At 33.9% G+C, this 117,553-nt stretch overlaps 9 protein-coding genes and 3 long non-coding RNA genes across 24 annotated transcripts; 6 read left to right on the top strand and 6 right to left on the bottom strand.

Annotated features, from left to right (window-relative positions):
- Positions 1-812: 812 nt before the first annotated feature.
- On the bottom strand, positions 813-9,793 carry LOC131011034 (uncharacterized). Of its 6 annotated transcripts, none has more exons than XM_057938771.1 (8): positions 9,350-9,793; positions 4,193-6,874; positions 3,951-4,112; positions 3,609-3,788; positions 3,212-3,406; positions 2,221-2,319; positions 1,550-2,140; positions 813-1,422 (listed from the first exon to the last, which is right to left on the bottom strand). In XM_057938771.1, the coding sequence occupies exons 2-8, from the start codon at positions 6,866-6,868 to the stop codon at positions 1,066-1,068; spliced, it is 4,260 nt and encodes a 1,419-aa protein (XP_057794754.1). In that variant the 5' UTR covers positions 6,869-6,874; positions 9,350-9,793; the 3' UTR covers positions 813-1,065. The 6 variants fall into 6 exon arrangements, with proteins under 6 accessions (XP_057794754.1, XP_057794758.1, XP_057794757.1 ...); XM_057938775.1 differs by having other exon boundaries at positions 3,951-4,109; XM_057938774.1 differs by having other exon boundaries at positions 4,193-6,889; positions 9,350-9,701.
- A 6,548-nt stretch (positions 9,794-16,341) lies between these two features.
- LOC131011033 (uncharacterized) lies at positions 16,342-17,069 on the top strand. Its single transcript, XR_009096719.1, has 2 exons — positions 16,342-16,706; positions 16,786-17,069. It is a non-coding gene; the product is annotated as an uncharacterized LOC131011033 (long non-coding RNA).
- Positions 17,070-19,731: 2,662 nt separating this feature from the next.
- LOC131011031 (mogroside IE synthase-like) lies at positions 19,732-21,676 on the top strand. Of its 2 annotated transcripts, XM_057938769.1 has the most exons (3): positions 19,732-19,901; positions 20,014-20,712; positions 20,847-21,676. In XM_057938769.1, exons 2-3 carry the CDS (start codon positions 20,053-20,055, stop codon positions 21,570-21,572), a joined length of 1,386 nt encoding a protein of 461 aa, XP_057794752.1. In that variant the 5' UTR covers positions 19,732-19,901; positions 20,014-20,052; the 3' UTR covers positions 21,573-21,676. The 2 variants fall into 2 exon arrangements, with proteins under 2 accessions (XP_057794752.1, XP_057794751.1); XM_057938768.1 differs by having other exon boundaries at positions 19,732-20,712.
- Positions 21,677-21,728: 52 nt separating this feature from the next.
- LOC131011032 (cell division control protein 2 homolog D) lies at positions 21,729-24,156 on the top strand. Its single transcript, XM_057938770.1, has 8 exons — positions 21,729-22,192; positions 22,731-22,872; positions 22,965-23,026; positions 23,123-23,234; positions 23,315-23,408; positions 23,489-23,558; positions 23,645-23,783; positions 23,870-24,156. The coding sequence occupies exons 1-8, from the start codon at positions 21,972-21,974 to the stop codon at positions 23,960-23,962; spliced, it is 933 nt and encodes a 310-aa protein (XP_057794753.1). The 5' UTR covers positions 21,729-21,971; the 3' UTR covers positions 23,963-24,156.
- Positions 24,157-24,995: 839 nt separating this feature from the next.
- On the bottom strand, positions 24,996-26,223 carry LOC131009870 (uncharacterized). Its single transcript, XM_057937273.1, has 3 exons — positions 25,657-26,223; positions 25,401-25,563; positions 24,996-25,336 (listed from the first exon to the last, which is right to left on the bottom strand). The coding sequence occupies exons 1-3, from the start codon at positions 26,203-26,205 to the stop codon at positions 24,996-24,998; spliced, it is 1,053 nt and encodes a 350-aa protein (XP_057793256.1). The 5' UTR covers positions 26,206-26,223.
- Positions 26,224-28,830: 2,607 nt separating this feature from the next.
- On the bottom strand, positions 28,831-33,260 carry LOC131011030 (protein PIN-LIKES 3-like). Of its 3 annotated transcripts, XM_057938765.1 has the most exons (11): positions 32,998-33,260; positions 32,244-32,422; positions 31,514-31,593; positions 31,286-31,410; positions 30,624-30,745; positions 30,166-30,405; positions 29,967-30,059; positions 29,768-29,868; positions 29,623-29,675; positions 29,323-29,508; positions 28,831-29,230 (listed from the first exon to the last, which is right to left on the bottom strand). In XM_057938765.1, exons 2-11 carry the CDS (start codon positions 32,376-32,378, stop codon positions 29,103-29,105), a joined length of 1,263 nt encoding a protein of 420 aa, XP_057794748.1. In that variant the 5' UTR covers positions 32,379-32,422; positions 32,998-33,260; the 3' UTR covers positions 28,831-29,102. The 3 variants fall into 3 exon arrangements, with proteins under 3 accessions (XP_057794748.1, XP_057794750.1, XP_057794749.1); XM_057938767.1 differs by having other exon boundaries at positions 28,831-29,508; positions 29,773-29,868; XM_057938766.1 differs by having other exon boundaries at positions 32,244-33,251.
- Positions 33,261-53,260: 20,000 nt separating this feature from the next.
- LOC131011029 (AT-rich interactive domain-containing protein 5-like) lies at positions 53,261-59,801 on the top strand. The gene is made up of 14 exons (XM_057938764.1): positions 53,261-53,619; positions 54,022-55,055; positions 55,135-55,265; positions 55,346-55,385; positions 55,808-55,860; positions 56,304-56,349; positions 56,586-56,678; positions 57,387-57,509; positions 57,594-57,645; positions 57,731-57,803; positions 58,226-58,292; positions 58,426-58,476; positions 59,077-59,169; positions 59,457-59,801. Exons 2-14 carry the CDS (start codon positions 54,030-54,032, stop codon positions 59,556-59,558), a joined length of 1,950 nt encoding a protein of 649 aa, XP_057794747.1. The 5' UTR covers positions 53,261-53,619; positions 54,022-54,029; the 3' UTR covers positions 59,559-59,801.
- Positions 59,802-64,421: 4,620 nt separating this feature from the next.
- On the bottom strand, positions 64,422-66,446 carry LOC131011028 (AT-hook motif nuclear-localized protein 27-like). The gene has a single exon (XM_057938763.1). It carries the CDS (start codon positions 65,816-65,818, stop codon positions 64,937-64,939), a length of 882 nt encoding a protein of 293 aa, XP_057794746.1. The 5' UTR covers positions 65,819-66,446; the 3' UTR covers positions 64,422-64,936.
- A 16,789-nt stretch (positions 66,447-83,235) lies between these two features.
- LOC131011027 (uncharacterized) lies at positions 83,236-84,202 on the bottom strand. Of its 2 annotated transcripts, XM_057938762.1 has the most exons (3): positions 83,736-84,070; positions 83,574-83,648; positions 83,236-83,477 (listed from the first exon to the last, which is right to left on the bottom strand). In XM_057938762.1, the coding sequence occupies exons 1-3, from the start codon at positions 83,898-83,900 to the stop codon at positions 83,427-83,429; spliced, it is 291 nt and encodes a 96-aa protein (XP_057794745.1). In that variant the 5' UTR covers positions 83,901-84,070; the 3' UTR covers positions 83,236-83,426. The 2 variants fall into 2 exon arrangements, with proteins under 2 accessions (XP_057794745.1, XP_057794744.1); XM_057938761.1 differs by having other exon boundaries at positions 83,236-83,648; positions 83,736-84,202.
- Positions 84,203-86,115: 1,913 nt separating this feature from the next.
- Positions 86,116-89,906, bottom strand: LOC131011026 (cinnamoyl-CoA reductase 1-like). 4 transcript variants are annotated; one of them, XM_057938760.1, is made up of 7 exons: positions 89,679-89,906; positions 89,083-89,252; positions 88,817-89,002; positions 88,579-88,741; positions 87,952-88,141; positions 87,665-87,826; positions 86,116-86,558 (listed from the first exon to the last, which is right to left on the bottom strand). In XM_057938760.1, the coding sequence occupies exons 1-6, from the start codon at positions 89,794-89,796 to the stop codon at positions 87,688-87,690; spliced, it is 966 nt and encodes a 321-aa protein (XP_057794743.1). In that variant the 5' UTR covers positions 89,797-89,906; the 3' UTR covers positions 86,116-86,558; positions 87,665-87,687. The 4 variants fall into 4 exon arrangements, with proteins under 4 accessions (XP_057794743.1, XP_057794741.1, XP_057794742.1 ...); XM_057938758.1 differs by having other exon boundaries at positions 86,116-86,542; XM_057938759.1 differs by having other exon boundaries at positions 86,116-86,531.
- A 5,373-nt stretch (positions 89,907-95,279) lies between these two features.
- Positions 95,280-98,624, top strand: LOC131011025 (uncharacterized). Its single transcript, XR_009096718.1, has 3 exons — positions 95,280-95,612; positions 97,688-97,752; positions 98,348-98,624. It is a non-coding gene; the product is annotated as an uncharacterized LOC131011025 (long non-coding RNA).
- Positions 98,625-103,918: 5,294 nt separating this feature from the next.
- LOC131011024 (uncharacterized) lies at positions 103,919-108,241 on the top strand. The gene is made up of 3 exons (XR_009096717.1): positions 103,919-105,178; positions 107,248-107,312; positions 107,908-108,241. It is a non-coding gene; the product is annotated as an uncharacterized LOC131011024 (long non-coding RNA).
- Positions 108,242-117,553: the final 9,312 nt, after the last annotated feature.

Here is a 117,553-nt window from a genome sequence, read left to right as displayed (position 1 = left end):
AATTTAATAGCGAATGCATTAATTTATATAGTAGATGCATTGATTTTAATGGTTCTTATGTTCTCACGATAAGTGTAATTATATATATATATATATATAGGGTGTGGTTCTAGAGAGAACTACATTATTTGTGAGAACGGGAGAACCATCAAATCTAATGCATTCACTGTAAAAATTAATGCATCCGGTGTTAAAATTAATGCACTCAAAAAAATAAAAAAAAATGCTCCCTTCAGGATTCGAACCCAGGATCTGCATTCATCCAACAAGATGATGCATCCACCGTAGATCTTGATGATCGAATGGCTGAAAATGGTTCTCCGGTCTTCTTTTATTTATGGTTCTTTCCTGAACCTCTCCCTATATATATATATATATATATATATATATATATATATATATATATATATATATCAAATAAATTTTGAATAACTTTCACAAATAGATTTTCGATAAGGTAATGTAATTAATTAATTAATATATTTTTGTACAATTTTAATATCTAATGAATTAATATATTCTTCTAAATATAATTTACACAATTACTTTTAAAATTAAATATGTAATTGAGGTTTTAGGTCCAACACATTTTTAATATTAATGTATTAGTATAAAAATAGTATAGATTAAGCATGTCGATGGAAGAAAATTTTCACCTTATACGTACTAGCCTATAAAAGCAAACCGAAAAATGAGTGATGTCTCTTGCATAGAGACCACTGCAACTCATAAATGAAGATTGCATCAATCTTTAAACTAAATAGATAATAGAGTTGAGATTATGCTTCAATCTGAAATAGAGAGAGAGGAACTGAACAATCAATCGTATCATAGTATACCCAGTGGCAGTTTCCAAGCAACACCACCATTGAAATGTTTGTGTTCCATACAAATCAAGACAACCTCTCAACTCTCACTATCAACCTGTCCTGTATATAAACTAAAACTCAATGATATTCCATAGCTATAATCTGAACAAAGATGGTGATTGAAATTATGAGAATCCGGACCTATGTGTATCCAAAAACATGCGATCATATCCGACTCAGTTGAGGCAAAAGCAAATTAGTAAACGGGGGCTCGGCGCTTAAGAGCTACGTTGGAGAATACGCCTATGTTTCCCAGCCAGAAAAGAACTAAAATAATGAAGCTTGTGATGCCCACCCACATCCACTGCTGCAGTTTTTTCTTGTTCCTATTACGAAGAGGTGGGGGGAGAGATTTTGCCTTACTCTGCTTTGCAGCCAACCAAGGTTTTTGAGACTTTTTAGCCGCTGCAGTACTTGTGTCCTTGACGTCTATGTCCTTGCTATTCTCAGTGGCGCTTTCAGAGCTTGCCGCTGTTTCACAATTGTTGCTATCATTAGCATCTGTCCCTGCAGCCTTCTTCCTTTCCTTCTTTCTCAGTCTCTTCTCTCTCTCCTGCAGAATTTTTATTCATGTATAGATTATCAGGATTGTTATGCTAAGACATTTGCTTGCTGCTGCTGTGCATTCTATAGAATGGGAAAAGGAAACCAAAGGGGGCAGACAAAATTAGTTTTTTCACCTTTTCTCTCTGTTCTGCCTCCTTCTGTGTTTTCAGTTCTGCTCTTTGCTGCATCTTCTCTGCTTGCCGCTTCTTCCTTTCGCGAGCCTCATTAGCCTTTGCAAGTGCCTCCAAGCGACGTTGCTCTTTCAACTTTGCTGCATCTTGCTCTCTTCTCATTTCTTCTGCTTTCCTTATCGACTCAATCTCATCCCTTGACTTAATAGGCTCCTCATCGGTGTGGTGGTTTCCAGTATGAGTATCCAACCCATTTACTTGTACAGTCATAGCAGGCACGTTCGCTACTTTCTGGTTCTTGGGTTCTGTCACTTTCTTAGTTGATTTAGTATCTACGGTCAATTTTTCAGTAGCTGTTTTTTGAGTTAGCTCCATAGTTGGAATTTGTGGTGCTAGATCAACCTTGGCTGGTGTTGAGGCCATCTTGTTACCTCTCTCATCAGCATAACTGGGTATGGTAGGTGGCTCCTCGTCAGGTCCAAGTGAACGACAGTCCAAGGTCCCAAATCTCCTGACATTACTCCTTGCATTGAACTTCACGTAGTCGCTACGAAACTCAGGATTCGTATTCCACAGTTCCATAAAATTTTCAACCTATAAAATCAAGATGCATGCTGAAAGTTAGGAGGCTTAACTGAAACATCAACTACTAGGAGTTCAATTTCAAAACTTGCCTGATTCATGCACAAGGAATAAAGTGCTTCTGTATCCCTGCTAAATGCATAATTGCTGGCAACAGCAGCATCATCCTTGTACTTGAAAAAGTATTTGCTCTGCAATTTTAGTTATTTAATTACACCGAGTCACTGAAGAAGAAGAATTTATGCAACTAGCTATGCATTTCTCAGTTCCTGATATCCATACACCAGGCCAACAAACTTATTACATCACCTTCTAAAACAATTTTACACACTACTCTCTCAATTTCTTCAAATCTAAGTTACATATGAAGACTGAAGAGCTTAATATGTGTTTCTACAGCGCTCTACAAATTAAGGGTCACTTTTGAGCTTCTTTAAGTAAAGGGTGTTCCTAGATACAATAATCACTGTCCAGTACCTTTTTTCGTATTGCCATCACAGCTGTTGATACATGAATTTTCACATTAGTCTTTCCAATTTTAGTGCAATATACCAGAGCACAGTAATTGTTCTATATATCCATAGGAGGCTGGGGAGATTACCAAGTTCCATGACCATTTGACCTGTATACTACCAAATTGAAATGATATTTTTTTGTCCCCCTCATCTACTAAATTATTTCACATTTTCTTGTTACTAAATTTCAATGATGTTTAATTTCCAGTTATCTCCTAAATTTCACAGATCAATATTTGTTTGAGAGAATCTCTATTTCTTGTAGGAAATAATGTAAGATTTTTAACGAGTTAATATCATTAAAATAATTCTAAAATCTAATTTGAACATCATAGAATTCATGATATTTCACTGTTCAGTCTGTTTGACTTCATTCTCCAAATACTACAAAGTGGCCAAAGTAGAATTCAAAAGCTGATGGTCTGTGGATGCATATGCCATTCTAACAGTATAGAATCAATCATAAATATATACTTCCATGATTAATATTTGTGTGGCATTGTCTAAACACAATGTACATGCAATTTTCTCATACTAAAATAATTAAACAAGTGGGGATTCCCATTACCTTTTTTGAGAGTTCTTTTCTTAAATCCTGCCACTGAGCATATGCTTCTTGTCGGACATCATTGGCAGCTCTAAATTGAGCTTGAAGTTCCTTAACCTTTCTGTTTTCATCATCATATTTTTTACCAGCTTCTGTAGCAATTGTTTCAGCCTTAACGACTCTAACTTTTAGAATATCAAGCTCTTTCCTTAGAACCTGCACATACCCAGTCCACTTTAGAAACTCAAAACACATTTAAGTCAACATGAGAGACCTTTCCGTCTACCTAACTTCTACCATGATATAATAAGTTATAACTGTGCATATTTCTTTCAATAAAGTTCAAATCTCGTATTAAAGGAAAAAGGTATAACTAATGTTTATTAAACTTATTGCATAAATAATGAGGTAATCAAACCTTTAAGCGCTCTTCAATGTCCTCTCTCTGCTCAAGAGCCTTCTTGATTTCATCTTGGCTACCCATGTTAGAAGACAATTGTTCTCGGAGTTGCTTCAGTTGCTTGATTTCACGAATAAATTGTTTTTCTTCCTTCAAGGGAAGAGTCTCATGTTGTATCATATGTTCCATATTATGTATCTGGTGAAAGGTGAAGTTCAATCATTCACAAAAGCAAATATTTTATTCTGAAAACGATGTAATTCAATTGAACACAGCATGCTCTTACAATACATATAAGTTGAGGTGTAAATAGTACAATTTCAATACAACATGCAAAGATGTGGGCAGGAGAATGCATACCTGGTTATCAATATCCTCAATGGATAATGCATTCTTTGCTTTGTTGATCACAGACTGAAGAGAATCTATTTCTGTGCGTTTTGACCTAACCAACTTCCGAGCACTTCTACCTTCACTTTTGGCGTACTCATAATCAATACCATGAATCTGACTGTTGGCCTGCTAAGTAGGAAAACTCAATAATGTAAGTGCATAATTCTTGAGATCAAGTAATAGGGGAAGTTAAGAAATATATGTCTTACTCTTTTCTCTTGGATTTGATGTTGAATAGCATCCCTCAATCTTGTCTTCTCATCAACTTGCAGCTTTGCAAGTCTAATTTGTTCTCTAAGATTTTCATCATCAAATCTTGGAGTCCTAATCAAAAAGTTGAATGGCCTTGTTTTAGTCTTGATACTTTTGTCTTCTCCATCAGTAGTACTCGTAGTGGACACCCCTACTGAAGACACGGAGGTTTCTTCATTCTGAGAATTCTCAATGTTCTCTTTCTCTTGCTCCAACAGGTTCTCTGCAGCACCTTCCAGTTGATCTTCCACATCTTCAACGCCATCTACCTCCAACTCAAGGCTCACCACACTTTCTAAATTAGCATTACAGCTATCAGAAATCTCTGTTCTACAAGAGACAGTCACATCATCAGTCTTTTCTCTACTGATTATGGCAGAAAATTCGGGAACATGACCATCAGGTTCCGATTTCACAACAAACGTTTCTGGTGAGCTATCTCCTGCTTCTGATTTCCCACTTGAGACTTTAGTTTCAGAATGTGCCTCACCACCTTCAAAAGCTATTTCCTTTTCTGGAACCACTGTGTCAAGCACACAGTCAGATCCCGAGTTTGCCTCCTCTAGAATACACCTTATCCCACTGCCATGACCTGGAACTACTTGCTCATTGATTTGTGATTCTGGACCAACAACAGAAGGAGAAGAGAATTTTCCAATTTCTTCAACATCAGAAACTTCAATTTCACTTTGAGGTGCATGAGCATTTGGTGTTGGATAGCTTTGAGTTTGGACAGAAACCTCACTCAAGGTTTCAAATGGCATAGTATCATCACATGCTCCACAACCAACAGGTTGTTCCTGAGATCCTTCAGGAGATTGAGCACCACTTTCAACTTCAGATACAGATGACTCCTCTTTCTTTTCTTCTAAAACCGAGTCACTAGTAGTTTGAACATGAGCATCAGTACTACTCACCACAGGTTGCTCCTGAGATGCTTCATGACCTTGAATACCATCTTCAACCTCAAATACAGATGAGTCTTTGTTTTTTTCTTCCAAAACCAATTCACAAGTAGTTAGCACTTGAGAATCAGTACTACTCACCACAGGTTGTTCCTGGGATTCTTCATGACATTGAATACCATCTTCAACTTCAGATACAGATAAATCTTCATTTTTTCCTTCTGAAACCATGTCACAAGTAGTGAGCACTTCAGAATCAGTACTTCTCACCAAAGGTTGTTCCTGTGATTCTTCATGACATTGAGCACCAATTTCAACGTCAGATACAGATGAATCTTTGTTTTTTTCTTCTAGAACCAAGTCACAAGTAGTTAGCACTTGAGTATCAGTACTGCTTATGACCGGTAGTTCCTGTGGTTCTTCATGATATTGAGCACCATTATCAGCTTCAGGTACAGACAAGTCCTCATTGTTTTTTTCTAAAACCAAGTCACAAGTAGTTTGCACATGAGAATCAGTACTACTCACCACAGGTTTTGATTCATCTGTCTCTCCCACCATATCTTGAGTAATGTTACTAACCCCAGAGTCACCATGTTGATTTTGAAGTACATCTGAGCTCAAATCTGGCTTTGCCTCCACCTCAAGGATCTTGTCCATATTGTGAACTGAAAACGACTCTGAATCAAAACCCAGGGAAGTTGATGTAGAAACTTCGTGTTCTGCAACTTCTGTGGTTGGTTTTGCTTCATTCTCAGCCTCCACACAAACATTTTGCAATTCATGCTCATCTCCATCCACAACCACATCTTGAGATCTTTGTTGTTCCAATGCCTCAGTTATACTTGCGTTACTTTGATTCTCACCATCATTGGGACTATGGGAACTATTGATGTTTGAAAAATTATTACGTGATTCTCTATTCTCTTCTATTTCTGCTACTAACCCTAAAGCCCCAACTTGAGTTTCCTGATTGTCAACAAGACAAGGAGGGGACTCTGCTACTTTAACACCATCAAAATTCTCTTGTTCACCATCTCCCATGCCCTCAAATTCTCCATTTCGATCAACAGCCTTCTCTACCTCAGCTTCCGGCATGCTTTCAGATTTTCCATTCAAATCCTCAACTTGTTTAACATTAGCTTCTGCCACACTTCCAGTTTTCCCAGTATGCACCTCCTGAGAATCAACAACAGAAACTTGGAACCCCTCAGCTTTTGCCACGCTTTCAATTATTCCATCTGAATCCTCAAGTTTAACTTCAGCTTTCGGTGAACTTTCAATTTTACAAGTATTCACCTCCCCATAATCAGCAACAGAAACTTGGACCCCCTCTCCATCCTCATGGGAACTCTCATGCTTGCAGGTACTATAATTTACTAGGTGAGAGTCCCCGTTGCTCGGCTCAACTTCCCCATTCTCCCCCTCAATCAGGTGCTGATCTTCCTCACTAACTTCACCAAGTTTTCCATTTTGGGAATCCTCAGGTTGAGGTGGAACATTAGAAACCCCAACAGCCACACCCTTGTCATCGGGAGCACCATCAGGCAGGCCATCAGCCCCAGTAACAAAAACATATGAGTTGTCAAGATCATTGGCTTGGTTATGGTGGTTGGTCCCGTTGCTGTCGGGCTTGGGTAGATCCTGGTAAGAGCTCATGTCCAGCCCACATTTCTCCTCAATTGCAACCACTTTAGATGCCTCCTTTGAAACCTCCGTTTCGGCCATTATTTTCTGAATTTTCCAATTCTAGATCAGAATCAACAGTAAAAGGACAATGCATAAACAAACAGTTATAAAATATTACAAATGCAAAAGCATTCAAGAATCAAGATCCAACTAATTAAATAAGTCCAAGAAATGAGAAATCTAACCAGAAAAAAAGTAAAAACTGAGATTGCAACACTTATTTGTTTAATTTTTCTCTCTCCATCTTGAAAAATACTGAAGCCGACACTCCTGCATTGTGAGTTTTGACCTTTTACTATCCTCCGTTTTTTATTTTTATCTTCACCATTGCTCAGTTATTGATGGCAAGATGATAATCGCAAAAGATAAGGAAATAAAATCCCGAAAGCGATTATTCTAATTTGCTATTAACAGTGAAGGAAATAGATCTTTTAAAGAGGAAAATAAAATGTTGAGAACAACGCTTTAATAGTGGAGTATTAGTATTTTTTTATTGAATGATGTCATTAAATGTTGATACCTGTCTAAACTTATCCTTCTCATCCAACAGCATAAAACATGTTCTAAATCTCGACGGCAATTATAAAATTTGTAACAAAAATCATCACTTTTTTTTATCGCACGCCAATTAATTACAGCTCGAAGCAATCTACTATATGGTGTGCATTCCAATAAACATGTACAAATATTTCGTAATTGTAACCGACACATCATAATTGTAGTCTTTTGAACAGTTCGCAATATTTATTTATTTTCCCTTTAGAAAATCTCAATCTTCTTTGGTCCTATTTTTTCTTAGACATTGTTATTTGCTATGTCGAATATCTTACAATTCGGATATACCCAACAAAGACGGAGACCTGGTGAGCTTAATAAACATTTTCAGTCAAATTCTCAGACGCAATACAAGCCCACAGGTCTGATCTCCAAAGTTTCAAAATTCAGCATAATACCCAAATTTTTCCTTCAATTGATTTAAGTTATTTTCTTTTAAATTTCTTCAGTCGGATCGCTCGTAAAGTACGAATTTTCCTTCACCGGCAGATATTTAAATCGAAGGAGTAAACTCAAATTAACTCACACATGTGTTGAGATAAGCATGAGTAATGGTGACGGTACTGGAAAGGGGTTGAGTACCCAGAAACAAGGTGGACCTTAGTACTAATTTCCTCTTCCACCTTTTCTATTTCGTGGCAAAATTTTGTTTTATCGTGGTCCATAAAAAGAAATAGAAAAAGACTAATCCTTTTGCAATTCTAGTTTTCACGCGCAAATGTGAGTACAACTTTATCAAATTAGCCTCAAGAAAACTTTATCATTCCGCAAACACAGATCTAATAACTAAATGAATTATGAAATCCGCACCTTGTATATAGTAATAAATAAATACTTCAGCAAGAATTGATTTTATACATGCATGAAAATCGAGTCGCAATAAACAAAATTCTATAACATATTTTATGATATAGTTAGTGAAAAAAATTATAGTTACATTGCGACTGGTTCATCCTATCCGATCCACGTTTCTTTTTAATAAATATTTTAACTGACGTGTTTCTTTCAGAACTGAATTAGGCTTTAAGATATTAGATCGGAATGGGTTAATTAACATTAAACGAGGGATATCCACAGTCAAGCCAGCCCTCCAATTCAACACCTAATTTATACCTCGAAATGAATCGAAATTCTAATAGCTGCCCCTCCACTACTCGCCAAATAAAAAAGAAAAAAAGAAAAGGAAATGCAAAGAGAGCAGGCAGCATGTGGGCCCCCAGCATTTCACGAGGTTTCTCCACCGCCAGTACCATCTGTTTATTTTTATAATAAAATACTCATGACTTGAGATTTGGTCAAAGAACGAAGTAATTACTAGTATATTAAGTGTATTAAAACTTTTAAAGCTAATCAACTTTACAAAACCTGCATTTTGTGTTGCGTTCTAAACTGGCAGAATTCCTCTAATATTACATAAATTTCTCACTTTGACAAAATTAAGATAATCTATTTTATCAATTACGCGTTTTTGGATTACTTAAGGTCGCCCTTTTTAACGGAAAAGGCTACAAATCCACGGGCCACGGCCCACCAAATTATTAATTACTGTTTCCTGCATTTCTATCATCCTGAGAAAAAAACTCCGGGCATAGCCGTAGATGATGCCAAATTTAGAAGAATAAGAAGATGATTATGATGATAGATACAAAAATGAAAGACCGGTGATATTAATGTAGTTATCGCCTGCACTGATAAGCAAGCACCTTAGTATTTCCCTGCGATGGTATCTCCATCCCCTTTCTATTCAGCTATAGATAACTAAGCACGAATACATTAAAGCAAAAAATCCCTCTGATCATCAATGAGGGCAAGATCATTCACATATGCGCACGTAAATCACAGAATTCAGCTCATAATTTAAACCTAATTCAAACCAACAGCTAAAAAACAGAGCAAATACTAGAATTTGAAGATTGCATGAATCGGTGGGTGCAAAACCAGAAGAAATTGAACGAACTGACTCACTGGGAAATGTACGATCCCGGCGCGAAGAATCCAGATCCGACGGAGAACTCGAATGCGCAGATCACGATCCGCGAAACAGGACCGCCAATGGCGATTGAAATTCTGAATTCGGATTCAGTATAACTTACGCACAATCCAATGTATGATTATCTCCTCCTTCACCACTCCACAGACACATACGATGATTGCGCGCGCGCGCACACACACACACACACGCGGAGTGGAGGGCGGCCGATGGAGAGCGGTTTCGGAGTGGCGGTGTGTGAATGTATGTGAAAAATGAAATATGTGAATGATGGGTCTGGCGGTGTGAATGGAGGTGTCCGAAACTAGATCTATTACAGTTATAAATAGGGATTTGATGGCTGGCTTTTACTTCATACATTCTACCTTTTCTTTTTCTTTTTTACTTCTTTTTCTTTTTCCTTCTAATTTCTGATTTATGATGTGTGGAAATTTCATTACACTAACTTAATTTCATTTATCGTTTCTTCATTGACTTTTCTCTCTTCTTTTTATCCACCCTTATGTAAGAGAAAAAGTAATAATAATTAATAATGTGGTGTTTATCGACATTAAATAAATGGTTAAAATTGAGATCTAAGTGAAAATTTCACGATCTAAATAAGAGATTACAAAATGTGTGCGGAGAAAAATCAAACAACCGTGGATCGTGGTGGGAGACGGCTCCTTAAGTCAAACGTCGAGTTTAGAAGAATCTATGATGAATTTAATTATATTTTGTATTTATAATTTTCATCGCTTTTATAAAATATCTCTTAAGTTTTGTTTTCTGTTAAAAAAATCTCAAATTTTTAACATTAAAAAAAATCTCATTATACTCCCTCCGTCCCAGCTTTTTGTATCCACTTTTAGTATACAAAAGTGGATACAAAAAGCTGGGACGGAGGGAGTATAATCTTAGGTGACACGTTGATAAGTCACCTTATTGTATTATTAAATGGATATTTTTTCCATCTCACTTAATAAAACGAAATTGTTCCACTTAAAAATCTGATGAGATGATTCATCATTTCGTTGCAGCACTTTATACGGCGAAATATTTTTTGAGAAACGGTGTAACTTTGAGACACAATATACAATTAATCATTTAATATATTTTTTTGTTGGATATAATTTTTGTAAAATCGGGTGGCGGTATACTCGAACTTGAAGCTTTTAACTGTACACATTAATCACTTTACCGTTAGTCTAATATATAGATGTACATTGTAAATTTATGTATATGTTCGTACGTCATTAATTTTTATGTTGAAAATATTGTACATCATTTATTTTGCATAAAATTTTGAAAATCGGTTTAGATGATTTGATCGATAATGACTTAGATCTATCTATGGAAATACGAATTTCAACACAATCATATTAAATTATATATATATATATATATATATATATATATATATATATATATATAATTAGAATGATCCTATGCTGTGAGAATGATTAATTAATATGAATAAGTCAATATATAATGTTAAATAAGCTGTTAGTAATGCATGAATAATCATTTAAATTTGGTTCGAAATTACCAATTAACATAATTACAACTATTCATACATTATAAGCAGCTTATTCAATATTATTTAATAGTTTATTTGTTATTTTCATTTCTCACAAAAATAGTAATTCTCACTATATATATATATATATATAGGGTTGAGTTCAATAGAGAATTATATTTTTATTCATTATGAACAAATCTATTCATTTTACGAACAAATCAATATAAGTAATGAACAGTCGTATTTAGTAAAAATAAAGAAAAACTCGCCACCAGCAGGATTCGAACCCTTGGCAAATTGTTGTTCATGTGGTATATTGATATGTTCATTAAAATTATAGATCTGTTCGTTTTTATTTTACGAATTCTCTATTCTCCACAATATTTAGCTTATCTGTTGAACCCTTCTATATATATATATATCATTTAAATGTTTTTTTAACAATATATGGTTCAAACTCCATTTAATTTGTGTTGATATATAGTTATTGTTCTTAATAATTCATACCTAAATCCATGTAGGTGCTAGCTAGGTAGTTCTAGGCAGTTTCTATTTTTCTTCTTATTTCAACTGAGCACCATTCTTTAGCAATTACCAAATACTATAGTTAATGTATTTCCACTTATCACCATATTGGGGTCGCGAATACGGGATTTAAATTTAGACACACATTTATAGAACAATAAACATAACAATATTCTTTAATTTCCAATGTATAAAATATAAGATTTGAATTTGATAGAGTCCTATATCATTGAACATGCTCAATTTTCATGAACTATCAAATAAGTGGTAATTGAGTCTAAGCATAGAGAAAGGCTTTAGTTTAGTAACACGCAATAAAACATATATAAATCAAGAGCAAAAAATGTATAATCAGTTATTATTAATAGTCTGGTTTTATTATTTCACTGTCTCCAAATTACTTTGAATTTTATCTTTAAAATAAATGAGAATAGCGAAGGAGCAGCATGTGTCGGTAACTGGTTTTCTTTTTCCTTTTAAAAAATTAAACATCTATTGCCTATAGTTGTGTTACTTGTGAACGTTTTCTAAAGCTGGTTGAGAGAGCTTTATAAACTTTTTAAAAGTGTTTGACAATAAATTTTTGAACAACTTATAAATTTTAAAAATATATTTCAAGAGTAAGCTCCACAAAAAATAAATTTATCTACTACAACTTATATTTTATAATTTTATATGCAACAATATTTTACAAATATTATTCAATTATAATTTGTTATTTCATCATGTACCGTTTCAAGTTCATTTCTTTTCGATTTTCTCTATTTAATAAATATTTTATTTCTCTAACAAAAAAATTATCTCTCTAATTTATAAGTTCAATTATCCAAACACACAACTTATAAACTTTTAAAAGATTAGGCGGGTGGGCATAAAAGGATTTTACGTGCGTAAGGAGATTCCAGTGAAATTCTTTAATTTCATAGAAGTGAATTTGTATTCTTATGAAAAAAAAAAGAGCATTTCCTATTGATTTGTCTCCTAGACTGGACTATTCCTGTGGTCGTTAAGGATTTGAGCACCAATGAATCGAGATGAATAGAAAAAAGCATGCTATGTTTTATCGGTATAGCGAACGCGTATTCGATACACAACGAAAATTTCTTTGAGCAGATATGGGTCGTCCAAACAGCGATTCCACTCCCTTTTTTTACTGGGGAAAAAGCGGGGCCAATATCACTCCTTTCCATTCTATAAACTCTGAAACATCTTAATGACTATTGAAATTTATAAGCTCTTTAAAATAAATTTAGCCAAACATCTTCCAACTCGATTTTGAAAAATAGTTTCCGAATATGTATTGATGTACAACTATAAAATTATGAATTAATTAAAAGAAACAATAGCAAGTCTAGCATAGTTGTGGATTTTGGATAGATCGACTTAAAAATGGTGGCAGATCCAGTTTGTAGTTTTTAAAAAAATGTATCTTGAATTTTAGTTTAATTTTAAAGTATTAAGTAAAGTTCATTAACTCAATTAAGATTTTTGTTTATTATTTTACATACAATTTGAAGTTTTTATTAATTAATATTATATCATTAGATTTGATTAATCCGTATTTAGGGTCTATATAGTTCTTAGTTTCAAGTTCTAGTAATAAATATTAATTCGAATTAATTATATAATAATAATTTTAATTTGTATTTAAAAGAATTCTTATTCTTATTAAAACGGTGACGGACGAAATATGCGTTTGATGTATAATTATCTACTTGTGAACTAAATTATAGAAACTTTGGTAGTAGATAAGAGGTGGTTCAGATCAGTCTTTCAAAATCAAATCAACAACAGCGATAATAAAATTTTAATTAATAAAGCCAGCTCATGTGGATCCAATTAAGTAATTCGGCACTACACGCGCATGCTAGTGAAGGCCTTCACGGCCCAGCTCATTTAGGGCATTATTTTATTTTTAAATTTTTTATACCAAACAGGGCCAAAATGTTAAATACTTACACATTGATTAAGTTAAGCAGACACCCCTGAGGTATACCATAATTGCAATAAGCGCCTCCTCGCTTATTTAGAAAATTGGATATGTGCACGTCATTTCCAAACAAAAAAAAGATACTGTTAAAAAAAAATCAGTAATCAAACAAGTATTCAAAAAGAAAATGACGAAAATCAAAATATATTCTTTACTTATAAGAATATGACTTTTACCTAACTATAGGATTTCATGCAGTGCTATGAAAATAGGGCAGACATCAATAAAATGTATGAAAAATATACTCTTCTTCTTTTAGGTTTTTACCCTTTTGGAGTATGAATATATGAGGTAGCTTGACTTTTGGCCTACTATAATCATGAATTGCTTTGAAATATTTGCATATCGTAATTCATGAGAATATTCTTGCAGCGCATTCACAAATTCATAAAAAGCATGGCTAGCCTAGCTATTTGCTATTTTAATCAATACTTTATAATAACATCAATATATAGAGAAATTTTTTCCCTAGATAACGATACGAAATTCATAATTGATTTTTGTGTATGTATGTTGGAGTTTACAAAAAGAAAGTAAGAAATAAATCGTATGCTCGACGTAAACTTTTAGGTTTGTTTCATTGTTTGCAAAGGGTGATAATCGTGTATGATAATATTATAATTATCTTGTTTATTTCAAAATATAAAATTCTTTGTAAAGCAAAGAGTACACGATTATATTATAATTATCTTGTTTATTTCAAAATATAAAATTCTTTGTAAAGCAAAGAGTAAATTCTTTGTACGAGAAATGTTTGTATTTTTATATTTATATAAAATTGATACTGATTCAATTATTATATTTATAAATTTTTAAAAAATTAATTTTAATTGAATATATTTTAGTTGAATATTGAAAAATAATAACAATTGATCTTATGAAAAGGAAAAAAAGTTAAAAATAAAAATAAAAAAGAATTAAAAAATATATTTATTAAAAAAAGACGAGAGAGGATAGAGAGTTTTTTTTTTAAATTAATCTTTAAATAAATATAGCCTCTACATTTTAAATCAAATATTTACATAAAATGTATAAAATTAAAGCTCTTATCGTGATTTTTAATTTGATATACATATTGAATATTTTATAATTAGTCGGATTTCATAATTTTAGAAATAAATAAAACAAAAAAAGATAAAGAAAAAGGAAAAGGAAAAAAAATATAATTTACAAATAAATCTTCAATTTATTATAACTATAAAATCGCCAGTCAATTTTAAAATTAATTTAAAATTGATTTGACATTAAAATCCAGACCTTTCAATATAGGTAGATATATAATGAAATTTCAGGCAAGTGATTGATCACTACGAGAAGTAAATAATTAAAGTTATTCATACATTTACTAATATACTCCAAACAAATGTTTAGTCACTTAAAATTATATATTTATTTTCTTTTTGGTACGTGCTCCAAATAAACGCACTTTCTATTTTTAGACACTAAACACAACACACACATGCGTGCATACACACATATATATCGAATTTCTCGAACATGCATGCGCGCACGCACGTGCACATATAATATAATATAATTATATATAATTTTTTTAGATTGTATAAATTGTTATTCCATTTTACCATAATATAATTATATATAAATTTTTTAGATTGTATAAATTGTTATTCCATTTTACCAGATTAGATACGACGCGATTAAGAAGTTGACTTTCATTTGAATTGTTTAAGTTAATTTTCAAGTTTAAGATGTGAGATTTTTTTAGTTTATATATGTCGTGAATTTTATTAATACATTAAAGTTAATCATATATATATTGCTTATTTTCATATCATGTGTTTATCGTATGTATTATAAATTATGTCGTTAGGAGACCACAAATAAGGTTTAGAAAGTCATAGTCTTTAGGATGCTACAATGTGATATGAGGTTTATGTTGAGATTTCGTTAGAGGCCCGTAAATAGAGTTCAAGACAATAAAATTATTGGTATATCATCGTGCGAATTGAGATTATGTATGAATTACTTCCTCCGTCCACGGTGAGTGTGGTCCTTTTGCTATTCTCATTCGTCTACAATAAGGTGGTGTTTCCATTTTAGTATATATACTCTTATACTTTTACTCTCATTCACGCACAATATTTACAAAAACTAATCTCACAAATCATTTATTAATACTAACAAATCAACTTTAGTGGATCCTTTATCTTATTCAATATTCATACACATTTCAAATATTTTCTTAAAACTTGTGTCTATCTCCTTCATACTTCACTTGTCATGGGCGAAGAAAGTACCATTTCATTAATTTGGACTATTAATGCATAATATCTCATATTGAGTGTATTTTGTATGCTCATCTTTTACTTATTAATTTCAAGTACTTCTTATGTTCTATCTCAACGAAGATGAATCATATTTCTTTTTGGGTCATCCCAACGAAGTTGAGTCGTTTCATTTTTTAGCAAAAATTAGGCAATTTAAAAATGTGATTAACAAAACTGATTACACCCCTTATTTTTTGTTAATTAACCTAATTAATAAAAAATTATTTTCAAATAATTAAAATAAATTAATTTCAAATTTAATAAAATAATTTCAAATAATTAATAAATGAACAAATATTTATTAATTCCAAATTAATTTTTAAAAATAATTAATAAATCATAAATAAAAATAAATTTCAAATTAATTTTAATTTTTTTCTTGATTTAATGAAAATTTTAAAAATATTAATTATATAGATAATCACTTAACCACAAATATACTAATATACTTAAATAATTAAATACAAACTTCTTAATTTTTATGTCTAAAAGAAACGCTTCAATTTCGACGAGACAGGGGAAATGATAATTAATATTGGAGATGCCCGAAGAATCAAATCGGCGCATCAAATCATTTTAGAAAAAAAAAATATTTTGCATCTAATTTAATGTTTTGCTCAGCCTAGACTTTAACGTTTAAATTATCTTTAGTTTACATTTTAACTTAATTGTAAAAAGTTATTAAAACATCTTTATGTTATGTTTTGGAGCAACGATTTTACTTGTTGCTTTCAATTCATGATTTTATGAGCTCATAGGAGTATTTGATTTAATAGTACTAAATTTTTCAATTTAAAATAGTTTTATAAAAAAGAATTCACGAATTTCGAATTTAATAGTTTTAGGAGTTTTTCTTTTGTTTTTGGCATCAAGGGTTAAGAGTTGGGTATCAAAATCGGTAGCCGCGAAACTCCAGTTTCCCGTTTGATTAGATTCGAGGCGGAGAGAGATGAAACCAATACCATTACCGCCGGGCGAGGAAGTCGCACCCAAGCTCGTTCGACTTCTCTACTTTGTCGGCGCCGGAGGTACACACTATCTCTACTTGTTCTTCAATTCATTTATACACTTTCTCTACTTTTAACCCGCCGACCTTTTTTTCTTAAGTTGTTTGCACTGCCGCGATTAACAAGTGGAAAGAATATGAAAAAAAATCCATGATTCAGAAGGAGCAACAAATGAATGAATCGTCTCCGGAAAATTCGCCGGCTGTGGTACACAAGGCTGTTGAATGAACTTCAGTTTTGTTTCCTTCTTTTAATAACTGAAATTTATAACATGTGATTTTGAGCGGTTTAGTAGCTAACGAATTATACCCTTGGATTAATGAAACTATATGTGATAAGTCTGCTGCTGTTTCTTTTCGTATTACATACTGATATCGTTTCTAATGATTCTGTGTTTTGAGTTATGTCATTATTGTCTCTGTGAATTTTAAGAAACTGTTTATAAGTTTGTTTGTTTGTTTGCTTTTTCTGTAACAGTGAGTTGTTTGGATTGTGGAACCTCGATATATGGAGACTTTTATGAAGTATTTTTGTAGTTGTTAGGAATTCATATCAACAACCGTAATGAAAGAAATTGTTGGTTCACTGCATACCTTTTGGGGGAAAGTATTATAAGAGAGGAAGTCGACTCAGAACTCCAATCCTCACTTGTGTTCCTTTTGATGCGCACCAATCGAAAGTTTGGATTCTGTTTCTGGTTTAGTTTCGTTTATAGTTTTGTTAGAGTAAATATCTGATCTAAAAGGTAGTTGTCTTGATAGAATGAGCTTGTTGTTCTTCATCATGAATTGCAAAGTTGCTGGCTATAGCTGATTGTTTTGACATTGAAAGACTCATGAGAATATATGAATCTCATATGTGCAAGGATATATCTATAAATTCAGTTGCACAAGTACTTGTTTTTGCAGAGCGTTATCATGCTGCAGAATTTGAAAGATGTTTGCCTTTAGTTTGCTTCTAAGAATCTGACAGGTATATGATTTTTAGTTCTTGATATTTCTGATTGAAGAGAGATCCTCTTTTACCTGGCCAACTCATTTCCTAATGAATTTTTCTGCTCGTTTTGTCGCGGTTGTGTATAAGAACTTCTTGCCCATCTCTGACCAAGATATTGTCGTTCAACATTATCCATCTATGGATAATGTTGAACGATACTTTATGTTCATATTCTGCTATGAATATACTTGAGTAGGCCTGTTTTTCTTTGCTCCTTTTTTTATTGGAAAGAGATGATAGCATAGCAGCAAAACGAAGCCATTGCTGTGGATATCTCATATCTACTGCAGAGTCTCACATCTGCTTTTAGCAGAAGATCACCAAGACTGCAGTTGAGCTCACTGCTCCTGCTGTATCGACATTAACTTTCTTACTCCATTTATAAGAATATACTACTCCCTCCGTCCACGAAAGAACTTCCTATTTTTCTATTTCGGGACGTCCACGAAAGAACTTCCTACTTTTTCCTATTTTGGGACAATACCCCACCATTTAAAAAATACTCCCCTTTTAAGACAATTTCCACCACTCAAATAACATTAATTAAAACAACACAATAAATTATTAATACTTTTTCACAATTCCCAATACACTTTACAACTTTTTCTCCACTCTCAATACACTATACTCCTACAACATTTTATTAAAACCCGTGCCACTCCCTCCTAGGAAGTTCTTTCATGGACGGAGGGAGTATTATTTAATTATAAGAATATGACTTTTACCTAACTTTAGGATTTCTTGAAATGCTATTAAAATACAGCAGACATCAATAAAATGTATGAAAAATATACTCTTCTTCTTTCAGGTTTTTACCCTTTCGGGGTACGAATATACGAGGTAGCTTCACTTTTGGCTTAATATTCATGAATTGCTTTGAAATATTTGCACATCTTAATTCATGAGAATGTTTTTGCAGCGCATTCACAACTACTTCGTAAAAGCATCGCTATTTGATATTTTAATCAATATTTTATAATAGCATCAACATATATAGCGCAAAATTTTCCCTCTATCTCTATGTAACGATAGGAAATTCATAATTGATATTTGTGTGTGTATGTATTTTGGAGTTCACAAAAGAACGTAAGAAATAAATTGCACTATGTAAGCTATGTGCTCGACGTAAATGATAAGTATCGAAGATCATCAAACGATTACCTCTCAAGTATAATATGTAAACAAAATTTTATCGTAATAAATATCAACTTATTATTGGACTAACTTAACCTTAGTCACATTGATATGTTCATATTGTTTTGGGTCGTCGAAAGTTGCAAAATTAGAACTACTAAAAGTTTGGCAAAATTGATTTGAGACACTTTTAACTCATTCAAAGAAGTAAAGTCAGAATTGTTGAAAGTTCAGCAGAACTAATTTGAGATAGATACATGTATCCTATTCTTTGTTTTTCATTTTAAGATGAATTACATTTTGCTCGAACTTATGTCTCTCCGTCTGAATTATTCCTCAAAATTAAATGGCCTTCGAATCATTCCGATCGGGAACTCATAGATGGTTCATAGAGTAATACTAAACCCGCCATTGCATAATTCAGATGTACAGTGAGAATTTTAATCTCTGTTAGAATCTATTTTTCAAAGTGATACAATTAAAATTTTAATCATTGTGATAATATATCTTTATTATAATTAAAATTGACTAGACGATAGTAGATGTTCATCGTGATTTAACGTAATTAGTTAACTGTGTTAAATTTCAATCTCAAGATCAACACATGTTATCCATTCTGAATGCAGTAAAGGATAAAATACAATTATTCGATAGAAGATCTGAATCGATTTAAATGATAACTAATATTCCATGTAAGTAATAAGTTAAATTGGACCGTCAATCCAATCGATTGACCTTTTCTTGAAATTGAAATGTGATTGAAATAATTATTAGTACTATTTTGTGAGGACAAAAACAAGTATATGTCCATCAGTCCATGGTAATAATGTATAAAATCAACATTCACAAGCAATAAAATTTGAAAAGAAGGATCTCATTTAAATTAAGTAGTGTATAGCAACAGCTAGCCGGCCTCCCTAGCTTTGTCTTTATTTATTATTTTATTAATTTGGTGATGTCAAGAAAAAATGTGTAGGATGTTACATATCAGATATATACCGATTATAACATAGAATTTCTTCCCATATTTTAACAAATTAAAGTTAAAACAACACATAACCTGTAAGAAGAAACAGGCGTAAGTTGGTAAGTTGTGATCAATGCTTAATTACTTCTCAAATAACTGTGTTCTTGATTCAATTCACTGTATATCAGCTTCTCAATTTGAAACACAATCAATCTTTTTGTTTGGTCTAAGGTTGTAGTAATCAAAACAGCAGTTTGGTTTTATCTTGAGATGGACAAGGAAGATGATAAGTACAAAGCTCATATCATAGTTCTTCCATATCATGGACAAGGCCACATGAATCCCATGCTTCAATTCTCCAAAAGATTAGCTGCAAAAGGGATCAAGATCACAGTAACCACCACACTCTCCAACACCAAGGCCATGGCAGCAGCTGCAGCTGCATCTTGCTCCATCAACTTTGAGTCAATATACGACGATCACGCCCAAGGAGGCGTGGCTGGCCCTGGTGGATTCAAGGGCTTTCTTGAGAGATTCGAGGCCACTGCCTCCACAAACTTGATTCATCTCATCACAAAATTTCAAGATTCCAACAACCCTGTGAAATGCCTCATCTATGATGCCAATATAGCTTGGGCATCAAATGTAGCTAATGAGCTTGCCATTGCTAGAGCTTCCTTCTTCACGCAGTCGTGTGCCTTTGTTGCTAGTTGCTACCCGATGCACTGTGACTTGACCGGAGTTGTGTCCCCGCCCGTCCCTCCTCTGCCCATGCCTGGACTGCCTGAGCTTCGCCTCCCGAATCTGCCTTCATTAGGCCCTCAGGTAGGGAGCTATCCTCCCATAATGAGGTACATCTTGAGCCAGTTTGACAACACTGAGAAAGCAGATTGGGTTCTCTTCAACTCCTTTCTTAACTTGGAAGAGGAGGTAATCTTTATCTAGGTCCTTCACTCTTAATTTGTCTGAATTAATATGTTGATGGATTCTTTCAGATACTAGAATTGTTTGTTTAAAATGTTGTTGGTTGGGTCATGTAACCTATCTATGGGGCCCTAATGTAGGTGATCAATTGGATGTCCGGGCTATGGCCCGTACGAGCCATCGGGCCGACACTGCCTTCCCTATACCTAGACAACCGAGTGAAAGATGACCATGACTACGGCTTCAACATCTTCAAGCAAGAAACAGAGGCCTGCTTCAAGTGGCTGGACTCAAAGGAGAAAGGCTCCGTGGTCTACGTCTCGTTTGGCAGTGCAGCAAGCTTAGCTGCAGAGCAATATGCAGAAGTGGGCAAGGCTCTTGTGCATAGCTGCAGAAACTTCTTGTGGGCGGTGAAGCCATCTGAAGAAGACAAGCTCCCAACCAATTTCAAGAGTGGGATATCTTGGGAGATGGGAATGGTTGTGGCATGGTGTCCTCAGCTAGCAGTGTTGGCACACGAGGCGGTTGGATGCTTCGTGTCTCATTGTGGGTGGAACTCGACTCTTGAGGCCATCAGCTTGGGAGTGCCCATGGTGGCTATGCCTCAGTTTCTAGACCAGATGACTAATGCACATTTGGTGGAGCATGTGTGGAAAGTGGGGATTAAAGCTAAGACCGGTGATGGGGGATTTAGTTGGAGTGAGGAAATACGAGCATGCATAGAAGTGATCATGTTAGGCGAGAGAGGTCGAGAGATTATGGCGAATGTGTGTCGTTGGAGGGCATTGGCGAAGGAGGCGGTAGACGAGGGAGGAAGCTCGGATGTATGCATCCATGAAATTATTGCTAAGTTGACCACATTCTAGTATAACTTGTTTCAATTGTCCAAACAAGTGAATTGTTGAAATTGTTGTAATGGTGATGTACATTTTCTTAACAAGGCCATGGCAGCTTCACCACAATTCGATTATAATGTCCTCTCATTTGTTTTAATTAACATTTTATGAAAAATAATTGGACTTTTTTTTAGAGCAACTTTTTAAACGGCCACAACAAACGCTCCTCGGGGGTTAGTTTGGGGATTTCAGCCCATCAAAGAATACTAATTTGAATTTCGAAACAGTTTGAAATTCAAAATTGTTGCCGTTATATTTGCGGATGGCTGTGTATATAGAATCCGCCATTTGCACGCAGAAGAAGACCTAATTCTTCCCCAATTTTGAATCGCATTTTCACGCACACACACACTTGAAGAAGAGAGAGAAATGGAAGAGAAACCGAAATCTGCAATGGAGGCATTCGAGAAGCTTGAGAAAGTTGGAGAAGGAACATATGGGAAAGTGTACAGAGCGAGAGAGAAGGCCACCGGAAAGATAGTGGCGTTGAAGAAAACGCGCCTCCATGAAGACGAAGAAGGGGTGCCGCCAACTACTCTTCGCGAGGTTTCGTTGCTCAGAATGCTGTCTAGAGATCCCCATGTGGTCAAGTAAGATTATCGTCGATTCTCAGTTTTGCCTCTCTACATTTTAGTTTATGGATCCATTTCTGCATACTACCTGTTCGATCACTTGATTGATTTTTTCACTCGCTGATCGTGGATGTGTGATTCGTATGCTTCATTTTGTAGCTTGATTTTCTGTTAATTTTGAATTTGATTTCTGCTGACCACATGCTTGATGCTTCTAAAGGTGTAGGTTTTCTTCTTTAATTTTACTGTGCTTTTCATTCTTCCATAAATTGGGGGTTCTTTTAGATACACGAATCAGCAATTTGAATGCTTCATAGATTAGCTACAGTGACTGGGACCTGAATATTAGAGAAGAATCTGCTTAATCTTCAATGTTGTCTGCTCCAACTTTAGGCATTTAGTCTATTTGTTACTGGTCGCATATTTGTCCTTGTACATATTGATGGATGTAAAAATGAATCTGCTTAATCATCAATGTTTCGTGGTCCAATTTCAAGCCTCCGAATTTGATCCTTTTTGTAACTGATTCTGTATGTTAACCTAAAAAATTGCACAGATTGATGGATGTGAAACAAGGCCAGAACAAGGAAGGCAAGACTGTTCTATACTTGGTGTTTGAGTACATGGACACTGACGTCAAAAAATACATCCGCAGCTTCCGCCAGACTGGGGATAACATTCCTAGCAAAATTGTTAAGGTACATCTCCTTCTTACTTGTTTGGTTTCTATGCCTTGGCAATTGATTAGACTTCTATGAATCTTAACCCCTTTTATCGTTGGCATTGGCAGAGCTTAATGTACCAGCTCTGCAAAGGTGTTGCCTTCTGCCATGGTCATGGTGTTTTGCACAGGTAAACCTAGGTCTTATTCCGTATCCATCATCAATCTTGTGCCTTCGTTAGCCTTCCACTTAATGACTGAACCTTGTTTATTCTGCTACTGTATAGGGATCTTAAGCCGCATAACCTTTTGATGGATCGTAAAACAATGATGCTTAAAATAGCTGATCTTGGACTAGCTAGAGCTTTCACTGTGCCAATTAAGAAATACACTCATGAGGTATATTTTCTTGCATCATCTTAACCAACTCAAAAGTAGTAACGTACCAAGTAGATTATAAATAAATGCAATATTTGCAGATATTGACCCTCTGGTATAGAGCTCCTGAGGTGCTTTTGGGGGCTACGCATTACTCCCCTGCTGTGGACATGTGGTCTGTCGCATGTATATTTGGTATGAACTATTCAGACTAGAATCATAAATCTTGGTTTACTAGAAAACTTCGTTTAAGTTCTGAATATTGAATCTCTCAGCTGAATTGGTGACAAATCAAGCTCTCTTTCCTGGAGACTCTGAGCTGCAACAGCTTCTACACATCTTCAGGTCATTCATCATAGATCATAGTAATTCTTGATATCCCACCTCATTTTCCTACTTTATTCTCACCCATTTAGATTTGACGAACACAGATTGCTGGGAACTCCGAACGAAGAAGTTTGGCCTGGAGTTAGCAAGCTAGTAAACTGGCATGAATACCCACAGTGGAGCGCCAAGCCACTTTCGACAGCTGTTACTGGTCTGGATGAGAATGGCCTGCATCTTCTATCTGTAAGTTGTTGATTTTGTCATTGAGCTTCATGAGAAACAAACAATGTTACTCCTTTCTGATCCATCTGAAATTCTTTATGTTGCAGGAAATGCTGCACTATGAGCCATCAAGGAGGATTTCAGCCAAGAAGGCTATGGAACATCCCTACTTTGATGATCTTGAGAAGTCTCTTCTCTGAAAGTTGGGCCCTGATTTTACAATCTCTGCTTGCTTCCCTCGAGCATATATTTGGCCAATGCTTATTGACATTTTGCTGATTTTACAGAGTAGAACAACTATGCTCTGTTTTCAATATTGTATTAGCTGTAGTTTAAGACTACCCAGTATTGTAGTATCTTACTATTAACTATGAAATTTGCTTGAATTTTGTAACTGTTTCAAGTCTCCAACATACATCATTTGTCCAAAAATCACTTAAATAATTTTAGCATATCCATATATTAAAGCAGAATCCACTTTCACAATTTTCCCATCTAAAAATGTCCTTAGATTAAAGATCATGATAAAATCTTTAATTTTGTATTTACAAAAACATTTCAACTGAGAAAATTATAAATTCTTTTGAAAGTATATTAACTGAAAATAAAATAGTGAAAAAATATATATATCAGTTTGGTGCGATTATGTAGAATTAGAGAAAATTCCTGAAGAAAATCCTCTATTTCGAGTGGTGTTTGTCCCAAGAGAAGCCAATTCTGTGACTCATGCTTTAGGGAGTATTTTATCCCTTATGTTTGATTGATACTTCGGATCCAACTTATTCTTGATTTGCGCTTACTAATATTGGTAGATAAATTTTAAATTTGCTCATCATAATTTAAAAAAATATACCCTTGTGCATTGCAGGAAGTTTTTTTTGGTGTATAAATATGTCTCCAAAGTGTTGGCAAAGTGTTGTTTTTTACTTTTTTGTGTATAAACAGGGACGGAGCCAGGATTTTTTTTGGGGGGGGGGGGGCTGAACTTCTACGGGGGTTCGGGGGCTACCGCCCCCGGAATTTTTTTTGGGGACGCTCAGTACATTTTAGACATTTTTATAATAATAATAATAATAAACAACATTTTCATAGATAATATAGTTCTAATACATTTGAAATAACATAGCTATAAAAGTTCAATACATTATAAATAACCTAAGAATAAATACTTGGTGAACTAGTTGTTTCTGTTTGAGAAAGTGATGACAATTGATTGCGACCTGTACTCATCGACTAAAAACGTTGCAATATATTCTCATTATCAATTGTTGAGAAGATATCCTTTTCAATGTACATGATCAAACTGTCATTCATCCACTCGTCCTGCATACGATTTCGCAAATCACTTTTGACGAGCTTCATTGCAGAAAATGATCTCTCAACAGAAGCAGTAGCTACAGGTAAAACCAATGTCAACTCAATCATACGATAAACTAATTGAAAAATTAAATGATTGCCACTTTTAACCATTTCTTGAGCAAAACTTCCCAAATCAGTGATCGTAGAAAAGCGAGGATGATGCCGCACAAGTACTATGAAATTACGGAGTTGTTGTGGCAGATATAAACAATCACCTGTTAAATATTTCACATTAATAAAGATATTATGAAATTATTGTAAAAAATAATAAATAATCACCTGCGGAGAAGTCTTCAGGATACCAAGTAGTAAAACGCATGAGTTGATTAATGTCGAATTGGGAGAAAGAATCTCTTGGATCAAGACATGCCATGCATCTAAGTAGATCAGTGCTAGCTTCAGAAAAACGATTATTCATCTCTTGTATGATTAAATCAACAACCTAACATTGCAAGAATAAATAATAACTTATTGTTAAGACATGAAAAAATAAAATAAATAAAATGAATTAAATATTTGAAATTAAAAGAAATACCTCTGTAAAAATCTCCACACGGTAATAATGATCATTGGTGATGCTCTGCCTTCTATAACCAGGTCGTGTTATCGTGTCTTCCATATCAATCAAAGAAATAGCATTCACCTCACAAAATCTATTGACTTCATCACAAATTATTTCCCACCCAGTGTTTCTGAAGTCATGTAGTTGAGATTTCACTGCATCAATCAAAATCATGGCTTGCACAATATTTTGATCCCTTCTTTGTAATGCATATGACAATTCATTTGTGATTCCTAACAAATATTTCATCAAATGCATCACAAACACCAACTCATAATCATTCATCTTCCGAAGCAAACCTCTTGCAGTACTTCTAACTTCAAAGCTAGTGGTATCATCACGTATATTCTCCAACACTTTCTCTACTGAAGGCCACATAGCACATAAACGAAGCAAAGTCACATAATGTGAGCCCCATCGAGTATCTCCAGGTCTTACCAAACTTGTCTCCTGATTTTGGCCTTTTCCACTTGTCCTTACTTTATCATTGAGTTCTTTGACTAATCTCTCATGTTCTAACATTCTAAGCTGATCTTTTCTTTTGCAAGATGCTCTAGTTGTATTCACTATCATGAGCGCGGTAAGCAACATCCAATATATTCAAAATAGCAATATCAAACTCATATTTTGCAACATTATACTCTAACCACACAAACTTTTGATACCACGCATCTTGAAAACTCCTTAATTGAGTGCCGAATTCAGTCTTTGGATAGGTATGTCCAACTACTTGACAAGGCCCCATGGACCAATATTCTCTACGTACTTGATCTCGAATAGCAATATCAAACTCATCAATTGGTTTCCTTAATCCCGGATCACGAACGTATTCACTAAAATTTGTTTCAGTTCCCATATTTTCTTCAACTTCTACATTTGCTTCAACATTTGCTCCAATAAAAGGTGTCATTGAACCACTTGAAGATTCACCTTTACGTTTTTTAGAAAAAAAACGTTCCATTTCCTATAAAATTAAATTAATTCAAATTAATAAATTGATTGCTAAGTTGAAATTAATAGATAAATTAGCCGAATTAATTCAAATTAAATTGATTCAAATTAATTAGCCGAATTAATTGATTCACAAAAAAAACAACTTGAACCATCAAATTAATTAGCCGAATCACAAATTAATTAACTCCACTGTCCACTTTAACTCCACCAATTGACTCCACAAATTAACTCCACCGTCCATTCCCACCAATTGCAAGATAATATGGTTTAAAAGAAAAATAAAATTGACTCTCATCTCACAAATCACAAGGTGGAATCAGCAAAGTGGGTTTCATCTCACAAATAAAATTCGCATATGTAAGCAAACTACCTCTTGTTCTCTAAAATGGAAGGTGGAATCAGTCAGCACAGCGGTGGTGCCGTGGTGGACCGGTGGTGCGACGGCCGACGGTGGTGGCGCGAGCGGCAGGTGGTGGCGGCGCAAGGTGGGTTCAGCGTTCAGGCTGGGTGAGTTTCGCGGCGAGGGTTTGTGAATTGTGAGTCTGTGACGCAGCCCGTTTTAATTTTCGTTTTATATACATACATATATAGGGTGCGGTTATAGTGAGAACCACAATTATCGTGAGAACATAAGAACCAATAAAATTACTGCATTTGCTATTAAAATTAATGCATCCGCTATTAAATTTAATGCATCCGAAAAAAATAATTTTTTTGCTCCCTTCAGGATTCGAACCCAGCACCTGCATCCATCCACCAAGATGATGCTCCACCGTAGATCTTGATGATCGAATGGCTTAAAATGGTTCTCCGTTCTTATTTTATTAGTGGTTCTTATTTGAACCTCTCCCTACATATATATATATATATATATATATATATATATATATATATATATATATAGGGTTAGCTTATATTGAGATTTTAAATATTTTGAGATTTTGAGATAAATGAACATATCAATAAATTCTTTGAACATAACCAATATAACTGATGAACATATGAATCTATTTAATTTATTTAAAAAACACGCCACTTGTAGGGATTGAACCCTAGACCAACCCGCGTTCATAAAAATTAATTGACAAGTTCATCAAAATGTACTTATATGTTCATTTATCTCAAAATCTCAAAATATATATAAATCTCAATTGAACCAATTCCTATATATATATATATATATATATATATATATATATATATATATAGGGGGCCGCTCCAATGAGACTCCCTAATTTTAGTGAGATCTAGGGTACGATCTGGTACGTTTATTTTATCAATCCTATGGCTGATATTGTATCTGGAGGGTGATTTTTTTTCGCAGGGTTCGAATCCTGGAGGGAGCATAATATTTTAAATTTTGTTATTCATCAGTATATACTGCATTGTTCATCAGTATATACGGCACTGTTCATTAGTATATATTTCTTATTCATTACGAATTTTTTAAATTTTATTTTTCATCAGTATATACATCTTGTTCATTAGATATACGTTTTGTTCATTAGTATTATATATCTTATTCATTGTCCTAGTGTTTCACGAAAAATATGGGGTCTCACTGGAGCGCCCCTATATATATATATATATATATATATATATATATATATATATATAGGGGAGGGCTAGAATAAAAACACTCTTAAGTGTATAAAATATAAATGATTTTCAGCCCTTAGATCATCAAGATCTACGGTTGATTCGTAACCCTTTTGGATGAATTCGTGGTCTTGGGTTCGAATCCCAAAGGTAGCAAAAATTTATTTTTCACAATTCGTAACCATGTTGGATGAATTCGTAACCCTGTTGGATAAAATTCGTACATTAAAAAACGTTTATATTTATATTTTAAGAAGTGTTTTTACTGTAGCCCTCCCCTATATATATATATATATTTAAAAAAAATCAAAATTTGGGGGGCTCTAGCCCCCCCCCCCCGGCTCCGTCCCGTATAAATATATATGTCTCCAATATGGATGATCTGATATATTTCATCATTATTCAAAATAATCATAATCTTGAAAGAAGGTCATGGTTATATTCTCAACTTTTGAAATGATCCACTTTTGAAAAATTAATGTCGAATTCATCTTCATTTGAATCATACTAATACTATATTGATTAAAGGAACTTATGAATTCAGTAGTACTAAATAGTATCACAGCCACAGGCATAGCACATGACTAAAACTAGTTGTACAAATGAATTTGATCTATTACAAAATCATCATCAATATCTATTACACCTACAGTTCAAAATCAATAAGTACTAATCACTGATTCTATCTATTACATCTACTACACAGTTCAAAATCAATAAGCACTAATCACTGATTCTCTAGCACACCTAGAAGCTAATTCAAAAACAAGAGCTAACCTGCAGATTCTATAGTATGAGAATGTTTGTTAAACGATCGAAAGAAGTTGTGCACCAATGCATAAACACAAGTTGCGCGATGATTGCGCTCAAGAAGAGACGAGCCATAGGAAAAGTGTTGACCATAGAGTGAGAGCAACAGAAGCCAATGAGTAACACCACAGCATAATCACAGAGCATTCCATCTCACCAGCACCAAACAATTGAGTTATTGTTCCTACCAGTCACAAGTTGTAGTAAAACTATACTCAGTTTCGGCCTATAATCGTATCGAGCTAAACAAGAATTTTCAAATGGAGAATGTATTACCGATGTTCATTGCAGGTGGAAGGGCAAACTGCAGCAGGAGAACAAACTCATACAGTGGATTATCATGCACTAAACCCAACCGAAGCGCCCCTTTAACGACTGCAATGCCTACCAGCGGCAGGGCAACGTATCGGACAGCTAGAACACCGAAAATAACAGACTTCTGAATTCCCGAACCTTTTAAACCTGCAGGAAACATACAAATTCATTACAAGCAATATTTTTGCAAAATGAAGTTCTAGAACTTGTACAAGAATTGTAGGTAAACACTACACAGAGTATTTTCGATTAGGCATCCACCTCTTAAAAGGTTTCCTCCCATGACCAACGTGACAGCTGGAATCGCTCCATCCCTGCAATGATGGTTAATAATTTAAGACTAAGGTTGTTGGTTCATGCTGCTGCAATGAAGCATTAGGTCCTAAAAGATTAATCGTATATATACCCGACCAGAAGGGCAGTGTCTTGGATTACATGGAAAGGAGCTGCATCACCGATTAGCAGTCCTCGAATTTGTGGCACCAGTCCCACTACAAATCCAACAAACTGCACAGACAATCAAATTGTTTATCAAAAGTTTGATTCTGCATTTGCTCCTTAAGGCACGTGTGGTTTCTATGTGTGTGTAAGCAACGAAACAATACCGCTCCTGTCGTTGATGGAGCTAAGATCTTCTTCAAGTTCATCTTACTGAAAACTGACCCCAATCTTTGCTTTATTTTATCCGTTAGACAAACCTGCAATTAATCTTTTAGATGTGAAAAGGCTCAACCCCAAAGCTTATATGCTGCTAAATACTTCATTTTATCGTTTATTTGCTTTGTAAAAGATGCGAAGGTATACCTGGGGCTTGCTCTCGAATCTATCTTGCAGCTGTCCTAATCCCTTTTCATGGTCTTCTGTTTCAATCAAAACACTCGAAGAGAGTAAAGGATCTGTCAAACTCTTCCCAGACGAAGACGGGGAGCCCTCTCTTGAAGACGTATGGGTGGGAGAGTCAATAATCTCGACTTCCCTTGAGCTCCGACTTGAGGACACTCTAACGATATTATACACATAGGACCAAAGATATATTGCTCCGGTCTGAAGCATAAGAACACAGAATAGGAAACACACTGTTAAAATTCCATAACTCGAAGATGTTGAGCTTACTTAAAACATTAACTTTTAGACCAATTAGTGTGAATATGCACAGAAGTAGTCTTATATGGCACGTATGATCCTCACACCGTCATCACAACCAGAGAAAATGTCATTAACAAACATACACAATGTGTACAAGATTATTTTATGAAACTTACTGCCATCGAGAGCGAAGCATATGCCATTCCATATTTGACACAAGTGTCACCATCCCCAAACGGGCTTCCTCTCTCTTTACACACTGCTGGGATTATGATCAGAAGCAGGTTTCCCAAGTTTCCTATGTACACAAAAGCAACCGTATATGAGGTTCGTAAAGGATTAAGCCGCGATATACAAGTCAATTTAAATTTACTCCACGCACAAGGTTTTGTGGCATTGCAATCTAATTACGGTTTTTAGCCTTAACAAAAATTGCTTCAGTATGATACTATATCACCCCCTTTAATACTAAACTTTTATAAGAAAATCTCTATGAAACTCTTCTTGAGTTTCTCTCATATACAAACATTCTTTGCCATTTTGGTAACTAAGTTCATTTGTTAAGACTGGTACAGCTAACTGCAGACGATTAAAGGAGAATAAAATAATTTCATTTGCTTTCAAGTTCTGCCAAATCATCTCCTAAATGAAGAACATAATCATGTTTTCTATACAAATGCAATTGAATACTTTCGAATATGAGAAAAAGGGGATTCTAAATCAAGAAATAGAGCAGAAAAAGCTACAAAGACAGTATAAGAGCTTCAACATCCGTTTGTTGTCTAAAGTTCATAAAAATATGGGCACACAAAATCACTATCAACATGGGTATTAATACCTGCAGCGCAACAACCTATAATGAGTCCATGGAGATGTGAAGGAGGTCTTGTAAATTGAATGACCACCCAACCGAGTGCAGAACCAATTATGAATGTGAAGAGGATATTAAAGGGCATGAACCACCTGCAATTTTGGCCCAAGTTAGACAAGAGTGATGTTTGCTCAAGAGGCTGAAGGGTGATGAAGATACGCAAAAGTGTGTCATTGGTCTGTGACGAAAACTTACAACTCAACCATGCTTTCAAATGTTAATGTGCTGGCTAAGTTACTGTAGACAAGTGCTGGATTAAATACGAAGAACGTAATCTGTTCAAGCAACAAGATAACAGGATATGAGTTTTCTTGGTGGAGTAGCATCATGGAATATAGTTTCATGGTCATTTACGACACACTGTGTTATCACTTTCCAGATGAGAAGAAACCCGATAGGCATTGTAGCCTCGAGGTCACAAGATGCAAATAATTTGCAGAAAATGATACACATACGGATACCAGATTCTAACTATCAAAGATATCGTCTTTGTCAAAGCCATGGACAATAGAATCATGATTGTACAATATGTACGTCTTAATTCGTGTTTTAGACAGAGATTCTGAACATGGAAAAAATTAACAGTCTGTTGGATGTTATTGGAAGGCTCACTTGCAATGGGAGGTCATGCAACAGAGAGTTGATTTCGTTATCTACAAGGGAAGACTGATACGTACTGAGAGAAGCAGAGTGAGAGTAAAAAAGTTGTTTTAGTACATCCACAAGCCCAAAGAACCTTCTCGTCTCAAGGAGTTTTCAATTTGCGAAAACTCATGACACAAAAGAGATGAAAAACACTCAATAGATGAAAATATATTAATGCTTGACCTCAATGACGAAGAAAAAATTGAACTAGAAAGAAAGGAAGTGGTGATAAAGTAGCAAAGTTTGGAGTTATCATAGACTAAAAAGAAGCACATCTTACATTGTTCAAATGCTTCCTAGCATCATCTCCCAGAATGTTTACGCGGTCCACTGCAAGATACGACCCCAACGCAGTCACCAGAAGCACTTTCACCACAGGAACAGACGACGCCGTGAATAGATCCAAAAGGGCCATTTTGCACAACAGCTTTCACCTCACATCAAACTCCCAAAATCATCCTGCCATATGATATGTAGTTGCGAAGCTCATAAAACAAATCTAGATTTTTCACAGCTTAATTTGGTAAGGATATTCATCTCACGCTATTGCACCAAAACACACTAGATTTCAAATTTTTGGGAATATATTCCAACTTTAGCAACTTCAACTATAAGCCACCTTATTCCTTGGATTCCCTTCACTTTTGATGGCAACATTCAAATTTATAGCTAAAATGATGCTTCCACACAACAAGCATACACATTGATCTCCTCATCTCATTAATTATAGATTAATTCCAATACTTAACACCAAAATTGCGTCTACTAATCCGCTGATGTGTTTCCATATAGTATATTTCAATTTAACAGAAGCTTGTACAACACTTGGTTGTCTGTTTCTACGTCACGAGACTTTAACGAGAGAGGGAGGGAAGTTTCCATGAAGCAAGCAAAAGGGTCCAAAAATTGTACTACCAGATTAGATCCGGGTGGCTAAGATTGCAACCACGAAAAGATTGAACTTTTCTCGAAAAGGAAGAAGCAAAATCGACATGCATATAAAAAACCAACCAGATTAGACGGAAAAAGCATACCTTTATGTTCAAGACTTGATTAATCCCTCCAATTCCATCACTCAATTCATGCTTACAAAAATAAATTACGCCATAAACGAATGATGTAGAAATTTAGAAAACCAGCTAGATCACGTTTCATCGTCTCATTAAAGAAAAGTTCTGGATTTAAATAAATATTTTTTTCTGAATAAATATATACACCCTTTTCTTTCTTTTCCTTTTTAATTACTTCTATTTATTCTTTCAAGAAAACGAGTAATATTATTGCTCACACATCACACTGCAAAGAGCAAAGATAACACACGTAAATGAGCTGCTGGCTGGCTGCATGCAGCCAAAACGACGACGTGCAGCCACCTCATGTTACAAAATATATAAATGAAAAAGGTCGACTTTTTATTAAATTAATTTTATCGATCAAATGAAAAAGGTCGACTTTTTTTTTAGTATGATAAATAAATATTATAAAAATGCAACAATGAATCGAATTTATATTAATCTATCAAGATTAATATACGAGAAAAAAATAATATTTTTTTGATATGTGTAAATGTAATCCTAATTCTTAGTTAAATATTGTTTATGTGGTTAATAAAATGTGTTCACTACAAGACAATAAAGTAAAACTAATGCATTTAATTTGCGAGGGTCTCATTGTCGTGATATGATGGCGGCTATCGGTGTGAAAAAATCCTTCTTCATTATTTAAAGTTCAAAAAGTACTATAAAAATGAATACGATTCAATCTTCGGAACTGCCGCCGTGGAAAGGCCGTCGGCATGTGCGACTCCATTTTTTCTTATTTTTGGTTGTTTGAGATGTGTAACTTATTATTATGGGATGGGATAATAGCGCTTAGATTTACATGTGAATTTAAAATATTGTTTTAAATATACAAATTTTATTCTTTTTCTAATTTTACAAATAATAAATATTTCCAGCAAATAAATATTGAGATGGAAGTTAAAACTATCTATATACGCAATTGAAATATAAGTCTTTTTAAATGACGTAGCTTGCATTAGGTATAGAAACACAAAAATATATTAACGAATCAACAATAAGTGAGACATATAACTATAAAAGTTGGGTGTTCATATTTCTTTTAATCTTTTGCATGGCTGCATCCTGCATGTCCCACTTTTTATTGTTTTGTTAATGTATTTTTGTGTTCTTGTAGTATAATCTATCTAATTAATGTCCAATTATACTATTTAAGAAGACTTCCGTTTAAGTCGCGTAATAAGTTTCGATTTTACCTCAATATTTATTTGTTAAAAATGTTCTCCATGTACCAAATGAGAAAAAAGAAATTAGTGTTTAGAAGTATAGAATTTAAGTTCATATGCAAAATCATAAATATGAGAAAGTTCGTTTATTTAAGCGCTATTATTATTATTATTATTATTATTATTATTAAAACTAGTATATATAATTGAATATATATATACTAGTATACTTTATAAATAAGACATTAGGTCATTCACTTTGGAAAAGAAAACCATAACATATTGTTATATGTATACAAATTATGAGAATAGGATTCGCAATATTAAATTTTGGCTCAATTAGATTTTAATTTGTAACATTAAAAATTATTATATCGATCTCCATTTCAAAAAGAAAATATCATATCTCGCGACTCTTTACTGAAAAAATAATTAATTCATAAAATATTTAGTGAGATGTGTTGTAACAGCGAATATGAGTACGAAGGATAATTAATACATAGAGAATGATAACCCAGTTCGATTAAACAACCTATGTCTGAGGGGCCTCGCCTAGAGAAAATTATCCACTATATGAAGTTAAAATATACAAACGACTTACACAATAATTAAGACACCCTCTTACTTAGCCTTTATATCTTCCCAAAACCTCACCAACGGTGAATAATTGAAAGCTAGACAAGGACTAATTTTCTAGGCGCACCTAATTCCTTGAAAAACAAGAACCAACGATAAATAAGAGTAAATAACTCTTTTACAATGTACGTTTAAGTGTATAACTCACAAACACTCTTCTGCTAGGAGAAATAAAAGTATTATATCAATGAATGTACTACAGACGGTACCAAGTCCGGGGGGACACCTAGCAGGAACAAGAATTCTCGTCTACATGGCGAGAGCTATTATGAACGAAATTGGCCTCATTTTATAGGTTTCAAGCCTACAATCTTCTGTTGTTGCCTAAGTTAATCCTTTCCTAGTCATAGAAGGAAACATAAGTTCTAGCACGCGGACTCTGCTTGGATGATCTTGATCTATCTGTAATTATGCTCCAATAAGGCTTCATTAAATCTGTAAAATCATGGCCATGTGTATCCAAAAAGATCGTATAAGATAACTTAAAGATATCTGCTAAAAATCACAAGTATGAAGGCTCTGAATGTCTCAACTGCAACTTAGAACATCGGAAACTACTCGTGGAGTTACTTTTCTAATCAACAAAGTAGAACATCTGTGGATACTATTACTTGTCTACATAATGACAATATAATAGAGTACAAATTTTACTCTAACATTTACCATGACATTTTATGGAAATCTAGTTATCAGTATATATTAGTTATTACTACTTTAGTACTGCAGTAAATGCTATGACGAAAAATCATCATAGAATTAATCATTTTTTTTAGAAAAAGATGCAAAATTTGAGTATATACTTGGGTGCATGCGACATATTGCAACGATTTTTTTTATTTTACTTGAGAGAGGAAAAGCGGTGGAGTTTGAACTCTAAATCTCACTTATAGGAGTTCGCACTGATTGGATGTCCACTTGAGAACATTGTAATAATTTTTAAGGTTTGAATTTAACCTACTTTTTTTTATATGAAATAAAAACATAATGTCACGACCGGTCCTAATTAAGGATAATTAAGCCGGGAAATCGTGGCTAATGGAGGGAGATTATAAGCGGGGTAGAAAGGGGAATAATCAAACAAGAAAGGATCGTATTTCATCATTGTTAACAACATGGATATCTATAATATAACAGAGTTTTTGTCATATAGACTCAAATAACTAACAAGTTCGGATAACTCCGACTTATCCAAAATAACATAAAACTTCTGAGTACGCAGCGGAATAAGGTTCTGATTACATGTATGAAGACATGTAACCCTAGAGTTCATTAATACATAATAAGACAAAAGAGTCCCGCTCGTCACTTCATCACCATCGGCAGCTGCTCAACCTGCACATTTAGAAATATATGCAGGGCTTGAGTACAAAAGTACTCAGTGGACACGTATGCCTAATTATAAAAATACAGGCTTCAAAACTGTAAATTGTCATGCCATCATAAACAGTACAGCAAGGGAGTTTTTCGCTAAAAGGCCCAAGCTTACTAAATTCATTTGTGATTCTTAAAGTTCGTCTGCAGACTAAGTTCTCTTGTAATCTATCATATCTGGAACTTTGTGCCGGAGAGGTGGCCACCTCTCACGGTCACTTGACCGGCCAACCCGCTAGATGACTCACGGTCACTGGTGTACACTAGCCCTGGCAGGATAGCTATCAACTGCTCAAGACCCGAATTCGATTACATGATTAAAGTCACATCAGATAGATATCATACTGAAATTTAAACATTTTATGGCAAGACAATATTTGAAATAACTTCAATTAATTTAGTCATGAAATAACTTGCTTGAACGTAACATTTAAACTCATTTGATATATATGAAAGTAATGCCCACCTGATAGAAATTTTCTGTGGTACAGTAGCTCCTTGACTGATTATTAATCTCGTGTTTGACCTTTATTACGAGAATATAAATAAGATACTGCTCGAATAAAATCCTCAATTAATGAGAATGCGTAATTTAACTATGCATGACTCATATTCCGATAATTATTATTCTGAGATAATAATCTGGGAAATTCTATTATAAATCCTAATTGTCGAAATAAAATAATTTAAATAAGGCTCGTCACATGAGGTCGGATAGATTATCATAATCAATCCGTTCTCATCGGGTGTTCTAATCCGTCAATTAAATAAACCTCGTTCCTCGTAGTCAATAGAAAATAAATACTTCAACTTATTCGCTTTATAATCTCATAATTAATCGGGCTTAATAAATAAGAACAAGTAATGTTATAAAATTAAAAAAAATAAAATAAAATAAAAAGGCTCAACATAAGGCACATAAGAATCACAATTAAACATCATCAAAACATGCTCTGCTTTTACACTGACTCAACTTCAAAATTTAATCTGTTCTGACTCCGACATCTCCTGGACTCGAGACTCATACCGAAAGAAAGATCTTCGAGTCTAGTTTCATATAAAAAAAAATAGAGTCGAAAACTCCAAGTGGTTTGAGAGATATGACGTTTTTACCACGATCTACCATGTTCGGCAGTTTTGAACAATCGAAAACTTGTATTTTTGAAAAATAGTAAACGTTGTCAAACTGGGCTCAACTTTGGTGGATATCTAAATAACACAATAAGGTTAATACCATAAAATTTGGAAAGCTAGATCACCCAGGAAGCTACTGAAATAAATGACTCTTTTCTCTGTTCTCTGAAATTCTCAGTAGTAATGTGCAGTTTAGGTTTTGCATTTTAAAGAAGTATCATACCAAGTTGGAATGGCTTGAAATTTTACCAGGGTACTCAAGACTCATGTAGGGACTTGCTATAAAATTTTCAAAGCTGTTAGACATCGACAAACCGTCGATCACAGTAGGTCAGTAGGCCTACGAAATTCATATTTATAAGTCCTTAAAAATAATTTATATAAATCAAGAAATAATAGTTTAATCCCAAAAATATTCATTAAAAGTCCATCCTAATTTAAATAAAGAACGGACCTCATTTAAAATAAATAGTCCCAAACTTGTTACGCACATATACTAAATCTTTCACGAAACATCCTTTAAAATAAACTTTGATACATAGAAAATAATTCAACAACTTGAGCTCTTAAGGGGTTGTTTTACAACAGACACCAAATCTACCTCGGATCTCCAAATGAGGCTCCAAAAGACATTCTGGAAACTAGACATTTCAAGGATCATTCTCCAATTTGAATCGAATGAAAAACAATTCAAACGAGCAAGATATGCCCTCTCAAAGATGGGTATTTAACAAGCAAAAATCTGTAAATTTCATATTTCCAGATTACAACCAAGTCAGTGGGCTTTCTTTAAAAATTCATATCTCCCTTTACAAAACTCCACTGGGAACCCCAAAGGTCAATCTGGAAACTAGGGAGAGATCATAACACTATCCAGTTGGATTTACTCTAAGAACCTTCATGGTTTAGAAGATATGACTATCTAAAGTTCAGTGCACAAAAAGAGTTCAAGTTTGGCAGATTCAGAACATAAATCGGAAAAACCACTTTAAGCTTCACCAAAAATTCTAAAACTGAACAAGTAAGTTCCCAACATGTCAGTGAATATTCAGTAGAAAGATAGGCTTGAGAATCAAATATTTAAGTCGGCCTTTTCCACCTCAAAGTCGTAGGTTTGTAAAATCTACTGGATGGTACATGGAATAAGAACTAGATTTCAAGAATTTATACCGGTTGTTTTCCTTACTCAAAAATGGTGAGGCTGATGTCAAAAGAAAGATACGGGAGTCTAGAGTGACATATTCAAGTTTCAAAGGTTTTCACCGATTGAAACTTTACTTATGATCTCCCAAAGATTGTTTACCAAAAATGTATTCCAGATGGGCAGTGATGTTTACAAATTCATAAATAAATCATGCGAGCTCTAAATATTCTGAAATTTTACCAAAATATAGAAAATGTATGAAAGATGATACACAATTAATTTGAGAATTTTTGGGAACCGTTTGGATGATATGCAACTGAATTCAAAATAAAGAAGCTTAGTATATACCTCTTCAAGTTACAATTTGGAGTTGGAGGAAACTCTCTCTCCCTTTCTCAACTTCTTCTACACGTTTTGGTGAGGGAAGAAAAGACTTGATGGCTGGAACAATATGTGTTGTTGCATAATTGAGTTGGTGGTGAAAGTGGTGGGGAAAATGGTGGTGAAAGTCAAAAAGTAGATTTAGTGGTAAAATGGAGTGGGGAACAAAATTAATGGAAAGAAAAAGAGAAGAAAAAGAAAGGAAAAAAAATGTAGAGGAGAATTATTGATGTATTTTCTCTGTCTCGGTGATTCTGTAACTGTAAGATGGATCGTGTGCTCGTATATGCTTGATACTGTTTATTTAAATAAATCTCGTATTTCGACATGTGATTTCTCGCTTAAATCGATAAATTATAAAATGAATCTAAATTAAATCCGTAGATTTAATTCGTTTGTTGTTCTAATATTTAAATTAAATCCGCAGATTTAATTAACTCACGAGTCAGAAATAAATCACGACTTGAATAAAGATAAAATCTAATTTCATCTTGCTTAAATAAATAACGTGACTTTGCTAAGTCAGTTATAACTCTGAAATAATATCATTAACTGCTTTAACAATATAAATTCAGGATCATAAGCTGAATTCATATTAGGATAAAAACCGTTTTCATTCACTGATGAACAAAAATAAACACTCATTACTAGATTTAAAATATATAAAAGAGCGGGTCACTACACATAAGTAATAGTATGTGGTGGAGTTTGAATTCTAAATCTCACTAATAGGAGTTCGCACTGCTTGGATGTCCACCTAAGAACATTGTAATAATTTTTAAGGTTTGAATTTAACCTACTTTTTCTCATATGAAATAAATACATAAATAATAGTATGTGATCGTAATGATTTGTTAAATATGTATTATAAGATATGGTGTATGTAGTATATGAAATTTTTGCTTTCTATTCTTTTTCCTTCCTTTATAAATTATAATATACGTTGATTATGCATAGACATCATAAAGTTCAACATTAATATGAAATAGTGGATTTAAATTTTGAAGTGCTCCGCTAATGAGGCTAGTTCAAGTGGCAAAATTGAGGTACCCAAATATTTTATCTTATGAGAGGTTTTGGGTTCAATTTCGTCTGCATTTTTTCACATTTGTGTGGTGTAATGATCCCGCCTGCATGTAGTATATGGATATTTTTCACCCTTGTGTGGTGCAGAGGTCCTGTCTACATGCAATATATAGATATTTTTCACTTTTGTGTAGTGCAGAGAAATAACTTATTTGATCATATAATATATAGATATTTTTCACTTTTGTATAGTGCAGAAGAATAGCTTATTTGAAGTGCTCCAATACTCTACGACTATGGAAAACAAAAATACGTTATTTTCCCAAACACATTTACATTTTGTACTTCTTTTCCCGCTCACATGCATTACAAAGATAAAGTTCAAACTCATGTCTTTGAATTATCAACTCAATATTGTTTTAGATTTTCAGCATGCTTGCTGAAATACGAATAGAGTCGTTCATTATTTAATTAATTTTGCTGCTTGGTCGAATGATGTAATGATTTGAAAGCAGAGGTTTTCTCTTTGGCTTACCGATATTGTTTACCAAAATTTAATTTATTGGCTTTTCCTTCAAAACAAAAAAAAAATTATCAACTCAATATTGTATTGACATATCGGTGAGAATAATGTTTATAAGTACGCTTGAAGACAAATATTGGGGTGTGGATGTTCGGGAATCCTTCATTCGAAGTGATTAGGAGTTCGATTAAAAATATTAATTATAATTAAGATTTATTAATTCATAATTGAAACTTAAGTAATGTATAATAATTGAAACTTAATTAATATATATATATAGAGACTGGTTTCAATGAGATCCCTTATATATCCTATAGTTAATATTTGTCTTGAGGGGGAATTTTTTTTTTTTTATCTAGATTCGAATTTTGGAGGGAGCGAAAATTTTACTACTAATTTTTTGAATATCGTTATTCAGTACTACTATATATTGTCTTATTCATCACTATATATATTAATTTATGAGGTGGTCTTGGGTATAAACGGGTGTAACGTACAATCGGGTTGCACCCTCATTTAACCCTAATCCGAACCTTTATCTTCACTCTAACTTTATAAATAACACTATTTTGAGTGCAGATCAATTTAATTATACGATACACTCAATTATACTCAAATTTTTATGTTAACTTATTCATTAATCTCATATCTCACAAAAAAATAACAATTTCACCGCAATTTAAACTTTAGAATGGTTCAATGAGAGGTCTCATGTATGATATGTATGTTTACGACATGTGGTCAGCAGTGTTATCTTATATACAAATAAACAAGATTGTCAGAATGTCACGAAAATACTTAAATATGTAATTACTATGGGATAATGTTTACCCTACTTTTTCTACTCGATAAGATTTTGATTGGCATTTATAGCAATTTGGGCATAATACAAATTAGCTACTGTCATTTTCTGTTGAGATATGACGTGAGTGCTTACACTTAGTGTGTACAAGTAAATACCATATTAATTAATCATTAGTAATGCTCATCTATAAACTTTAATTAAATTGTAGGGCTAAAAAAAAATCTTTAAATGATTTTTGATATAAAACAACATTTTCAGAGATGTTGTGATTTTAGAGTAATTAAATAATTTGATTACTTTTAATTAAGCTATGTTTTAGTTCTATGCAATTAGTAAATTAGTGGGATAATGATATTTGGATTTTTTTTTTTTTGAGAATGAAAATTTTATTTTTTGGACCTTAAACTTTCAAGGCTTCGTGAGAAAATATTTGTATAAGAAATGAATTTAAAAGTTCAGAGACTAGTTCAAACAGCTCAATATCTTAAAACACAACAAATGCATAAAGGCTTCGAGATTATACTTCATAAGTAGATGGGTTCAAAAATTAGTTTTAATAATAATATATTAAAAGTTGAGTTATTTTATTTGTAATCATCTCAAAACATTGGAAATAATGAATTGTTTATCAGTTTGATTATTAGCATTTTCTTAAGAAACACTTTTATTAAGGTGCATAATTAGGCTTAATTGGGTTGGGCCTGATACCTTTTGGGCTTCATTTTCAAAAATATGTATTGGGCTAGACAAATATAATTTGTCTCAGAGGGTATCCGACTATAAAATAGTTTAAGAGATTATAAAATGTTTCAATAGTTTATAAGATATTTCAAAAATTTATAAGATGTAGTTTTTCAAAACCTTATAAATTGTTAAAGTATTTGAATAATTGAGTTTATAAGTTAGAGAAGGAATTGTTTGCCAATAGAGAAAATCGAAGAAAGATGAACTTGAAATTATATATGATGAAAATAATAAATTATAGTTGACTAGTATTTGTAAAATATTTTTTTTAGATAAATATTTGTAAAATGATTGTTGCATATGAAATTGTGAAAAAATAAGTTTGGGTAGATGAACTTATTTTTTGGTGAGCATATAATTAAGCTTTTATAACTTATTTTTAATTAGAGCTTATAAGTTGTTTACGAACTTATTTTGTCAAACACTTTGAAGAAATTTATAAATTCTTAAACAACTTATAAATTGTTTTAGAAAGCTTATAAGCTCAGCCAAACACTCTCTTAATCTAATAACAACAACTAAGAATAGTCTGCTGAAATAGAAATTTTATTAAAAAGAAAAAGAAAAAAAGAGAGACCAGATACAAAGGAAACAAGCAAAAGCACCCGCAAAAAACCCCGGGTAACCAAAAAAGAAACCAAGACTAAGAGAACATTTTAAGAGGGTCGTCCTCGTCTAAAACATCGTCCTCTTCATCGTCCAACATATCGCCCCATTTTTTCTTCATTGAGGCCACCACCGACATAGCATGGGCTGCATCGGTAGAGTTAGAGGAGGTGATCACAAAGTTTTGCAGTATCTGTCCTTCAGACTGAGCATACTTCACTTTATTCAGGAACTCCACAGGCGAAGAAGTGTCAAGACCTGGGCCATGCTTATCGTCACGGCGTGCTGAATCCGAAGACATGCCATTGATAATGATACGACGTAGCCTGTGCTTGATAGAAGAATCAGAAACTCTCCCCTTCTTGGTGATAGCCCCTTTCGGACGCCCTCGTGTACGAGAAATGGGTCCTGTCGTCCCAGTCAAAGTTAGCACAGCGTTGTTGTCAGTCATAACAGCAAGCGGCTGAACAACCAGAGGTGCAGAAGTCCTCTCGTGTTCCTGCTCAACTACCTCAATTTGGCTCTTTTCGTCATCTGACCCAGGGTGTTCCATATCCTTTCTACCCTGACTATCCTGAGGGATGCAAGTATCTGAAGCTCGGCCTCCATCAGAAGGCGGCTTGTCCATGTAATCATCACCAACAAGTCTCTGTTCATCTTGCAACTCTAGAGAAACCAACACAGCAAAGGGATTGGATGAGGTAGGGGAGTCTGAAGAAGAGTTCAGTTTCTGTCCAACCTCAGCTAAAACTGCTTCCTTTCCAGCCCATGCTGGAGATTCCTGATTTCCAGTGTAGGGACGAGGATGAACCCTGTGGTCATCTACCTTGGACTGACGACGTTCCTCGGTCGTGGTCGTTTTACTGATAAAATGGCAATAATCCTTGAAATTGCTATTTTTCATGATAAAATGAGAATAATGAATAAGTTATCGCATAGTGTTGAATATGATAGTATATATTGTTAAATAATGATATTAAAAAAATAGTAAAATTTTTGCTCCCTCTAGGCTTCGAACCCAGGTAAAAATTTTCTCCCTCCAGATAAATATTAGTCATAAGATACATTAAATCAACACTACAGATCAATCTAAGATGTCATCATATATGATGGATCTAATTGAAACTGATGAAACAAGTAAATTAATTGAAAAAGTGTCCCATAATTTACAATTGAAGATGTTATTTATAGTTTACAATTCCTTAGTTTTAAAGACCCATCATGATAAATGGGCCCAAGCCTTATTATAATAACCTTTTGTCTCGGAGTTGAGCTATTAAATGGCGTAATTGATCTATTAGAACTGAGGTGTTGAGCATGAGCATGGCTGAACTGTCCGAGCTGACATCCAAGAGAGTTGACTCTCAAGGTTGACACTGAGCTGATTTGTCAAGGACGACACTTAGAGCTGACCCGTCAAGGGTAACTTCGGCAGAGCTGACCCGCAAGGGTGACTTCGACAAAGCTGACCGATCAAGGGTGATATTGGCAGAGCTGACCGGTCAATGCTGACTTTGACCAGAGCAGCTCCCAGAGCAGCTCCCAAGATTGACACAAGTGTCTTGCCTTTTTTTCTTTGATAGTTTTCTTTCATCAAGTTTGACTCTTTGCGCTCATTCATATCTTTTATTCATTAAACTTCGCCCAAAGAGATGTGCATAATATTGTTCTCATCAGGAATTATTCCCTATATATTTTCAAAGTACGAATTTTATGTAGAATACGTATGAATTTCCTGTATAAATGTATGAATTGTGAAAAATAAATTTTTGCTACCATTGAGATTTGAACTCAGGACCATGAATTCATCCAACAAGGTTACGAATCAACCGTAGATCTTGATGATCTAAGGGCTGAAAATTGTTATTATGTCCATATTTTAAGAAGTTTTCTTATTTTAGCCTCCTCCTATATATATATAGGGAAAAGATAAAATGAGAATGAACAAATTTGATAAGAAATGTGAATGAATCTATAATGTTAGATTTTCAAATTCTATGAAGATATTTATCTACAGAGGGCAAAAATTTACATGGATTCAAATTAGGGAAGGAACAAATTTTTTATCAATTAATTTAATGTCGTTATTCAAATTCTATAAAGATATTTATCTACAAAGGGCGAAAATTTACATGGATTCGAATTATGGTGGGAACAATTTTTTTTCAATTAATTTAATGTCGTTATTCAATCATTGCAAGCAACTTATGCAACACTATATACTGACTTAACATCATTCGCATTTTTCATTAAAAATAGCATTCTCACTATAAACTAGCACTATAATATATATAAATAAAACATTAAATCAAATATCATAATTTCATATTTATATTTGAATACTAATTAAATCAAATTAAATATTTATATGTGAATTTGAATCAAATAATTTTGAATACAAATATCAAAATTATGAATCGGATAAAATTATTTGATTTGTTTACTATTCTAGCCGAGACTATACAATATAAATGGATAAATTGTGCATGCAATCAAATGACATTTTTTTTAGAAGTATAAGAGGTATCTATTATATAATTAAATAAGTAACTCGCACGTAGACGAGACCTTGATACTACATAAATATGGAAAAATTACCCACATGCAGGTGAGACTACTATCCACATAAAAGTGAAAACTACTCGCACGCACGCGGAATTTGAACCCAAGACCTCTGACGTTTATTATTCTTACTTAAAAGAAAATTACATTTACGTATAGAATTAGGCATTTTTAGAATTTTACTAGTGTATAGCCCGTCAAAATTTGACGGAACTTTAAATTATGATTTAAATTATTTTTATATAATATAATTATCTTTTAATTAACTTAAGTTGTTATAATAAAGTTTACATTATACTAATTTCAACTATCTTCGCCAATTAAATGTTAATTTTTTGCTATAATAATAAAAGGGTTAATTATGCCAAAAATCATGAACTTCGGGCTCATTTCTAAATTTTCCATGAACTTTGTTTTTTATCAAATTTTCCCTGAACTTAAATGTCTGAACAATTTTTCCACGGTTTTTACCTCCGGTGAAGGTCCGGTCTTAGCTGGCGCCTACGTGGCAATACTGAGCTAACATGGCGCCTACGTGGTAATAACCAAGCAGATGTGGCGCCTAAAAAAAATCAATTATTTTACCGAACAGATGTACCGCTGCCTTCCTCCGGCGAATTAAAGCAGCGCCGAGGACCACCACCTCCGCTGAGGCAGAGACCTCGTTCGATCGGCGACGCCTTCGCCTGACTCTCCTACCTCTACAATGAGGTGACAACCATTGCTCTTCCCTCCATTTTACCGCCGACCGCCGTCATCTTCTTTGTCTAGAAAAAATCCTCCTCCCAAAATCGATCGCCTTCCCTCACCACCATCACCAAAGGCCTAATCAGTGCAGATGGAATCCACGCGCAGACCAACTCCGTCCACCGCCCACCGCGCGCAGACCCAAATCGACGCAGAGACCAACGGAATCAGTGCAGATGGAATCCACGCGCAGAGCAACTCCGTCCACCGCGCGCAGACCTTAATCGACGCGCAGACCAACTTCGTCCACCGCCTTCCCCCACCACCATCACCAGATCTGCCGCCCCCTCTCTCTCCACCGCCCACCGCCTTCCCCCACCACCATTACCAGATCTGCCGCCCCCTCTCTCTCCACCGCCCACCGCCTTCCCCCACCACCATCACCAGATCTGTCGCCCCCACTTTCTCCACCGCCCACCGCCTTCCCCCACCAGATCTGCCACCATCACCAGATCTGCCGCCCTTCTCTCTAATCGAAGCAAAAAGGGCGACCCCCAGTCCTCTCGACTCTGGAAAAATTGCCGCCCTGGTTTGACGTCTTCCTTGGCTGGAATCGCCGTTTGTCGTCTCAGTGCCGTCGGAGGAAGGCTCCTCAGATCCGCCGCCACTCAGGTTTGGGCTCAAAACGACGTCGTTTTACCCCTACTAAACGATGTCGTTTTGATTTCCGTCCTGCGGTGCCACGTCATATTTCAGGCTACTTAGAAATGCAATGTCAGCACTCAATTTGGGGATTTTTGAAAATCATGGAAAAATTGTTCAGACATTTAAGTTCAGGGAAAATTTGATAAAAAACAAAGTTCATGGAAAATTTGGAAATGGGCCCAAAGTTCATGATTTTTGGCGTAATTAACCCATAATAAAAATACCCTTTTTAAATAAAATTTGTTCAATTTTTTTTTATATTTACAGATAAGAATTAATATAAGATCTCTTGTCATCTAAGCATCATCTCATCTTAAGTATGTGAGATCAGATGATCATCATGAACTCGAAAGAAGATATCTGACTTTTGAACGCCAAACTTTTTAGCATTATCTCGTTAGGACCCTAAAATACTATATCTGACTTAATCCGTCAATCGTATCAACATCACTATCTGATGCTTCAGAGCTGACCTTGAGATTATACAATCTGAAGCTTGTTAGATCATAACTAACTTTTAAACATTATCTTGTATGGAACTTGAAAAACTATAACAGGCTTTTGTGCATCATCTCATTTAGAGATTAAAATACCTGAGTTTAAAGCATCATATCGTTTAGAGTTTGAAATAATAAAATTGGCTTGTGAGCATCATCTTATTTGAAGTTGGAAAGACCATAACTGAGTTATGAGAATCATATCGTCCAAGGCTTGAGAAAATTGATGTGATATTCAAATTATATCATATCAATTTATTTAGTATTTCAATTGATAAATTTACACAAAAAAATCAATGTGTAATCCAAAAAAAATTAAAAATTTATGCAAAATATCTTATTTTATGATCAAATTAAAATGAAGAAATAATTTATTTAATCACAAGTATTTATTTTTAAAAAAATTATATAATTTTTTATTTAGCTAAATAAATTTGATCAACTTTTATTGACAAAGTAATTCTAATTGTATTAATCTCAATCACTCCAATTAAATGTGGGCTTTTGGTTTGGAGTGTAAGAGCTTTCTTTTATATAAATTTTATTTTGGTGAAATCTCATAAAAAATCAATGTGGGGTGAGAAGATTTAGATAAATAAGAATGAATAAATATGAAAATGTTTGGAGAATTAGGATAAATAAATATGGTGATGCCACATAGGAGTATTCCATTTTTATATTAGATATGTGATTATTTTAGTACTTATTCTCGTCCTAAACTCATATAATAATACCAACTAATTTCTCGAATTTGTTTAAATTTATAAAATATGTACATAAACAAATAAAATATCAAACAATAATTGGTTAATAATCTCGATAAAATTTCAAACAATAAGAACCCATTTATTTCAAATATATTTAAAAATATTTTTATTATTTTTTCAAAGTTAAGTATCTTTTGATTTAGATTTTTAAATGGTAAAGTTTAATAATTATTTTATTTAAATTTTGAATTGTGAGATTTAATATAAATTCAATATATATGAGAATGTGTTAGATCAATTCGAGGATGATAATTTATTTAAAATTATTTTTCACGATCAAATTAAATTGAAGAATCTATTTATTTTAAATGCATCTCAAAAGTATCATTTTATTTACGTTTTATTCAGGGTGAAGTTCAATAAAGATCAATGTAGAACGATAAAGGATAAAATATCAATGTGGGAACGATGATAAGCTCATATATGAATGAAGATTAAGACTTTTATTTAGATATATCATTATGAGATTAATGTGGGAATGAAGATTTATTTCAAATTATATATTATATGGAAAATTAAATTGAAAAATTTATTTATTTCATATATGTCTTAGTATTTTATATGACCAAATTAAACTGAATAACTTATTTATTTAAAATACATTGAAGTATTATTTTATGTATTTTATATGACCAAATTCAATTGAAGAACCTATTTATTTCAAAAACATCTATACTTTTATTCAGGTTTGCAAATATGAAATCTAATTACAACTTTTTAAACTTTGAAGGATGAAGTTTAATATAAATTTAATGTGAAAAAACTATTGCAACTATAAAAAAAATATGAAAAACTATTTATTTGAAATACATATTATAAGTATTTCTTTATCTAGATTTTCTCATGATTAAATTTAATAGAAAACCAATGTGAAAAAGATAGATGAGCTAATGTATTAATGGGAGATTGAGCTTTTTATTTAGGTTACAAATTGATGAAGGTTAGTATAAATTCAATGTGGGATAGATGGAAATAAATGTAAAAATGTCATATAATATATATAGAATTGAGAGAAACAAATACTAAATTGTGAGAGTGTCACATAAGATAGAGAATAGTGAATAGCTCTCCAATATGTAGTTATATATGTAATAGATAGATTTAAGGGTTGAGTATCAAATAAGCACCTGTCATAGTGGCCCTTATCACATTTAGCTCCCTATAGTTGAAGTTGGGCCAACTAAACCCTCATACTACCTAAAATCAAACAATCAGGCCCTCTGCCCTAACGGCGACTTAACGACCGTTAACTATTTTATTTTTTTTAAAATTTTAACACAGTTAATTTTTCGCCGGAAACTGGCCGGAAACACACGTGGGTTTTAACACAGTTAATTTTTCGCTGGAAATTCGCCCGCAACCTTCTATAATGCGTGGGGATGAAGTAGAACTCCCACTTCTGCAGCCAACCGCCGACCGCTTCTCAAGTAGCGGCGCCGCCCTTTGCAAATTAAGCCATATCTCCCAAATCGCCTCATCTCTCAGCTCTAGGTTGTGCCGCTGCCCCACGCGGCGCCATCCCCTTCCGCGGTGACGGCGAAGCCATCGCCACACTCGGTCAGATCTCTCGAACAAAACCCAAATCAGACCAACCCCTACTTCTCCTCCCTCGAATAACCAGCGAAAGGCGTGGCCTTCGATCACCGTTCGTCCAACAGCCTAGGTCACACCTGAAAAACCCTAGCCACTGTCACCGCTCCCTATGTCCTCTGACGGCCAAGCCCCTAGCAGATGCAAGATTATTCCTCTGTCGAATCGAAAAGGTTGGACGGTGTCTTGCCGCTGAGTCATAAGCACGGCGACAACCGAGACCCAAAGCTCAGCAGCGGCAGCGGTGATTCCAAAAAGGGGGCTGGGGCTCGGTTTAAAATGCATGCTCCCTAAAATCTGAATTTGAGAAAAGGAATAAGGGAGAGAGAAATTAGGGCTCAATTGGGTGCTCCGCGAAAGACTGAGATGGGATAGAGGAACGCCGGCCCAAGGCGGCGACCCACGCCGGAGGAGAGGGTCGGCGTTCGCCAGATTGTGCATTCTCGTGCAGGGGCTGTTTTGGATGTTGAAACTGCTACTTAGGGTCGGTAGGGAGAGAGGATTAAAATTAAAGAAAAAAAAAAAAAACAAACAGCGTTAACTTCCCGTTAGGGCAGAGGGCTCGATTGTTCGATTTTAAGTAGTATGAGGGTTTAGTTGGCCCAACTTCCACTATAGGGAGCTAAACGTGATAAGGGCCACTATGATAGAGACTTATTTGATACTTAACCTTAGATTTAAATACAAATTTTAGTAAAGATCAGCAATGAATTCAAACAATATATATATATATATATATATATATATATATATATATATATATATAGGGTTAGGTTATATTGAGAAGCTCAAATGTGTTGAGAAGTTGAGAAGCAATCTAATAGATGAACATGCCAATTAGTTTTTATGAACACGAGTTTGATCTGGGGTTCGATCCTTGGCGGTGACATATTTTTTAACAAATTAAATAGATTCGTATGTTCGTCAGTTATATTTGGTATGTTCAAAGAATTTATTGATCAAGAATAAATTATTTGAACATACCAAATATAACTGAAGAACATACGAATCTATTTAATTTGTTAAAAAATACGTCACCGCCAATGATCGAACCCCAGATCAAACTCGTGTTCATAAAAACTGATTGGCATGTTCATCTATTAAATTGCTTCTCAACTTCTCAACACATTTGAGCTTCTCAATATAAGCTAACCCTATATATATATATATATATATATATATATATATATATATATATATATATATATATATATATATATATATATATTCCAAGATCGAATCTTAGATAATTTTTTAACAATATAGCCTAATTGATTGCTTATTGATATCATAAATGTTTAGACTATTTAAAGTACGAAATATATTTATCTGTCTATTTATCCTCATAGTGATAACAATCGTATATTATTATATTTATAATGGTTTTTAGATATATAATGATTTTTAGATATTTAATAGTTTTTAGATATGAAAATTGATTAAATTAGAATAAAAAAATAATAATGAATGAGAATTGAGGAAAATTACAAATTTTAGTAAAGATCAGCAATGAATTCAAACAATATATATATATATATATATATATATATATATATATATATATTCCAAGATCGAATCTTAGATAATTTTTTAACAATATAGCCTAATTGATTGCTTATTGATATCATAAATGTTTAGACTATTTAAAGTACGAAATATATTTATCTGTCTATTTATCCTCATAGTGATAACAATCGTATATTATTATATTTATAATGGTTTTTAGATATATAATGATTTTTAGATATTTAATAGTTTTTAGATATGAAAATTGATTAAATTAGAATAAAAAAATAATAATGAATGAGAATTGAGAAAAATTAGAATGAAGTGATTATACGACGCCACGTAGGATATAATTTATTTTGCTATTATATATATATATATATATATATATATATTCCAATATCGAATCTTAGATAATTTTTTAACAATATAGCCTAATTGATTGCTTATTGATATCATAAATGTTTAGACTATTTAAAGTACGAAATATATTTATCTGTCTATTTATCCTCATAGTGATAACAATCGTATATTATTATATTTATAATGGTTTTTAGATATATAATGATTTTTAGATATTTAATAGTTTTTAGATATGAAAATTGATTAAATTAGAATAAAAAAATAATAATGAATGAGAATTGAGGAAAATTAGAATGAAGTGATTATACGACGCCACGTAGGATATAATTCATTTTGCTATTATATATATATATATATATATATATATATATATATAGATTTAGGATTTTCTAAATTTCTTATTCATTGGATAAGACCAAACATCATGATAATAAGATAATTAAGATATTGTGGAGATACTCTAAAAAAAGATATTGTAGAGATTATGATAAATTTAATTAATTGGACATAATGTATTTAATTATACGGTACAAGTTGGGTATGATAAAATTAAACCCTTACCCATTTCGTACTAATTGCTTGTCCCTAAAGTTAAACCTCAATAAGCAATTTGTATACTCATGACCAATGGCAATCAAAATAATAATTAACATTATAATCGTAACTTTTTAAAATGTCTTAACCGCACATGGGATTCTTGTATGGCGTACGGGTCAAGATATATACAACAAATTAAAATGTAAACTCAAATATAATAAAACACCATTAATTAACACTATAATTGTGTAATTTATTGGGTTGAGTTTGAGAATTATTGTGGCCTTTGTTATTGAAGACACCGTTTAATGCTGCAGATCAACTTGATAATGATCTTGTCTTTAATGTATAAATTTAAAATACATTTTTTCAAAAGTTTTTCTGAAAAATGATGGTTCAATTCTAATATTTGTCTTGCAGGTTGCTAGTCATATTTGCTAAGATATAAACAAGATGTATACTGCACATATATAGGGCCATACTAACAGTCTTGAGCTCGGTTTGAGCTCAATTCGAAATTTTATTTTATTGATTGAGTGCGGCTCGTCATTCACTTATTGAGCTCAAACTCGGTTCATGCTCGACTTGAGTGATGTTCGATAATATCAAATTCAAACTTGAGATCGACCTCAACTCGTTAGATGTTCGTATATATGATATTCACGCTCGAACTCATTAAAAATTTTAAAAAAACTTCCTGACTAATATGTTACTCGAACTCGAATTCGACTCGTTTAAGGGTCGTGCACTGACTCGATTGAAGGCTTGACCGAAGGTTTGTGAATAGACTCGCCAATATGTTCGCGAGCTCAATAAGCCGAGTGATGTCAGACTCGAGCTCGGCTCGATAAAATTATCAAGCTCGAAATTAGGCTCGAGCTCGGCTCGCTTATTATAAAGTCGAACTTCGAACGAGTTTTTTACGAGTCAAACCTCAAATAACTTGCGAATAACTCTGTTCATTTACAACTCTATTCTTATACTATACGTGAATAAGAAAAAACACGTGCAAATAAGTTGACGATAACTTTTATTTGTATGTAATAATCTGTTCTAGTATAATAGCATTATAGAAACAACGGATTTGGAGATAATATCACAATAAAGTACCATAACTATTCTATGACAATAATACGCTTACTAATACATCATACCATATATTATTAAAAATTGGAACAATTAGTTCAAGATTTGACCAAACTATATACTACTATATTCAACAAAATCAGAAATTACATCCTCCCTAATCTCCATCTCCATGGATTTATTTCACAAGATTGTCACAATAATTCTGAATCACATAAATCATAAATGAAATTACCCACACAAATCAAATATACTTAATTTCTATTTCCCCCAAAAGCCATGACATCCGCAGCAACAAATTAACGGAAAGGTCAAAATTAGAAGGGCAAAATCGACATTTCGAAATCTATAACCAGGTGTTGTTACATCGTTGTTTTGAACTAGGCAACCGCAGAAGCAGGGGCCTTTCTTTGCCGTCCCCCCCCCCCTCTCTCTCTCCGGCGTTTGAAGGTGCTCTCTCTCTCTACCTCTGCCCTAACGATTTCGCCGTAGCGCAGTTTAAACACACGCAATCGTTGCTTACCTTATAAACAAAAACTCCTCCCCTTCCTAATTATTCCCCCTCCCCCCTTTTAACGATATTTTTGGACTGGAATCTGTGCACGCGCGCAAATTCGCACACTCGCTCCTCGTTTTGCTCCAACTGGCGAATAAATTGAGTCCAGCTTTAGATTCGATTGCATAGCCATTGCGACGAAGGCGAGCTCTGGTCCCGTTCGCTACCTCGAGCTGTTGTTTTAGGTGAGTGGTATCGCCCGTTTGCCTGCATGAGTTCGTGAACGTATGTTGAATTTGTCTCTGCATGTGAATCTGGAATTTGAATTCATCGGATATTATTTTTAACGGTGTTTTGACTGTTGCGCCCACTGAATTGTTTATGGGGTTATGTTCATGCAAGAAAGTTGGTTTTTTTATTTATTACTTTTGGGGGAATTAGGGTTTAGAACTGCTGCGATTGCTAGGATGGATAATGTTGAACGATAATTTATGTTTATATTCTGTTATGAATGATCGTGTAGGCGTTATTTTGGTTCTATACTTGTGTAGGTCTCCTTCTCTTCTCATCCTTCATTTTATTTTTATTTCCCCCTTTTTATTGATTAGTCCAACTGTCTCATGATCACAATCCAATTTTTCGAATAGATACCATAATGGATAGCAAAGATGTAGAAATGGAGGACATCCAAAAGCCTGATTCAGGATATGACATTAAAGAAACCAATGATAAAGTGCTCGACTCTAAGATTGAATTGAAAGACGATGACCTTCCGTCTGCAGTCACTGTTGCAGAGAATGCAAATCAAAGCGAAAATGGTGATGAAGACTTAAATAAGTTGAGTAGTGAAGAAAAGGATCAGATAACTGCCATGAGTGAAATGGAAGCTCAAACTAACCATGAAAGAAAGACTAATGAGCCAATGTCGGTAGAGGGTGTTGAACCAACAAGCGAGCAAATTGATACTGAAAGTAAGAATGAAGAGGGAATTGAAATTGAGGCTAATGCGGAAGTGCAAACTGCTTCTCGGAGTATAGCCGACAAACTAACTGATGTGAAGAATGATGTGGTTGAGGAAAGTGATGCTAAGGATGGGTTGATAGAGGAAAAGCCCGTGGAGAATGATGTGGAAAGTGCAATTCCTGTAAAAAATGTGGAGGGAGATTCCAGTGGCCATGTTGCAGTGGAAAAGCCCAAAAATAATGGGGAGACTGAAGAATGTGTTAAAAATGTTGCACAAATAGAAATTGCAGATGACAATGTTGCAAAAATAGAAATGGCATATGAAAATGTGGATAGTGGGGGTGGTTCTAGAGAAATTAATAAACTTGAAACTGGATTATCTTCAAACGAGGCTCCTCAGGTCCAAAGCGTTACACCAGTTGAGGTTCCACAGAGTGTGGACAAAGAGATGGAAGATGCAGCTAATGCAAATGAGGATAAAGTAGTTAATGATGAACCAAAACAACAGGGTAAGGAAGTTCTTATTGCTGGCCCTGCAACTGATGGGAATACCAAGAGTGTGGAAACTGTTACTAGACCTGAAGGGAATGATTCTTCTCTAACAAATCAGCATGAAGTTTCTACACCCAATTCCATTGTCAGATACTTGCCGACAAATATGGGGGCCCATAGCGGAGAAGCAGACAAGACTGTTTATAGTCAAGCCACACTACCTCTGGTAATGAATAAATCACAGAAAAATAAGTGTCTAAATAGAAAGAAAAGAAATGCTTCTAATAAATTTTTTCCATTGTCAGATGGCAGAGGGTGATGATGGAACCCCAGAAGACCAAGCAGCATTCATAAGGGAACTTGAAAGTTTTTATCGTGAGAAGGCAACAGACTTTAAACCACCAAAATTTTATGGCCAACCATTAAATTGCCTCAAGTGAGTATTATTTGCATTTAGTTTGCAGCTATGACTTTGTCCTTTTAAAAAAAAAAAATCATTGTTTTATTGGCTTCTAGGTTATGGAGAGCTGTGATTAGATTGGGAGGTTATGACAGGGTAAGAATTTCATAATATTTTTTATGCACTTTTATTTTGCTGTCCTTTGTTTCATTATTTCTTGGCATTAAAGGCTTTGAATATGATGTTTGGAACCAACTTTCAGGCATAAAACTGTTTCTCTAAACTGAGTTGACAACTGTGCCTATTTGTTCTTTACCTAAATCAACCCCCTACTCCCACCATGTAAGGAGCTTCCCTAAAATTTCTCCCTCCCTCCCTCCCTCCCACCTTTAACTCCCACAAGAATTTACTTACAAATGAGTCTTTTTAATGACTAGAAGAATTATTTTGTGTTCAAGTTCATTATCTGTATTATGACCCTCAAGTGGTGGAATTTTTAAAGTTCTATCGAATATGTTGGATAATGATATTATTTGCTGATATTATTTTTTTTCTTTCTGAATTTAAACCTCTGATAGGTTACTGGATCCAAGTTGTGGCGACAGGTGGGAGAGTCATTTCATCCACCAAAGTAAGATTTCCTTCCTTTTTTCTTTCTTTTTCCTTTTTTGGAGGTAAATGTGATTGCTCCTGTTTCTCATCTTTTGCTATGGATATTTTCTTGCATTTTTTAAAAAATAATTGTCATGTGGAGTTACTAAGCTTTATCAAAGTTGTGAAGATACCTTCAAAATATATGTTTCTCTGAATATAAACAGCAAGCAGTTACTGAATGGTTGATATATGCTTTACTGAATTTTCATCAGTAAACTAGTAAATAAAATATTTTATAGAAAGTATATTCATTTGGCTTCCAATTAAAGAATTCTATAAATACCTTGCACCTTGACATACCATCTATTTGATACTTAATTACCAATGCTTATACAGTGATTTGTGACCATTTGAGTTTTCAGAAATAGAATATATTAAGTTGTGAAAGGTGATTCAGGGAACTTGTCTTTTCTTGGGCAGGACCTGCACAACAGTTTCATGGACATTCCGCATTTTCTATGAGAAGGTAAAAATTTGAGCCAACTTTGTGTTGTTCTACTTCTAACAGACATAATTCAGTTGATCAGGAAATGATTTGATGAAGTTTTCTCCTTGCACCTAATCCAGGACAGAAAAAGTTTACATTCTTATTACTGATTGCTCTTTTCTCTCTGTGGTTCGTCTTGGGTTCTTAGTTATAGTTTAATCCTATCTTCGTTTTTTCCATTTAAATAACAAACATCCGTTTATATGTTGTATCAGTCTCTTTTAGAATATGAAAGGAATAAGAGACAAAGTGGTGATCTTCAACTCCCAGTAGCAATGCTCCCTGAAGCTTCTGGTGCTGATAGTGAGGTGAGTTTGCATTATTGTAGATCTTATTTTTAATTAGATTAAAGTTTCCTATACTTGTCTTTCTCGGAGCAGTCTAGTTGTGCATGCAAGGCGTTTCGTCATGCATGAACTCCTAAAGACGTGTATTATATGTGAGAATCAAAGAATGAACCCTTACTTGTGACACATATGCACATTTTCTTACCGTGATCCTGTTTGTTGTGTTAACCTTTTTGTTGCCTGCTACTGTGCTACAGAATGGTTTTATTAGGGGTGTGCTATTTTTACCCCCACGAATTTTCTGAACACTGCAAAATCTTCTTAAGATGTTCCCCTCGTGTAATTAAAAAAATATGGGGTGCATCGAGGCTTATAAAATTAAGAGATTTCATGACATTACTGCATCTTTGACAAGAGTTTGTTAGAATGTTTGTATTGTTAGAAGACAGACTTCCATTCTATGCTAGTAGATGATTGTGAGCAAGAGAACTTGTTAGCTCAATCGTTGATCCTTCTTCCCTCTGTCTCCTACCCTTCATTGCTCCTAGACCCTGCTGCCTTCTTTCTGCTGATATACGCCCTTAATTGCTATTCTTATGCCTTAATAACTATGCTGTGACCATGTATATGGTCTGCATCTATTTATTTTCCCGGATCTATAATTTCATGTTTCGCAATAAAGAGCTTAGTGTTTGTCATACATTTAATTTCTTTCTAATGATTGCACAGGGTAATGGCTTTCAAGGATCAGGATCAGGAAGGGCTAGAAGAGATGCTGCTGCTCGTGCTATGCAAGGTTGGCATGTCCAGCGCCTTTCTGGTTATGGAGAAGTTGGTGAGCCTGTAATAAAGGTTTGTGAAACTATCATCTTGAAGCCTATTGTTCGACGTTTGAATGTAGCAGTAGTTTCAATATCTTCTCTTATGCTTTGATAGGACAAGAACATCAACAATATGGTGAAGCGTGAGAAAAACATCAAAAGCATTGGTACTAGTTTCCATTCAATTTTTAACTATAGTATGACTATCACCACCTTCTTCTTTTATATTTCTAAATTCGACTTTGGATTTAGCTTCTCTCAAACAAAAGAGACCAAATGAGGTGGAGCTTCCAGTCAAGGCTATTCGTGCTGAAACATCAAAGCAGTTAAGTCTTGATTATTTTCAATTAGTCGTTCTTTCTCTTTATTTGCTGATAGGATTAAGCATTTACAAACTCTTAGTGTGTCCTTGACTCCTTGTGGAAGACAAAGCAAGCCACCAGTTTGTTTGCAGACAGTCGATCTTTGTTTAGTTTCCAGCAATACTCTGTTCTGTATGTTTGATATTGTTGCTTTCTAAGTGTATCTGACATAGCTTTGGGTTAACTTCTTAACTTCTTTCCCCAACTCCCTAAGCTGAGAGTAAGCGGGGGTGAATCTGGTAATAGAATAGGGATAACTTCCACTCCTTCCTTTTTAGTTTTCCTTTCTTCTTTCTTGCAAAAAAGATGCATGCATGTTAATAGCTATTATCCATCATTTTTTCATATTAGCTATTAAAATATTCATATTGATATATGTTTGTAGGCTTGTGCCATCAGTTGTTGATGTGGGACCTCCGGCAGATTGGGTTAAGATCAACATACGCCAAACGGTACATTCGTCTTCAAATTCCTCTTTTGTACCTCTTCACATCACACTTGCGTCTTCAAATTCCTCTTCTGCACCTCTTCACATCACACATGCGATTACATGCATAAAATTTGACCATTTAGTTTACTTTGCAGAGGGATTGTTTTGAAGTTTATGCGCTGGTCCCAGGTCTTCTTCGTGAAGAGGTGTGCACAGTCTTTAACACCCCCCCCCCCCCCTCCCCCTCCCCCTCAAAAAAAAAAAAACCTTTTGTTCCTGGAAAAAGGAAAAAAAAAGGAATGAAAATTAAAAAAGAAGAGCTGAGGGGGATTCTTTTTTCATTGGTTATCTTCACTCTTATCTACAATATTCTTATCATATTCCTGTTCTTTACTATAAGGGCGTGTTTGCTTTGAGGTATAAGGGAGGGATAAGCTACATTTACCACCTTATACTTCGTTTGCTTTGATGTATAAAAAAATTCGGGCAGATTGTATAATTTTTCGGGCAAGGGATAATTTTATACCTAAGAAAGGGTGGTATAATTTTATACCACCTTCTAAGGAGTGGATAAATATATTCCTTCAAACTAAATAAGATATAACAAATGTGGTCCCCACTTTAAGTGATGAGTTTATACCTCATTATATTATCCCTTCATTTAGAGGGATAAAAAGCAAACACACCCTAAGTAATACTCCAAGTGCTCCCTCAACCATATCTGTATTGCACATGACTCACTTGCATTTCCGTATGTGGAACTGTAAAATAGTGATGTATAAATTGTTCGCTTAATGGTTGCTTAGGTACGTGTCCAGTCAGATCCTGCCGGGAGATTGGTCATAACAGGTCAGCCTGAGCAAGTTGATAATCCCTGGGGCATTACACCATTCAAGAAGGTAATCTTTCCATCACCTTCTCTTCCATTTCATGTGCATACGGAGTAAACTGTTTGTCCTTTCGACAACTCAGGAACTGCTGTATTTTCTTGTGATCTCCATATGAAATCAGAATAAAGCTCTAATTTGTGATCCTCATTGCTAAGACTAGACTGAGTAGCTTAGATATTTGCATATGGCATTTTGTTTCATCCCATTTTTCTTTTATGTTCACTACAACTGCTTCCAATTTCGTATATCACGAGCACTCCCAGAGTAGCTAGTATATGACGTTCATTGTTTTCCAGGTGGTCAGCCTACCAGCCAGGATCAATCCGCTCCAAACATCAGCTGTTGTTAGCCTTCATGGACGCCTCTTTGTTCGGGTTCCTTTCGAGTCGAATAGTTAAATCCGGAAGGTTCATTTTATTTATATAATTTCTTCGAACTGTAGGCAAACCGATGCCTACAAAAGCTGGCTATGTGAATGTGTAGCTTTGACCATTACATGTGCATGATTGTGTTTGCAGTTTAGATGTAGAAGAGGTCTTTCACAGTTTAGTTCAAAGTTGGTAGTGAGCGAGTAGTAGTTCTACAGTGTAAGAATTATCAAAGGATTTTCGATTCAATTCATTAAATCCACATTTGCATAATTGCTTTTCAGGTAACTTTATTTGTGGTATAATTCATTATTTTGCCAATCATTTTTGTAACAAACACACACACACACGATTTGATACCCAGTGTGTAAAATTTCTTCCATTCGAAATTTATTTTATTTCTCATTATATATATATATATATAGGGTGCAGTTATAATGAGAACCACATTTATCGTGAGAACATAAGAACCATTAAAATCAATGCATCTGCTATATAAATTAATGCATTCGCTATTAAATTTAATGCATCCGAAAATAATAAAATTTTTGTTCCCTTCAGGATTCGAACCCAGGATCTGCATTCATTCACCAAGATGATGCATCCACCATAGATCTTGATGATCGAATGGCTTAAAATGGTTCTCCGTTCTAATTTTATTTAGTGGTTCTTATTTGAACCTCTCCCTATATATATATATATATATAGGGTGTGGTTCTAGAGAGAACTACATTATTTGTGAGAACGGGAGAACCATCAAATCTAATGCATTCACTGTAAAAATTAATGCATTCGCTGTTAAAATCAATGCACTAAAAAAATAAAAATAAAATGCTCCCTTCAGGATTCGAACCCAGGTTCTATATTCATCCAACAAGATGATACATCCACCGTAGATCTTGATGATCGAATGGCTGAAAATAGTTCTCCGTTCTTTTTTTATTTATGGTTCTTTCTTGAACCTCTTCCTATATATATATAGGGTTGCGCTAAAATAAGACCCACATTTAGCCTATAAAATAAGACTCAATATTGACGCTTGATCTTTCTTAAATAAACGGCGAGATCTTCAATCTAATTTCCTTAGGTAATTAACGTTATATTAGGTATTAGGATAGAAAAGTAATTTTAGAATTTTAATAGTATCATTTCCTTAAATTAAGGGATTACTTTTAAGTTAATATCTAACATTCCATAGATACAAAACTAATCTAACCTATACGAGCAATGAAGGCGACATAATAATAAAAAAATAGTTAAGTAGTATATGTTCCATATTTTGAATTAAATAAATATATGTATTGTTCGTTTAAATTTTTATAAAAATTCATACGATTATACTCTATAATTCATCACATTTCTATATTTATTTCTTTTTTAATATATTGTTCTGTATTGCATGGTGTACTAAGTTCAGTAGACCTGAACGATGCTTCTCAGTTGCACGAATTATTTTGAATTAAATAAATATATGTATTGTTCGTTTAAATTTTTATAAAAATTCATACGATTATACTCTATAATTCATCACATTTTAAACATTTTCCACTTTCGGTATTGGACTCGTTAAAGATTTTAGGATAATTTGTTATTGGATTCGTTAAAAGACTTTTTTATTTATATTGGATTTATTAAAAATTCATACATAAATAAAAAATAATTCGTACGAAAACCAAAAAAAAATTCATACAATCAGAGTTGAGGCTAAAATAATTCGTACGAAACCAAAAATAATTCATACAATCAGAGTTGTGGCTAAACTAATTCGTACGAAAACCAAAATAATTCATACGTAAACCAAAAATAATTCATAAATGCTACATTTTAATATATAATCTCGCCCCCCGGATCACGTTCAGATTTTCACATGTTTGTTAATAGAGCAAAAAAATCGAAAAAAATTCATCTACTTACAATGAAAAATGCATACATTTTTTAAAGTAAGTGCAGTATTCGAAGCCCAATTTAAAAATGATGAATTCAAATATTCTCACATCATGAAAAACTTATCCACTTAAAATAAAAAATTCATACATGTATATCCTATAATCCACATGAGAATTTTGATGCGTAACCAATTGAATTGTAACTCTCCCCAATATCTACATAATGATTTGGTTGAAATCAATATTTAATTAATTAAATCTCCTCAGCCGTCATTTGCGTGTACAATTTCAAAGACAATAATTTCATATCTTAATTTCCCTAATTAATAAACGCGATAATCGGAAAGTTTTTGTTGGAATGATGGAAGGTGATTCGTCATTCCCAAATTTACCCTTCAGGTGAATATTTCACCGAACTTTATTGGTCTTACTCATGAACACCAGATCAGATTAATTATTTAATCTGATCCGTTAATTAGATTAGATCTACGGTCATTATATAGTCTTATTTTATGGACTAAAAGTGGTTCATTGAATAGCAACACCCTATCTATATATATATATATAGGGAAGGGCTACCGTGAGAGCACTTCTTAAAATAAGAAATAAGAGCTAGGAAAAATGTATGAATTTTATGTAGAACACTTATGAATTCGCTGTATAAAGGTATGAATTGCGAAAAAATAATTTTTTGCTACCTTTGGGATTCGAACCCAGGACCATAAATTCATCCAACAGGATGATGAATCAACCGTAGATCTTGATGATCTAAGGGCTGAAAATGATTCTTATTTTATATCTTAAGAAGTGTACTTATTTTAGCCCTATATATATATATATATATATATATATATTCCTCACAAATAACAAATAAAACCACTACAACCGTGACTATGAAATAGTATCAAAATTCGAAACAACAGCCAAACATGGTCAAAACAATTAATAGTTTGAAAGGAAAAGGACATAAAAACCAAGATAAAGAAATTTGTCTTCAAATCAATTAGTAGTTTGAAAGACGAGAGACATGAAAACCAAGATAAAGAAATTTGTCTGGATATCAACGAATGAGGAAAGGACCACATGCACAGCTCCAGCTTGAGATGATGTGATGAAAATTGAAGAGCAAGCTATCGATATATGGATTGGCTGGCCAATCATTATTAGCTCTTCACCTGCACAAACCACTTCCTCATCCATTGCAATTTCATGCATAGAAGTGTGTGCCACCCACGCCCACCCCTACCCCCACCCAATTTGCAGACGCATTCTCTCATTAGCATTATTCATGTTTTGCATGTCTCAACTAAACCAAACTTCACTTCAAAGTCAAGAGTTCTTAAAAAATGACTTTGCAGGCATGTAACTGTGAGACATGGCATTATGCATCCAACAAGCCATTCACCATCTATACAACAAGATATTTACCGCAGTAGGGAAAAAAAAGTTACTTGGAATAGAAGGCACTTCCCCATCTTCACTAATGCAATGTAAATAGCCAATAACAAAATATGCAAAGTCCCAACTCTTAAAGTTGCACAAAATTCTGGCAAATAGTGTAGATTTCAACACGATGGAAAGCATTAGAGTTAAATTATAGATAAATTAGTGCACGAGTTAGCATATATATGCAAATGCCAAACATTTTCCTCTAGTAATGTTAAAGATTTGAGATAAGAGGCTTGAATCACAGATCTAGTTTATTGCCACGAGTTCGTGTGGTCGGTCAACCGACCACAAGTTGAAGTTTGCCGCATGCCTACTGTCTTTGATGCAAATTTCACAAAGAAGACAAGAATTCAAGAACCAATCAAACAAAAATGTCACATAGTTGAGCATGTGGGGAAAAACCTGCAAATATGCTCTCATGAATATTTGTTTTCAGCAACTTGCCTACTTGCAGAATGTGGCCTATACACAGACAAAGCTCACCCATCTCACATAGGTGTGTGTGATTTTTCTTTTTTCAAGATCAATGAATCTCTAAATAGTTTCTCCTCTATGTGGCTTTTTAGGTTTTCCTATGGGGAAATGGGATTCTCTTCTTTTTCTGCCAAATTGGGGAATTTTCACACCCCCCCAATTTTCACTTTACTTGCAAATTGGAGCTATTTCACAAGGGTACCCACAAATTAGGATGGCATTGCTTTTCTTTATCAACTTCAGCCATCAAAAGCAAGAAGAGATACACATCAGTACATCACACTCACAAAGAAGAAAAGAAACATTTAAAAAGAATGTTGCCTTTCATTTTTAATTATCAAGTAACCATCTGCATTTTTTTGTCTATAATTTTTCCTATTCTAACTTGGAGCAAGTTTTACTTAGTCCAATCCAATGACAAGACGAGTAAATTAGTATATACTTGGTGTGTAAATCCTACATAGTTAACTGTCAAATGTAAGTATAAAGATATTAGTTATGCGATCAAACATAGACACAAAAGTAGGTTTAATCCCTTTAACTAAACATGATCTGGACATGGATTCTCCATTTTGGTAAAAAGGAAGCTATGGTTCATTCACTATAACCACAAAAATGGTGTGATCGATCACCCACTTAACCAGCTGAACTAACTTTCAACGAACTACACAAATCCAATTTAAGTACCTAAATTAAAGAAGATCACTACGTGTACATATATAGTCGCAATGCCTATCCATTAAAAGAACATGCCAAGTTTAAGTTCTCAGCAAGACTCAATACTCTACATTTAATCCATGAAGATACGACATCCTTGAAAACAACCTGGAATTGATGTAATTCAGCGCGCTAATTTCCACCTCTAACAATATTACTAGACCATTTTTGTACACCATGTTAGCCTCTAGAGTTGCATTAATCAGTTAGACACCATGATCTGATCTTATCTTCTAACTCATAATTCTGCATTACTACTTCTAAATCCTTGAAATCAAGGGTTTCAAGAAATTGAATAATTTCAAATTGCATATATATAGAGAAGACAGTAAGAATAAATCATGAATGATGAAAAAAGAAAAAATCATGGAGTTCAATCTGAGTAGGACATCATATTGGAATAGGAAGACAAGACATGCAAATGCAATTACCAATAATGTGATATATGATACATCAAATGTGCTACTGCCAAGAGCAAATTAGAATGTCCTAATAAACAAAGTGCGCACACTATAACTGCTACACAGGCTATAAATCATCAAAGCAATAGTCAAAGCTGTCCAAATAGTACTACAATCTAAGCATAGGGTGCAACCTACTGACCTTGCAGAAATGCTTCACATTCATCATGATCTGCTGCACTCCATCTCCCTTCATCTCTTCCATTTATAAAAAATCTCATCTCATAACACCTCTTTTTTGTTAATTTCCTCCCAATTTTCATCAAACTCTATACTATGTCACATACTAGTAAATTTCACAAACAAAAAACTGTTTTTTCCCCTCACATTTTGCCCAAACCTTCTCATTAATACCACATGAAATAAAGCTAACACAAAATAGTAATACATCTCAAGAAACGTTAATTAATTCCGCTGATCATCAAAATGGCGGCCTTCCCGCACCGCCGCTGCCGCTTCCGCCGCTGCCCCATCCAAAAAGCTCCGCCGAGAACGGATAATTACCGGGCGTCGGCGTTGCATTCCCCCCGCCTCCGCCGCCCGAGTTGAGAAACGAGCCATCGCCGCCACCGCCATCACCACCGCCACTCTCACCCATATGACCCCCTCGGCCTCCGCCGCCAGCCGTGACACCGGACGACTGCGACGCACTAGGCTGCGGCTGCGCGGCGGCGGGGGCGCCCCCCTCCTCCTCCTCCAGCGGCAGCCGCTCAAACACCGCATTCGCGAAGGACGCCGCCATCAACACCACCGGCCCCGACGCCACGAGCGGCGCCACCACGCTGCCCCCCACGACCTGGCCCTGCCCCCCAGATAAGAAAATCGAGAGCCCGCCCGCCCCCGGAGGCGCAGGCGGCGGCAGCACTGTCCCGGAGAGGGAGAGGATCTCGAAGCGGCCGTGCAGTGTCACCACGGCCCCCGGGGCCCCAGCCCCGGGCTGGCGGAGCGTGACGTTGGTGACGGTGCCGCCGCCGCTGAGCACGCAGACGCCCCTCCCGCGGCGGCGCGCGTAGACGGAGACGCTCTCGACGACGTCGGTTCCCGAGGAGACCTCGAGCACGTGGGAGCGCAGCGCATTGGGGCTGTCGCGCGTGACTATGATCGGCGGCTTGGGCTTGTTCTTGGAGCCAGGGGGCCGCCCCCGGGGGCGCCGGTTGGTGCCCCCGGAGCTGGTGGTGGCGGCGGTTTCCTGATCCTTATCCTGTGGGGATTCCTTGGAATCTGCTGAAGGCTCCATTTCTGAAGTAGGGTTTGTCAGAAGCTGATGAACGTAGCGAGATGAACCGGAGTCGTATCCCGCCATTCTCACACTTACATCTATCTTCTTCTTCTCTCTCGCTACAAATGAATTATTTCTTGTTTCCGGTAAATTTAGCAGGATATTTTGTACTAGTGTCTGACAAGAACGGGATTGAATTGAGGTAGAGAGAGAGAGAGAGAGGAAATATTTCTTGAGATCTACAGTAAGAATGGAGTACTATTGACCAGAATCCAAGAAGTGATTAGACATCCATATCTATATCTACCGGTTTATTATTACACACACAGAAAAAATATATATATATATATATATATATATATATATTAAATTACTATGAAATTCCACCTACTCAAACACAGCAACGTTGAACGCTTTCTTGTAGGAGTAATAATCTTTACTATCACACACAATAGTCATATATAGCTCCAATTTTTTCCACTACAACTTGTATGAGAGAGATTGACAAAAAGTTCAAACATATGTAATAATTTATATGATAATAAAACCCTTATTCAGGCAGACTTGGATGAAGTCTGGGCAAAGCAATATCAGAGGAGATACTTTGCGGTGAAGTGAGAGAAACCTAAAGAGAGAGAGGGGCGGTGGAGATCAGGTAGAAATACAAATACTATGAGAAGTGGGATAGAATTAATAAAAGGAGAAAAAGAAAGGAAGAAAGGTAGGAGAGGTGTAATATTATACTAGTATATAGAAGTTGAAGAAGAATGGAATATGGAATAAAATATCTACTGATACTTTTTATTATATGGGACTTTATTAATTATTACATGTAGGTATTCAGAGGCAGATCTAAATTTTTTTATTATGTGGGAGTTAATTAATTATAAATTTATAAATTCATATAAAAAATAAAAATTTATAAGTAAGCAACAATTTTAATACAATTACAATATTAATAAAATACGAGTATAAGTTAAACACAACAATTTCGTAGTTATATTTTTCTAATCTTCTTCATGATTTGATATCACTGCATGATATATAATTTCATTAATAATATTTACAAATATATCATTTCCACGTATAGTATTAAACAATCATTCAATAATTTGTCGTCGTCCATATATACCATTGCACAAAGCATTCTTGATGATCATCATTATTAAAAAACTCTTTTTACTATAGTAGTTACAATTATAACAAAGCCAATGACAATTTAACTATCAAATAAATCAACATAAAAACTTTATGTTTTCTTGTAGAAACCACCTCTGAGGCAAGATCTCTCATCCCTAATATCTATGACAACTTGTTATTTAATTGCTCATCAAAGGTAAAATTTTCAAGTCGACTTTCAAATTCATACATATAATAACTACTTCATAAAATTCAGATGAGTAAAAACTTTGCAAAGCGAAATTTCTTCTTGACATCAAATGTAGAAAATGAATCTCTGAAATTAAGACATGTCACGCATAAAAGTAATTATATATTGACTTCATCTAAATATAGATTTAACTCTAAAACTTGCATGTTTTTTTTTTTTTGAGCTCCCTAAAACTTGCATGTTAATCACATAATAATATAACCTAACTTTCATAATATGGGAAATTTGTTTGTTTTTTATACTTTTTTTTAAGGAATGTTTTTTATACCTTAACATACATTACATTGACAATAACACTTTGATTGGTTCATGCGTGATCCTCAATAGTTGCTTCATAAAATGTAACACAATAGCAAATTCAAAATGATTAATAACTTCCAACAAATAAATGGCTTTAATCCTTTGTGCATCATCATTGTCATTTTTTCCCAACATACACAAGAAGATAATTGATAGAAGAAAATAAATGCATCAAGTTGATGAGAGTATTGTAAACGAGAACACCAAAGGAGTATCTTCGGATGGCTTCATTGTCATTTATTGATTTAGTCCTCTATCGGTCTTAATTTCATTATTTGCAATATTTTCAATGATCTTATCTCTTTGGCTCTCTCGAAGCATATTTATATGGTTACAAGCATTGGCAAATTCAAGATTTGTTGATACGGGGCTGAATTTGTTAAAATATTATGGAGCCTGAAGGTACTTGCACAAGAGCGGTAGTCCTTGAACCAAACTTTTTGAGCAATTCGTATAATTCATTTTTTTAACCTAGGTAAAATTTTAAATGGACTTAGAATTAGAGTTCAGTCACTTATTAATTGTTATGATAAATAGTTGTTATTTTTCACTTATTCAACATGTAAGCACAAATATATGGAGCCGTCTTTATGCATTTTATAAGAATTTTTTTCCATTTTTTATAAAATAAATTAATTTTTATTATCAATAGCTTGTCATTTTATTTTAACTAGATGATTGACTCTAATTCAATGTTAAAAATTAGCTAAGTAAAGAAAATGAGATGAAAGTAATATAAATTTAATAAATTAATATAATAAATAATAAAATCTTAAACAATTGTGATCATTAATACACTACATTATGTGCTCTCTCATCTTATTATATATTTAAAATATCTCAAAATTTGTTGGGAGATTCAAACCCCCCTAGTCCCCTGTTGCCCCTACTTACAAGAAATTCCATTAATATTACATAAACATGTACCAGTATTGAAAAGGACACAACACTTGCATGCTTTTTTAGCAACGGCAAGAATTGTTAATTTTTACTTTGTTTAGTTAATCTTAAATATATTTTAAATCATCAAATATGAATTTATTAAAATACCCCTATGTTTTTTCATGAAATCCAGTGGAGCCGTCCCCTTTGGAAAAGCAGAAGAGGAGGAAGACGATAGCTTTGCTTTGCATTCATTTCTAGAGAGAGAGAGAGAGGCGGTGGAGAGTGTGCAGTGGTAAAATTAAGATGAAAAATGAAAAGCAGACAATTACTGAGACAAAATTTCTCGAATTACTCATCCTACAATCGAGTTTACTTCTTGCCTTTCTTTTACCGCTTTTTATCTGTTTTTTTTAATCAAGAAATAAATAAATGAAGGCGATTCATTTTACGAGAAAACACTTAGAATAACAAGAAAAAAACTTAAGAGTAGAATTCTCAAATACCCATGGTTCCCAAAATAGTTTCGAAATAGAAAATGATACGAATTTTAAGAAAAAATTATTAAGTGTATTAATAATAGAAAAAAGAATGTTATAATTAATATTAGAAATGAGGAAAATATGTTATAATTAGTATTAAGAATTGTGAAAAAATTGAAAGTAAAAATAAATAAAGCATTATTAGTGGTGGAGTAATGAAATATATAGAAAGTTATTTGGGGACGAAATGGTATACATTGATGTTCAAGTTAATGTTTTTTAAAGTTTGGATGGTTGTTGAATACTTCTCATGTTTCAAAGGGTACCAATCGCATCTTTTAGTTGATGTTTGAATGTGTTGTGGATAGCATAATTACAATATGAAAATAGTAAAATATAAATGAGAAATTATTGAAAATAAGCAAACTTTGCATGCATTTCACTTAATTAAAGCTCATGTACTTGTGAGTTTTAATTGAATTAATTCGGTCATTGATGTTAAATGAAGGAATTATAGTTTCCATTTCTTTAATTAACAAATGAGAAAGAAAGAAAGAAAAAGTGCGCGTTAGATACATGAGTTTTCATGTACCTATGTAGAATTAATATTAATTATTAATACATGCAAAGAAAAAAGAAAAAATTAAAAAATACGATTGGTTTTCTTTCCTTTAGTTATTAATTATCTCGATATCTTGTTTGTGTATCATCACTTCGTAAAACTAGTAGTAACTAATTGTTCGCATGTGTAAACCAGCTCCATTTAGAATAAGCAACCCTTTTTTCAATTTCAAATTAGAATATAGGTAAATATTATTTTATGTCCCATCGTTATATTAAATTGTTAAATACTATATTTTAATTTTATGATATTATCAAATTAATATTAAATTTAAAATTTTGATAATATCATAAATTTGGGATATTTACCCTCAGAAAACCTACTAGTCTTGATTCTTGAACTTGTTTTACAGAAGACATTTAGCAAAAGTCCCTTATAAATATTGCAACGAAATTTTACATCGGAAAGCACTTATGAATTCATCTGAATATAATAATTTCCTAATTTCTCCTTAGTTATTGTTGAGGTCAAGACATGATTATGGAGCTGGAAGCAGGTGTACAAACTGCTCATCTTTTCTTCCGACTTTAAAAGATGGTTTCACGCAGCTATGCTTGCTGGGTGACTGTCACTGGGAGTTCTTTATCTCTTTTCTTGTATTCTTCTTTTTTCTTCGCTACTTCTGCTACCTTGATCTATTAATATCAACCTTTTCCTGATCAAAAAAAAAAAAAAATCCTCCTTAGTTATATTTGTATGGGGATTGAAAAATAAATAAAAGAAAGTTGTAGGTGGAAGATTGATGGTCAAGAGTCAAAGCGTAAAGAAGCATGTGTTGTGTAATGTGTGTGTGTCGGGTTATTGGAACTTGCCCATTCCCATCTATTCCTGCATTTTAACCTTATCTCTTTTCATTTTTTGGATTTTCCCATGCACCATTAATACCAATCAATCAATCCATCCAAACAAAAACAATAAATCTATGCAGATCTATGCAAACAAAAATCACCTCTTTCTTTTTTTACGATGTACTCCATCTTTTTTGTTTGTGCGGTATATGTGTTGAATGTCGCGAATTTACACTGCTCATAATAATGATATCATTTTCACGTTGTGCACGATATGAATTTAAAATAAATAAATAATGGATAATAATAAATAGTAGTGAATATTATAGTGAGTGGAGCTTGGGTTCCACTATTATTGTGAGTAAAAATTTGTGAACCCTACTTTTATAAATGAAAGTGTAACAATATCACTGACGGAGGGAGTATTATTTTCTAATACAAAAATTTTAAAATATATAATTAATAAATAAAATAAATTAATAAAAATTATTTAAATATTAAATATATAGAGAAAATATATAAATAAAAATAAAATATTTATAATAAAACATCACATTTGTAATAAAACGGAGGGAGTTCTATTTTGTCAAATTCTCATTGAATCTCGCGTGGGGTTAGATGGAATGCTATTGCTATTAGGATAAATATTACTCTCTCCAACTCAACCTAATAGTTTTATTTCTTTTCAGCATGAGGATTAAGAAACTTGTTTTTTGATAGAAAAATAGCGTGATCCACTTTATTTTAGTCATTCAACTACACTCCTAAAATAAGAACAAGATTATTTTAGTGAGACGTCCCAAAAAGGAAAACAAGACTATTAGAGTAGGGCAGAGGGAGTACTATATTAAACTCCAATTATATTCATTTTATCAAAAATGTTTTGAATATAAAAAATATTTTTAAAAATCTCAAATTATTAAATTTGTATAAAAAATTTCATGCATCCATTTTTCTTATCTTCGGAATTATGACGTGGCTCGTTGGATGCCAATGTATAATTTATATTTCATTGTTTTGAATGGTATGATATAAAATGACGTTTTTTTTTGTGTCATGTCATTTAAAAAAATTAAGTCGACGTTAGATAAATTGACATTCAACATGATTTGATTCAAAATAACATGGTACAAAATGACGTCATTTTTAAAATTAAACCGACGTTAGATAAATAGACTTCGTTTTTTGTCATATTATTTAAAACAATAAAATAGAAATTATACAATGATATTTGGCGAGTCTTGTCATGATTCCGGAGATAAGAAAATATACGCGAGATATTTTTGATACAAATTTAATAATTCAAGATTTTAAAAATACTTTTTATAATTCAAAATATTTTTAATAAAATAGATATAATTTGGAGTTTTATATGGTATTTACCGTCTGTTTATAAAAATACATCTAAATTATGTAAAATCTAATCTCTATATTACAATGAACGCGATCACGACTATTTTAAATATATATACGAATACACAAACAAATTCTTGATTCGCACTATTATAAACGATTCCTATATAAATTACAAATATTATACGTACGTATTACATATTTACACTAATATAATTTATCACGATACTATGTCATCATGTTCTTAAAAATGAGAGAGAAAATAAGGTATGTATTTAATTACTTTCCCCCAAATTGGAAACAAAATTCAGAAATACCCCACAAAATGTCCCCAAACAGCCCCCACCCACACAAATACTGACCACCGCCACCCCACCAACCAACTACTATCAAATTAATTTCTGCCCACTAATTTCTTAAATTCTCATATCAGGTGTACCCACCAAGCATATAAACCACTATTTCCCCATTTTCTTTATATCATTCAATAACACACGTGTGTGTACGTGTGTGTGTAAATTATAGATATTGTGTATAGAAACTAAGAGCAATATATAGGTGTCCATACTCTATTCTTTTTTCATTATTATTTCAGTTGACATCAATGTGGAAACTATAAACTAATTGGTATATGCTACTTCAATTCTTTCACTAAAATAGTATCGACAGTTCACTTATTTAAATAATTCATGATTTTTAAAGTTTCAGCTCAATCATAAGTCCGATTTTCGTCACTGAAAATTAAGTTTAAAGACGTAATTATTAAAACTTTGATATTTTTTTAATTTATTTTTTTTAGATTGAGACATTAGAAGCCTAAAAGGTCAATAAGTTAGATATTAAAACACAATTTTTGGTGTTATTATAGTTGAAGGAATTATTCAAAGTATATTTTTAAATTGGATAAGAAGAACAATGAAGATTGAACCTTAATTTTTTTATACATGAGTGATTTCAGTATTTGGCCGTTCACCAAAAGTACATGGTCGATCCCTCATAAAAAAAGAGTACATGGTCGAAGTACACTGAATCTTATTAAATTTTTTCGAAATTAAATAATATTAAATGAATTATTGTTGTGGTCCGCATAGTTAATTGCTAAAAAAGTACTCCCTCCGTCCACGAAATGAGTACTCATATTTCCTTTTTCGCCCGTCCACGAAATGAGTACCCATTTCCCTTTTTGGCAAGTGTACCCCACACATCTCTTTAATTAATACACTAAAAAAGTGGGACCCTTAAACTATTCACACTACACTCCATACATTTCTTAAAACCCGTGCCGTCCACAAATGGGTACTCATTTCGTGGACGGATGGAGTATATGTTTTTTACAAAGCAAATTGGCGCACATTTTTATGATCGACTTTAACTGCCGAACCATAACTTCCACGTCAGCTAGTTTCAACTACTCCCTCCGTCCCGCTCCAAATGTCCCCTTACTTTTGAGTACGGAGATTAAAAAATGTGTATAAAGTAGATAAAGCGAATTAGTGAAAATTGTTTAAATGTTAAGTATAAAGAGAGTGTGTATTGCTAAAAAAAGTACGAGACATTTAAAGTGGGACACCTTATTATGAAAAGTTGGACATTTGGAGCGGAACGGAAGGAGTATTTTTTATGCAAATAATCATATTAAATCAATGACGTGGAAAATCGATATGCATGCATCTTTCCTTTTTCTTGATGGAAAAAAAAAAAACAAAGATTGTTTCTTGATGTGGGAAAAGTAGAGGGGACAGCACACTGAAAATGAGCAACCAAAATGGTGTTGTATCCATAAGTGGAATGGTACTATGGAAAAACATTTTTTACAACTAATGTAGAAAGACTGAAAGAGTGGTAGAGAAATTAAATTTATATGGGCCCAAATAATGTCTCGAATTGGAAGTACTAGGGTTTAGGGATGTCAATTCTAGTCTGCAGGGCCGACCATGATATTTCGAAGGTCTTAGGCGAAATGGAAAAAGAGGGTCTCCCTAGAAAATAAAGCTTCAAAAAATTTATAACAAACTTGAGATAGTTGTACAACTATAATATTAATTATAAACTAAAATAAATCTTAAAACAATGATCAAATAATTATAAAAATAAATTAAATCTTCTAGCATTTTGAAAGCAAAATCATCAATAATCTCTTCAAGACCAAGCTTTAATTTTCTAATAACTCATGTTTAATGCATAAAATCGCTAATTCATTTAAGTACATTTTTTGAGACATAGTAGAAGGCAAATATAATTTTATCAATTTTAGTTTTGAATTTTTTTTTTGCTGAAGCTACAATAACTGGTATAGTTACAATATTCTATATGCAATAGAAACATTAGGGAATCAATCCGAAGTTTTAACAAATTCAAGAACTTCACAAAGCAACTTTATTTTAGTTGATAAACACATTTGTAGAACTTGCAATTCAGAAAATAGAGAGTTGTTAGATATATTTTTTTTAAAATAAGATTAATATTAATGGACTTATATTGTTATTTTGGGGCCTCCTAAATTTAGGGGGCCTTAGGCCCTTGCCCCTAGGGCTCAATGGAAGGGCCGACAGTTCGAAACTCATAGGCTACTTCAAATAGACCGACAACTTGAGAGTTAGGGCTGAAAATTTTCATTTCGATAAAATTTTAGTTTGAATAGTCTGTAATCGAAATACCGGATAACCAGCAACCTTATAGGGTTGACCCAAAAATAGCCCAAGCCCTACAGGATTGACTCGAAAATAATGTGTTTACCTGATTATATGAAAATTTTCTGATTATTTGATTTTTCAACTTCACTACTTTGCTTCTGAAAGTTAATTAGTATAATAAAAAAATTCAAAAGTTTATGAAATGTATTTTGATTCAATACTTATCATTCCACTTCATTGTGTTTTTAATCTAATACTTAACATAAATATTTATATGTAAAAATTTAAAAATTAATAATCATTTAAGAAAAATGTATGTATCTCTATTTCTCTAGGAGTTGCATATTAGTTGCTTATTATATAAATCGATGTTAGAATATCACTTATTTATGTGTGTATTTATTTTTTCCGAGGTCAACTAACTCAAAGGGCTAGCCCAAAACTTAAATATTTGAGGTTAAGGTTGAAAACTTATAACCCAAAAAAAATTCAATTTAAATAATTCGCAGCAATCCGTATAATCTCCAATCCGGTGGTTTAGTTTGATTAACATTCCTACTAGAATTAAATACTTGTGAAGCACGAGTAGGAATGATAGTAAGATATTAATCTAAGGGAGATTCTCCATGTTGCAAGAGATAACTTCCTTTTAGTGTGAATCATGTGTATAAGGAGGTCAACTTAGCTGCGCATAGGCTAGCTAAATTGATCACGAGTGGTAGTTTGGAGTTTGTTGTTGGATTAAAGATTTCCTTAGTTGACTTAGAGATATTATTGCTGATGATTTATTTTAATATAAGCTCATATCTTCCGTTTAAAAAAAAAAAAGATGTAGAAAATTTTATACTCTTATACCGATAATCATCGAAAGGAATACAATGTGTATGCAAAATGGCACTAGCATGAAAAATTGAATAATTAAGAGTAAATTTAATAATTTGACATCGTTTAAAATTTTGAAATCAAACATTTAGTCAGGAATAAGTTTTACACTAGTAATTTTGGGATAAATTATATTCGTGAGTGGATATATGCAATTTTTATATTAAATCTATTTATAAACACTTACTATTTTTGCAATATGTATAACATAATATAGTAATTCCTCCAGGTTACCTTTGGCAAGGTTTTTAATAAGATGTGAATAGAGTTAATAGTGGAGTAATGATCTCACTTTAAATGTGAGTGGAATGGTGTGAACCCTACTATTAAAAATAAATATAGCATTTTTTTATGAACGAACGAAAAAATAAATTGTGGCATAAATTTTGTGGACAGATGGAGTATTATCTCCGAAGGATCAATATAAATTATTTACATAATAATGAATCTTCAATACGTACACGTTTTATGAAGAATATTAATATAAATGTGTGTGTATTGGTCTAGTGGTAGAAGGTTAATATCAAGGCCTGAAGTCTTGGATTTGAGGCCTTCGTCACGCAGTCACTAAATTTGTTTTATCTATTTATGTAATTTATGAAAAAAAGTATTAATATAAATACTAAGCAAATAGAGCATAAATCGAAAGAAAATTGAACGGCGCTTACTCACTCGATGGTCTTTTTTGGGAAATGATTTAGCAAGTTGTATACAATAAGGCAATTGATGGCATTGGCATCACATCACCAAAAATGTTAGGCCTACCACATTCCCACTCGGGGGGTCCATCATTTTGCCCATTTTGAGTGATGGTCATTCACATTCATCCATACTCATTTAGGAAAACACCAACTTCTCTCGACTCAAGGGACCCCACCCACATCAACTATCTCATCCATAGACATTTGTTACTTTGATACCAAATTCAAAATGAACTCTTACACGACTACACGAGTACACAAACAAATTTTATTTAAAAAATATTTATTTTGAAGGATTAATTTTAATAGATAAAAAATAATAAATTAATTTTTTATTTATTTTGATGGATTGAAATTTTAAGATATCCCAAGACCTTTTGATTATTTAAACTAGTTTTGTTTGATTCTTATCCCTTTGAAATGAATTGGAGAAATCCTACTCTTAAACTCAATCATGCAAAGTAAACGTTATCTTATTGTGTAATTCTCTTGACAACAATAATGATTGTACGTGCTAGAGAACAGAGTAGTAGCGGTGGCGGCAATGAGGGCGCGGCGGTGTGAGGAGGATGAGAGATGGGAAAAAGAGGGTGTCATGGCTAGAAATAGGTTTTTTTTCTAACTTGTTATTGAAGTATAGATTGGTAACTTCATACAAAAAGTGATTATTTTGTATGCTCACTTTTTTTTGTATGCTTTTATAATTGTAACTCAAGTACATTTTTATGATAACAAAATGGCTATATATCTTCCATAACTACCTCTATATTATATGATGACTTAATTGCATTAAATCATGTGAAGAAAAGGAAGTCAAATCCATTGTATGTATATATAGTGTGTGAACATGGCACACCATGCATGAGCATGTGGACACTCATAAGTGCACAAGCACAAGCAATATCCTCTCAATTTGCTTCATTTAATTCTCTCAATCTTCTTTCTTGCCGATGTCAAATACAAGTCGGTGAACAAGTCAAAAAAGAAAAAAAGAAAAATAGAAGTAGGTGGAAACAATGATTTGGAGCACCAATGTACTAATTTATTTTATACAATATTCGATCAATCAAAGAAATACATATAAATATATAAAATTGTATATTGTGCATAGGGCCGTCGATCGGTTCGGGTTCGGTTACCCATACCCAAATTTTCGGTTACCCAAGCCCGAAATTATCATATTTCACTAACCGTTTTAAGTATTCGGTTACCCAATAACCGCTTCGGTTACCCGATTCGGTTATTTGGGTACCCGAAATACCCATTTAAACAATTAAAATTCAAATAATTTGCTAGATAGAGGATTTGAATCTTAGTCTCTAGAAAATACACAAAGCAACTTATCCACTAGACTAAAGTTTATTCTTATACTTTAAATATATCATAATTTTATTTTAGCTAAGATTCGATTTTTCAAAAAAAAATTAAAAATAAAAATAAATTAATGAATTAATAATTAATATATATATATATATAATATTAAATAATTTTCGATTATTTCGGTTAACCCGTTTCGGCTATTGGGTTAACCGATACCCGAAATTTTTCTAAAAATGATACCTGAAACCGAATCGATAACCAAAAAATTCGATTATTGAATACCCAAACCCGGATATTTCGGTTCAGTTAACGGATTATCCAAAACCCGATAACCAATTAGACAGCCCTAATTGTGCATTATATATAGATATACATATGGTGTGTATATAATCACATGATAAATTATATTCGAAGTACATATATATATTAACAATTTATTCGACTTTCAATTTCCAAGAAAAATCAGCATAGATGGATCTTTGAATATCACTATCTCACTCGGCATTAATTGATGAAATAAAGTAACTAAACCAATTCAGGTGAGAGGCTTTTCTTGGCGACTTGGAGTATTAAATATATAATGTAATTTGACTTTTCTTGGCGACTTGGAGTAACAATTAAAGAAACTAGTTATTTTCCACCAAATGCATCTGATCTAATCATGCTTTTGATAGTTTTTCAATTGATAACAATAATAACTCGATCTTTCAAGGATCAATTTATGTTCATCTACCTGACTACCTCCACACTAGAACATGGAACCATGATAATTATCTCATGTTCTAACTTTTACCTAAATTTATTGCCACATCTAATCAATTATACTCTCTCCTATAAGAATGCACATAATTATTTTTTTTAGGTGAAAATCATATGATATATTATTCCAAATCGACATGTACAATATTTAGAAGCCAGGATGAAAGATCCGACTTTCAAATAATTACATTCGAAGAACTCAAAGCAAAATTAGCAACAACGTGAGAGGCAAAATTCGCTTCTCACCGAGCATAAAAAAATCAAGGACCACGTGCTTCCTCACATGTTCAAAAACCTGCCATAGTCATCGCACAGAGAATCTGAGCCTCGATAGATATTGTGTAAGACATGTATACTCAAGAGGGAGTCCGTGTATAGAACAATCTATCCCAGATCGTGTTCAAGACAGAAACCAATACCCAAGATCATCATGTGAGTGCATATGATTGTTGATGGTACGAGTTTTTATAAATGTTAGGTGAATGTGTTATTAAGCTATGTTTATCAACAATTTATACCAACCCATTTTTTTAATAAAAATTCAATTTTCTCCATTGTACGTACACAATCTACAATTGATCAATTCAATTATGCAACCTTTATGTTTTATTAATGACCTATTTACAACTTTAATATTATATATTTAAGTTGTATTTAAAAAATTACATGACCACTAAAATATTGCCAAGTTGTCAAGAATGGATGAAAAGTGAGTAAGTTATTTTGGATTGGCAGACAAACCATTTTAAACCGGTAGAAGCCTCAATATATATATATATATATATATATATATATAGGGTCAAGTTAAACAGAGAATGCTAAATATTTAGAGAATAGAGAAATCGTGAAACAAAAACGAACAGATCTACAAATTTAACGAACAGATCAATGTACCGCATGAACAGCAATTTGAACAGACGTATTTAGTAAAAAAAAAGAAAATCTCGCCACCAACAGGATTCGAACCCTGGGCAAATTGCTGTTCATGCGGTACATTGATCTGTTCGTTAAATTTGTAGATCTGTTCGTTTTTGTTTCCGATTTCTCTATTCTCTAAATATTTAGCATTCTCCGTTTAACCTTTCTCTATATATATATATATATATATATATATATATATATATATATATATATTCCCTAATTTTATTATCTTTTCCTGTGACCGATTATCAATAGTCATGAATAAATATAGTATTAGTGGAAGAAATGCGTCACTTTTATTAGTAGAAAAATAGATGTAAAAAAGAAAAGTGCGCACTCTAATAAGACGTACCAAAATGACAGAAAGCGCATTTTCTTATGGAACAGAGTGACTAATTGATATAAAAAAATCCAACTTTACTTTCTTTGTAAAAATATATTCTACATACAAATTGTTTACCATACAAAATCATACATGTGAAATAATTCGTGCCATGAAACTTGCATGGCAGACGTTAATTTAAAAAATATTGCTGAAATTCAAATTCAGGACAATAGACTATAAACTCGCGCTGCGCCCAAGTTATTAGTACTAGTCATTGCACAAGTCAAAAAAAAAAAAAAAACTAAAGCGTTTGATTTGACTGATAATACGTTTGATTTGACTGATTTGATTGATAATACGTTTGATTTGACTGATAATACATGATTGATAAATATAATTTACTCCTAATTAGGCTCATAATAAATACTAACTCAATTTATATCCTAATCATCTAATTAAAATAATTATTTATCACGTCAAATTAAGTTGAATGAATATCAAAATGAGGGGGGCACACAAACAAAAGTTTGATTAAGGTCTATAAACGCCAATTCTTGTCCTGCTTAAAAAATTCAAAAGAGATTTCCAAGTTGTTAATAGCTTTTAGTAGTGCCTAATAAAAAAATTATTATATGTACATCTCTTTTGCATAACGGGAAATAAGATAGAAATCTAGTTAATTGTTGCCGCATATTCTTTTAACACAAATACTCATGTGCAATTCATTGCACTGTGCAATTGATTGCTAGAATGACACTACTTTATTCAGAAAATGACACTTGAATATTTTCGAGTGTCACTTGATGATTTTCAAGTGTCATAACATGATTAGGACATGGTACTAGCCTCGGATAGTGATGCTAACTAGCATGGGAAGTATCATAACATATTATATGACCTTTATATTTTCAAATACAACAGTCGAGTACAATCAATTTAATAAAATATTATTACAATTCACAGAGCCAAAATAGCCATTAACTGGCTCAACAAATATATATTATAATACCACCATAAATCACTAATATACTTAAATGACATAAAACATGCAATTCAGAATATAATATATCATGCTTCCCCGCACGGGGAACACAATTTTGTTTGTCAGGAAAGTAATCTGAATTGAGATTGTTATTCCCAGGAAAATGATTCCATGGAAAATGAATCCTAATAGATTTATTATCCAGTGTTTGGAAATATCAAAACTAATTATTAGGATTCTGGATTGTATCATTAAATAAATATATTTAATTAATATATGTAAGAATTAAAGTGATATTTACCCTTAATTTTCAATAATTCAGAATATAATTTTCGAGGTTTAAAAAATTATTTTCAATAATTCAGAATATAATTTATAGTGTGAAAATAGTTCGGGGTTTAAAGTGATATTTACCCTTAATTTTATAGTAACAACAAAGTACATTATTAAGATTAACTAAATGATTTATAATTCTAAAATTAAATTCATTTTTTTTCTTGGATAATAATAATAATAATAATAATAAGTATGATTCATAATTCTAAGAATTAAATTATGATTTCTTAAAATAATACATGAATCAATTAACTAATTAATTAATTAATTAATTAATTAATTAATTAATTAATAATAATAATAATAATAATAATAATAATAATAATAATAATAATAATAATAATTTTCATTTTATAAAAAAATAATATTGGATATATATGTAAGTAAGAATCCTGAAAATGAGGAAAAAGAATACCTAAGAAAAGCTAGGAATAAGAATCCTGGAAAGTTGTACTACTTTCCTTGTTTTCAGGATTCTTATTACTTTCTCTATCTGACAAAAATTTAACCAAACACATGAATTTAATATTTTGGAATCAGATTACTTTCCCAGGACAGAATCCGTGCCAAACGAAAGGATTAAAATATTTGAACAGGGGAATTTACCACCATCAAGTACATAATTAGATGTTCAAATCATTAAAATATAGTTTTCAAAACCACCATCACATACTAAGCATACATATATTTACATGTATATTCTCTACTTATAAACAGTTGAAATAATATTCTATTTCTCCATCAATATTGAGGGATGTATGAGCAGATAATGGTTGAAACAAACTTTTTTTTTAAATACTAGAAAAGAAAAGGATAACGTGACCATATTGGCAATAATACGCAAACAGCTATCAACAAGAGTCATCATAAATCATTCATAAGGTATTCAAGTCGCCAAGAAATAGTCAAATTTCATAATCTATATCTCTACTTGGTCCAACAGGAAATACCCTTGAAACATTTATTTTTTGCAGATTCAAGTCTTCATTCAATAAACATGCATCTCCACACTAGCAGCAAAGTTTGAAAATTATCTACATAAGCTAGACAAACAGTTAGAAATTTCAATCGAGTTTAACGAACTCAAAATTGAAGAAGAATTAGAGTAATTAGTAGACCTAAGAGTTTTCAAGGAAACTTTAGTAATCAAATGATGAAAAGCTCAAACTTACACCTAAAAGGAGGAATGAAGGGTGTAAAAGGATGCAAAAGAAAAGCATAAAATGATATTAGTCAAAAAGATCCTTCCTCCAACTGCATTTTTTTCTCATCCTGTACAGTTTATATACATACAAAATAGTATCAAACAGAATTTGCAGAAAATGTACATAATGATCACGACCATTAACATTCAATGTTCCATAATTTAGACTGCTTAAAAAAACCTCTAGATTTGAACCATTTGGTGAAGTGGATAAACAGGATTTGATGTATGTGAAGAGTTTACAAGATTCACCATAATATATGTGACCAAGCCGGGGTGAATTGTCCCCGGCTATATATGATATATTATATAAAGAGAACTAGATACTAAATCACTAGATGCAGTACTGTAAATACATGGGATGCACAATTACAAGTAATCACATGATTCACATCCCATTATTTATACTTCGGTCTCAGATTTTGAAATTGTGCATTTCTAACCCCTTTTTCTGAAATCAAAGTTATGTCTAGCCTATATGGGCATAAGATAAAGGCCAAGTAAATCGAATGAGATAATAACATTGAGATGCTTCTGAATAAGAAGCAGGTGTAAGAATGTTCCAACCAACATAGAGCATGCCAGACAGAGGAAACATGTAACTCAAGCCTACATTGAATGGGATATTATCTCGAAAAATACCATCCACAATCTGTCTTCCTTGTTAACAGTTACATAGATGTTTATCTAACAAAGTGATAACTCAATCTTATTATTTATGGTGGACTCTGGAATAAAAATTTCTAGAGGTAAACTTTATAACTGAATCCCAATCCTATGATGTTGGCAAAGAATAGCTCAAATTCTTGTTCTTAAGATTTTCAAGCTTTAAATCAAATTGGTCTGATAGTTGCCAACTTGGATCTTGATGTCTTATGGAAGCATGTTTGAGAAACAATGTAAATGCAAGAAGATATCAGTTTTGGTACCTAAGAAAATCGATTACCTCATTGCACAATTCAAAGCTGCTGCAAGAACAACACATTATATAGACCATTAATTTACTCTTCCTATGTGGAATCATAGTATCATACTTAAGAGTTGCAAGCTGCTTAATGAAATAATAATTTTAATATGAAAACTACAACTATTAACAAACATCCATGCTAGCAATTCTCTACTCAAGAAAGTTCCGTTTTTTTTTTCTAAGTTACACTGTCAAATAATGATGGTTACATAAGATTCTGAAATAGAAGAATCAAGGACTTGTTTATTATATGTTTAAAATAGAACAAAACAGCAATGGCTAAAATCCCCTTGGAGAATTTTGGTCAAGCAATTGAATTGTTCTTATAGCACCTTCGTCATTTCTTGATTCCTTTGTTTCACCATCACTATTGTATCAAGATATACACATCTATAGTGCATCTTTTTTAAGCAATTATGCGTCCAAATAGTATGTAAAGCTCTGTGGAGTTCGAGAATTTTATCATATTATAAAACTAAAGTACAAAGACAACTTCCGTCTTTTTTCCCAAATTCTTGAGAATCTCATATTAATTTATATGAGGGAACATGCGAACCACATAGACTCTTAAATTCTCTTCCAGTAAAACTATCTAAACACAATAATCGTTTGAGCATTAAAATGAATCTAAAGCAAACAACTCTACGACAAAGCTTCAAGAAAGAAATTCTTTGATCATTTATTCAACATTCGGACTCGGATACAAAAAAAAAAGGCCTACACCAGCTATTTCCATAGAATACATACATGTATAAATTAATAAAGATGTAACTAATCACAACACGAAAAATTTCAGATCGTTCAAGCTAACTAAACTTACTAACCACCTCGATCTTCCAATAACTTCACTCAGACCTTTTCGCTCCCTTTTTGTTCCCGTAAATCAACCCAGTTTCCTGCAAAATTCACCAATTACAAAAATTGAACCTTTTCCAATTCAATCGAAATCGAAAGCTCCTCCAAAAAAATACAAAATTCACTACAACACTAACCTGAGGATCCGGAATCGGTTTCCTCTTCTCAACATATCGATAAGAATCCGATGCCGCTGCCAACGCAGCTCGTTCCTGCAAATCCCAAACAAATTGATCATGAATTCTCGAAAAACTGGGGGAAAAGGAACAAATTAAACACGAATATGATTATGTTTCTACCTCTTGCTCTCTTTTGAGCTGCTGCGACGGCCGGACCCAGAGGAAATAAGCTAGGGTTCCGGCGACCGCCCACGATGCTAAACTGCTGCCGCCTCTGAGGCCGCCCATCGAATTTCCAATAAAGGACCTCGCGTTCCCGAATGCTCTCCTCCAACCGCTCGACATTTGCGAGGACTTCTTCCGTCAAATTTTGTTTTAGTCTCTAAAATATCTCACTCAGTTAGAAGCTTTTTTCGATTGGGATTTCTTGCTATTCAATTCAGTTTTCGACTGGTGAATTGCAGAGGAGGGGGGAATCTAGTGTGACAGGTTTGAGCTAGGACCATGTTGACCCCTGACGTGGCGTGATATAATTGGGCCACTTCATCAGTCGTAAAGGCGAGTTGTCGCGATTATGACTGCAGAACTACTGTAATGGGTTTCGCATTTTAATCATCGGCCCAATATGAACCCATGTAGGAATTTGCTTAGCCCGATAGAGTTGTAAAACGAATGGATTGGTCCCAATTTATTTTTCATAACCCTTTATTTAATAGTATTAAAAATATTAATAGAAATATTATCTTATTCTTATATAAATATTAATAATTCCTTTTGCAGATTTCATTGGTAATAGTCCTAAGAATTTGATGACACAAAAACGGCCTCAAACCTGACAAATCATCAAGAATTTATCCACTCTAATTATTAGTACGCTAGAAAATTTATATTCGAAAAAATTCTCTTGCCTGTAGTTAGGGGTGTCACTGCTGCCAATTCTTTGTTTCCTTTCAACCTAGGTACATCGTAGCGGCAATGCGCTTTGGCATGGACTGAAATTCGCCTAAGTTCATTTTGTTGTTGCTCATCATTGTTATAGGCAGTGGCGATGACAACTACATCCACCCGTATGTTGAATTCAACTCACTCTGGTGCTACTTAGTGGATATAATGGCTGGATCTACCATGTATTCAGATGAAAGCTTAATAATTATTATACTCTCTTCGTCCATGAAAGTATGTCATTTTTGTTATTTTTGGTGTCAACAAATTGACGAAAAAGTATGACATTTTCCTTATATTATTTTTTATTTTCAATAATAATAATTATCCTTTTCTCTCAAAACATGGATCTCTGGAACTAAAAAAAAGCTTCCTAAATGATAGAACTTTCTTTTTTCTTGACATTTCTTTTTTATTTTCATTTTCTCTTTCTTTTTTTTCTTTTTTTATAAAAAACGTGCACTTTAATAAACGATAAAATATTTCATATGCATATCAAATTAAAGATCGTGATAAAAACTTTAAATTTGATATATAATAGATAAAAAGAAATAGATTTAAAATAGAAAAGTCACACGAATTAAAAGTTTCAAAATAAACTATATTTCTCTCTCCTCTTTTTTATTTCACACAAGATAATTTGTTAACATTTGGAATATTATACATCCAGGAATAAATTTAAATTTTGATTTCATATACTCCCTCCGTCCCCAAAATAAGTTCCTCTTTGGGGACGACACATGTTTTAAGAAAAAGTGGTAAAGTGTATTGATAGTGGAGAAAAATATGTTATAATTAGTATTGGGAGTGATGAAAATGTGAAAAAATGTTATAATTAGTATTGGGAGTGGTGAAAAAGTGAAAAATAAGAATAAATAAAGTATTATTAGTGGTGGGGTAGTTGTCCAAAAATGGAAAGAAATAAATAGGAACTTATTTGGGGGACGTCCCAAAAAGGAAAAAGAAGAACTTATTTCAGGGACGGAGGGAGTATCATACTTTTAAAACTCGGTGAAAGAAAAAATCAGGATAATTATACAGATAATGTATGGTTCAATATTATACTCCCTCCGTTTGCCAAAAGTAGACCACTTTTACTATATTTTGGGTGTCCGCAAAGAGTAGACCACTTTCCTCTTATGGAAATGGTCTCACCACCCACTTTAATCTTTTATTCTTACAAACACTCTTTATTTACAAAAAAATCATCCCAAATTCAATCTCAACCACATATCTCATAAAGTGGTGGGACCCTTTCTCCACTACATCAAAATCATCACCAATTTTATTAAATCCCGTGCCCAACCAAAGTGGTCTACTTTTGACGGACGGAGGGAGTAATTTTTTTTAAACATATACTCCCTCTCGCTTCACACAAGTAACACCTTCTACTTTTTATTTTTCTAGAATTTATATAGTTAAATATTTTAAGTTGTAAAATAAATAAATATCAGCATTCAATATTTTGTGATCTATACATTTTAATTGAGAAATTAGTATTGCCAAATATATCAATCAAATTTTAAAAAATACACTAACAATATACTTTATTTAAAAATTGTGCATAAGAGCATCTCCAGCGCGTGCATTGGAACTATAATCCTCATTTCCATTTAATCTTATTTTTAATCTTCTATTTAAAATTCAACATTTCATTAAAATTGAAATTAAAATTACATTAATTAAAAAACTAAAAGAATTAAAAAAAATTACTAGTATTTTAAAATTTAAAAATTTAAAAATATCAAAAATATAAAAAAATGGGCCCATTCCTTTGCTTTTCTTGTTCTCCTCTTTCTTCCCCCACCGCCTATTCTCCTTTTCTCCTTTTTTTTTTCCCCTCTTCTTTCTTTCCCCACTTCTCTGCAAGTTTGCTCTCGCTCTCTCCTCTATGTATTTTTATTTTTGTGCACACCACGCAAAACCATCTCTGCCGCTCCGTGGCCGATTCCAGCACGAGCCAGGCCGTTTCCCCAGCGCACACACATGCGCAGCGTGCCGACTCGATCCCACACGCAAAGGGGCCACTGGAGTCTGGAGATGCTCTAACATGTAAAAACTCTAAACAAATTAAAATTTAATTTGAAATTAACCCTTAATTGCATACTCCCTCCGTCCCACGAATCTTGATACGTTTTTCTTTTTGGGCCGTCCCACGAATCTTGACACGTTTCCATTTTGGATAATAATTATTACTCTCTCTCTCCTACTTTATCACTTTTATCTCGTTTGGTTTTCAGTAAAGGATTATGTAGGATAATTTGTATGGTTTTCAGTAAAGGATTATGTAGGATAATTTGTAACCAAGATATTTAGCGTGGATAATGACAGATTATTAATATTGAGTTGGTGTTTGCTATCATGGCTAAATACAGAATATCCTGGTTTAAGTTAATCCTAAGGGGAGGTGGTATTATTAATCCTAAGAAATCTGGATTAATAATACAGGGTCGTGGGATTAAACCGGGTCATCCGCATTATTACTAAATAATACCAAGCACTAGACTGATCTGTACTAAATTAGCTAATACAGCGTATTAACCAATATCAAACACGCTCTTAAAATACTAATTTACAACTTCTTAATTCTCGTGCCGAATCCAAACGTGTCAAGATTCGTGGGACGGAGGGAGTAGATTATTATGAATTTAATTACAAAACAAAAATGTATTGTTAACTAATCTTCTAAATAAAAAACTTTTTTTTTGAACCTTCTAATTAAAAATCTTAAACGATAAAAAACATGAGGCTTGAAAAAAATAATGCATACACGCTTGGAAATTGGTGAAATTTGTGTTATCAATACATATGATATGCGGCCTAAAAAAATACATATGATATGCAGTATATAGATATAACATAACACATGCTCCGATTAAATGAGCTGTAGGAACATTCCAATATAATACTAGCATCTTAGAATATGAGATCTCTTTATCTCAAATCTACATGCTCTCCAAAAATAATTAACTTTTATACGATCTTTTTTTTATACGCACATAGACGATAAGTAAACATAGAAGTAGTTGTTGGATGCCTTTGAAAAAGAAGAAAATAAAGTTTGAACGTTATTGAATTGTAAACTTTCTAACAAAAGTAAAAAGTGAAATTGCAAATATCCATGGTAGAAAGAGCGAAGAACTCCGGCCTAAAAAGAAGATGCTTACATGGAAAGGTTTTTATGTGCAATTCATGACCAAAGGATTCCAAGTCCTTTGTAACTCTCAACAGAATCCACAATAGTCTCTTTCAATGGCCTATATTTCCAACCAAGTTTTTGCAGTTTCTCCGAACTCATTTTTACCTGGTCCTTCCCCTCCTCTTTAATGCTGCAATGAATCCAAAAATAAAAACAAAAACATACCAATTTTCTGAAACTAATCCAATCTAAAATAAAAGTTTCAAGAAGAAATATATATACTACATGAACATATTGAAGAAGACAGATTATTACCTGCGTGGAAACTCGTAGTTGGGATACAATATCTTGAGCATATCTACGAGTTCCGCATTCTTGATCAAGTGACCCATGCATATGTATCTGCCCTTGGCTTCGGGTTTCTCGTAGACTAGTATTAAGGCCTCAGCTACATCACGCACATCTACTATCTTCCGAAGGTTGTTTTCAATTTCGTCGTAGCTTTCTGAAACGGGGAAAGACATTTATGTTGTGATAGGATAACAAGACCTAAACTCGTAGTATCTTAATGGCTCATTATTGCATCAGATGGAAAATTACAAACAATTCGAGAATGAACTGTATCATACAATTCTGATGATACAAATCTCAGTGTAAATTGAAGCACAACGGCAAAGAAAATGTCGCTAAGAGTCTTGTACAAGATAAAAGTTTCAACAATGCTGTGAAATGAGAAGATGATGAAAAGAGGTAGAAATGAGTCCCTACTTTTAGATCATCGTTTGGAACATGATCATGAATGAATTGCACAGCATAAAGTAATATTCATTTATCTAACCTCTACCACAGAAACCTCACATGAAAATCAAAGCTAGAGAGAAACACACAGTTAAGGTGCAAAAATGGTGATGTTTTAGTGAAAATAAATAGATAGATATTGACCTTTCAATAGCTTAATAAGAGCCAAACTGCTGGCATTGGCTGTATGCTGCAGCATTGGCCCTAGCACGAGGGCTGGACACACGGTGATAACATTAAGCCCACTCTTCTTTGCGTATTCGAAGGCCTCGGCTTCTGCCACTGTTTTTGAATAGCAATACCAGTTCTGTTGACGGAGAGAGCATCAAGATATCAAGTTAGTAATTTTGCAACAAAATCCGAGATTGCAGGTTAAGTTTACATTAGTCTTCCTGCAGTACTCTTTATCCGACCAACAACTCTCATCCATCACTCGATCCTTGGGCCAATCCGGGATCATGAAAACTGCAGAAACCGAAGACACAACCACAACACGCCCGATTTTTGCTTCGGAGCATGCTTTTAGGACATTGAAAGTGCCATCAAGTGCAGGCTGAACTAGTTCCACCTACACACGATTATGCAACACATATATATAACTAGTTCTACATTATTCAATTCAGTAATCTGCAGTTGAGAGTAACCTGCCTCGGGATTTGGCACAGAGCTTTGTGGAACGGGGCAGGCGACGTGGAAAACCCCAACACATCCTTTAACTGCTGCAAGAATGGAGTCGAAATCGAGCAAGTCTGCCTTGAAGAGTTTCAGCTTTTCAGCTGCATTGTCAAGTTTCCTCAAATGAGCGTATTTCTCATCCCCTGCCACATATACATATGATTAATTCAATACTTGGACTACACCATCATACCAACTCTAAATTATCCAATGCATCAAAATACGCACATTCATTTTATTTATCTCACCAATCACTCAAACTAAACATTAAAATAAATTCACCTAGGTCTTCTAAAAAGGAGATGTATCCAATCTAGTATTATATTTTTTTGACCGAACCTATATACACTGCATAAAATAAAATTAATAAACTGGAAACATAGAAATGGTTCGCCTTAAGAAAATAGAAACCTAAATATCCTTTCACAATCAATCCATGACTTCACTCAATGAAATTATATTATTATTATTATTACACCAGCAACTTCAATTCACAAAATAAATCATTAAATTAATTTTAGCTAAAATAAGAAAGAAAAAACATATAGAGAGAGAGGGGGGGGATATACCAGGATTTCGGAGGGTGCCATGAACTGTGTAACCTTGAGAGAGAAGAAGTTTGATGAGCCAAGAAGCAACGAAGCCTCCGGCGCCGGTAACACACACAATCCTATCTTTCTCCGCCATTCTTTGCCGATAGCCACCTGCGATATTTATGGAGGATTTATTGTGGCACCACCGCTAACTAATTCACTGGATTGCGTAATTCATGACCTCAATTTCTCTTCCTCTTCTGTCTTTCGTATTGCGTGCATATATTAATATTTTGGGTTAATTACGCGAAAAATCATGATCATTGGTCGGAGTTCCAAACTTTCCATGAACTTTTTTTTTTATCAAAAATTTTCTGAATTTAATCGTTTTGACAATTTTTCCATGATTTTCAAAAATCTCCAAATTGAGTGTCGATATGGCATTTTAAGTGACCTGAAAAGTGACATGACGTCACCGGCGGTGAATCAAAACGACGTCATTTAGGTGGGTGTAAAACAACATCGTTTTGAGCCCAAAACTTTCTCTCTATCTCTTTCTCTCTGTTAGTGGCCGAGCTCACCGAAAAGAAGGTTTTCCGTCTCCGTGGGCAGAGCTCTTCCAACCACCTGGTACTGGTGGAATTGCAAACACCGCCATTCACAAAATCAAATCAAAATCCGTACGTAGAGCTCTTTCGTCTCTAATGTAGAGTTTTGCGATTTCAGATGGTGATGAAGAGTTAAAAAACCCTAAACATTTTAAGCGGATCTGGTGATGGTGGGGGAGGACGGTGGAGAGAGAGGTGTGTGGTGGTGGGGCAAGGCAGCGAATCTGGTGATGGTGGTGGGGAAGGGCGATGAAGAGAGAGGTGTGGTGGTGGAGAAGGGCGACAAGGCGGTGGGCGGTGGGGAAAGGCAGGGTAAGAGGCGACAGAGGGCGGCGGAGAAAGAGGTGTGGCGGTGGAGAAGATCATGGAAAGTTTGGAAATCCGACCAAAGTTCATGATTTTTCGCGTAATTAACCCTAATATTTTTAAACTTACACTTTCCTTTGCTTAAAGTTGCTTTTAATCGGTGGTTGTCGTAACATAAAAATATAAAAATAGAAATGGATATATAAGTAGAGAATGGAGAAACATTGAACATGTCAAGAAATACGGTTGAACGTATCAATAATTTTGTTGAATGGTTGAGGTTTTTGGGGTTCGAACCTTGTATACGTTCAACACAATTCTCGTTTGAACGTTAAACGAACGAACGCTGACCATTAGATTAGATAAAATCAACGCATGAGATTTTGTCTCATTTCTCTGAAAATATTTGTGTTTCTATTGAACTTTATATATATTTAGCATTCTCTGTTGAACATTTCTCTCTCTATATATATATATAAGCGTTGATTTTCGTAAATACTACTCCACTTCCTTCATCCACGATAAAACTTTTTAGAAAGGACTTGCAAAGTTTTAAGACTTGGTTCTTAAGTGCAACGAAAATGCTAAAAATGTGTTAATAGTTTGTTGTTTTAATTTATATTGAGAGTGATAAAAATGTAAAAAGGTAAAATAAATGAGGTACTATTATTAATAATGGAGTATAATTCATAAATAAAAGTATTTTTTTTGTGAATGTCTTGAAAATCAAATTTAGAAAAATTTATTATGGACGAATAAGGCATATTTTATCGTGAGAATACTGAACTGGAATATAAAATTACTGCATTTAATGTAAAATTAGTTACACTAAAATAATAATAAAAATAAAATTTTTAATATTACATCATCCATTAAAATGATACGTTGACCATAAATCTTTAATATTAAAAGATGTAAAGTATTTCATCCGTCCCACTCTAATAGGCTCATTTTCCTTTTTGGGATGTTATACTCCAATAGGTTCATTTTTCTTTTTGGGTAAAAAAGTTGTACTTAATTGGTGTGGACCACACCACTTTACTCCCACTTTCCTACTAAAAATTAAGTTTTCTTAATCTTCGTGCTCAAAAGAAGTGAGCCTATTGGAGTGGGACAGAGGGAGTAGTTTTTTATTCTTATTTTAACTAAAAAAAATCATTTTAAACTCTATATATATGGAAAAATATCGCCGCCAATCGGGATTGAACCCAAGACCTCTCACAAAAAGAGTCTTTGGGTGCCTCAACTTTGCCACTAGAGCAAGGCTTCATTGGCAGTTAGACTGTAATATTGTTGTAAAAGATTTCATTAAATTACAATTTTCTTTGCATTTTTGGAAATTGGTTCCATTTACTTGTAAATGAAGTAATGAACACTGATAACCAATTTATAAATACCTTATGGAGAGTGAGTTATTAGTGTATTGTATCACAACACGGCAAATTAATGTTGGAGATATTGTCAATGAAGTCTAGCTCAAGTATTAAAGTTAAAGCATTCAAAGACTATTGGTTCAATTTTGTTTGTGTTTGATATAATATTTTTTCACTTTTGTGTGGTGTAATGATCCAACCTGCATAATTAATCCAATATCCAAACTTGTAGTTAGGTTTTTTTCCAGTCGTTGTCGGGGTTCTCTAGGATTTTTGAGAAAAGAGTGTTTTGCTACCGCAAGTGAGAGTTTTCTTCCCTCGTGTGGTCAGAGCCATCGAGACTATTGATCTTTCAACGTCAAATGACTATGACTCTAGGTACATGTTTTATGATGAAAAATAGCAATACTCAGTGAAGTTCGAATACCTTGCTGCTATTGGTTTCTATGCGCCTAATCCCAATTCATGTTCTTCTACCGGTAGTAAAAGATGAAGCCAAATTTGGCGAGCTAATGTTCCGCCAAAAAGATTAAAGTTCTCATGTGGAGGGCCATTCACAACTAGATTGCTACTGACGCGAATTTGTAAAGGTATCATGTCCCAAATATTGGCATTTGTTTTTGGTGTAAACGGGACTGGGGGACAACTGCCCACTGGCTTCTTTTCTGTGATTCGGTGAAGCATATGTGCAAGACTGCCCCTTGGTGAAATTTTATAAAGGCAAGACAGTACCTAATATTTGAGGATATATGCTGGAAATTCTGGGTGGATCACGAGAAGGAGACTGACCTTTTCTTGGTCTGCTTCTGGTGGATTTGGCGTTGTCTTTGCGATGTCAAGCATGGGAATCATTCCAGCGATCCTTCTGACTTTATTGAGAGCTATGGGCTGTATTTGCAAAGGCTCACGCTCGCGTTCTTGCGCAGCAACAGCTCCTTCCTAAAGAAGGCGTGGCAAAATGGATCCTGCCCAGGAAAGGTGTGACTAGAATGGAAGTTGACGTTTCTATACATGAAGGAGGTATGATCACTGGAGCGGGATTTATTTTTCGTGATCACCGAGGAAAACCGATTGCGGCGATTGCCAAGAGAATTGGTCATACACATACGACCCTTATAGAAAAGTTACACGCGATGCTTTTGGGGATTGGTTTCAGTCTTCAACATGATTTTGGTCCTATCGTTGTTTACTCGGCCTCCATCCTAGTTGTGCATGTCGTGCATGATGAGAAGAAGTTTGGACTCCCTTTGTGAAGATTTCTATGCGGCTTTCTCCCATGCGAATGAGCATTATGTTCTCGACTTTCGGCATGTCCGGCGATAGGCTAATGGCGCTGCCCATAGTCTTGCGAATTTCGCTATTTCTGTTGATGATGTAATGATCTGGAAGTCAGATTTCCCAAGTTGGCTTCTGGATATTCTTCATCGAGACTTAATTTAAGTATCTTTTTTGCCTAAAAACATATATATAACCTACATATGGTATTGTATAATTTCTATTTTATATGGTACAGAGGTCCCATCTGCATACAATGTAGTGGCTTATTTGATGATATATATATATATATATATATATATATATATATATATATATATATATATAGGGTTAGGTTCAATGAAAAAGGCCTAAATGTAAGAAAGAAGAGAGAAGTAATCTCATTCGTTGATCTTATCTAATCTAACGGACATGATTTATTCACGCCATGTTCAACGAATTTTTTCGTTGAACATTCGTGAATATATACAATATTTTCGGGGGTTCTGGGTTTCGACCCCCCATATGTTCAACGAAAAAATCCGTTGAACATGGCGTGAATAAATCATGTCCGTTAGATTAGATAAGATCAACGGATTAGATTACTTCTCTCTTCTTTCTTACATTTAGGCCTTCTTCATTGAACTTTAGCCTATATATATATATATATATATATATATATATATATATATATATATATATATATGGGTGGGCTACCGTTAGAGCACATCTTAAAATAAGAAATAAGAGCAATTTTTAATGTATGAATTTTATGTAGAACACGTATGAATTCGTTGTATAAAGGTATGAATTGTGAAAAATAAATTTTTGCTACCTTTGGGATTCGAACTCAGGACCATAAATCCATCCAATAAGATTATGAATCAACCGTAGATCTTGATGATCTAAGGGCTAAAAATGATTCTTATTTTATATCTTAAGAAATGCTTTTATTTTAGCACTTCCCTATATATATATATATATATAGTGAGATCTTAGATTGATTTGTGGATGTTGATTTCATGTATCCTATGGCTGATATTTACCTAGAGGGCGAATTTTTTTACCCGGATTCGAATTCTGGATGAAGCGAAAATTTTACCAATTTTTTTTAATATCGTTATTAATCAATATATACTGTCTTATTCAACATTATATATTGTCTTATTCATTATACTTATGATCTCACGAAAACTAACAATCTCACTGGATTGCACTTCTATATATGTGTGTGTGTGTGTGTGTAGGGTTAGCTTCTACAACAAAGCCCCCTTATAGTTAGAAGTGAGAAGAAATGTAGGTCGTTGATTTCAATTACATCAACGTTCCAGATCAATTCAAATAATCCGCTCAATTAATGAAAATAAGGTATGAAAATCTGATTTATACATATAAGGGTTAAAAATGTCAAAGTAGATTTCTTACATTAATTTGTATCCCAATCAATCCCAATTTTCTCTCACCCTCCTTGATATATCATTTACCATAAATATTGTTTGTATTTTATTAGTGTTTTGTGTGAAGAGTGAACTGTTATCCCCTTGAAATGTGGATTTCTTACGTTAGTATTTGTCGTTTGAGCTTCGCACAAATAAAATATCATGTGCCCACAACTAGACTAGCTAGTGGTAAGTCCAGAGTCGAATCCACAAGGAACTGATGTAATGCCCCGACTTTTTATTAAGGATTATAGACTTTTAATTATTGATTTAAGGATTTCTTATGGTAATTAGGGTTCAGCATCCATTAATAAAATACGGACTTATGTGAATTTGATGATTACAAACGTGATAATTTATTTTTATTTTTATTTCAACGGATGATGCACTCAAAATATATTTTGAGTCCATTAAGAGAATGATGGAGCTCAAAGATTTATTTTGAGTTTTCAAATCGAAAAAAAAAAATTATGTATTTATTTATTTTTACCGAGAAATTTAGGAATGATGAGTTATAAAAAATTTCCATCAATATTTTTCTCAAATTATTTTCCTATGATGTATTTATAAATTGAGAGAGTGCACTAATGTTAGTGCTATTTATTCTAATTTTGATCACAAGAGTTTTATGCTCTAGCATTTTATTAATTGATGATTAGTCTTACATATATTTTTTTTCTTACACATGGGTTATTACTACACCACATTTTTATATTTACTTAATGTAACACCCCATTATCCTCCACTAATATTTTCTTTTCCCTACCACTAATCTTTTTCCCTACCATCACTAATATTTTCTTTTCCCTACCACTACTCCTACCTCTCCACCACACTACTCCTTTTCCCCCACCACTACATTCTTTCTCCCACTCTCACAACTTTTCTCCCACCATTATCACACTCCATAGAAGCCTTTGAAGCCCCAAGAGAAGTAGCAAAGTAAGGGAGAGTGTGGGAAAACTATAGAGTGAAGGTTGTGCTTCGAGGGTGAGTTTTTCTTTGCTATTTCTCAACTGAAAATGCTTTATGGCCATGGATTTTTACACATTTGTGTGCTATATTATGTGAGGATATGTTTTATGATTTTGGATGATTATTTTGGTAGAGTTTATTGGGTGAAAAACCGTGCATGAGGTAAGGCAGCGAATCTGCCATAAGCACACTGCTCGGCAGTGTTTTGCAAGGCGATTCCAGCCATCCAAACGGTTCCCAAAAATTCCCAAATTAATTGTGTATCATCTTTCATATGTGTTCTATACTTTGGTAAAATTTCAGAAGGTTTGGAGCTCTTATGATTTATTTATGAATTTGTAAACATCACTGCCCATCTGGAATACATTTTTGGTAAACAATCTTTGGGAGGCCATAAGTAAAGTTTCAATCGGTGAAAACCTTTGAAACTTGAATATGTCACTCTAGACTCCCGTATCTTTCTTTTGACATCAGTCTCACCATTTTTGAGTAAGGGAAACAACCGGTATAAATTCTTGAAATCTAGTTCTTATTCCTTGTACCATCCAGTAGATTTTACAAACCTACGACTTTGAGGTGGCAAAGGCCGACTTAAATCTTTGATTCTCAAGCCTATCTTTCTACTGAATATTCACTGACATGTTGGGAACTTACTTGTTCAGTTTTAGAATTTTTGGTGAAGCCTAAAGTGGTTTTTCCGATTTATGTTCTAAATCTGCCAAACTTGAACTCTTTTTTTGTGCACTGAACTTTAGACAGTCACATCTTCTAAACCATGAATGTTCTTGGAGTAAATCCAACTGTAGAGTGTTATGATCTCTCCCTAGTTTCCAGATTGACCCTTGGGGTTCCCAGTGGAGTTTTGTAAAGGGAGATATGAATTTTTAAAGAAAGCCCACTGACTTGGTTGTAATCTGGAAATCTGAAATTTTCAGATTTTTGCTTGTTAAATACCCATCTTTGAGAGGGCATATCTTGCTCGTTTGAATTTTTTTCATTCGATTCAAATTGGAGAATGATCCTTGAAATGTCTAGTTTCCAGAATGTCTTTTGGAGCCTCATTTGGAGATCCGAGGCAGATTTGATGTCTGTTGCAAAACAACCTCTTAAGAGCTCTAGTTGTTGAATTATTTTCTATGTATCAAAGTTTATTTTAAAGGATGTTTCATGAAAGATTTAGTATATGTGCGTAACGAGTTTGGGACTATTTATTTTAAATGAGGTCCGTTCTTTTATTTAAATTATGATGGACTTTTAATGAATATTTTTGGGATTAAACTCTTATTTCTTGATTTATATAAATTATTTTTTTAAGGACTTATAAATATGAATTTCGTAGGCCTACGGACCTACTGTGATCGACGGTTTGTCGATGTCTAATAGCTTTGAAAATTTTATAGCAAGTCCCTACATGAGTCTTGAGTATCCTGGTAAAATGTCAAGCCATTCCAACTTCGTTTGATACTTCTTTAAAATGCAAAACCTAAACTGCACATTACTACCGAGAATTTCAGAGAACAGAGGAAAGAGTCATTCATTTCAGTAGCTTCCTGTGTGATCTAGATTTCCAAATTTTTATGGTATTAACCTTATTGTGTTATCTAGATATCCACCAAAGTTGAGCCCAGTTTGACAACGTTTACTATTTTTCAAAAATCCAAGTTTTCGATTGTTCAAAACTGCCGAACATGGTAGATCGTGGTAAAAACGTCATATCTCTCAAACCACTTGGAGTTTTCGACTCTACTTTTTTTTTATAAGAAACTAGACTCGAAGATTTTTCTTTCGGTATGAGTCTCGAGTCCAGGAGATGTCGGAGTCAGAACAGATTAAATTTTGAAGTTGAGTCAGTGTAAAAACAGAGCATGTTTTGATGATGTTTGATTGTGATTCTTATGTGCCTTATGTGTTTGTGTTGCCTATGTGTTTGAATGAGATTAGACGAGGTATGATTGATTTTTGATTGTGTTTAATGTAACGAATTATGGATGCTAGAACCCTAAAACATTAAAAGATACCCTAGGCACGTAGAATTAGACTTTGTCTTATGACAATTTCTTCACGAACTTATCGACTCTTCATCAATGAAGGTCCGGGCGACAGAAAGTGAAGCCGAAGAAGAAACTACTCCACGCCAGCTTTAAGAACAATTGAGGTGGGCATTACTTTTACTATACGTATATAGAGATCCCCTGCGTGTCGTAGGTCTCTTATACGAATATATGCATGAGATGATTTTAACTGTTAATTTCAGTTTATTATTATGCCCAAATGATAAATGACTCTTATGAAATGAAAATGAAATGTTCATGAAATGAAATGAAATATTTATGAAATGATTGACTGCCAAAAATGTTTATGTTTTTATATGTATCCTATCTGTGTTGGTTCGCCAACTTTAAAGGAAATCCAATTGGGATCCTATGCTAGACAAAGGTCGCTAGCTAGGGTTAACGTGTACACTCATGGAGACCGCGAGTCGCTTGCGACCGGTCTTGGCGTCCGTGGTAAGGAGGCCTCCTTCCCGGCGCGTGACAGAAAGGACAGATATGGATCATATAGACTGAAAATGGGATGCGCATCCACCTTTATGAAAATGAATGAAATGTTTTAGTAAGCGCAGGTCATTCAAGAAAACCCCTGTGTGTTACTGTTGGCAGTTCAATTTATATATGTATGCATGTTGTATTTTCGGCTTATGTCACTGAGTATTTTTATACTCAGCCCTGCATGTATTTCTAAATGTGCAGGTTGAGCAGGCGATGGAATGGATCGGTGTTGAGCGGATTTCCCTTTTGATGTTTATGTAATGAAACCTTGAGTATGCATCTCCATATGCATAACTCACACGTTTTTTTCGCTGCAAACACTCTGACTTATTTATCATTTCTACTTGAACTTATTACTACTTCATTTTAATTAACTTTCAGTTGGGGTCTAGTCGTTATGGCAGACTCATTTGTGAATTACCCAAGTGGTTATATATATATACCACTAGTTTGTTATTAATGTTGGTTACTTAGTAAATCCCCTTTAATTTCCGTTTCTTATTGTTCACCCCAAGTCATAACCCCGGTTAACCCGTCATTGGGATAGTGGGCTGTGACAGAGTGGTATCAGAGCAGTTCGTTTGCTCTGGCACTAGAAACCTTATTCTAAAAAGCCAAGTCTAGTTTGATTCACTAGACATACGTGGGTTAATACGACACCGCTCAACACTCCATTGCATCGTGCTCAATCAAGGAAAAAGGTAACTGCAGTTACAACGTTTTAAAGATGTTATTGTTCTAAACTGTTTCATGAAGATGTTTATGTAAAGAGCATGCTATGATGAAATGTTGAATGTTTTGCCTTTCATGGCATATCATTGCAGTTATGATGATATAATAAGAAGAATGATAGAGAATTGACACATGCTTTCCCTAGAAAACATAGATTGCTATAAGTTGCATGATCACGATTCTAAAAGAACATAGACTGCTGGATTAGTAGGATATCTCTACAATCTAGATTCTTGAAGTGATGATTTAGAAGAATGATAGAGAACTTAGAGCATTTCAGCTTCCACAAGAAAACAATGGTTCTTTTGAATTACAAAGAGGAATGAAAAGACATGTACGCGTTGAAGGAAAAACACGGAATGATGATACAAGATGAATTCAAGGCAAACATTGCATCAAGGGTTTAAGCATAAGTCTCTACGTTCGAATGTTTACACACGATGGAACATCGAATCGACTTATGTTACACGATAGATTATAAAAAGGGCGTGATTTGATTGTCTGCGGGTTATATATATATATTTGTGACATACATGGGAAATGGGATCCGAGTCCACTAGAATAGAAGACCTTAAAATAAGTTTAGTTGTCTTAATGAAACTTATGTTTTGTTATGCATAGTATGTTCATAACCTTGTACATTTAAGAGTTTTACGTCTACTTACGTATAAGAAGACTCACACTTTCCCTTATCTATTAAAGAGGGTTACGTCCAGGCATATTCCGATAGTTAGGAAAGCTCCGCGTTTGACCCAGCAGAGACTACCCGGGCATATCGGGATTTTAGTATAGCTTTTGACGACGACATAAGAATTGTTATAGCTCAGTATACACGCCTTTGGACTGTTGCCCATGTCTTTGGGACTACAAGTTATATAAGAAAATATGGTTCGACTGTCTGTATGTAGACCTTGGGGAATAAGAGTCTAGTTCAATAGGACTAGAACCTTAAGTTTGAGCTTTAAGCTGCCACTACGAACTCAAATTTCGTTATGTATAGTATGTCCACGACTTCTCAAGTTCGGGACAATGTTTCCCATGTGACTGGGAAGTGATGATGTTGGACCTGGCCAGTCCACATGATCCAAATCTCAGTAGACGTCTTTTGGGTTGAAAACCTATATGTTTCAACTTTCGGTTGAAAAGTCAGACGGGTTCTTACTCGAGGTCATTTTGTTCGACCTTGTAGTTAATCATTTCATACCCTCTAGTCATTCTTTTGAATCTCTTGAACAATTTCTACAACACATTGCTTTGATGTTGTGTTGATTTTGAGCCTTGCAACTCGTGAGTTGTCATAGTAGATTCCCTTTATCGATAAGACTAAGAAGTATTAGTCTACTGACCTAGTATACCACCCAAACTATAGCTTTGTATAGTTGTCTCTCATTGTGTTTAAATTAGTTGAGATTAGTCTTTGTCCTATGAATATTATCGACCACTCATTATGATAGAAATTCAGAATCCAAATTGAGACCGTAATATAGAGTTTGCGTACATGAACGACTTTCTGTGTTGCATTCCAATTGACTGAATTTGCAGATTTTGGTTGAAGGCCAAAAGAAAAGCGATGACTCAAGAAGAGCTGTCAGACTTGTCTTAGAAGATTTTCAGACGGGGGTATATGACAATTATATTTCTAATAGCCGTTATAAGAGGAAAGGAAAAGAAGTGTTTAATCCAAAGCAAAACAAGATGGGATATGACCAAGTATGACCATATTTTCTGCAGCATGTCCGTTAGGCCCCACAGTAGGTGGACATAGAAGAAAAGATGATAGACAAGTTTCACTCCGGCCTAAGGTACTCGACAATTATACTGAGTTTATGAACTCTGAATTGTTCAGCCAAGCTCTGGACGCCGAGGTAGTAGGCCCGAGATTTGCTCGACCCAAACTCAACTCAGGAAGCAAATGATCAAGGACGAAGGCAAGACTACTATGATAGTCGAAATGGCAAGAGGCCTTGGTAGGAAACATAGTGCCCAAAGGCAAGGACAAGGACATCAAACAAACATAGGACCTGCTAAGGATAAGTAGGGCCAGCCTGGGGTACCTCCATGGCCGAAGTTTTCCAAGTCATATTATGATATATGTTTGGATGATAGTAATACATGTTTTAAATATGGTCAGAAGGGCCATTTTGCTAAAGATTTCCAAGCAAGGCCACAAGGAGGGATGTGAAGATCGAATCAACCGGGTCAAGCACAACCATTTAGGGTCATTCTAGGCCAACAACTACTCTATCCACCACAACCCCCTTAAGTTAGAACCTATGCCCCGCACAAGAATAAATAAGGAAGCAAACAAGGAAACCTAATAAGTATGGGCACGCTACTCAACACACCTGTTATACTTCTGTTCGATACGGGTGCCTCGCATTCTTTCTCTGCAAGTGCATGTGCAAATACCCTAAAACTCATACCTGAAAAGGGCTAATCTGGACATGAGAAATTCTTTACCCATAGGAGGGGCGACGATAGAAACACATGCTTACTCAAACCAAGAGGTAAACATAGGATCATTTAAGGTCATAGTAAACAACTTGCAGTTTATACAATATAGGACATTGATGTAATCCTAGGGATTGACTGGTTAGCTAAGAACTACGCCACAGTTTTATGCAAAGAGCGGAAGATTGCTTTTAACTTTTCGGGGATGGATGCTTTGAGATAAACCTGGGGAACAGGATACCAATTATTTCAGCCTTACAAGCGAGGAAGATGATGAACAAGATAGACTGCCAAGCTTTCCTGGTATACCTGATCGGAGGAGTTGAGACCAAAGGGATAATTGAAGACGTAGAGATTGTACGGGAATTCTGAGATATTTTTCAGAAAATTTACCAGGGCTGCCACTCGATAGACAAGTAGAATTTACCATCGATTTTGAACCAGGATCAGCACCGGTATCCAAGGCACCTTATAGGATGGCTCCAAGGGAATTGGAGGAGCTAAAGATCCAATTACAGGAATTATTGGACCTAGGTTTTATCAAACCTAGTGTATCCCATGGAAAGCGCTTGTGTTATTTGTCAAGAAGAAGGAAGGCACCTTGAAGATTATTTATTCGACCAACTCAAAGGCGTGAGTGTAATCTTTAAGATCGATTTGAAGTTTGGGTATCATCAGTTAAAAGTTAGACATGAAGATATACCCAAAACGGCTTTCCAAATAAGATATGATCACTACGAATTCGTAGTTGTGCCGTTCGGATTAATAAACACGCCAGTGGTGTTCATGGACCTCATGAACAGAGCATTCTATCCTTACTTGGATAAGTCCATCTTGGTATTCAAAGACGATATCCTTATCTACTCCAAGATTAAGAAGAATATAAGAAACATTGAGAATCGCGTTGCAAACACTAAGGGGTGAATGTCTTTATATCAAATTCACTAAATGTGAGATTTGGCTTAAGGTCAGAAGGTATCAAGGTTGAAGCAGTACAAGGATGGAGGTCACCAACAACTCCAAATGAGATAAGAAGTTTCTTAGGATTAGCTGGCTACTATCGAAGATTCATTGAAGGATTTTCAAAAATAGCAAGACCAATGACGCAGTTACTTGGGAAAGGAATCAAGTATACTTGGACTGATGAGTGCGAGAGAAGTTTTCAGCAGCTCAAGGACATGTTAACTACTGCACCAGTGCTAGCAGTTCCAGAACCAGACAGGGAATATGTGATCTACACGGATGCGTCAAAAAATGGACTAGGTTGTGTGTTAATGCAAGAGGGAAAGGTGATAGCATATGCATCGCGACAACTTAGACCACATGAACTGAATTATCCAACCCATGATTTAGAATTAGCTGCAGTGGTGCATGCACTGAAAATATGGAGACATCACCTATACGGAGTTAGGTGTGAGATATTCACCGATCATAAAAGCTTGAAATATTTTTTTTTTTCAAGCAAAGGGATCTGAACATGAGACAAAGAATATGGCTCGAACTAGTAAAGGATTATGATTGTGGTATTAACTACCACCCAGGCAAGGCCAATGTAGTAGCCGATGCATTGAGTCCTAAAGTCTCGTCTAAGTTAGGATACTTTCTCACGAGGGAAGATGAACTCATTAAAAACTTTGACAAGATGAGGATAGAAGTGATTAAACCACCTAATACAATAGCGAGTGTTATTGCGACAATACCCAGTTTGAGAAAAATGGTGGTAGAAGCAAAAAGGAAGGACGAAAAGATGGAGAAGCTACGAGGAAGAATAAGGATAAGAAGTTTCAAGAATTACAACGACGAATCAGATAATACTATCTTCTTTGAAGGGAAGATATGCATGTCCATGACAATGAACTTAAGAATAAGATAAAGCCATGGCACCCATATACTGTCACCAGGAAGTACTAAGATGTATTAAGATCTAGAAAAATTCTAGTTAGGAGGAATGAAACGAGATGTAACCTCATTTGTTGAAATATGTCTTGCGTGCTAGCAAGTGAAGGTTTTACAACATATCACATTGTTACTTTGAGTCTTCGAGCTCATAAAGTCAAGCTTAATGTCGTGTTTGGGACAAACTGAGCCCTTATCGAACCAATGAATTTCGTTGTCGAGATGGATTTTTTTCGAATCCATCATACTTAAGCAAAGGTTGTCACGAAAGGGGGCAGTCAATGCCCACATGACTCGAGATTCCTTCGATGAATGAATAAAAGTTTATAACGGCGTTTTAGGCTGACTGCCTACATGCTCGAAATGGTTGGTCTCCTTACAAAATGTTTAAGTTGCCTTAAGAATGCTCTAGAGATATTAGTCATTATAGTTCCGCTTAAACGACATAGAAATTATTAATAAGGTATGTTGAGGACGACCGAGCTAAAACGGGGTGAAAGCTGAGAACATGTTTTTGCCACTCATTGTGAGACATATAATACCAGTTATCAATCGACTATCGATAGATTGGCAAATGAGGCGTTATACCTGAGGAAATATAGATCACCACTTTGTTGGGATGAAATGGCGAGCTGATTGAGATCGTCCGTCAAATCAGAAAAAGGAATCAAGGAGGCCCAGGATAGACAGAAGTCATATGCTGACAAGCGCCGAAAGGACCTATAGTTTGAGGATGTAAAGAAAATTTTTCTGAAGGTTTCTCCATCAAGAGGAATCGTTAGATTCGGTGTAAAGGGTAAACCTAAACCCCGTTTTATAGGCTCATACGAGATTGTAGAAAGGATAGACCCAATAACTTACTGGTTGGCGTTAGCGCTAAGCTTTGAGAATGTGCGTAATGTATCCCATGTGTCGCAAATAGAGAAGTATGTTTACGATTCAAAGCATATGATCCATAAGAACAACATTATTATTAGTCAATATTTGAGTTACGAAGGAAGATCCAAATCTATCTTAGATCGGGAAGTTCAGGTACTAAGGACTAAGTCAATACCGATAGTAAGGGACCTATGAATATATCATGGTCAATAATAGACTACCGTCTAACAGGAAAGTGAAGTACTCAGAGTTATTTTCTGAGGTACAAATTTCGGGACGAAATTTATGTTAAGGGGGATAGTATGTAATGCCCCGACTTTTTATTAAGGATTATAGACTTTTAATTATTGATTTAAGGATTTCTTATGGTAATTAGGGTTCAGCATCCATTAATAAAATACGGACTTATGTGAATTTGATGATTACAAACGTGATAATTTATTTTTATTTTTATTTCAACGGATGATGCACTCAAAATATATTTTGAGTCCATTAAGAGAATGATGGAGCTCAAAGATTTATTTTGAGTTTTCAAATCGAAAAAAAAAAAAATTATGTATTTATTTATTTTTACCGAGAAATTTAGGAATGATGAGTTATAAAAATTTTCCATCAATATTTTTCTCAAATTATTTTCCTATGATGTATTTATAAATTGAGAGAGTGCACTAATGTTAGTGCTATTTATTCTAATTTTGATCACAAGAGTTTTATGCTCTAGCATTTTATTAATTGATGATTAGTCTTACATATATTTTTTTTCTTACACATGGGTTATTACTACACCACATTTTTATATTTACTTAATGTAACACCCCATTATCCTCCACTAATATTTTCTTTTCCCTACCACTAATCTTTTTCCCTACCATCACTAATATTTTCTTTTCCCTACCACTACTCCTACCTCTCCACCACACTACTCCTTTTCCCCCACCACTACATTCTTTCTCCCACTCTCACAACTTTTCTCCCACCATTATCACACTCCATAGAAGCCTTTGAAGCCCCAAGAGAAGTAGCAAAGTAAGGGAGAGTGTGGGAAAACTATAGAGTGAAGGTTGTGCTTCGAGGGTGAGTTTTTCTTTGCTATTTCTCAACTGAAAATGCTTTATGGCCATGGATTTTTACACATTTGTGTGCTATATTATGTGAGGATATGTTTTATGATTTTGGATGATTATTTTGGTAGAGTTTATTGGGTGAAAAACCGTGCATGAGGTAAGGCAGCGAATCTGCCATAAGCACACTGCTCGGCAGTGTTTTGCAAGGCGATTCCAGCCATCCAAACGGTTCCCAAAAATTCCCAAATTAATTGTGTATCATCTTTCATATGTGTTCTATACTTTGGTAAAATTTCAGAAGATTTGGAGCTCTTATAATTTATTTATGAATTTGTAAACATCACTGCCCATCTGGAATACATTTTTGGTAAACAATCTTTGGGAGGCCATAAGTAAAGTTTCAATCGGTGAAAACCTTTGAAACTTGAATATGTCACTCTAGACTCCCGTATCTTTCTTTTGACATCAGTTTCACCATTTTTGAGTAAGGTAAACAACCGGTATAAATTCTTGAAATCTAGTTCTTATTCCTTGTACCATCCAGTAGATTTTACAAACCTACGACTTTGAGGTGGCAAAGGCCGACTTAAATCTTTGATTCTCAAGCCTATCTTTCTACTGAATATTCACTGACATGTTGGGAACTTACTTGTTCATTTTTAGAATTTTTGGTGAAGCCTAAAGTTGTTTTTCCGATTTATGTTCTAAATCTGCCAAACTTGAACTCTTTTTTTGTGCACTGAACTTTAGACAGTCACATCTTCTAAACCATGAATGTTCTTGGAGTAAATCCAACTGTAGAGTGTTATGATCTCTCCCTAGTTTCCAGATTGACCCTTGGGGTTCCCAGTGGAGTTTTGTAAAGGGAGATATGAATTTTTAAAGAAAGCCCACTGACTTGGTTGTAATCTGGAAATCTGAAATTTTCAGATTTTTGCTTGTTAAATACCCATCTTTGAGAGGGCATATCTTGCTCGTTTGAATTTTTTTCATTCGATTCAAATTGGAGAATGATCCTTGAAATGTCTAGTTTCCAGAATGTCTTTTGGAGCCTCATTTGGAGATCCGAGGCAGATTTGATGTCTGTTGCAAAACAACCTCTTAAGAGCTCTAGTTGTTGAATTATTTTCTATGTATCAAAGTTTATTTTAAAGGATGTTTCATGAAAGATTTAGTATATGTGCGTAACGAGTTTGGGACTATTTATTTTAAATGAGGTCCGTTCTTTTATTTAAATTATGATGGACTTTTAATGAATATTTTTGGGATTAAACTCTTATTTCTTGATTTATATAAATTATTTTTTTAAGGACTTATAAATATGAATTTCGTAGGCCTACGGACCTACTGTGATCGACGGTTTGTCGATGTCTAATAGCTTTGTTATAGCAAGTCCCTACATGAGTCTTGAGTATCCTGGTAAAATTTCAAGCCATTCCAACTTCGTTTGATACTTCTTTAAAATGCAAAACCTAAACTGCACATTACTACCGAGAATTTCAGAGAACAGAGGAAAGAGTCATTCATTTCAGTAGCTTCCTGTGTGATCTAGATTTCCAAATTTTTATGGTATTAACCTTATTGTGTTAGCTAGATATCCACCAAAAGTTGAGCCCAGTTTGACAACGTTTACTATTTTTCAAAAATCCAAGTTTTCGATTGTTCAAAACTGCCGAATATGGTAGATCGTGGTAAAAACGTCATATCTCTCAAACCACTTGGAGTTTTCGACTCTACTTTTTTTTATATGAAACTAGACTCAAAGATTTTTCTTTCGGTATGAGTCTCGAGTCCAGGAGATGTCGGAGTCAGAACAGATTAAATTTTGAAGTTGAGTCAGTGTAAAAACAGAGCATGTTTTGATGATGTTTGATTGTGATTCTTATGTGCCTTATGTGTTTGTGTTGCCTATGTGTTTGAATGAGATTAGACGAGGTATGATTGATTTTTGATTGTGTTTAATGTAACGAATTATGGATGCTAGAACCCTAAAACATTAAAAGATACCCTAGGCACGTAGAATTAGACTTTGTCTTATGACAATTTCTTCACGAACTTATCGACTCTTCATCAATGAAGGTCCGGGCGACAGAAAGTGAAGCCGAAGAAGAAACGACTCCACGCCAGCTTTAAGAACAATTGAGGTGGGCATTACTTTTACTATACGTATATAGAGATCCCCTGCGTGTCGTAGGTCTCTTATACGAATATATGCATGAGATGATTTTAACTGTTAATTTCAGTTTATTATTATGCCCAAATGATAAATGACTCATATGAAATGAAAATGAAATGTTCATGAAATGAAATGAAATGTTTATGAAATGATTGACTGCCAAAAATGTTTATGTTTTTATATGTATCCTATCTGTGTTGGTTCGCCAACTTTAAAGGAAATCCAATTGGGATCCTATGCTAGACAAAGGTCGCTAGCTAGGGTTAACGTGTACACTCATGGAGACCGCGAGTCGCTTGCGACCGGTCTTGGCGTCCGTGGTAAGGAGGCCTCCTTCCCGGCGCGTGACAGAAAGGACAGATATGGATCATATAGACTGAAAATGGGATGCGCATCCACCTTTATGAAAATGAATGAAATGTTTTAGTAAGCGCAGGTCATTCAAGAAAACCCCTGTGTGTTACTGTTGGCAGTTCAATTTATATATGTATGCATGTTGTATTTTCGGCTTATGTCACTGAGTATTTTTATACTCAGCCCTGCATGTATTTCTAAATGTGCAGGTTGAGCAGGCGATGGAATGGATCGGTGTTGAGCGGATTTCCCTTTTGATGTTTATGTAATGAAACCTTGAGTATGCATCTACATATGCATAACTCACACGTTTTTTTCGCTGCAAACACTCTGACTTATTTATCATTTCTACTTGAACTTATTACTACTTCATTTTAATTAACTTTCAGTTTGGGTCTAGTCGTTATGGCAGACTCATTTGTGAATTACCCAAGTGGTTATATATATATACCACTAGTTTGTTATTAATGTTGGTTACTTAGTAAATCCCCTTTAATTTCCGTTTCTTATTGTTCACCCCAAGTCATAACCCCGGTTAACCCGTCATTGGGATAGTGGGCTGTGACAACTGAGCAGTAACTTCTCCTGCAAGGGTGTCACTAAAAAGATTTTGTATCCTGCAGTGTTCTGACCACAACGTGCTTATGGGCAGAACGGGGTTTCCAACTAAAACTGAAATAACAAAAATAGATAAATCAAATAACAAAACAATTCTGACTTGGGTTCGAATCAATTAACATGAACTAACGCTCGATCATTGGTGCAAAGATAAATCACTATACTCGCATACCAGTGGTTATAGGCATAAGAATTGTTGTGCCCCTATTGTCACTCGTCACGCACACAACAAACCCCTTACCCAATCTATCCTTTCAGTTTATGATCCCTTAGAAGGGTAAGCTAATGGAAATCAACTACCCCGGACAACATCCACGCTCTCTGCGATGGTCTATCGCTAGTTGTGCTTTGCCCAGAATGCTTTAAGCTCTAGATAGACCCACTTGACTCTTACACCGATATTTCACAGCAGTCACGGCTCCAACACCAGTTGTACTATTTTGGAGGTCGATGGCAACTCGCCTTATGCCCAAATTATTACTTGTGACCAGAACTCCCTAGTTAACTAGTGACCAATTAATTAACCAAGTTGTTTCAACCTTTTTGGAATCAAACCTAGTGTATCGGGAATATGCTCATACAGTTATTATGCCCAAATTAGACCTCTCGAGTTAGGTGTTCATGCTTAGATCATCTTACCCAAATCAGAATATAAAACTTAGCCAAACATAAAGTAAATAACGCAAGCAAAAGACATAAAGGAAAACATAAAGTAAAAACTGAAATAGAAACTTACTTAAGGCAGAAGGGTACTTACGGCCAAAAGTGCCGCAGAAAACATGAACAGAAAATTAAACTGCTATGCCCATAAGGGGAGAACTCCTACCTAACTATGGAAAGTAAAACTACAACAACGGTCTCTCAAAATTCGTGCTCCACTCTCTCTCTCTTCTCTTTTTTCTAATGGTTCACAGCTATGTGGTATTTATAGGCATAAGTTAGGGCTACACAGGCTGGGCCCAAAATGAGTGGGCTGGAATTAGGGCTCCTCCTGCCCACGATTGCATGCAGATCTGGAGGCTGATTTGTTCTTATCCAAACCTCAAGGGATAAGGTTTTGGATATCTTTCCTTATCTACATCCTCTGCACTCTTCTTCTCTGCCCTGTCTGTATCTTCTGCCCAGCTGATTCCGCTGCTCGGATGATTCCTCTGGCAAAGCCGACTTCGCTGCTCTGGCACTTTGATTCCGCTGGCAGCTTGATTTCTCTGGCAAAGCCAGCTTCGCTGCTCTGGCATTTCTGTACCTTCTGCCCAGCTGATTCCGCTGCTCGGATGATTCCTCTGGCAAAGCCGACTTCGCTGCTCTGGCACTTTGATTCCGCTGGCAGCTTGATTTCTCTGGCAAAGCCGACTTCGCTGCTCTGGCATTTCTGTACCTTCTGCCCACGATCATCTTCTGATGCAACTGGGTCCCGCGCGGTACTTATGGGCAAAAGGGTCGGTTTGCCTTGAGCAACTTCAAACTTCATCTAAGCTTTTGTAACATGCTGCTTCAATCTCCAATTGGCTCTGTAGCTGTGCTCATACTTCTTCCCCGAACCGAAGTCGCATTATGCCCAGAACCCTCTTCCGATGCAACTGGATCCCGCGTGGTACTTATGGGCAAAAGGTCGGTTTGCCCAAGATCCTGCTTCTCGGACTTTTGATCTTCAAAACAAGCTTTTGAGTGTCCCAAACTCTTCTGCTTCAAACTCATGCCTCTTTCGCGGAATGCAGCAGCATTATGCCTTGAAAGCACCTTCTGCCCAAAGAACAGGCCTGCCCTGGAACTATGCCCTCTCAGGCGACTGACTCTAGCAAAACAAAGGAAAAAGACTCTATCTAGACCTAAAACAGACACGAAAAACGAGCACAAACATGGGCTCATCAATGAAGCAAAAATTTTACCAATTTTTTTTAATATCGTTATTAATCAATAAATACTGTCTTATTCAACATTATATATTGCCTTATTCATTATACTTATGATCTCACGAAAACTAACAATCTCACTGGATTGCACTTCTATATATATATATGTGTGTGTGTGTGTGTGTGTGTGTGTGTGTAGGGTTAGCTTCTACAACAAAGCCCCCTTATAGTTAGAAGTGAGAAGAAATGTAGGTCGTTGATTTCAATTACATCAACGTTCCAGATCAATTCAAATAATCCGCTCAATTAATGAAAATAAGGTATGAAAATCTGATTTATACATATAAGGGTTAAAAATGTCAAAGTAGATTTCTTACGTTAATTTGTATCCCAATCAATCCCAGTTTTCTCTCACCCTCCTTGATATATCATTTACCATAAATATTGTTTGTATTTTATTAGTGTTTTGTGTGAAGAGTGAACTGTTTTCCCCTTGAAATGTGGAATTCGTGTATGTATTTGTCATTTTTTTGGAGCGATTAATGCAATAAGTTATACTTCTATAATATGTCTTTGGGCAGTATGTTCGACATCATTAATGTAATGTTCATATGTATGATATTGCGATTTCGGAACAAATAACCTAATACATTATACTTTTAATAATAAATTCTTGATATAAAATTTACTCGTGTAGGTCGTGATTGTGCACTGCAATAACGTCGTTCCAAAATAACAGTTTATTTATCGTCATCATTATTACAATGTTTGTACGAAGCTAATCATAAAATTAAAAATGAAGGCCTAAGGTTTTAAGGCGGTACGCATGTAATATACACATTAAAAGAAATTACTATTGAATTTTTTTTTATGGAGTGCTAGTATTATACAAGAAATTAAATACCTTGCTGACCGTGACGTTTTTTTTTTTCAAACAAAAAGACATCAATGTTCGTTATCGTAAAATTATGTTCATTGAAATCAAATTATGCAAAGTGAGCTTAGTTCAGAGATGTTATTTTATAATAACATGAATATGTTAAACTACTATAGTTTAATGAAATCGCAAATAATCTAAGTGTACTAATATTTTATTCTTCAGTTTGGGACGTGTTATTTTGCTATCAATTATATGGTTCCATAATGTACATTTGTTAATCAAATTTGGTAATAAATTGTTAATTTATATAGAACATATTATTACATATATTTGAACATCGTGAGTGGTTTATTATGAACCTTATTACATACCTCCAGTCTCCATTCATCTTTGACTATTGCTTTAAGGAGTAATCCAGTATAATGATTTGAAGATAATTCAACTATATTACTTTATTTTCGTGCATATTTCGTATTAATTAAGAGTAAATCATTTTTTTCATTTAATTGTTATCAAAGAAAATAATCTCATTGATATCTTCCATATTTAATAATATTTGATGGGCATAATTTCGGTTAGAGTATTGATCGGCCATCAAAGTAAATGTCATATCTAACCTTATCAATATCTTGGCCGCTGGTTTATAGGAAGAATAACAGCCGTCAGATTGTGTGAATTCAATAGCTTAGATACCTTTTCACTTCTTAACAATATATAACTTCACACCATGTTCAACAGATTTTTTTGTTGAACATATGGGGGGTCGAACCCCAGTTACCCCAAAAATATTGTATATGTTCAATATATTTGATGAATGTTCAACGAAAAAATCTATTGAACATAGCGTGAATAAATCATGTCCATTAGATTAGATAAGATCAACACATGAAATTTGATCTATGTTCTTTGAATATATATTGGTAAACACCAACTTAGGCAGAAAAAGGCAAAGAAAACTAAGCTAACATGAAATATCATCTATGTATAACAACGTGATTCTCCAAGCCTACCGTATTTACTTATTTTGATACTAAAAAATGAGCCTAATAAGATTTGCCACAGTGAATTAAGCTTCCAGCTCCAAGGAAAAGACCAAAAACAGCAGCACTAATCACCGTCGTCTGACCAATGTACCATACTTTATAATGCTCATTTCTGGAAAGACCAGAACTTGAAAAAGTCGTTGTCAAGTGTTATTAAGTGATTGTTCTCACTATGTATCTTGTACTATGGAAATCCCGAATAAATACATATATAGGTCTTATGACACATAAGTATGACTTTTCAACATTACTTGTTTGGTAGACGAAGGAGTTACATAAATTTCATCTCCCTGAACTTATACCATTTTTTTGAACTCTCATGGATGTGAGACCGGATTACGGTTATGGCCAAATCTCACCAAAGATTTGTTGTTGTAATTAAACTCTGATCATTTTCACCTTTTTTAAATAGGAGTAAACAGGGCCATATGATCTTGGAAGGTTCATAATAGTAGTACGCCAATTTGACATCTCCAACGTATCTTTAAGTGCTTGAGAATATTAATTTTCTCTTTGTTCATTCTTCACTTCATAAAATTTTCGTCACACATTCTAAAAAATGCGATTCGCTGTGTATGTGGCATAAGTGACAAATGATTTACAAAAAAACTCTCAAAAAAGGAAGTACAAAAAAAAAGTGAGTTATGATAGATAATACAAATATAATTATTAGAAAATTATAGAAATATTAGAAAAACATACTCATCTAAATTGGTATGAGGGTCTCAAGCTTGTATTTGTTTGTTTACCTTTCTCATCTCATCATTTAGGTCTTTCAAAAGTAAAAAATCTAATGATTTTACGAATGCATTTGTAATCCCCTGACAGTTTTTTTGATGGTATTGGGAACTATACTTTGGCCAACTTCAATTCTCCATCTTTAACAAATAAGTTGTCAATGGAGATTTGTTAATTGATTCCCTCTTTGGCTAGCCACACTTTGGCCAACTTCCATTCTCCATCAACTAAATTCTTTATTATTTGAAATTTATCATGGATGTACTCATAATAATATGGATCTAATGTCTCGTCGAGGCATGGGTAGAGGGCATATTCGATCTAATATCTTTCTGTTGAATGTGTTCAATATAGTTTGCAAGCATCGCATATTTGAAGAAAAAAAAGAAGCAAAGATTGCTTCTTTCAAACTAGCATATTTGTCAAATGATGTTGGTGTGACATCTCCATTATATATTTTAAATTTTTAGGATCGGGACATGACAATCTAGTCATCAAAATATTTATGTTGGTATCTACCAACACCTCCAATTTTGATCACTACTTATCCTATACTTCATCACTACCTTTTTGTAATACATTTCATTTTCCGGATTTTCATCCGAGTATATAGGGTTTTGGGTTTGAATTCTTTACCTCATAATTTACTTCAACGAATGGGGGTTTTGGGCTTTGATTCTTTACCTCATAATTCGATTCTTTACCTCATAATTCAATTCGCTAGTTCTAGGGCTTTCTTGTTTATCCTTTTGGTTTTCATTCTTAATTTGGTGAAACAAATTTGGTCTTAATTGAAAGACTATTTTATTATTGAACTTAAATATTATAGAATGGCCCATAAAAAATTTAGAAACTTAGCCCATTATCTAAACCTAGATTAGACTATATATACTATTCCATTCGGACGACTTGTAACTTTCAATTCTCACTCTTTTCACACTTTTTCTTACACTCACTCAATTTGTCTTCTTCTTTTTTGATTTCTTTTCTTCATCTTTTACACTCTCCTCTGTTACACTCTCTCTATAGGCTTGACTAAAAATGGCAAGAGAGAGAGAAAAAGCCGAAGGCGCTTTTCCTCTGTTACACTCTCTCTATAGGCTTGACTAAAAATGGCAAGAGAGAGAGAAAAAGCCGAAGGCGCTTTAAGGGATAGGTAAGAGATAGAGAGAAAAAAAGACGAAGGCGCTTTAAGGGATAGGTGAAAGTACGGGCAAAAGGCTTTCTTCTTGTTTTTTGATTTCTTTTCTTCATGTTTTACACTCTGAGATGAGTGTTCTCCTCACTGTGTTTCGATATTTTTTAAGATTATCTTCTGATAGTTACTTCATTTTTTTTTCTTTCCCATCTCTATATCTAACTTTGGCCAACCACACTTCTTTTTCATTTGTATTTTCTTTCATTTTTCTTTTATATCTAATAGAAGAAAACTTTGGCCTACAACATTTCTTTTTGAGTTTTCATTCTTGTTCTTTCCCATCTCTATATCTACTTCAATTCTCCATAAACTAAACCCTTTTATTATTTTAGTAAACTTATAATCAATGTACTCATTATAAAAAAAATCCTTTATTACTAATTACACATTCTTTAATCTCTGTGCCAAAAAATAATTGAACATTTGTAATAAGACGGAGGAAGTAATATATATTTTGATAAGAGCGAAAACAACAATATATAACTACATATGATATATTGTTGACGGAGGACCTTGAATTGCATTACCTCTCAATAAGGTGATATCGAGCAGCTACATTACATTTATATCTAACTTGCAACTTTGATATATATAATATTCATATATTTTCTTCTTGTATCAGATGAGAAAGAAAGAAAAATAAAAACCAAAAGGATAAATAAGAAAGCTGATAACTCCCGGAAGGTGAAATAAATTATGAGGTAAAAAATCCAAGGCCACCCCATTCGGATAAAAATCCGAAAAATAAAATAGATTACAAAGAGATGATAGTGAAGTATATGATGAGTAGTGATCAAAATTGGGCGTGTTGGTAGATACCAACAAAAATATTTTGATAACCAGATTGCCATATCTCGATCCTAAATATTTAAAATCTGTATTAGAGATGTTACACCAACATCATCCTTTGGCAAATATGTTAGTTTGGAAGAAACAATGTTTGCCTTTTCTCCTCAATATGAGACGCTTGCGAACTGCATTAAACATATTCAATAAAATGATATTAGATCAAAGATGCTATCTACTTATATCAATGAGACAGTAGATCTATATTATTATGAGTACATTCATCATAAGTTTACGCAAATAAGGTTTAGTTGATTTTGTTGTAAATTTGCACAAAAGGGAAAATCAATTAGCACATTCTCCATTGACAACTTATTTGTGAAAGATGGAGAATTGAAGTTGGCCAAACTGGGTTCCCCGACGCCACCAAAAAAGCTATTAGGGGATTACAAATGCATTCCTAAAGTCATTAGATCTCTTTTTGTGATCTTTTTTTGTGGATGATGCAAGTATCCGATTGCTTTTGAAATACCTATATGCCGAATCATTTGTCACTGATGCCACATATACGACAAGTCATATTTTTTAGAATGTGTGACGATAAATTCTATGAAGTGAATAATGAACAAAAAGAAAATGAATATTATCAAGCACTTAAAGATATGCCGAAGATGTCAAATTGGTGTACTACTATTATGAACTTTCCAAGATCATACGGCTTTGTTTACTCCTATTTTTTTAGTTTAAAAAATGCAAAAATGATGAGTTTAATGACGACAACAAATCTTTGGTGAGATTTGACCGTAATCTGGTCTCACATCTACGAGAGTTAAAAAAAAGTAGTATATCGTAATATTTTAGATATTGTATCAACTAATTGCTTTTTTCTTTTCTATATTTTACCTAACAATGTTATTTTTGTATTTTGAACAACAACAAAAAACTACAGGGTAAGCCTATTGGGTCCAACACATTGACCTACTTATCTAAGCCTGTTTTGATTAATGGTTTTTAAATTTCATAAGGAATTATATGAGTAAGGTTTTCTTGAAAGAATAATGAATGTTTGTTATTAATTAAGTTAATTGTTTATTGAATCACTTATTTTTATTGATTATATTGTAGGATTTATAATGCGTCTGGAGTCTAGTATGAAGATTCATGTGCTTTAAGAGAGCATGTTGAAGTTTAGGCTTACTCTTATTTAGCTTTATCAGTATTGATCATTATATAATCTCATATTACATTGCATTATGGTGATGCATAACTCTAGGAATAGTTATGATTGCATGGTGTCTCTTATGAATAGTAACATTGCAGATACATCAAAGCTAAATATTGGGTTGGGTTGTGTACTAGCTATCTAAAAGAATCTATGCAAAAAAAAAAAAAAGCCCACATAGTAGACATTTATATTTTGTTCTTTTTTACCAAGTTCTAGGATCTTTTTGTTGTTAAACTCAGTTATGTGGATCTATGCCCTATTCAATGGTCTATATTGGTAGATACCAACAAAAATATTTTGATAACTAGATTGCCATATCTCGATCCTAAATATTTAAAATCTGTATTAGAGATGTTACACCAACATCATCATTTCGCAAATACGTTAGTTTGGAAGAAACAATGTTTGCCTTTTCTCCTCAATATGAGACGCTTGCGAACTGCATTAAACATATTCAATAAAATGATATTAGATCAAAGATGATATCTACTTATGCCTCGATGAGACAGTAGATCTATATTATTATGAGTACATTCATCATAAGTTTCCGCAAATAAGGTTTAGTTGATTTTGTTATAAATTTGCACAAAAGGGAAAATCAATTAGCACATTCTCCATTGACAACTTATTTGTGAAAGATGGAGAATTGAAGTTGGCCAAACTGGGTTCCCCGACGCCACCAAAAAAGCTATTAGGGGATTACAAATGCATTCGTAAAGTCATTAGATCTCTTTTTGTGGATGATGCAAGTATCCGATTGCTTTTGAAATACCTATATGATGAGATCGAGTTTGAAATTATTTAAGGTCACTTAAGATTTGCAAAAATAAACCAATATTTTTCAAACTTACAAAATAGGCCACTTATTTTAATTAAATTTCGACATCTGCGTGACACATTTAAACTCAATCAAACTATTTTGGGCCACATTTTGACCAAAAAATGTGGCCTATAAACGCCGAATTGGGCCTAAATGTGGCCCAAGAACACCAAAAATTAAAATGTTTTGCCTCTTTTTGCAAGTTCGAAAAATATTGACCTATATTTTTGCAAACCGCCCTAAGATAGTAAACTTAAATAATTTTAAACGAGATGGGAAAGGTAAACAAATAAATGCAAGCTTCAGATATTTATGCCAAGTTGGATGAGTATGTTTTTCTATAATTTTTATAAATACTTAATAATTATATTTGAATTATCTATCCTAATTCACTTTATTTTCTTTTTTTCTTTGTAGACTTCCTTTGAGAGTTTTTTTGTGAATCATTTGTCACTGATGCCACATACACGACAAGTCATATTTTTTAGAATGTGTGACGATAAATTCTATGAAGTGAATAATGAACAAAAAGAAAATGAATATTATCAAGCACTTAAAGATATGCCGAAGATGTCAAATTGGTGTACTACTATTATGAACTTTCCAAGATCATACGGCTTTGTTTACTCCTATTTTTTTAGTTAAAAAAATGCAAAAATGATGAGTTTAATGACGACAACAAATCTTTGGTGAG

This window comes from Salvia miltiorrhiza, chromosome 2 (assembly GCF_028751815.1).
Source record: "Salvia miltiorrhiza cultivar Shanhuang (shh) chromosome 2, IMPLAD_Smil_shh, whole genome shotgun sequence".
NCBI lineage: Eukaryota > Viridiplantae > Streptophyta > Magnoliopsida > Lamiales > Lamiaceae > Salvia > Salvia miltiorrhiza.
The sequence above is the reverse complement of the archived record's forward strand: the minus strand, read 5'-3'. Positions and strand labels throughout refer to the sequence as shown.

Bases quoted from the DNA above. Each gene is read 5' to 3' on its own strand.
- LOC131011034 (XM_057938771.1), bottom strand. From the start codon at position 6,868: ATGGCCGAAACGGAGGTTTCAAAGGAGGCATCTAAAGTGGTTGCAATT. The intron at 2,320-3,211 runs GTAATGGGAATC...CTAAAATTGCAG, and splicing joins GAAAAGAACTCTCAAAAAAG to AGCAAATACTTTTTCAAGTA. The intron at 2,141-2,220 runs GCAAGTTTTGAA...TTGATTTTATAG, and splicing joins ATTCCTTGTGCATGAATCAG to GTTGAAAATTTTATGGAACT.
- LOC131011031 (XM_057938769.1), top strand. From the start codon at position 20,053: ATGGACAAGGAAGATGATAAGTACAAAGCTCATATCATAGTTCTTCCA. The intron at 20,713-20,846 runs GTAATCTTTATC...GCCCTAATGTAG, and splicing joins TTCTTAACTTGGAAGAGGAG to GTGATCAATTGGATGTCCGG.
- LOC131011032 (XM_057938770.1), top strand. From the start codon at position 21,972: ATGGAAGAGAAACCGAAATCTGCAATGGAGGCATTCGAGAAGCTTGAG. The intron at 23,235-23,314 runs GTATATTTTCTT...CAATATTTGCAG, and splicing joins TTAAGAAATACACTCATGAG to ATATTGACCCTCTGGTATAG. The intron at 23,784-23,869 runs GTAAGTTGTTGA...TTTATGTTGCAG, and splicing joins ATGGCCTGCATCTTCTATCT to GAAATGCTGCACTATGAGCC.
- LOC131009870 (XM_057937273.1), bottom strand. From the start codon at position 26,205: ATGTTAGAACATGAGAGATTAGTCAAAGAACTCAATGATAAAGTAAGG. The intron at 25,564-25,656 runs GTATTTCTTTTA...TTGCAATGTTAG, and splicing joins GTGTGGAGATTTTTACAGAG to GTTGTTGATTTAATCATACA. The intron at 25,337-25,400 runs GTGATTATTTAT...AATATTTAACAG, and splicing joins TCCTGAAGACTTCTCCGCAG to GTGATTGTTTATATCTGCCA.
- LOC131011030 (XM_057938765.1), bottom strand. From the start codon at position 32,378: ATGGCCCTTTTGGATCTATTCACGGCGTCGTCTGTTCCTGTGGTGAAA. The intron at 31,594-32,243 runs GTAAGATGTGCT...TTGCTTGAACAG, and splicing joins CTAGGAAGCATTTGAACAAT to ATTACGTTCTTCGTATTTAA. The intron at 30,746-31,285 runs GTATTAATACCC...TTGTGTACATAG, and splicing joins TATAGGTTGTTGCGCTGCAG to GAAACTTGGGAAACCTGCTT.
- LOC131011029 (XM_057938764.1), top strand. From the start codon at position 54,030: ATGGATAGCAAAGATGTAGAAATGGAGGACATCCAAAAGCCTGATTCA. The intron at 56,679-57,386 runs GTGAGTTTGCAT...ATGATTGCACAG, and splicing joins CTTCTGGTGCTGATAGTGAG to GGTAATGGCTTTCAAGGATC. The intron at 58,293-58,425 runs GTACATTCGTCT...TTTACTTTGCAG, and splicing joins AGATCAACATACGCCAAACG to AGGGATTGTTTTGAAGTTTA.
- LOC131011028 (XM_057938763.1), bottom strand. From the start codon at position 65,818: ATGGCGGGATACGACTCCGGTTCATCTCGCTACGTTCATCAGCTTCTG.
- LOC131011027 (XM_057938761.1), bottom strand. From the start codon at position 83,900: ATGTCGAGCGGTTGGAGGAGAGCATTCGGGAACGCGAGGTCCTTTATT. The intron at 83,649-83,735 runs GTAGAAACATAA...TGGGATTTGCAG, and splicing joins AGCTCAAAAGAGAGCAAGAG to GAACGAGCTGCGTTGGCAGC.
- LOC131011026 (XM_057938760.1), bottom strand. From the start codon at position 89,796: ATGGCGGAGAAAGATAGGATTGTGTGTGTTACCGGCGCCGGAGGCTTC. The intron at 89,003-89,082 runs GCAGGTTACTCT...AATCGTGTGTAG, and splicing joins GCTCTGTGCCAAATCCCGAG to GTGGAACTAGTTCAGCCTGC. The intron at 88,142-88,578 runs GTCAATATCTAT...TCCCCGTTTCAG, and splicing joins TCTTATTAAGCTATTGAAAG to AAAGCTACGACGAAATTGAA.